General features: G+C 38.3%; 1 protein-coding gene across 3 annotated transcripts; it reads left to right on the top strand.

Annotated features, from left to right (window-relative positions):
* Positions 1 to 67,281: 67,281 nt before the first annotated feature.
* Positions 67,282 to 129,549, top strand: LOC309390646 (galactosylgalactosylxylosylprotein 3-beta-glucuronosyltransferase 1-like). Of its 3 annotated transcripts, XM_081950198.1 has the most exons (9): positions 67,282 to 67,557; positions 100,425 to 100,661; positions 113,836 to 114,041; positions 115,380 to 115,528; positions 117,464 to 117,999; positions 119,021 to 119,101; positions 119,266 to 119,562; positions 121,037 to 121,143; positions 126,512 to 129,549. In XM_081950198.1, the coding sequence occupies exons 4-8, from the start codon at positions 115,417 to 115,419 to the stop codon at positions 121,121 to 121,123; spliced, it is 1,113 nt and encodes a 370-aa protein (XP_081806324.1). In that variant the 5' UTR covers positions 67,282 to 67,557; positions 100,425 to 100,661; positions 113,836 to 114,041; positions 115,380 to 115,416; the 3' UTR covers positions 121,124 to 121,143; positions 126,512 to 129,549. The 3 variants fall into 3 exon arrangements, with proteins under 3 accessions (XP_081806324.1, XP_081806325.1, XP_081806326.1); XM_081950199.1 differs by lacking the exon at positions 100,425 to 100,661; XM_081950200.1 differs by lacking the exon at positions 119,021 to 119,101.
* Positions 129,550 to 144,179: the final 14,630 nt, after the last annotated feature.

Below are 144,179 nucleotides of genomic sequence, written 5' to 3'. Positions count from 1 at the left end.
AAAACCACAGAAAACTGAAAGGATGGGAAACAAGAATAACTAACAAAATGATGACTATAATGGTCATTTTAATAAAAAAAATGATATATGAACTCAATCACCAAAAATTGTGCCAACTAATATTATTAATTGTGCAAGGGTATCATAACTAGCAACCAAGATAGAACTAAAATAAGTAATAATAGGTACTACAGGTATGGAAAATTGTTAAATGGTTTAAACTATTATAAACATTTGAAAAAATATAAACACTAGAAGAAAAATCAGGACCTGAATATTCTAAACATGATGGAGAAATCATAAGATTTATTGACAGATCTTGATATAAATGTATCATTGATATATTTGATGTTCTCAGAAAATCCTTATTCATATGAAAAGTTAAAGTCGTGTATTATGTATTATTTTGTGTAAGCATAATTATCTTTTTTTCATATATAAGCATATGTATGATTATTAAAAATAAAAATAATTATAGTCAACTCTAATTAATGACAGTTTGGGTAAACCAACATCTAGAGCTGATTCATAAATACATGTGAATCAACTATCACAAATCAAACAACAACAATTCTCAGCACTGGGAGGCGGGGCTAACGTTGCTACAATGCAACATGCAATCTTGGAACTCCAGGATTGCTGTTGATATCTCTGTTGCTGGATGGCCCTTTTGGACCTAAACCGTCCCATAGAGATCGTGATAGAGAAGAGCATGTCCTGCTAATCTCAGGGACATCGCAAAGTTCCTGATAGATCCAGGAGAAAGCTCTTTTTGCCAGCTACAAGAGAAGCAGCCATTTTAAGCTGCATAAGGTTGGGACAGACCTCTGAACGGAAGCTGAGCAGGAGAGAGAGTGTGTCAGAATTGGTGAGATAAATTTTACTTTTAGAGAACACCCAAAAAGATTTAGAGTAAAGTTAAAATTGAAGACAGAAGAGAGTAAGTGGCAGATTAGCCTGAATTAGAACTATTGTGTTTTTCTTTAATTTTGTTTCCTTTTTATGGATGAAATTTTTACAAATGCCTCTTACTTTTTAAATTGGACTGGTCTCTTTTCCCCTTCTTCTTCTATTTTTTCTCATTTTTTGTATTTGTGGATTAAGGATTCCTTTCTTATCTTTTCTTCAACGCACAGCAGGATTGTCCTTTTTAACCATTTTTTTCTTAACTCAAAGAAAGCTTGAAGAGAGAGCTAAAACCAGAGGAAAAAGAAGTAACACTGCCATCTAGAGGCTGGAGGCTTGGAAATATTGTTTTTTGTATATTTGATGTATATCTCATGCTTCAAGGCTTCAGAATTTGTTTATTGAAAGAATAGTGGGAAGAGTACAGTTTGTTTACACAGGTGTTCTTCTGGAATACTATCAGTAGCTGGACTGCAATAAAGAGAAAGCCTTGACTTGAAAGATTATAGTGAATTTATTTGAAACCTAGTAAAAGGCCTTGGATGTCCTAGTGGCAGTGTTTACAACCTGGAAAAATGATGCAATGTGAAAAAGAAGAAGAAATACCTTTGCAAAGAATTATGCTAGAAATTCAAAGAGTCCTAATAAGCACAGAAAGAATTGAAAAGAATCTGGGGATTATAGAACAAAGAACAGAAAGAATGGAGGGAAAAGTTGAGGATATTGATGAAACAATGATGAAACTTGAAGATAGGGCTCAAAAAATTGCAGAAAAATATTAACCAAGTGACAAGAAAATTGTTGATACTGACAGCAAGCCGAGAGTGGAGGGAAATGATACGTATGGAACACTGAAAGGAGAGGTAGACGAATTGGATCTCTATCTCATGCTTCAAAACATAGATGAAGAAAGGGGAGAAAACTTGGCAGAAACAATGAGAGTATCTTTGGCAGAAGCACCAGTGATAACCAAAGGCAAGCTGATGAAAGGAACAGATGGAGAGTTTCAAGTCTTTACAAAATATGCAATGATCAACAAGTTGCCAAGAGACATTCACATAAGACTTATCAAGAAAACACCTAGAATACAGATTTTACAAATGGCAAGAGATATTGGACTGCACTACTACTGGAAGGATACAAGATGATGAAATGAAATGTCACAATAAAATTAAGTTAAACTTAGTTAAACTTTGAGTACTATGTATAAGACAAAGTAATAATAGTTATAGTCAAATAAATGATTAATAATGATAATAATGCATTTATATGTACTAGATTGATATATGGAATTTTATATAAGCTGTAAATGAGGACCATGTAGATGATATGGAAAAGACTTTTTTTATAAAATATAAACAATTCTATATAGAATAGAATACAAAGATGTAACACCATTGAATGAGTCCAGGATGATGTAATGAAATGTCATAATATAAATTTATTTTAAATTTAGTATGCTTCACATAAAAAGGATGTAATAATAGCTATATTCTATGAATGTTTAATAATCATAATAATTGTATGCATATATATTAGATTGATGATATGAACAATGGAATGTGCGAAAATGAGTAAGTTGACATATGAAATTAGAGAACAAGAAGATAAACAATTTTATAGGACATGGGATCTATTTAATTAGTGGTTAGACTAAAAAAATATGAAATTGAAAATTTATTAGAGAATGTTACCAACACCAAAATAATAGAATGATTTAAAATAGGATATAAAAAATACTTATTATTGGACATGTTGAAGATGATGTAACAAATTATTATAATATAAATGAACCCATATTTAGAATACCTCATTTAAAATGAAGAAATAAAAGTGACAGTCAAACAAATGAAGTACTATAATAATAATGTATACAAATATACTTGATGGACAATATGTGACTTTATATAAAATTTAAGGGGTGACTACAGAAAGGATGCACAAAAACCTTGCAACCAGTCGACACACTGTACGGAATGGAAGATGTTTTTATGTTACCTGTTTTGTTTGTTTATGTTTATTTTTTAAAAATAAAAACATATATAAAAAAAAACAATTCTCAGCACTGAGATATTACCAGAATGGAGGAAGGAAGCACCATATTTTACTAGCAACAAGTGATGTATACAAGTGGGTATAACAGCTTTCAGAATAGCTTGCATACATAATTCATGTACTATATGTATGAATCATACACTATTATCCTGACTGCAAGAACTTGTGAATATACAAACTTTCCTCATCAGCTGTCATGCTTAACAGGCAGTCACCCAAACAGAGGAGACGGAACTCCACTAATATCTTGACTGTTCCTTAAATTAGGGGAGCAGAAACTAGTTTCAAAGCCATGTCTTGCCATCATATTCAAGAATTGCCACTGAACTATACTATTAATATATAAAGAAATATAAGAAATCTTCAGAATAGTTGCTATGTTTTAATTAAAATAATGCTTAAATCATAATTAGAGTTTTCTCTACATTCTACCCACTTTTTGGATTGTACTCACAGCTTGCATCTCATAAAGCCAAATAATATTGGCCTAATAAGATTTCATATCTTTGAATTTGAATTAATGAACAGTATGGTAAACAGTACTTCTGTAGCAGTGACGTGCGGTGAGGTTTACAGCTTGTGAGGCAGCAATTTTTTCAGACTTGTGGACTTCAACTCCCAGAATTCCACAGTCAGGCATGCTCAGTTGCGACCTGCCACCCTCCGCCCTGGGATTCGGCCACGGCACCGCCTGCCAGAGCTGCGCAGAATCCGGGGCGCGCTTGTCGGGTGAGGGCAGCGCAGATGGGGAGCGGACGGAGTGGAGGAAGCCTCTCCCCCCTGCGTCCCACACCCAAAAGAACAAAGGGAACCTCTGCCGCTGCCCGGGCAACCTGGCCGGCCTCTCTCGCGGCGGCTCTCTGGTGCCGAGCTTGGGAGTCCTGCAAGCACCGCAGGCTGGACTGGAGCCTCAAGTCTAGGGCAGCGAGTCATTCGATAGGAAACTTGCCTCTTGGAAGGAATGACTCGGCTTGGCTCCTGCTTTGCCTCTCCTGCCTCTTCGCTTCTCCGTTCGGTCGTTGGGCGGCAGATCGAAAGCGGGAGCCAAGCTGGGTCATTCCTCCCAAAAGGCAAGTTTCCCATCGAATGACTCGCTGCCCTGATGATGAGAAGTTAGGGTGTGCCTCACTTGCCTCACCTGACTGCACTTCACTGTTCTGTAGTAACTTGTAAAGTACAATGCAACTTTTTCTACCAATTAATTACAAAACAAAACAGTTTCCAGATTCATCAAAGAACAAGGTAGAATCTGTTTGCAACCCTTTAAAGTAGCCATGCCTTTGCTCCTGTTTCAGGATTCCTTGTTAGTTTTCAAGATTCCAAGTTAGTTTGGAAGCTTCTGCTATTTATTAAGCACAGTTTGTTCTGCTTAATTTTAGTTATGAAATTCACTCTGTGTTTTATGGAATTGGGCTGTTTTTATTAAATATGGTTTTTATGTAGTGTTTTAGATGTGGAAAAAAAAGAGTGGCATTAACTTGAATACATTGACTCCTTAAAGTAGTTGCATCTTTTCCCAGGTTCATATAAAGATTATTTTAATGAATAACAGAAACATGTTTTGCTTTTTCTGAATCAGTTTTCAAGTTATGAAGCATATATCTTACCCTTACAAAGAATATCTTGTGTACATGTGTGTGATAAATACAGAGAAATGATTGTTAACTAGAAAAATACATGTCAAAGAAATGTGTACCTGCACACACAAACACGCACACATACTGTAGATGACATGGTGGCACTGCCTTATCTATTCTGGCATGTGCCAAGACAAATAAATTGAAAGCCCCATTATGTCAAAAACTTCAATTTCAAGTTTTTCTAGCAGCAGAAAACTTCTGGAGTCAGCACAGAAAAGCTCCAGTGGTTGCCCAAGGGCACATGTTAGATGATGTGTTTTGCTGCTACTATAAAAACAGAATTATGGATGTTTACAGAAGCTATTCCCAAATATCCAAAACACCTTGCTTAGTATTTATTGTTTACTTCTCAAACCCTTGTGTGGCTTACTTGGAATCTTTTCATTTTAAAGGGTATCTATATTTGTTAGTTTTGAAATACTAGATGATAGATAGAAAGATAGATAGATAGATAGATAGATAGATGGATGGATGGATGGATGGATGGATGGATGGATGGATGGATGGATTCAAATTCAAATTTCAAATTTTTAATTTGTTAGCCGCTCCCTCTCCGCAAGGGACTCGGGGCGGCGTACAATAAAAATATACATACATACATATAGACATACAGATACACACATATACATACATATACATACATGGAGGAGGTAGTAATCAAACATATATCACATTAATAATAATAATAGAAAATTAAAAATAGCCATTAAAATATCCCATGATAAAATACAATTTAAAAGGACTGTCAGGAGGAGGATAAACTACGGTTGAGCCAGGCCAGATAATTGAAAGAGGTGGGTCTTGAGCTTTACACGGAAGGAGTGGAGATCGGAAGTAATCCTGATGTCAAGGGGGAGGTCATTCCACAGGGCTGGGCCCATCACAGAGAAGGCCCTGCTCCTGGGTGTTGCCCCCCGACACTGTTTAGCGGACGGCACCCGGAGAAGTCCCTCTCTGTGTGAGCGGATTGGTCGTAGGGATGTATGGGGCAGGATGCGATCCCGCAAGTAACTAGGTCCTATGCCATGGAGCGCTTTAAAGATCGTAATCAAAACCTTGAAACGCACCCGATAGACCACAGGAAGCCAGTGCAGCTCGCGCAAGAGAGGTGTTAATTGGGAGAACCTAGTCCTCCCCATAATCACCCGCGCGGCCGCATTCTGGACCAACTGTAGTCTCCGAGTGCATCTCATGGGAAGCCCCATGTAGAGAGATGGATAAATATATGATAGATAGATAGATAGATAGATAGATAGATAGATAGATAGATAGATAGATAGATAGATGATAGATAGATAGATAGATAGATAGATAGATAGATAGATAGATGATAGATAGATAGATAGATAGATAGATAGATAGATAGATAGATAGATAGATAGACAGACATGCAGATAGATAGACAGACAGACAGACAGGATAGGATAGGATAGGATAGGATAGGATAGGCAGGCAAGCAGGCAGGCGGCCATATGGTGATAGTTTTTGCCCTGTGGGCTTTTATCCAGTCTGTGTCAGCATATTAAAAAAGGGAGAGTTTTGAGAAAGTGCAACTGATACAGAATATAATGCCGTAGTAGTGCCATAAATTGGATGGATGGATGGTAGTTTCTTGCTGTTGAAATCTTTTATGACTGTTGAAATCTTTTAAGATCCGTATTTATCACAGTATACCCAATTTTCACTTTGAGGTAATAAAATGACTTATAAATGTCATTATGAGTCAGCTTTGGTTTCTATTCCAGGAAATGTTACTTTTAATCTGTAAAGGTAAGCATGATCAGATTGCTGCTTTAAAATGCTTGTATTAATTGGACTCTATCATTCTCTATTGCTCCAGAGAGCCTGACTCAAATGTGTGGGTAGAAATGAAGAGAAACAAGTTTTAATCGAACTAGAAATATCCTACCCCCTTAATTTCCTCATAGTGAGGAATTACAAGTAGTCTTTGCAATGTTGTCTCTTCCATTCAGACTAAGATATGAAAAAAGTACTTTAACTGCATTGCCAGAATAGCCTGGGCTGGTAAAATAAATTGGATATTATCAGCATTTTGATGACATGGCACACTAAACTGATGGCTGACTCTTCCAGTGCCTTCATGTAGATGTTGAAAGTGGGAAGGAGATGCTTAGCCATATGGCCTTCTGTATGTAAGACGTCAGTAAACTGATATTTCCTACACTACAATCACTGACATGAATCATCTGCCAAGCAATAGAATAGAATAGAATTCTTTATTGGCCAAGAGTGATTGGGCACACAAGGAATTTGTCTTTGATCCATATGCTCTCAGTGTACGTAAAAAGACAAGATACATTCATCAAGAATCATAAGGTACAGCACTTAATGATAGTCATAGGGTACAAATAAGCAATCAGGAAACAATCAAGATCAATATAAATCGTAAGGATACAAGCAACAAAGGTACAGTCTTGCAGTCATAAGTGGGAGGAGGTGGGTGATAGGAACAATGAGAAAACTAATAGTAATAGTAATGCATCCTTAGTGAATGGTTTGACAGCGGTGAGGGAATTATTTGCTTAGCAGAGTGATGGCGTTCAGGAAAAAACTGTTCTTGTGTCTAGTTGTATTAGTGTGCAGTGCGCTATAACGTCGTTTTGAGGGTAGGAGTGAAACAATTTATGTCCAGGATGTGAGGGGTCTGTAAATATTCCCATGGCCCTCTTTTTGACTTGTGCACTGTACAGATTCTCAGTGGAAGGCAGGTTGGCAGGAAGCACACAACCTCCAAATCTCAACCTTATAAGTGACCTGGAAAGATGCCATGGTTGATGGCATTGAAGGTCACGGAAAGTTCTAACAGAATCAGAAGAGAATGTGTGTCTTCCATTTAAATGGTCATCAAATTTATCAACCAGTGTGATGAATAAACGTTCTATCCACATCTGAACCCTGACAGAAAAGCCTCAAAATAATTCACTTCCTTTGCAGTGCTTTGTGGCTGCTTCCTATCACAGCATTAGCAACCATAACTTTAAAAAAAAGAAGACTGAGGTCATGAAATTTGCTATCTAACACAGAGAAGTACCCTCAAGAAGGAACATGGTAAACAGTTCCTCCTTCAATACGGCTTTGATCACATTTGAGATTGCGACAACTATGCTTCTTTCTGATCTCCATAGGGGAAGAAATTGCCCTACCAGTGGCAGGGCAATAGGCTATGCAGAAATGCATCCATATAATTAACAGTCAAAAGGACTCCTTATTGGGGGGAAATGCCATCTTGGCACTTGCATTCAGTTCAATCAGGAAAAGTCAAGTCTATGGTGAATCTGACTGACTTGTCAGCAAAATAATGTGCAAAATAGTGAGAGCAATCCCGAGGAGGAAGAGGAGGAGAGGAATTTATTACCTTTATCTCCAGTTATATGGAAATTAATTGTTAAGGTATTTGAAAACTTGGGTTCATTCTAGCTTTTTATAGGGCCATCTGTTTACAATATTATATTGTGTTCTAGGCTTTATGTGTGTTTTTATGCAACCACTGTGAACAAAGTGATTTATCTTTGTTATTTTTCATCATCATTGAAAAACTAATCACTTTAATTATAGAATATTTTGCCACAATTCACAAAATCCTCATTACTGACGTGCAAAAAAAAAAGATTTTTTAAAAATAGGAAAATGTCTAGTGACATATGAAAGCATTCTGTACCATGGAAGTTGAATACACATTCTTCTATGTACTGCGACAATCCTCTTTGGTATTTTATCTTCTTAGTCATTCTGGCAATTTATGCTCAGCACAGTTAGTCTAATTTCAGACTTTCTGCCTCATGCCTGATCATATAAAGAGCCTTTCTTTCTTTCCCTTTTCCCTTTTCTTTTTACTTCCTTTACCACAGTATTATTAGAAAATCCAGTTAATCTTTTCTAAAACCAAGGAAGTCCACCTGGTATGGCATACAGATAGTTCTCAACTTACAACCTCAACTGAGGCCAAAATTCCTGTTGCATTTTGTTGCTAAGCAAGAACATTTGCTAAGTCAGGTTTGCACCATTTTACAATCTTTCTTGCCTCAGTTGTTAAATGAATCACTGCAGTTGTTAAATTAGCAAATGGTTGTTAAGTGAATCTGGTTTGCTTGTCAGAAGATTGCAAAAGGTGATCCCGTGACCCCGGGACACTGCAACCGTCATAAATATGAATCTGTTGCCAAGCATCTGAATTTTGATCACTTGATCATTGGGATGCTGCAACGGTCAGGTGAAAAGTGGTCTTGAGTTACTTTTTTCAGTGCCGTTGTAACTTTGAATGGTCACTAAATGGATTGTTGTAAATCGAGAGCTACCTGTAGAAAGACTAAGCATGAAAATTCCAGTCCTTGGTTTTTCATCAGACCTGGCCTCTTTTTTCTAGTATTTTTTTACATATACGATTGAGAGACAGAATTCATTTTGAAAATTTCTACCTTCCTCACGAAAAGGAGTATTAAATCTTAAGTAAATAACAATCAAATAAATTGTATGTTCTAAGACTTTTTAAAACATTGAAATACGTTGGGTGACATATGCACTAAATGGTGGGTTTTAGCTGCAAAAATAGTTTGGAATTTGCATGAATTGTGAGCCATCCAGAGTCATTTGCTGAGATGGACAGCACTAGATATCACAGAATTGTCCGGTCTCCTTTACCAAAATATAGGTGATTTGGATCTATGCAAGGCAAACAGCTCATTTCTTTTATTTTTGACATGTTCCGCTCTTAAAAATTATTCTGTAGAAGAAAACAGTGATCATTTTCAATTGTCCTGCTCTATCTGAATTCCAATTGTGCTGGTTGCTTTGCTTTTACCATATGTAAGTCACTTAAGCATGCTTTTAAAAAAACAAGGATAGAACTATCCATGGTTTGCTAGCTTCACGTGTGCATACCATCTTAAATCAAGAACATGAGTATTCACGATTGCGTATGTATGTGTTTGAATTCCATTCATTTGAACTGTTACATTCTTCTTTGTTTCTAGGCACCAATTTACTTTCCTTAGTATCCTATCAGGATCCCTGCCCAACTGACTTATAAATAATAATAATTTATTATAATAATTATACTAATTTGTAACATTTGCCTACAAGGAAGAACTGCTGGGACCATAAAATAGACAAAGTAATAGAAAATGAAAAAGCTAAAGTGCTCTGGGACTTTAAAATTCAAATAGGAAAGCACCTGCCACATAAAGCCCCAGACTTAACAATTTTTTTTTTGCCAAAAACTTTTTTATTTATTTTTAATTTTCAAAACAAACATAAAAATCCTCCTTCTTTACATCCTGTAGAAAGTGTATCAGTTGGTTACAAACAGTTTTTGTGCATCTCTTCTACCGTCATCAGGTATAATTCATATTAACTCTAGTATCTTAACTCAAATGTTTATACATATTACCATCATCATAGCTCCACTTTTATTTGACTATAATTGTTTAAATGTCCTTCATCATTAAAAATAGCAAAATTTAATACATAATCACATACTGGCATTTCATTTACTTATTTATAAACTCCTCCATTAACATTAAATCCTTATATCCTATTCTAGCTAAACATCCATAATATTTAATAACAGACTTTTCTAATCCACCTTTCCAGATCGCTGTTTACAATTTACATCCAATTTCCTTATATTATACCCATAAGTATTCATATCCAATTATTACTTATCATAACACTACACATTGTATACAGTATTATCATTATCAATTTTTTTATTTAACTATACCTATTATCACAAGAGTTTCACTAGGTTTAGCTAGTAGTTTTAAATTATACTCTTCCATCTGTCAACCTGTATCTTTCCAACAACAAAACAATCTTATGTCCTCTGCCATTTGTGGTATCAGTCTTCTAAGCTTTTTTTAAATCAGCTTTGTATGGACTGGTCCTAGCAACTCCTTGCTTGTAAGATCTCTCATATAATCCAGATGCCCTCTTTCTGCTTCTTTATTCCACTTGTCTTTAGTTGTCAGCAATGTTATCCATATTTCATTAGTAAAGTTTCATAGTCCATAAATTCTTTACTTTTTTCTTCTTTTTCTATGTCTTGCTCTTTGAAATAGATTTCCTCTCCATTTATTTCCTCTTTCAGTATTCCATTCTTTGCATTTTCAAAAACAAACCAATTACCGCAAATGTCAGCATGTTTAATCGCTTTATATTCATTTTCCACTTCAGTTCTTTGACTTTTAATCTCCTCATTTTGCATTTGGTGAACATCATCAAATTTTCAATCACGTCTTTCTGTTAACTGTTCCAAAAGTTCCAGTTTTTGTTCAATCTTCTTATATGTATTTGTTAATTTTAGTAATTCTGAAAATATTGTCTCCAGACTTATAATTTCTCCATTTTCCTGACACTCCACCATCATAAACAAAGAGCTCTTGCTTGGAAGGTTTTTTTAAGTTAAAACATGGATTCACAAAAGCCGTTTTTCCCCCTCTTCTCTGGTTGAAATCATGCTTCAAAGGGACATTTGGCTTACCCCTATCGTTCTGTAATGAGCTGTCAAAACAAACCGCGAAGAAAGGGAAAAGTTCCAATTGAATACACAAAGCTCCAATCAACAAAACCTCCCGGCATGTAGCACTTTTAAAATATTTCTTTTTTTATATCTGTTTTGTATTTCAAATTAGAAAAAGAGGTCCAGTCTTTAAATGAATTAAAAAATAATGATACAGCGATGAAAGAGGAAAGCTTTGGTTTATAAATCACCAAGAGTCACAGAAAAAAAGATAGAAACAGAAGACTTAATCCGTCCATTTTAAAAAACTTGTAAAGGTTTCATCCATGAAGATAGTATATAAGAAAATGGGATAACCACTGTCCAGAACCATTACAAGATTAATTTCGCCGCTTGAATTTTCTATTCTTCAATTTTTAATTTTTTATAGGCAGTCTCTCTTTTAAAACAATGAAGATTCCTCACCAGCTGGAAACACTTTCACTTTCCATTCCTTCCATTTTGGGGTCGCCCTGACTTCATCAGCCTTGGCTGGATTTTTTGTCACCGGCTTGAAGAAATTTCTCTTGCTTCTTTCGGGGATTTTGCAATATCCCCGAGTGTCAGCAAGATGTATTCTTCCTGTTCACTGTCTCCACGGGACAGTTTAGATCCGTTTGGACCCCCCAGTGGCAAAAGTGTCGATTGCAATCTCAGAGCATTGAGATCGCACATCGTATCGTCGTGACTTCAGCCCCGCCCCCCCAGACTTAATAATTGTTGATAAGAAAGACAAAGTTTGGATAGTGGATGTGGCAGTACTTGGAGGCAGCAGAGTGGAAGAAAAAGGAATGGAGAAAGTAACAAAATATAAAAACCTGAAAATAGAAATATAACAAGTAGAGCAAAAATAGTACAATAGTGATAGGTGCCTTGGGTGTATTTCCAAAATATCTGGAGCATTACTTGAACATCATTGGCATTGAAATAATCACCATCAGTCAACTGGAAAAGGCAGCTTTGCTTGGAACAGCTTACATCCTGCAACTTTAACACCATCAAACATTTGCCTGTTCCCATTCCTTGGGAATGACTCAACATATTGATACAAATGCCAAATCCAGTCTAAACATCTGGCTGTCTATGCAACCAACCATAGTGATAATGATGTAATTGATATGTTATAAATACTACTGTATTTGTTAAATTAAATGTTAATTAACTATAATGAATATATTAAATTATCCATTTCTTCATGGATTGGGTTAAGTTCGTTGGGGTGGCAGGGCATTACCTGGGATCATGAAATATGAGGGACTTAGCTTACCAATTTAGGGAATGGGTTTTATTGGGCACCTAATCATGGAACAAGTAAGTTCACCCTAAGATAGTCATTTTATGAAAGCAGCTAAGCCATGCTATCAAAATCTGAATTATTTACAATTTAGTAATAATTTGGATTTGAAAATCTGCACAATTTAGCAATCACTCTGCGCAGCGTTCAGATTTTTAACATGCATGAATGGGACATAAAAGCTAACCAAAGCAATTAATGGTAACAGAGGAACATACACTAGAACAATAACAACAGACAATATGCTCCAAGTAGACGCACCTTGATTTTTTACAGAGCTGGGGGGCATATATTAAATGATCATTTAAAGGATTGCAGGGTCCAATCCAATGACATCCCCACCCCCACCCCAGAAGGCTGCCTTCTTCAATTTAAAACATGGTTTGAGTGTTCAAATCTATCAGAAGTCTCTCTCAAAGGAACAGTGAAACTTCATGCATGAAAAACATTGGAAATGAACTGAATCTGCATGAGCTTTTTATTTTATTCCCAATTGACCTTTTTGTCCAAGATCTTGATAGGTTATTTTTTTTTTGTTTCTGTTGTGATTTTAGCCAATATATTATCAACTAAGTATATTACAGCCTGCTCTGTCCCTAAGGGACTAAGAACTCTGTAAAGCCTCCTTTTCCTCAGAAACACATGGAGGCATAATTCCAAAAAGAGCAACCAATTTCAACATCACTCCAGGAGCCCCCAGATTAATTAGTAATGTGTTCTTCTTCCACCACACTGCTTCGAAACTATTTGCCTCTGGTGCTTCTGACAAACCGGCTGCAATTAATGCCATTGAGATGGAGATGGGCTCTCACAGAGTCCTAATGAGCAGGCAACGTATAAAAATGCAGAAAAAAACAGCTGATGTGTCATTTCCTTTGATATACTGTTTTTAAGTGCTTGCCTCAACAAAAGAGGTGACCAAGTATATTCTACACAGTACGAGATACTGGTGTTGACATAACACCCCTGGGATAACAGTAATGATTCCAACACAAGCAAATAAGATACTTTAATGCAGCCTTCTGCTGATGTGCGGTCCATGGCTTGCTAGCATTACATATGGAAGCAGTTTGTATGTATGTGCTTCTTTTTCGTTCACTTTTCTCCTTCTCACTCACACAGATGCACAAACATGCACACACTTTTACTTACAACAACCTTGGGAGGTAAATGAAGCTGAGAGTTAATATCTTGAGCAAATTCACCCAGTGAAGACTGCCCTCATTCAAATTTGTAAAATGGCCCTAAGCTCTTTTTGATCCACTGACTCTCCAGTTCAATTCAGAGCAGCCTCTGATTTGTAATCATATGAATGCTACAGATAATAAGTATACAGTAAGTATGCTTAATAGAATAATAGAGTTGGAAGGGTTTTCTAGTCCAAATCCCTACTCAGGCAAGAAACCCTATACTATTTCCGACAAAAGTAAGCCCACAGTGAGCTCTTTGCTTCCATCTAGTGGTTGTCTGGATGTTTACTGGGCAGATATGGTGGCCACACACATGCCCCCACACACACACATTCTCTCTCCCTCTCTCCCTCCCTCTCTCTCTCTCTCTCTCTCACACACACACACACACACACACACACAAAATTTTGACACATTTGATATCTCAGCACATTGATTTGATTTTTAAAAATGGATTGAGGTTTACTACATACTTCTGATCACCAGTTTCTAGCACAATATGGATTGGTCATAAAGATTCTTCCATGGTAATATTTGGGTATGGAAGAGAGAGGAGGGGAGAGCGAGGGAGAGAGCGAGAGAGAAAGAGAGAGAGGGAGAGAATATCTTTCTACCTGTCATCTATCTGTTTGTTTATTCCATTTGTATGGTTGCCCAGTTTATTAAAGTGAGTCTATGTGGCAAACAATCATAAGCAAATTAAAACAAATTATCATCACATTACAAAAATTAGAATATATATAGCAAACCTCAGAAGGGTGTTATATTCAATTGTTATATTCTACCTGAATTTAGGTTGAACAGGCTGCCTTTCCTTTAGGACAAGAAACTAAGAACATGCCAAAAAAGCACTTTGGACATTATATTCATATTTTTAATGATAGTCCTTCAATAGTCCATTTTTAACATTCCTACCTAATATATCCTCTATGTTTACACAGCTTATTTAGACATGCTTAATATTGGGTTGACAATTTATTTAAACCTTGATTTGTTTTACTTATGATTTATTAAGCAAATCATATTGGGTTAATGCTACTACCATAGTGTTGCAAACCATAAATGATGGATTCACATCATTTATGCTGAAACCTCATTATGAGTTAGCACAATGTGGGAATCTATCCTACTTTGTGGACTGGTGAATCATCTTATCACTATCTTCTACTGCCAATTTGTGAAATGATGGGTACATGTACCGTATTTTTCGTAGCATTAGATGCACACACCCCTCCCTAAAAATGGGTGAAAATTTCGGTGTGTCTTATAGATCAAATAGGGGCCTGTTTTTTGCCTCCCAAACCCTCCTCACATCGCGTTTTCACCCTCCCTGGCCCCCAGAAGTACTCTGCAGTGCTCCTCATGTCCCGTTTTTGCCAAAAAAGGGTGCCCATTTTGGTCTCCCGAACTCTCCATACATCATGTTTTCACCCTCCCCTGTCCCCAGAAGCATTCTGCAGTTTTCCACATGCTCCTCATGTCCTGTTTCTGGCAAAAATGCAACACATGGAGGGTTCAGGATGCCAAAAACAGGGGGGGCAGGGAGGGCGAAAACAAGATGCATGGAGGCCAAAAACTATTTTTTTCTTGTTTTCCTTCTCTAAATCTAGGTGCATCTTATAGTTCAAAAAATACGGGATATATGATTACCTCAATTGACATTTAACAGAAAAGATATTAAGCAGCAAGATATTGTTGGAAGGAAATTGCCTTCATTAGAGCAATGAAGCTGACTAGAAGAAACAGGTTGTTTTCACTCCAAAGTTCCTCTTTAAGTCTGTGGAAGCTTTGTAGAAAAGAAGAACTGATAGCTTCACCAAAACACAGCAGCAAGGTTTCTACATTGCAACTTAAAAGTGATTTTTTTAAAAGGAAGAAAATCAGGAAATTGGAGAAGTTCACAAATGGGATTTCCACAAATATCTCTATCAAGTACTAGTATATGCTATTTCAAGGCTAGATCCTGTAGTAAAGGTAGCTCCCTCAAGTTTTAAGTAGCTTTGCAGTATATGTGACCCTTGAATTACTTTGATATAGACTATCACTGAATTTCAAAATCCCATCTCTCTTGAAGACTTCTCTTGAAGAGCCAGAATAACAGTGTAAAGGGTTGACAAGAGAATGAAGTTCTTCCTACATATTATATAGAAGTATTTCAAGAGCTTACAATTTATAATCTTCAGTTAAGTAGGAAAGCAAAGAGTTATGCCCACCAAAGAGCTCCTTTTTCCTTCTGCTAAGAATTCTCTCCTGAAAAACTCAAAAACTGGATTTCATTCCTATTATTCACACTACAGCCACCAAGCTGTTAGGAAAGCCAGAGGTTCTCCATGATTTTTACGCTGATGATGCCAGATTTGACATGAAACTGAAACACACTTACCTTTGTAGCACCACCATTGAAAAAAAGAGAAATAGCCCAGTAAAAATAAGTACACAAGGGACAAAGGATACTTGGGCTTATGTAGCAGTCACAGAAATGTATGTATGGAATCAAATCATTCAGAGAATATATAAGAGTATATCCTCTTATCATTATGACCATTTTTTAAAAAATGTTGTTTTTCTTTTAAACAAGTTTTATTGGTTTTTACAATTTTTTCCAAGGAAAAAGGGTTCAAAGGGGTATGATAACATTTTGACAGCTACATCGTGCGGGGAGAGCAGTCTCACAACTTTTAGAAACAAAAGGAAAAACCTCAACATTTGAATAGATATTAGCAGTTTTGAGTTTAACACTAAATCATCAGTATGTTTCAATCATTTTGTTTTGTATCACTTCCGTAAAAGTACATTGTAACAAAATTGCAATGATGTTTCAAATCACTTTTGTGACCTGAGCCTTCTAATTGTTGCATCCTCCCCCCCCCCGCCTGCTGGCAGAGCCTCAGCCCCTCCCTCCCTCGTCTCTTGTGTACCATCCCCCATTTCATCTAGGAGAGCATTATATTTTTTAGTGAAAGCCTCCGCCTCCACAACTGTGTTGATTCTTATTCTGTTGCCCTCCCAGAAAATCAACATGCCTTCTGGTAATAGCCACCTGAACCAGACCCCTTTGTTATATATTTTTTTGCTAAAGAGGAATATTTCTTCCTCCTATCTCTTACTTTCTTTCGAATCTGTTTAAGAATGGTTATATCTTTATCTTTATATTTTAGTGGTCCTCCTCTTTGAGCTCCTAGGACCTCATCTCTTGTGGTCTTTCTAAGAAATTTAACATGAACTTCCCTTGGAACATTGTGTGTTCTTGCATAGGCTGAGTTAATCCTATAAATCAGGTCAATGTCCCACCAAAGCTGTTGTTTATCTCTATTAATGTATTCTGCTAATATTGTGGTCATAATCTTCTTAAGAACTTCATTCTCAACTTCTGGCAGGTTTTGGAACCTAAGGAAAAAGGACATCCTTTCAAATTCCATTTTTATCATGTGGTTTTCAAATTCTACATTCCCCCTTTGAATTGTCTTCACCTCGTCCCTCATCCCAACCGCACCCTCTTCCAATACACCTATTCTCTGTTCATTCCATGTGGCTTGTTGTTTCGTTTCTCTGAGCTGATCATTTAAGTCTTGTAGTTGTTTTTTTTATTTCGTCCTGTCCCTTTAAGATAGATTGAAGCATCTGGTGAGTAGACAAATCCCTTGCACTCTCTTCAGGGGCTTTAGGTTGTAGAAATGATCCCAGTTGTGACTGTTGCGCAATTTGACATGGAAGATGTCGGGGCTGATGAAGCCTTGCCAGGTGGTAGCTTTTTTGGACCCATTGTGAAGCTCAGAAATAGTTATTAATAGTTAATAGTTCTTCTATACAAAGAAATGGCGTCTGTAGGGAAGCACAGCCGGTAGAGATCACAAGGCAGGCAAATCCAAGAGGGAAGAAATCTTCTAATACAGAAATAAATCAAATAAGTAGATCAAAATATTCCAAATCCAAGGGAAAAACACATTTAGAGAGGCTCCTGGAGATCTCTGGGGTGGAAACTAGTTCAGAGCCATAAAATCTTCCAAGGGAGGAATCTCATTCATAAAGACAAAGAAGAAAGAGGAAGTTGGCCATCTTGGCTCAGCCTTTACAGGTGGTCAGGAAGCAACAAGTCCAAAGTTTCCATACATAGTTTAAAGAAGAGTCAGTTCAGCCATCCTTTCTCTCGCAATTGTGATAAAAAAAAATCCCCCCCCATTGTTTAAGGGAAGTGAAAGTAAATTTTTAACTCTCTCCCTCCCCTTTGAAAGGGAGAGATTTTGCAAGTGCTGCTTTTCCGAGGGGGGTGGGAATTACCCCCTCCAATCTCAACTCTTCCAAAGGTTGAAACAAAGTCCTAAAAAAACTGCAATTCAGTCAATTGAATAAAGCAATAAAAGACTTGGGGAGACCTCCCACCTCACCGCACTTCAGCTGTATCTTTAAAATTGCTCGTTTCCTTCCAGGCTCCGTTCGGCGAAGGCGCGTGGTGGCATTCTGCACTCTCCCTACGCTCCTCGGCTCCTGGGGCAAAGCTGGAGACACCTTTCCCCCCCCCCGTGGCTGCCGCCATTCCAGGGGGTCCCAGCAAACTGCCCCTACAGCAGGGCACCCCTCCAAGGCACCCTGTGCTCCCCCTAGACTTCAGGGGACCCCACCGAAGCAGCGAACAGCGGACGCAAGCGTCCATCGCCCTCGGCTACCGGAAGTCGTCTCTCCATTTTTAAAAAAATGTTAAGCATTACTACATTCTGATACTGAACTTTTTCTATAATCATAGGGCTGAAAGGAATCTTAGTGGTCTTCTAAACCAACATCCTCCCCAGGACAGAAATACTTAAACCATCCCCAAAAATTAACTGTCCAACTGTCTTTGTTTTCCTCCCTCCTCCTTAACTTTTCTCCCTTTTCAACCTCTTATATTAAATATTTCTTGCCTGCATTATCTTCAAAATGTCAAAATAATACAATAATTAGTCATAGTAGAATTTGAAAGGCACACTGTCCTTGGGTCTATCCAGATACAGTGGCTTTTACATATAGCCACCATCTTCATCAACTATGCCATGGAGAGGCTGCTCTTATCACTCCTTCTAGAGCAGGGTTGTCAAACTTGCATCATGGTGTCGTCACATGACATATCACGACTTTTTCCCCTTCGCTAAACACCACATGGGTGTGGCCAGTGCGTGACACATCCAGCCCATGGGCCATGAGTTTGACACCCCTGTTCTAGATAGATAGGTCACTAACTGATACCTTTTCCAAACTATGATTTTCCCTTTCCATATTTACTTTTTAAGGAAAAATTAATATGGAACTGAATTTGAGAAACCTCCAATTTACAGAACTTAATTTGCAAACCAAACATATAGTATATCATCATTATTCACTGTGACTGGAAGTTATCATAGAACCAAACTGCAGGATTTGCAGCATTCTATGTAATTTCCTCCAATCTTTTTCTTAAATCTTCGTGAAAAGTAGCCATTAGATGGTGTAATCAGGAGAAAAGAAGGATGAGTGGGAAGGAGGCAATTAATCAAAGGTTTCTCAGAATTGTCCCTCAGTCTATCTATTGTTGAAAAGGAGAAAGGCAAAATAAGGAAGAGCTTTGGGGAAAAACTAGCCAACAAGCAAATAAATATGGCCATTTTTACTACTTTGCTTCCACTGTTGATTGCAGTCTGTACAGATAGCTATTCATTTACAAAAATAATACATTAAATGTAGCTGGAGAACATTATAAAGAATTTTCTATGATAGATTCCATTTCCTCTACCCATTTCCCTCCATTAGCAACATTCAAGCAGCATTTGTGTAGGAGATAACCAGGCTGAACTCAAGGGAGGAGTCAAACATGTCACCAGTCATGCATCCGCAAGAGATTTAAGTCCAGCCCACTTTGAATTCCTTTCTATTCTTAAATCCCGCTAATTTCTCTTGATCATTAGTAGGTCAGATTCTTGTAGAAATCTTAAGCTTACAATAAATCTTTATACACTGCCTGGATCTCCTGATTTCTCTGGTGCTTGACAATTTAGTTACTTCATCCACAGAGATGAGTTGCATTAGAATAGCTTCATCTGTCCCAGAGAGGTAGCTGCATATTTTTTTAAAAAATGATTTTATTATCAAGTTATTTAAAAGTACAAAAGTACACAGCAGAATACACCCACCAACAATAATACCAAATGTAACAATAAAGAGAGGGGGAAAGCATTTTTTTTGAAGTCATATATTGCACATACCAACAACAATTAGACAAGTTTACATTAAAGAAGAGAAAAAAGTCATTTGTATTCTTCTTTGTATCTTATCCATTTCTGGATCAATAGCAATAGCGTTAAGACTTATATATCGCTTCACAGTGCTTTACAGTCCTCTCTAGACAGTTTTACAGAGTCAGTCTCTTACCCCCAACAATCTGGGTCCTCATTTTACCAACCTTGGAAGGATGGAAGGCTGAATCAACCTTGAGCCAGTCAGACTCGAACTGCTGAACTATTGGCAGTCATTACAATTAACTCTATGAAATTGGGGGATATTTACAAACTGATAGGTATAAAAAGAATATTGTGGCTTTGCTTACTTTTTAATTTGAGGTGTGCAGTCAAGCTTTTTGGAATACATTTTTGTCTTTTAGTTTTAATGAATCCAGATTTCAGTTATCCCCAATCAGGCAATGATGCTACCATCTGTTCTAACCATCGACCCAATTCCTGGATAAATGTGGATACTAAGATGTTCAAAGCCACCTTGGCCTGTAGATTATCAGCATGCTCTTTCATTGTAAGCTAGATTCATACAATAACAGAATTTTAATTGATGCTCATGCTTTAACTCAAAATTAATAAGACCTAGCCACTGTAATTTCTTTGGAAGCGAAGACAGTATTTGATACGATCTCTTGACAGTTTGTCAAGTGGGTCTTGATTTATTTTGGGATTTTGCCTGAGTTTTACATTTTGCATTGATATAATTTATTCAACTCCTAAATCATGTGTGATTATTAATGGTGCGCTTTCTCTCTGGTTAAATTTATGATGAGGTATATGTCAAGGATGTTCTTTTTCTTCTTTTCTTTTTAATCAGGCTTTAGAACTCCTTGCCTATATTATTAGACATTTCTGAAAGTATTGATGGAATTACAGTATGGGGAGCAAAGCAGAACATTTCATTATGTACTGACAATATTTTGTAAATAGAACAGAAATTTATATCCCTAATCTTATCTCATTACTAACTTTGATCTTGTCTGGTTGCTTTAAAAATGGGTATAAACAAAACTTGATATCACAAAATCACAATAATAATTTAGTAAAGTATAAGGTTTGAGGTTTTAGATTATGTTTTGACTGCTTTATTTTTATGTTATATATCAGAAATCCTTCTCAGTTAATACAGTTAAGTATATCCTGTTTTGATCCATATGCAAGATCATCTAGAGAGATGATCTTGAATTTCTATGAATATTTGGGGTTCATTAAATTTGATAGAGGTGAACATAAATCCAAGATTAAATTATATTTTGAGAGGCCTTGCCACATTTATTCCAACACATTATTTTCAACAAATATCGAAGGTACTAAATATATTTCTTTACTGCAAGATTTTCGTTTCATAATTACTGTTACTCATATCCAGCTCTAAATCCCAGCTATTTGAGTGTTATTTAGGATCAACTCAGCCCTGAGGAAATTAGTTTCAATTTTTTTCCAGAATTAAAAGACAAGTTTGATTTATCCAAGTGTTTCTTGGTAGTATATGCAATTTAAGAACTTGTTATTTGTTTAAACCAGGCACAACTTGGGAAACTCTATATAAATTAAAAATTGGAAATTATCATCTATGGTTCCTAAATACTAAGGCTTCTTTATAGCAAGCTGAAGGAAAACATGAGAATGAGAATCTAGAAAGAAAGTGAGTTTGTCATTGGGTAATGTGGTTCTCCTACATGTACAACAACTCTAAGACAACTCTTATATAACTTACACTGTTCAGTAAGCACCTCCTTCTAAAGCAGATGCTGCCCTCTATAGCAACCAAATCTCAAGGTCTTTGCAATGTCCCTTCTCAGGTTGACTAAAACTTTCTCTTCTGAAACAAATCATAGTTTCATTTTTAAAAAAATACTTTGGTAGACTGTTAGGTTTTTTGCCAGTAGAGTATTTGTTGTTTAATTGATGATTGGTTTTGCAGCTACAGGTAGAGTAGAGTAGAGTAGAGTAGAGTAGAGTACAATAGAGTAGAGTAGAGTAGAGTAGAGTAGAGTAGAGTAGAGTAGAGTAGAGAATAGAAAATAGGGAATAGGGAAAAGAGAAAAGAGAAAAGAGAAAAGAGGATAGAATAGAACAAACATAGAATAGAACATAGAATAGAACATAGAATAGAACATAAATAACATAAATAAATTTAAATTGATGATGATGATGATGATGATAGAATAGAACATAGAATAGAACATAGAATAGAATAAAACAGAACAGAATAGAGTAGAATAACAGAGTTGGAAGGCACCTTGGAGGTCTTCTAGTCCAACCCCTGCTCAGCCAGTAAACCTTATACCATTTCAAGATAAATGGTTGTGCAATCTCTTCTTGAAAACCTTCAGTGTTGGAGAATTCACAACTTTTGGAGGCAAGTTGCTCCACTGGTTAATTGTTCTAACTGTGGGAAATTTCTTCTTAGTTCTAGGTTGCTTCTCTCCATGATTTTGCTTCACCCATTGCTTCTTGTCCTGCTCTCAGCTGCTTGGAGAATAGCTTGACTCCCTCTTCTTTGCGGCAGTCCCTGAGATATTGGAACATTGCTATCATGTCATCCCTAGTCCTTCTTTTCATTAAACTAGACATACCCAATTTGTAGGTAGGTGTCTCATTTAGCAACAATTCACAGTTATGAAGAAGATGAAAAAGTAACTTTCCAACCAGTCATCACATTTATAACTTTTGCAAGCCTTAAGCAAAGGAAGCTGAAATAAGATCATAAAATTGTGATCTTTCACTTAATGACTTCTTCAGTTAATTATTGAGTTGTCAATTCCAATTATGGTGGTTAAATGAAGACTACCTGTACTTTACCATTTCAAACACAACTCCTTACCACAAGGGCCATTTGTATAATTTGATTTTGTATATGAAGATTCCCAGTCATTCAGGTCATGGTTGTCCCAAAGGTGCTTTTTCAAGAGGCAACTAGACTTCCTTTCGCTACTCATCAGTGGTGGGATTCAAAAAAAATTACTACCGGTTCTGTGGGTGTGACTTGGTGGGCATGGCATGGCTTGGTGGGCGTGGCTTGGTGAATGTGGCACGGGAAGGATACTGTAAAATCTCCATTCCCTCCAGATCAGCTGGGACTCGGGAGGCAGAGAATAGATGGGGGCTGGGGCCAATCAGAGGTGGTATTTACTGGTTCTCTGAACTACTCAAGATTTCTGCTACCGGTTCTCCAGAACTGGTCAGAACCTGCTGAATACCATCTCTGCTTCTCATCCAAGAAGCTTCTTCAGCTCTGACTGGATAGTGGGAAATGAAAGGATTCTCCATTACCAGTCAGAGCAGAAGAAGCTCCTTGAATAAGAAGCAAAATGTCTTCAAAGAAAAACAAGAAAGCCAATTGCTTCTTGAAAAAGCACCTTTGGGAGAATTTGTTTGCTTGTTTGTTAAATGCAAATACAATCTCAGCAACAGTTCCTGTGCAAAATTTGTGATGTAGGAAGTAATTACGGTCAAATTATTTTCCTGACAATAACACCATTGTTTTTAACTGGCACTGCTGTTATCTGCTTAAGGGAAAAATCCTAGGCATTGAAGTAAGAATGAATAGATTCTGCTGTGTTTCATTACCCTGATCTCAAAATTCTGAGGGGGTAAAAAGCCAAGGGGAATTGAAATTTAGCTACTGAGTATAAATCAAACTTTGTGCCTTAGCATTTCTATAAAGAGTCTTTGCCAAGGCTTTGCCTTAGTTTAATGAATCAGTGGTGTGCTTCCATTTATTTAACCTGCTTTCTTTATGCATTTGTTTTCCTTTTCAGTTTCTCTCACTGGGTTGGTTGCTTGATAAAAATTTATTATTTTCCCCCTCATTTTTTTCAGTGAATAGGTCATTTTAATTATCTGGGGCTTTTTTCACACTAATTATATACTAAATTTAGTTTTTGTAGGATATCTTAAGCAGGTAAAGCATTTTATTGGAGGGACATCCTGTGCCAGCTACGTTTCTTAACTGTTCTAGTGGCCTTCAGCGGGTGTAAAATATCAAGGACTAATTTAGCTGTATATAGATTATTAATTCTCAGTGCTTTTTATAGATAGAAGTGAGGCAACCAACACTTCCTCATGGTTCTGCCAAAAATCTTTTTAATTGTGAACTTTGAAAATTGTATTTAATAATTTGGACAATGGGTGCAAGAGTACCACTATGGGGCAAGACTATCAAATGATTTCTTCACCCATTGTCTAAATTATGGGGGTTTCACAAAGTGTGATCTGTTATGGCCACCATTTTGACTCTTTAAAATTTATTCTGCACCTCCCCCTGCTTGATTATGTACAATTATGATCTTCAAAGACTGATTGTGTCCACCTTAGCATTTTGAGAAGTTATATCCCACACACACACACACACACCTTCTTCCTTTCAGCCATTTTGTGACAGCATCTACACTATAATTGTCAACATTTAATATTGGCTCAAAAATGTTGGAAACTACTTGTTGATGGAACATAGTTTCTGTGCAAAAAGAAAAGAAAAGAAAGGGAACTCATCTAATACTAATAGTGAGAATGCGGAGAAGGAACAGCGAGCGTTCAAGTCTTTTTCTACCTTCTTGAGTTGCAATCTGAATAGAATTATTTTAAAGGTCACTTGGAAAACAAAGCTTCAGTACTGAAATGAAGAACACATCTTTCAATATGTCTGCGTGTTTAAAATAAAATTATCATACATTGGGTTTCCCCCCCAACCCCCGCATTTGGTGGAATGATTTTAAAGCTTCAATAATCAGAGTTCTACCTCCACCGCTATTTTTTCACTGGAAATACTAGTCTATAAAATACGATTGGCCTTCAGTGACATTCCCTTCCAATGGCTCAACTCAATAGGAATGTAAAAAGGGTCATGATCCAAAAAATAAGATAATAGATGCTGCATTATGGAAAGTTTCATACAAGATTCTTCACCGGTTTGAAAATCACTTCTGAGTTCTATGTTCCCACAACATCAGAGTTTTTATTATGGCTTTCTTGTTTTGAGATTATGTGATTCCATTTCCTTAAGGAATCACAGAGCCGCAGGGGCAGATGTTAAGAGTGCAGTACTGCAGGCTACTTCTGCTGATCACCAGCTGCCAGCAGTTTGGCAGATCAAATCTGACCAGGTTCAAAGTTGCTATTGTATTATATTGTATTGTATTGTTGATACAACCTTCCATCCTTCCAAGGTCAGTAAAATGAGGACCCAGAATATGCTGACTCTGTAAACCACTTAGAGAGGGCTGTAAAGCACTGTGAAGCGGCATATAAGTCTAAATGCTATTGCTAACTGCTATTATTATTATGGGCTTCTAAGCTTCAGAGAATTTAGTTTGACCTTCAGATTCTAAACTGGATGACTTTGCAGCTCCATTTCAAGTAAGTAAAACCAGCTTCGGCTTAAACTGGTAAATGCTTTGTCAATTTCTAATCTTCTTCAGCATTTGTGCAGTTACTGGAGTCTGTACCTCCCTTGTTTTTTTCCCTTATGGATTGGGAATGAGATTTTTACTTCTTATAGCTGCTTGAGGCAGATCACTGATTTTTCTCAGCATTTCGAGTGGGCAGAAGGGAAGAATATCATGATTGTTTTCAATCTGTTTCAAAGGGCTTGAAAAAGAAGAAAAGTGGCAGGGTGGAAATGTCCTACCTAAACTGAAAATTCGGTGCCGTAATAATCCTAAAGCAAAATAAGAACATGAGTTTTGTTGGATTTATTTTTAAAACCATTAGCATAAGTATGATTTTGTTATGTTAATAACAAGAAATATATTGAGCATATAGTAACATACCAATGGAGAACTATCAGGTTCAGAACATAATTTAGGAATGTATGGATGCAATAATAAAATTTGCAGAGTTATATGTATTACTGAAATTATTTTACTTGGCCAAAGTTTTGGGACAACAAATTTATAGGAAAATGATGCTTAGTAGAATAACTTTTTGTCAATATAACACAGTAGAATAACTTTTTGTCCTTGTATTTTATTTTTGTTAACTATTGACTTTATTAAGTAGTAACTATTTTATTAACTTTAGCAAACTTTAATTTTATTAATGTATATCACTGTTTGGAAGTTCAGAAGTTGCATACATGTACATTACACTAAATACTCTAGCTATGATCATTTGTAAGCCAGGACTTATGACTTAGCATGTTACAAAAATCAGATAATTGTGATTTATTCGAGTCTAAATCAATCCATAATTTTAGCTTCTATTTTTATTAACCAGGCCATAAAATCTTGTTAGAGTATCTTCAATGTCCTGCATCTACCACTATTCCTGGTCTTTCCCATTCCTTTGCCATATATTTTTCATGTTCAGTGTGTTGATCAGTATTGCTATTTTTTCTCTCCTGTTTTAATACTGTATTCTGATAAGACAAAAAGCAATAATTTACTTGAAAATAATAGAATTGTAGCTTCAAGCTGTTTTATAGCAACCTGGAGTATACTCCAAGAATGGCTTGTGAGTCTCTGAGGAAGTGTGAATATCTTGTACTAATATTGTCTATCTTATGTATTACATGGCATCAAAAGCATGAAAGCAGTAGAACAGTAAACACAATTCTCTATTAAAGAATACAACTTTGCAGCTGGCCTCACTATTCCCTTGTTTATTTGCAGGTTGACCTCACTGAGAGCCTGGCATGCAATCTTATTTTTGCCCCACACAAATGAATGAGAAATGCATCTGGTGCTGGTAACAGTTGTTATTTAAGTAGTTCGTCTACCATGTAGCTGTTAAATGGTTATCAGTAAGATTGACGGTTGGGTGTTTCTCCAGAAATGGCAGAAAAAGAAGACTATATTTGTACAAGCTGTACCAGAAAGGATTCTCCATATCGAAAGTAAATAATTTGATGATCATTTGGGACTGTAGAAGAGAAAGAGATTTTTCTCCATAAAGCCACTGGGCTGGTCTTAGAGCCACATTGCAAATGGTGCTACTTCTGTCCTCATGGGATCATTTTTTCAGACTTAAAACAATTTGACACTTTTGTATTTTTATTCTTTAAACTGTTTGTGGTTATTAAGGTTTGAAATGACTCTTTTGGTCTGGGGGTTTTCGTCAGTTTGGAAGGCATCAAGATGTGCACCTTTTCATGTATAGCATTCAATTACCTCTTTGGAATTTACCAGCACACTTAAATCGTTTAACTCCGTTTAGGTGCAAAGCAATGCACTAAGCATCCCCATAATTCTCTTTTTGAAGCAATCCCTGTTTACTCTTGAACATTTTTTAAAATGTTAGATTTCCTTCATTTTGATTTTGTAGACTAGATTTATTTATCTGAGCAATAACTTCTGTGTCTGCTTTCAGTGACTGGAATTATAATTCCAAACAGCGTGTTGGTGCTTTTAGCATTGGTTAATGTACAGAAAGCAAATGTTTAGGTTCTAGTATCACTGATGACACTAGCGATGTAGGAGACAGGAAAGCTCTGTAAAGTAATGGCCACAGCTGTATTTTGGCTTTTTCTTTTTTGGTAGCTTGTATCAAACGTTGCAGTTTATATTGTGGAATAAACAAATGGTTATGTTACAAAATTCAAAAAAAAAAAAAGAAATAAACTTTCCATAGTGTAAGGATCTATACATATTCTGAACCATATATTTGTATTCTCTCTGCACTAGATATATTAGAGCTGTGGTGGCGAGTGGTTAGAATGCAGTATTGCAGATTAATTCTGTTGACTGCTGACTGCCAGCAGTTCAGCAACTCGAGTCTCATTGGCTCAAGGTTGACTCAGCCCTCCGAGGTGGGTAAAATGAGGACCCAGATTGTTAGGGGCAACATGCTGACTCTGTAAGCCACTTAGAGAGGGCTGTAAAGCACTATGAAGAGATATATAAGTCTAAGCGCTATTGCTACACCACCAGAGTTCTAGTGGCAAGAAGAGGTAAACTAGTTTTGGGTTTTTTTTTGCCTTTTTAATAATTGCTCTCCTATGTGTAGCTTGCTTCTGGCAAGACATTTTGCTGTCTGAACAAAACAAAACAAAAAACCTCTAACCCCTGTTTTATGTAGAGAGATGCACTTAGAAGGACAACTAAAGTAAATACCTTAGGATGTATTTAAGATGCACACTATCATTGAAAATAGAGTTGGCTTAACGTTTCTTAGACTGTGTGTGTGTGTGTGTGTGTACACACACACACACACACACACACACCTATATATATATGCATGTATCTTGTTCACAACAAGTAGATGCAAAGTACATGATCATACCCTAAAAGCAACATTCAGTATATGAATACTTAAAATAGCACATAAACTGCAACAAATCAAACAATGCCTTTACCTGCTTTCAAAACTTTTTCTGGGTTTGCTTTCTTAAAATGCTAGAATGTGATAAAAGGTGGAAAGTGACAGATAAGTTCAAACCAAAGGCAGTTTATACTTAGAGCAAGTAAGTTGGTTCCATGGCTTTAGTTGAAACAGGATCCTGATTTAGCTCAAGCTATCATAAGTCTGGTAGTGCCCAGTGTTCCAACATATCCAGCTGCTAGCTGGCCCTTTGATGTGAAAAAAAATGGAAAAATAGCCCAGGTTTTCATGTATGTATAAAGAAAGATGGAATTGAGTACCTTAATAGCATCATGACTTGCTCTGTTCTTCCTTCCCTCCTTCCTTCCTATTTACTTTTGTTTGATCAAATCCCTTTTTTACCCAAGTATGTCAATTCACTGCACGTAAAGTAGTCTAACTGATGTAATGCAAGCAGGTCTATATTAGAAATATTACTTTTCATAGCATAAGTTGGTTCTATGGCTTTAGTTGGAATCATCACACACTGACACAAACATGATAAAATTGATCAGTGTTGTCCATCAAGTTGGGTGCAATTAAGGCAGGAAGTCTGTCTAAATTTCTCCATATTACTACACAGTGACAGCACCACCATGTAAAAGAAGTTCAAACACACTATACCAAAAGCATTATAGATAGTGCAAAATCAAAATTTATTGGGCCATCTGGGGGGGTCATCTTGGCAAATAGAGGATTGTGACTTGAAATGTAAGATAAATTAATGATAAAGAAATAATAATGAAATGAAAGAACAACAGATCTGAATGCTAGATTTGAATGAAGGTGATCTGAGGAATAGAGTTGATGCATATATAAAAGGAAGATAGGATATGTATTTAATTATGAACTAGACAATTCGTGAGTTTCTTTGGGTGATCATTTTAGATTTATTTCCTTACTTAAACTGAGAAACAGAATTACCATAGATGAACCACCAAGCAATGGAAGCAGGAGTGACTTCTTCCTTCCTTCCAACATCCCTATCCAGAGGTGGGTTGCTGCTGGTTCAGATCGGTTTGGGTGAAACGGCATTTCCGACCACCAGCAGAGGTCCAGCCGCCTGCCACGGGGCTATCCCATCTTATATATATCTCTCTCTCTGACTCTCTCACCCTGCCCATGCAGACCAGCTGATTTCCATGTCTCACCCACTATACTCACCGCAGCTGCCCAAGAAGGTGTGCTGGAAGCCAAGTGCATGAAATCGCTGTGTGTTTGAAGCTGCGCACAAGCATGGAAGGCGTGTGAGCAAAGCACACGTGCACACTTGTGCTCACATTTTCGGGTCTACACTAGGCGAACTAGTTGTTTAACTTTGTGAAGCCCACCTCTGTCTTCATCCTTGTGGGAAATTGGCAGGAGAACATTAGAAATGACAATCATGTAACCAGCATGGTGGTATAGCAACAGTGCAGTGGTGAAGTTGCCACAACTTTGCAAAATTCCAATTCCATGGGAGTAATAGATTCCAGTTTGTGGATGCATTCTTTAAGTTATCCCATTTTAAATCAGTTGATTCATAAATTGTTGCCTACCATTTTGCCCAGGGTAAATTGCAAATGGACAAACAGGAGAGTTTTAGCAGTACATAGATGGAAGAACTAACATTCATTTCAGAAGTGCACATTTGTATCAACGTATTTGTTGTGGAAGTATTTAAAAGTAGGAGTCCATAGGCTTATGTTGTGCTGCCGTGGATGGTAACAATCAAAGAACGAGAAATTAGTTTTGGGGAAATTTGGATGAATGATTCAGAAGAAGGGATTATTCTACTGGGTGACTTGAACAGATGGAGAAAAGATATGAGACTGTGTGGGAGAGGGGAACCAGGCAATATAAAGAACAAGGAATGAATTAGAATAATGATTCACAAGTATCTGCTTTAAAAGGTCTGTTTCAAATATATCGCTTAACCATAAGCCTCATTATGGCAAGGAAATGAATGTAAAACTGATTGTAATTGTTTATGATGAAATTAGTGAAGGATACAAGGATGTTCCCAGATGGTTGAACTGTGGAACTTCTAGTATGCATGCATGAGATAAGATAATGGTTCTATTTTTCTTGTCTGAGGATTGTATAGATTTACATTAATAGGAAGTATAAAAATGATGATTAGTGGAAAGATGAAAACTGCAGGAAACAATGACTGAAGGGGAGAAAAAAGATCAGGATGAAAGGTATTGTTTATATATCCATGGGGGGAAAAGATAATTGTAAAAATTGTAGTCAAGGATAGCATGAAATAGTTATCATTAAGAGACATTCTGCACTCTGAATGTTATTGTTTCCCTGCAAAAAAATTGTATGATGGGTAGGTATGTGGTATGCATGTAACTGCATTTTAAAAAGAAAATGATTCTTAAAGATCTTAGTGTTGTTCTGTGAAGAATTTACTTCACAGTGGAAGAAGAGTTTAAACACCTTTAGAAAAAACTGAGAATATTGTTTTCTGGAAGAGATGTTTGGGCCAAGAAGAATGCAAAATAGCTCATACTGGTATGGGTTTCAGTGGATGTGATCAACACAAGAAAATTCATGACTTCCAGTCATGATTGCCAGCAGATGAAAAGAACAAAAGGGGAAAATTCAATAAAGTATAATTTTTCAAAGAAATATACTTTGGCCAATTCTTGATAGACTGTTGATGGTATCAAATGAAGGTTATATTTCTGGTTAGAGGTAAAATGTGTCTCGAATCTTGAATAAAAGTCTGCTTTATTTTTTTTAACTTGCAGGGTTTAAGAACCATTACCTGTTTGCAAAATAGTTTACTCTTGAAAGTGAATACATTTTTCACATGGAAATTCAGTTTCAACAAATTAGTGAAATTTGTCAAATTTTGTGATTTAAACCTTAAAGCATTACGGTGCAAAACAAAATGGAGTCCTCCCATCTTTTTTCATCTGTTGCTCATTCAAGGTAAAAAAAAAGATGAAAGAAAATAGGCTTAATTTTGACTGAAAAATAATTATGAAAGACATTTTAAAGTATTTCTTCTCCATCTGCCCCAAAGGAGACACCACTGGATCTGGTATAGTGCATCATATACAATTTTATATTTAGCTTGGTCATATGAAGGACTGAAAATGTATTGTTTCTAATAGGAGTAGTTATACTATATCATGAGCAGACAAAGCTACCAAATCTAGCAATTTTTTTTAAAAAACTAAATATAATTTGCAGAACATCACACTATGTGGATTAATATTTCACAGGACATGATCACAATTCAAAATTACCTCAAGAGCCTTTGGACCAAATCCATCATCCACCACCGCCCCGAGTCCCTTGTTGGGAGAGGGGGCGGTCTAAAAATCTAAGAAATAAATAAATAAATAAATAAAATCTTTGAGAACGATAAGGTCTTGCATCTCATATAAAAAAAAAATCAAATGGACAAAATTAAAGCAATGGGGAACCTGTCTCAGCAGCTCAGTGTGAAAAAGACATTGGAGTAGAGACCATTGGTTGAACATAAGCCAGTAGTGTGAGGTTACAAGAAGAGGTGTGCTGTTTACCATCTTGGCTGGCTTTTAAAAAAAGAGTTGGGTCAATTCATGGAACTCAGGTGGATCAATGGCTGTTAGTGTGATTGTCTTTGATTTCCTTGTGCAGTTGGTTGATCATTGTGAGAAAAGAATTCTGGGCTAGATGGGCCAGGGATCTAATCCAGCAGAGCACAGTTTATAGAGCAATTTTAAAAAACCAATGCGATCTTGGTCTTCGTTAACAGAAGAATAGAATCCAGATTATGAAAGGTAAAATTCAATCATGTTTTGCACCATCCCAATGACTTTAAAAGAAATACTTTGAAATGTTGTGATGATAAGGGGTGTCTCCTATGAGGAACAGTTAAAAGATCAGTAGACATTTAGTCTGCAAAATAGAAGAGGAAAGATATGATATGTGGATAATAGATATCTAGCAGGTTACCATGTGGAAGGGAGGCGGTTATGTTATCCATTGAAATCAAGCAGGTCAAGACTCAATGTCTTGGAAAATTAAAAATAAGGTTATGATGTTCAGATATGGTGATGATAAAAGATAAATGCTATTGAATAGTAGGACAATTTGCCTAGAACTCCCTATGGAAGATTTCAGTACTGTAGTAATTCAATTAGATATTTTACTTAACCCTCTAACTACAGTAAAGGACTAAGAATTGCCTACCTTTCTATCCACACCTAAGTTTTTAACATTTTTAATTTAAAAAAAATTAAAAATCATTTATCCTAACAGATTCCATTGGGATCTATGTAACATCTTTTTCCTTTCAGGAATTAACCATTTATTTCTATTATATCCCTACTGCTCTTCGACCAATTAAGAATGCACGGGAGGATGAATGGCTTTCCCTTTCTCATGACAGCATTTTTGCTTATCTCTGGGACTGTTCAAGTAAATAATATGTAGTGATAGATAGCTTTAGGCTTTACCTTTGCATAAGCCAAATTGGTTCTTCTTTAGCAAGGCTTGTTTTTCTGAGTAATCAATCATGTTTTCTTTAATAATACTTTCCACCACAATTAAGCTTGAATTACCAAGTAGCCAAAACTTAATTTGATCATTCTTCTGCTGTGAAGCTTTGAAATCTTTTGGGAATTGTTAAGGCTGAATGATTACAGCAGAATACCACAGCATTTAGTTTTGCAAAGTTCCTTTGAAATATCTATTACTGAAGAGAATTGTCTTCATTTTCCAATCCTTTGTAGTCTGCCTTATTGGCACTGTGTGTCAATGACAATAAAAAATTCACTCACAATAGAATAGATCAGCATATTTTCTGAAAAACTTTTGTCTCTTCCCATTGAGACACATAGGGAGAAAAATACAATAAATATTCCTCTTCATCTAAATTAAATGTCTATGTTCTTTGCATATCTTAAGATCTACTATATATTTTCAAATCACCTCTTAATTCAGATAGAAATGTCTATCCTTGATTTTCAGTCACAGAAATGCATCTTTTGGCATCTTAAAGGTTGACATTTATTGTACCATAAGTTTTCACAGACTAAAGCATAGATAGCTTTGGAGAATATGATGGCTACGATAAATCTGTGGTCCCTCTCTGTTCTTATTTATTTTGGTTAATAAAAGGGTCTCTTTATTTAAATAAAAACTCAAAAAAATCTACAGAAAATCATTCCGTCTTTATGTGACAGTTTTACACAAAATTGGCATGATGTCATTTTGGGCAGCTCTGTCAGGTACAAAACAAGCATACTACAAATACTTGTCTGGGACTCCTCCCTCCCCTCTCCCATACACACAATATGAAGTAATCTTTGTGTTAAATACATGACTGTGTCTTATGTTTAAAACTGTACTGGGTTGAAAAAAAAGTATGAAAAGGTAAGAGAGGCTGAGCTATTGACAGGTGGACTCCAAAATCAGAATAGAGTAAAACATTAGTATGCTAGCTAGATACCCCTGACAGATAAAGGCTACCTGTACTTTGACTAAAACCAAAAGAAGTATTTTATCCTTCTTAAACTTGATGAAATTTGTCCAAAATAGAGAGTCTGCTCGTATTTTAGCTACTGGCTTATTCCTTAGCCAAAGTGACAGAATGTAAAAAGTGCTGCCAACTTCTACAACTGACTGTCTCCCCAGAAGGCAATATTATTTGATGCATTTAGTTCATTTACTGCACAAACTCACTAAGTGGGAACATGAAACCAATTCATATAAATGAAACTTTGGAAAAGTACAGGGGTTTTTAAACAGCATAAAGGTAGCATCTGGATATTAGTGCATGCATATATGTCAGATTCCAGAACAGAGAGACTGTTCTTAAAATTATACATTTTCTATATTTTGCTATTATTGTTGGTAATAAAACACTTTTTCATTCACTTACTAAGCATTTGTACCCTTTGAATGAAAAGGGTCCTAGTGATTATTGCCTATAATTGGAACCATCTTTCCTTCCCCATAAGTTGAAAGTCTAACAAAAGGAACAATATAATGCAAAAGAAATAATGGCTGTGAACAACAAGCAAATTCAGTTACTAGTCCATTAAAACTACATAGTAATTCTTACAATGATCTATGGTAAGATATTAATATTGAAAAATCTACTAAACTTACTGCATCCCAAAATTGTACACTTCTTATATTAAGTATTTGCGCTATTTATCCTCCAAGGAGCTCGGATTTCTTATCCATCTTTGTTTCTTTCATTCACCTTCATGATAACTATAGATCTCCAAGCTTTTAGTCAAGGAACATACTGTTAAAGTTGGAGGACTTTTGTGTGTTCACTGTTGAGAACAGGAATTTGATCTGAGCAATAATTAGTGGTGCAGGTTTTATAACAGAAAGCAGATTAATTTAGAGGAAATTCATTATAGGCATAGGCAAAGCTTAGCACTTAGTTTACTGCAGAAGAAACAGCAAATGTTTACATATTCAATGCGTGTACACCTGGGAAGTTAGGCAGAAGGAAGGAACATTAACCACATTATCTTAGAGAAAGGGCTAATCTGCACTTCCTGCTTGTCACCTAATACACTAGAACAGCGATGGCGAACCTTTTTTGGCTCACATGCCATAAGTGGGGGGGTGCAGGAGGGTAGTGTGCAGGTGTGCCACACCCATAATGCAGTGCGCGATGCCACCAGTGCGCATGTGCGCACTATAGGAGCTCCCCCCCCATTTTTTGCATGCTTTTTTTGCCCTCCCCAGGCTCCAGAGGCTTTATAGGAGCCTGGGGAGGGTGAAAACAGCCTCCCCTGCCCCCCGGAAGCCCTCCGGAGGCTTCAGGGCCCTTCAGGACGCTTTTCTGAAGCCTCCGGAGCAGTCAAAATGAACCTCCGAGCAAACCGGAAGTGATTTCCGGTTTGTTCGGAGGGTCATTTTGAGCGCTCCGAAGGCTTGAGGGACCTTCAAGAGGCTTCCCTGAAGCCCCCGGAGCAGTCAAAATGAACCTCCGAGCAAACCGGAAGTGACTTCTGGTTTGCTCGGAGGGTCGTTTTGAGTGCTCCAAAGGCTTGAGGGACCTTCAGAACGGTTCCCTGAAGCCTCCAGAGCAGTCAAAACGAACCTCCAAGCAAAAGGCTTGAGGGACTTTCAGGACGCTTCCCTGAAGCCTCTGGAGCAGTCAAAAAAAAACGAACCTCCAAGCAAACCGGAAGTCACTTCCGGTTTGCTCGGAGGGTCATTTTAAGCGCTCCGAAGGCTTGAGGGACCTTCAGGACGCTTCCCTGAAGCCTCCAGAGCAGTCAAAACAACCCTCCGAGCAAACCGGAAGTCCGTTTCCGACTTCCGGTTTGCCCATAGGGCCGTTTTTCTGCACTGCGGAAGCTTCAGGGAAGCTCATGAAGCCTCCAGAGGGCCTCTGGGGGGTGGGGGGCTCTTTTTGCCCTCCCCACGCTCCTATAAAGGCTCTGGAATCTGGGAACAGTGAAAAATGGCTTAAAAAGGGTGAACTCAGCTGGCCAGCACGCACATGCGCACTGGCCAACTGACAGGGCACTGCCTCACGTGCTCTGACAAATGGATCCATGTGCCACCTGTGGCATGCGTGCCATAAGTTCACCATCACTGCACTAGAAAGATAGGAATGGATTTACCAGCTCCACATCAAAAGCATTGTTTTTCTCCTCACTCCTTTAGCAAATGCACAGTATTCTTGTCCAACTGCTCTGCTTTATTCTGCTTCTGTTCCAAATGGTTAGTGTGTCATCTAGCAGGCATTTCTCCAGTCCCTGTTCTCTGCCCTGTTCTCTGGGTTGCCTGCCATAAAGGTTTAGCTCTTACCCACCCCCTGCAGGTTAGATAGACCAATTATATGCTGGTTGTTTCTTTTTCTTCCTTTTTCTTTTAACTGAATGAAATTGATAAGAGTTCTAAGCTTCCCCTTCTAGTCCAAGTGACAAGAACTGTAAAACAATTGTCTTTTTTTTGTTTCTACCTCACAAGACATACACACAAAAAGCAAAGTAATTGGCTCTTGTTTTTCTGGCATGACTAGGAGGACAAAAAACAAATCCAGCACATGGTGGTCAGAATATCGGGTGCTAATTGTGACCAAAGTGACATAAGGGTTTGAAATCTGAAAAGCCAACTTCCTGATAGAAGAGGAGCAGCTGAAGACGCAATGAAGATAACTCCAAAGAACAGACAGAGTAATCATTCTCTGGTCAGCCTATCCAAGAGTAAAAATGCCGACAACTCAGTTCTAGACAGTAGAATAAAAAAGCAACTGGTAAGTTCACATTTTCAGCATGAAGTCATAATTCTGCAATTATTCATGTTAAGAAAACCATTGCCAAATTTACAGCTTTCAATTCTGGTCCCTTTGCACCCTAGTCATATATATCTGTCTTGTCAACACATCACAAAGTGGCAAAAGTTCAACAGCATTATATAATTTCTAAAACCAGGAGAAGTGTATTGTTATCATTATTACAACAATTGGAGATAGGCCCTATATCCATGATGGCGAACCTATGGCACGCGTGCCTTAAGTGGCACATGGAACCATGTCACCTGGCATGTGTGATGTTGCTCGTTCCTCTTATGGGTTTCTGCACGTGTGACAATCAACTAGTGCCAGAAACTGGAAGAGCTGGTCTTCCATTTTCCGGTGTGAGCATGCGTGCTGGCCATCTGATTGTTGTGCACATATGCACGCCAGTAATCAGGAGACTAGCGTGCTGGAAACCGGAAGTTCATTTTCCAGCATGTGCACGTGCTCCCTGGGCAGTTCTTCTTCTGGGTTGTGTCCCAGACGAGCGTGCATGCGATCGCTGCCCTATAGGATTTTATAGGTAATCAGCACCACCTTGAATTGTATTCAGAAGGCAACTGGCAGGCACTACAGTTCATGTAAGAACAGTAATACACGGGCGCTCCAAAAGGCAACTGCTACTTCTCATGTTGCTTCATTTTGAATTCGCTGTAGTTTCTGGTTCATCCATAAGGTGCTCCAACCAGCAATAATCCAGTCAGGAGGGGAGTAGGGAGTGTCTGAAGGAACTGTATGGAGTGTTAACCATTTTTCACTTTGAACCCCCTTATTGTTCTTAAGAATTATGCTGTCAGGGCACAGAGTATAAATAACTAGCCAGTAGAGTGGCCCTGTCCTCCCTTCATACAACAAAGATAGTTAAAATAATATGGCTTTTTAATAGTCTTAATATCATTTAATGTTGTTTTAATTTTTTACTGGGAACCACCCAGAATTTGTTAAGAGTGGCAAATAATAAAATAAAATAATAAAATAAAATAATAAAATAAAATAATAAAATAAAAAATAAAATAATAAATAAAATAATAAATAAAATAAATAAAATAAATAAAATAAATAAAATAAATAAAATAAATAAAATAAATAAAATAAATAAAATAAATAAAATAAATAAAATAAATAAAATAAATAAAATAAAAAATAAAATAAAATAAAATATAAAATAATAATATAATAAAATAAAATAATAATAAAATAAAATAAAATAATAAAATAAAATAAAATAATAATAAAATAATAATAAAATAATAATAAAATATAAAATAATAATAAAATAAAATAATAAAATAATAATAAAATAATAAAATAATAAAATAATGATAAAATAAAATAATAAAATAATGATAAAATAAAATAATAAAATAATAAAATAATGATAAAATAAAATAATAAAATAATAAAATAATAAAATAATAAAATAATAAAATAATAAAATAATAAAATAATAAAATAATAAAATAATAAAATAATAAAATAATAAAATAATAAAATAATAAAATAATAAAATAATAAAATAATAAAATAATAAAATAATAAAATAATAAAATAATAAAATAATAAAATAATAAAATAATAAAATAATAAAATAATAAAATAATTAATAAAATAATGATAAAATAAAATAATAAAATAATAAAATAATAAAATAATAAAATAATAAAATAATAAAATAATAAAATAATAAAATAATGATAAAATAAAATAATAAAATAATAAAATAATAAAATAATAAAATAATAAAATAATAAAATAATAAAATAATAAAATAATAAAATAATAAAATAATAAAATAATAAAATAATAAAATAATAAAATAATAAAATAATAAAATAATAAAATAATAAAATAATAAAATAATAAAATAATAAAATAATAAAATAATAAAATAATAAAATAATAAAATAATAAAATAATAAAATAATAAAATAATAAAATGAAACAATGAAATAATAAAATAATAATAAAATAATAAAATAATAATAAAATAATAATAAAATAATAATAAAATAATAAAATAATAATAAAATAATAATAAAATAATAATAAAATAATAATAAAATAATAAAATAAAATAATTCCAGGGATAATGGAAGTCAATGCTGCTGGACAGAATTTATAATCAGCTTGCAGAAAATGTTTGTCTAAGTTGGTTTGATATCTGGTTTCCACAGTACGTAGAATAACTGATAGAATATCTGAGGGAACAGAATCTAGATCTCTTGTTCCTATTTACATATAAAGTGAGAGCTAGTTTTGTATAGTGGTTAAATCATCAGGCTAGAAACGAGATCTGAAATTCTAGCTCCATCTTCAGCAGAAAGACAGCTGGATGACCTTGGGCCAGTTTCCCTCTCTTAGTCTAATAAAATGGCAAACCAAGAACCTTGCCAAAAAACTGCAGGAACTTATCCAACCAATCTCTGAGAATCAGACACAATTGAATGAAAGAGAAAAAAATGTATGCAAACTGCTATGTTTGGCTATAAATGCAAAGCAGGCAACCCAGAAATGCAAGGGAGAGAAAAGACCAACTCTCCATTTTTTTCAAACCAGACAATGAGTTCTATGACAGAAAAGTAAAATGGAGAACAGGTCCAGCTTATAACTTTGCCCAAAATCTTTAAAATGCTACTCAAAAATGAGGCTCAGGGGCATTCTTTATCGCCAGAACTGATTTTTCCCCCCAGTAAACTCTCATTCAGATTAAATCTTTGCTTTTCTGGTACAAATTATCTTCTGGTATGTACTTCACAGTCTTCCAGTTCATAACTCTCCTGTCTTTCAGTCCAGTCATCTTTGTTTAAATATTGAACTGCTAACTTGGCAAGTCAAATACAACATCTTTACAGACAAACCAGTTTGATGGCTAATTGCAAAATCTGGAAATGGAGATTTATTTTAAAACCATTTTAGAGTTTTAACAGGAGATTGTTCACAGCTTGTAGTCATCTTACATGTTCTGTAGCCTGAAGAAATGCCAAGTACTCTCATCGCGGTTTCACTGGATGGGTAAGGGCACTTAATCATAATATGCATGTAAGGCTTGCTTTGACAATTTAAAGAAGCACATCCTTTCCCTAATCACAGCCAAAAATGAGTGTAAACTACCAAAAAGAAGCTGCCTTTAATAAAATGAAAAACAAATGCTTCTTTTGCCATTACTATAGACCTTGTTGATGAACTGTTTTAAAGCACACCGACTTCAGTTGGATGACTGTTCTGTACTAATAATCTGCCAAATTTGCCCAACTCTAATGACTCTGTAAAAGCTCAGTCCAGCTGTGACCTCTGCAGCTGTCTAGAAAGTTGTAGTTATTCACACTTTTATAAATGCTAAAGTGATAGCAAGTCAGTGTGCCCAAGCTTTGTTATCAAAATTACCCAGGTCAATAACTCTACCAAATTAGAGCAGGCAAATCTGAAGAATTATTTGTAAAGGTATTGATCTGTCTAATCTTTTCCATATCTGGCGAAGTTCCTTTTATACCATAGAGTGAAATTTAATTCCATTCCTGGTGGCAAGCTTTCAGTCTCAACTTTGCATTTAAAATACTCCCAGAATTCCCAAACTACATGTTGTAGCATCTGTTGCATTGCTTGTAGAAATAGCTCTATCAGATTCAACTCCTTGAGAATTTGTGTTTTTTTAGATACTCTGTTTTCCCGAAAATAAGACCTCCCCAGATAATAAGCCCATTTGGGCTTTAGAAGTGCATGCGCTAAAATAAGCTTTCCCTCGAAAATAAGCTCTCCCCGAAAATATTGCAACATAGCAGCAGCTATGAGGTGACCATGCTTGCTGCCTCCTGCACTTAATAATAATACCTCCCTAAAAATAAGGCCAAACACTTATTTCGGGGGTCAAAAGAAAATAAGACTGTCTTATTTTTGGGGAAACATGGTATAATTCCAGTGCCAAACCAAACTAGGTGTTTATGTAAGTAGAAACAAACTAACACATTGCTTTCAGAATTTCCAATCTACTTTAATACAGATGCATTTTTGGAATGTGTAGGGGAACAGTTATAGTTTTGGGATTGGCAGCTTTCAAAGAAGTAGTATTATGTTGTTATGATTTTGATTTATATGCCATCTTCCTTCCAAGAAATAAAAAGGATGTATAGATATCAAAACCTGCTAGCAGCAATCAGAATTAGAACAAACAGTCAAGGAACTAGTCTGTCTGACTCTGAGTAATAAGATCTATTAAGAAAAAGGCCAAGATGTTAGCTCAAGAATTCTGAGCGCTTTTGCTTTCAAATGCGGACCTTATATGGTTTATTGGCAATTCAAAGCAGTTCACTTCTTGATTATTTTTTGCCATGCTTTTTGTATTAGGTAGAGAAAGCTTTGCACAATGGTTTATAGTCTTTTTCTCAGTGCAGGAATCCAGTCTAAGAGTGTTCCCAGCAAACAACCCTGTGAGGTAGTTTTTGAGCCTGAGAAATAATAATCTTTAATGACTCCATAATCCGTTGTCTGGTGTAGACTGGGCAATTGAATGGAGCTGAGTGATTACTGGCCAGATGCCCTTCCTGTCACCAATGCGGAGTTATATTCAGCAGAAATATTCTCATCATGCCCATGTTCTATTACACTGCAAGCTATGCAGAGCTTGTAGGTCTGCACATATTCTTCCCTTATTAGAGAGATTGCCAGGGCGGGCAGACAATTTTTATGTAGGCTTTCTCCTCCAGGAGAATAACCCGGTTACCACGTATGCAGTGGCAAAGTTCTGTGCTGCTGCAATGTCCATAAGAAAAAAATTGGCTACAGAAGTATAGTTGTCATCTTGTACCAATTATCTGGACATATCTCTAACAATCTTTGGACCATTATATTTACTCCCTTACTTAACAGCGTTGCACTCAGGTAAACCAGGGAGTGACACGAACAATCTGAGACTATGTATATTATTTTCTTTTTAATTATAACTTAATGTCAGTACTTTTTAACATATTGTAAAAACTAATGTGTATTGCTGGTCTTTGACCATAATTAAGATTTACTTACTTACTTACATCATGCCCAGAGAGAGAAATATCTGCCTCTACCTCAAACTCACAGCCTCCTGATTGTGAAGCAAGAGCTCCATCTCTAGCCCATTGCACCAGTCAGAGCCTGGAAAGCAATGACTAGTCTAAAATCTTCCATGGCTGAAGATGCACTAGAGACCATCCCCCCCCCCCCAATGACTTGGGACATAGGGATGAACCTGGCATCAGCTCCTATCGCCGCATTGTTTGGTGAAACGATGTCATTTCTGCAGCAACATTTCCTGTTTGCAAATGATTATCTGATGAGAGTTCAAGACAGAACTCTAGGAAGAGTTCAGGAAGAAGCTGGCATCCAGGGTGATTGTGAACCCCAGCAAAAGTATTTTGTTAACAGGAGGAGCAGGAAGGCGGGATTAGCTACATCTGTGGTTAGACCTGCATTGCCATAAGTGGCCTATTTTTCTAATTCCAAATTAGATGTGACCACTGCATCAATACCGCAGGTGCAGGGCGAAGCTTGTCTAGTGTCCAAGGCAGATTTTTGCAAGATCTTTTCTTCTCCATTATCAGCTTGAAGGCTTCCTTGTACAAAATCCCTGCATTTCTTTTTTTTTAAAGTGATTCGTTCATCTAATCAGAAGAAGAAACCATGCCTGCAGGTTTCATTCACTTCTGCCTAATTTTTTAAATTACCACATTGATTCCTCAATAGAATCCACAGACAAATATTCAAAACTTGGCACATGGAGACATGGCTGCCAACCTGGATCTGAATCAAATCAAATCAAGTACTACCCAAAATATTCCTGTATTCAATCTCTGGAAGAAGTTTGGAAATTAATGTTTGTCTATGTCTGTGCATATCCTTACTAGGTATCTTCACATTACATTGCCAGAACAACATATAAACATCTAGTAAGAGAAATAACATAATAAACCTGGAGCTACATACCCCCCTCCCCCCCAAAATACCACCACATGTCGGTGGCTGAACTCCAGACGATCCAAAATACAGGCTGTGTAGCTCTTTGAAGGTCAAAGCGGGGGGGGAGGGGTTGCTTCATTAATTATCCAAAGGAAGTTTCAAAGAGCCTCTGTGAAATGAAACAATGGCTACTTTTATTCAGTGAAGTGGGTTACTACACTGGGTTACTAGACTGATCCACATTGCTCTGATGGAAGATTCTGCGCATGAATGGCACATGGGCAGAAACAGTTATTTACAAGGCAGATTTCTGGTTCAGGCAGCTGGGCCCCACCTTGACTCACTCACATTTTACTGCTCTGAATGCTTTTCCCACAACTCCGTAAGGCAGATCACCTGCAACACTTACATCCTTCCCATAAAACACTGATATTAAATAGGGCTGTGCCATGATTCCAAAGAACTGGTTCCAATGGAATGTGAGGAAGTCTCTAAGTGTAAAATGATGCAAATATGGATCTCTCTTGCCATTCCTGGAATGAAATGGAATTCACAAAGATAAATGCTGGAAAGATAAATGCTGTCTTTTGCACTCCTCGATGTAGTGAAACTTCCAAATTGAGTCTAGAGCAGGGGTGTCAAACTGGTGGCCCGTGGGCCAGATGCCTCACGTGCAGGCCCTGCCCACCCCAGTTCTGCGGAAAAAAACATTGCAATACAATTCTTGATAGCAGTGTGATGTGGCAAGTTTGACACCTGTGGCTTAGAACAGGGGTGTCAAACTCAAGACCCACAGAGTGCTTAGATCTGGCTTGCAGGGCTGCCCTGGAAACAGCAAAGGACCAGCCCACAGTGCCTCTGCCAGCAAAAACAGAGCTTGTGAGAGCCAAGCTCCATTTTCGCTAGCAGAGTGCTCGGCCCACCACAGGTGCCCCCGACATGAGTGATGTCAAGCTGCCCAGGCCCACCCTGGCCACTCCCATTCTATCTCCTGCCAAGGTCAAACACAACCCTGATTCTGCTCTCAATGAAATCAAGCTTGACACCCCTGGTCTGGAAAATAACATTGCACAACCTTAATATTGAGCCGTAATGCCCCCAGGTCAGAAGAACATACAGTAATATAATGCAATTATCAACAAACAGATGAAGTTTTATATGTAAAATTCAGTCAACCTTATGTTTATTGATAATAACGTGTTAGAAATCATAGCTAAGACTGATAAACATTTTTTCTAGCTTTAGAAATTTAAGTTATCTAAAAGTTAAAATTATCTCCAGCCAAAGTATAAATACCTGTCAAGATTGAAAAATGCTTAAGCTTCTTGAGACTATTATTGCTTTTCAACTTGCCAAAGAACTGGGAGGAGGGAAGGGTGCAATGGTGGGATTCAAATTTTTTTACTACAGGTTCTGTGGGCATGGCTTGGTGGGCGTGGTGCAGTGGTGGGTTCCTGCCAGTTCGCACAGGTTCGGGCGAACCTGTTGGTCAATGAACGCGGAAGTAAGTTCCTGCCCCGGCCCTGTCACTCACTCACTCGCCCCCGCCCGTCCAGAAGCCACTCCATTGCTCGCTCCCCCCCTTTCCTCCTCTCAGCGATCTTTGGGGAAGGGAAACAACTGAGAGGGGGGGAAAGCCTCCCATTGAAAACAGCGCTGAGTGGGGTGGGGGATCCTCCTTTTCCTCCTCTCAGCAATCTTTTGGGAAGGGAAAGAGCTGAGAGGCGGGAAAGCCTCCCATTGAAAACAGCGCTGAGTGGGGTGGGGGATCCTCCCATTCCTCCTCTCAGCAATCTTTTGGGAGGGGAGACTTCTCAAAATGGGACATCCTCATCTCTTTGCACCCTTTAATCCGTCTCTCTCTCTCCCTCTGCCCTCCCCCAATGGCTCAGCGTGAAAAACTGGGGAGAACAGTGCAGAGGAAAAGGAGGAGGAAGGAAAGGGGGGAGAGAAATGGGGGGAGGAAGAGAGAGAGAGAGAGAGTGACACACAAAGGGATGGAAGTTGGGAGATGCTCCCTCTAAATACTGACGCCCTCTGCTTTTGGGGGGAAAAGAGAGGAGGGTCCTTGGTGAACCTCTACCCCCTATTCCCCCTATCCCAGTTAAGCCAGCTGGGTTTGGGACCCAGCCTTTCTAACTTCATTTGGGATCTTCTAACATCCCACTCCCACCCGGTCACATGGCCAGCAAGCTACTCCCACCGGGTCACATGGCCGGCAAGCCACTCCCACCCGGTCATATGGTCGGCAAGCCATTCCCACAAACCAGGCCACACACACAGAGTAGGTTCCAAAAATTTTTGAAACCCGCCACTGGCGTGGTGTTACTTGGTGGACTGATGTGGTGTGGTGGGCGTGGCAGGATAAGGATACGGTAAAATCCCCATTTCCTCCCGATCAGCTGGGACTCAGGAGGCAGAGAATAGGTGAGGGCGGAGGTGGTATTTACCGGTTCTCCAAACTACTCAAAATTTCCCCTACTGGTTCTCCAGAACTGGTCAGAACCTGCTGAACACCACCTCTGGAAGGGTGAGATGGAATGCAGAGGCTCCAGACTTCAACCGTGAGACCAAGGACCACTTCTGCAGGTGGCAGCCAAGACATGGACTGTTATCAAAACAAAATAATGCTTCCTCAGTGGACAATGTGATCTGTTCTATAGAAGGAAGGGTGAAACCTATTTCTTAATTATGCAATCTTTTATGAGAAAATTTAGAGTTGGTTTTGCTTTTTTCAGTGCCGAAATGATGTACTCAATAAAGTTTTGCTTTTGGGATTTTTAAAATGACTGAAACTGCCTGCTTTTGTTGGGTTTGTTAATTGGACAGATGACAATACCATTTTACCCAATTTAAAAAAATAATAGAAGGAGAAAGAAATGAAGTCTGACTATGTTTAGATGGGACTATGCTGTCATATTCCTTGTAATGTTCATAATTTATCAAAACAACATATATTTTTTTCTGTTCTGCATTAGTTCAAGAATATGTCATGAAATTCCTACCATGATTAAATGGTGTTAAGACTATATTGAAGTTGGAAATATTTTTTTTAGTCATTTCACTATGAAATTAGGCATTTTAACAGAATAACAGAATAAAAGAGTTGGAAGGGATCTTGGAGGTCTTCTAATCCAATCCCTTGCTCAAGCAGGAGACCCTATTTTTAGCCTTTTTAATTTATTTTTATTTCATTTCATTTAGATTGTGGCTAAAAAGTGCTATACCATTTCAGACAAATTGCTATCCAACACCTTCTTAAAGACTTCCAGTGAATGTCCCAACACTGGAAGTCTTTAAGAAGATGTTGGATAGCAATTTGTCTGAAACGGTATAGGGTTTCCTGCCTAGGCAGGGGGTTGGACTAGAAGACCTCCAAGGTCCCTTCCAACTCTGCTATTGTATTGTATTACTGTAATGAGGGATTGGTTTGTACTTCAACCACCGATACGAAAGGAGATTGATGCATTTTATGATCAAGTTCAATTTGAAATTGACAGAATAAGTAAGGAAACTGCTTATGATCGGAGACTGGAGTATCATTATCAGAAATACCGGTATTAAGGATGAACATAAAATTGAACTGTAGGATTAGGAAACTGATATGAAGTAGGCGACTGACTTACCGATTTCTGTCACCCCAATGATTTCTTCATAGCTAACTGTCTTCCACAACCAAACAATGCTTCTGTACATGGACAGCACCAGATACAGTAACCAGAACTCAAATTGACTATATTATTGCTAAAGTGAGGTGTGGGTCAATTAAGACAAATGATATAAAAAATAAGACACTGTGTGCTGTGTTGATTATAGAAAGGTCTTCAGTTGTATTGAACATGTAAAGCTGCAGAATGTGCTTAGAAAAATTGAGGTCCCAGAATATCTCATTGTCTTCGAAAGAAACTGTAGGTCAGGAAAGTACAATACAGGCAGAACATGATAAAACAGACTGCTTCCAGGTTAGCAAAGTAATGAGACTTCCCTTTTTTATTCAATCAATATGATGAATATATTTTAAGAGAGGCTGGATTAGAAGATGAGCATGATTTTAAAACTGGAGGAAGAAACATCAATAATCTGCTGATGACACTCTTTGTTAGCTGAAAATGCTAAGGACCTGCAAGGTCAACTAATAAAATCAAAGACTGCGGTGGAAAAAATGGAACTAAAATTAAATATAAAGAAGACCAAAGTAATTATAACAGAGAGATAACTAGCCTTAGAATGAACAAAGCACAGGAGTGTCCTTTCCATTAAGAAATGAATGAATAGATAAAGCAAAAGACAAAGCAACTTATGGCAATTAAATATGAAACAACATATTCAAGCCACAAGGTCCAGATTGTAAAGAAAATGTGCTTTATATCTATTTATTTATTCAGATGGATTAGCCACTCAATGGACACGTAATGGGAAACAGGCTAAAATCTGAGTTATTTTGTACTGTTTTGCTGTTGACTTAAATGATCTAATTGTATTTTTACGGAACATTGTACCCCTCCAGAATTGGAACCACCCCTGGTTTTGTTAGTTAAATCGATTAACTTCTGGCACATCTGGCTCAGGATAAAGACAGCCCCTGCACTTTTGCATACAGAATAATTGGTCCTTGCAGGGATGGGAAGGGGGGGGGGGTTCAAGTGCTTTAAATGCAGAACATAAACAAACTTCAACTGACTTTTTAAAATGGGTGCCGTTGCCAGGAACTGAGAGCTGGGGGTCTTAAATCTTAAAAATTGAGATAGAAACCCTCCAGCCCTCCCACACAACTAAGTTAATTATGATTGAATCTTTTTGAAGCATTGGAATTCCTCTTTCCTAGATTGTATGCATGACAAGCTAACAGACTTTCTTTGATGAGCCAACAACAACCTTTCCCCTTTGCTGATTGTTTGTGCCTCAAGTATCCCTCCTCTCTCAGCCTCAGCATAATCTTTTACATTTTCATTTCAGTTTTTCTTCAGCTTCTGGGTGTTTCCAGTGGTTAAAAACACCATAGCATTGCACTACTCACACTCTGGTCTTTTGCACTGAGCAAAGCGGCTAGGTTTGCAACTCTTCCACATAGCAATCAGCCATCTTTAAAAAAAATCACAAGGAAAAGAACAGAATTTATATTAAATATGAGGTTGGGATAAGGGAGAGGGAACTGGTTGGAAATCTATTTCTGTATTCTTCTATTGGTCAACTGAAATGTCCACTGGTAGACTTCTGGGGAGGAGTCAGCATTTCTAGGAAGCAAAGTGTGAGCAATTGTGGAACTGATTCTGAGTGCAGAATGACTAAAACAGCTACTGCAGAGAAGTGGTCTAAGATCCTCAGTTTTCTTTAGGTTTTTTGCTACCAATTTTTATCATCCATTCTCAACAACAAAACCATTGCTTGGAAACTCTGGGAGAAGTTTAGGGAAGTCCAATCTATTTTGATTCATAATTGCACTTTAGGATCAGTATTACCGTGTTTCCCCAAAAATAAGACAGGGTCTTATTTTCTTTTGACCCCCAAAATAAGCACTTAGCCTTATTTTCAGGGAGATCTTATTATTTTGGAGGTGCAGGAGGCAGCGAGCATTGTTAACTCATGGCTGCTGCTGTGTTGCAATATTTTTGGAGAGGGCTTATTTTTAGGGGCGGCTTATTTTAGAGCATGCACTCAAAAGCCTGATTGGACTTATTATCCAGGAAGCTCTTATTTTCAGGGAAACAGGGTACCACCAGGGACGTGCGGTCAGGGGAGGCAGGGGAGGCAGAGCCTCACCTCTCTTCATGAAATAATAGTATATTATATATATATAAATATAAATATAAATATAAATATAAATATATATATATATATATATATATATATATATATATATATATATATATATATATATATATATATATATATATATATATATATATATATATATATATATGTACGTCTTTGGTTGTTCGGGTTTTCTCCCACGTAGAATTGGAAGTATCTTCACGACGTTTCGATGAAGTCTCATTCATCATCTTCAGGCTGCTGCTTCCGGCTTGGTGCTTCCGGCTTGGTGCTTCCAGGAGCAATGTGAAATTTCAGCCGGTTCCTCTTTTTAATTGCCAGTAAAAGAGGGAGTAGTGACCTTCCTCCCATATTTAGTCATACCAGGGATTGTAACACAAATACATATATATACATACATACATACATACATACATACATACATACATACATACATATATATATATATAATATTATAATATTATAATATTATATACATCTGTCCGGCCGATGACTGTCGCTTTCGTGGCTTCGTCATCCGGGAGCGCCGACAATATTTCTGTCTCCGCAGCTCCCGGGCGCAGCCGGACGGATGTAGCCAGAGTGACGCCGAGGCGGTCCGGGCGGACGAAAGAGCGAGCGAGCAATGGAGGATCAGGCAGCCTGATCCTCGGTCGCTCGCCCGCCGGACTGCCTCGGCGCCACTCTGGCTACCTCCGTCCGTCCGCGCCCACGAGCTGCGGAGGCAGAAATGTTGTCGGCGCTCCCGGATTACGGGGAATGGGATCACGTGTGCTGGAGGCTGAGGCAGCCTCAGCCTCCAGCACACGTGGTCCCATTCCCCACCTTCCTGATGACGTCACCAGCCTCACCAGCCATAAACCTCACCGCACGTCACTGGGTACCACATATTGCATGTGTAACATTTCAGTCACTAATATTCACAAATTAAGGAGGCTGGAGGAGGTTTCCGATATCCTGGGCAAAGAAAATGTAGTTATCTGACCATTAGCTTTAACCATATCAGAAATGAAAAAGAGAGTAAGAGTCAAGGCTTGACTTGGGTACACATTCCTCTTGCTAATGCATTTATAAAAGGCCATCAATTTATTACACTATCTGAACAGGGCATCTCTAGCTAATTTCTCAGAGCAATCCAGTATATGAAGGTTTTGTTTTTTTAAAGGTGATTTTATATCCTGGTTGATTTCATCATCCAATCCAATAATTTAAGGGCTTGATTGAAAAGCTGAAGAATTTATATTTTGTTGGTTCCCACCACTATGAATGGAAGGAGTCATTAGGCCTTCCTCATGAACCTTCTACTCTATGGTGATTGTTGGGGATGTAACCCTAGGCTTGGCTTGGCAATGTATATAAGCTATGATTACTTTACTGTTACTTTAAATGCTTAACAGATGTAATTGGCTTGTTACCTCAAGCAACCATAAGGGGGAGCCAGAATGGTTGTTAGATCTCTCTCTCTGTTTTGTTAGACGCTGGTCGGTGTATTTTTGAGGTATTGTGGTTTGCTACTGTTTAGCTATACTTTGTGTGTTAGACTGACTATTTTTATAACTGAATTACTGAACCGTGTATGACTTGGACTGTTAACCGGACTCTGAATACCTCTATATTTCTACATAGTAAACTACTATATTTTTATACTATTCAGTGTCTCTGTATGCTGGTTTGTGCATGTTATTCCATATCACCCTCATTACACTTCTCTGCATACTCGCTCTTCTAATGGGGAGCTTAATTACTTAACAGTGATATTGCTATTATTTCATTAGCCTTGTGCAGCAGAAACATGTGGAGCTGAATATTCCATTTCAGGCTTCAAAATGTGGAGAAGCAGCTTTCAAATACAGCTGTCCCTTTAGTTCTCCTGTGCAAATAATGAGGTTTGTAAATATCTGCAAATAAGATTATGTGTGGAGTCAGCAAATTATGTTTTCCCTTCTCTAAGAATTCCTGACCTTGGACAATGGCAGCCATTTTTGCAGAGACACACCCTCGCTAACTGAAGATGCCCACTGAAAACAGAAGCTGAGATTCAGTTGCCCTTCTATTATGGCCTAATTGGTGCCCTAAAGAGAGCAGTGACGTGCGGTCACTAGAGGCAGGGGAGGCAGGGCCTCACCTCTCTTCATGGAATAATAGTATATAATATTATATACTATATATAATATTATATACATCCGTCCGGCCGCGCCCGGGAGACGCGGAGGGAGCAATGTTGTCGGCGCCTCCGGATGACGAACCAGTCGCTTGCTTTCGTCATCGAGAGGCCGACAACATTTCTGCCTCCACGTCTCCCGGGCGCCGAAGCAGTCCGGCGAGCGAGCGAGCGAGCGAGGCAGCGAGATCTTCGGTCACTCGTCCACCGGACTGCTTCCGCATCTCCCGGGCGCGGATGGACGAAGGGAGCCAGAATGGCGCCGAAGCAGTCCGGCGAGTGAGGCAGCGAGATCTTCGGTCACTCGTCCACCGGACTGTCTTGGCGCCATTCTGGCTACCTTCGTCCATCCGCGCCCGGGAGATGCGGAAGCAGTCCGGTGGACGAGTGACCGAAGATCTCGCTGCCTCGCTCGCTCGCTCGCCGGACTGCTTCGGCGCCATTCTGGCTCCCTTCGTCCATCCGCGCCCGGGAGATGCGGAAGCAGTCCGGTGGACGAGTGACCGAAGATCTCGCTGCCTCGCTCGCTCGCTCGCCGGACTGCTTCGGCGCCATTCTGGCTCCCTTCGTCCATCCGCGCCCGGGAGATGCGGAAGCAGTCCGGTGGACGAGTGACCGAAGATCTCGCTGCCTCGCTCGCTCGCCGGACTGCTTCGGCGCCATTCTGGCTCCCTTCGTCCATCCGCGCCCGGGAGATGCGGAAGCAGTCCGGTGGACGAGTGACCGAAGATCTCGCTGCCTCGCTCGCTCGCTCGCCGGACTGCTTCGGCGCCATTCTGGCTCCCTTCGTCCATCCGCGCCCGGGAGATGCGGAAGCAGTCCGGTGGACGAGTGACCGAAGATCTCGCTGCCTCGCTCGCTCGCTCGCCGGACTGCTTCGGCGCCATTCTGGCTCCCTTCGTCCATCCGCGCCCGGGAGATGCGGAAGCAGTCCGGTGGACGAGTGACCGAAGATCTCGCTGCCTCACTCGCTCGCTCGCCGGACTGCTTCGGCGCCATTCTGGCTCCCTTCGTCCATCCGCGCCCGGGAGATGCGGAAGCAGTCCGGTGGACGAGTGACCGAAGATCTCGCTGCCTCGCTCGCTCGCTCGCCGGACTGCTTCGGCGCCATTCTGGCTCCCTTCGTCCATCCGCGCCCGGGAGATGCGGAAGCAGTCCGGTGGACGAGTGACCGAAGATCTCGCTGCCTCGCTCGCTCGCTCGCCGGACTGCTTCGGCGCCATTCTGGCTCCCTTCGTCCATCCGCGCCCGGGAGATGCGGAAGCAGTCCGGTGGACGAGTGACCGAAGATCTCGCTGCCTTGCTCGCTCGCTCGCCGGACTGCTTCGGCGCCATTCTGTCTCCCTTCGTCCATCCGCGCCCGGGAGACATGGAGGCCGAAATGTTATCGGCCTCCCGATGACGAAAGCAAGCGACTGGTTCGTCATCTGGAGGCGCCGACAACATTTCTCCCTCCGCGTCTCCCGGGCGCGGATGGACGAAGGGAGCCAGAATGGCGCCGAAGCAGTCCGGCGAGCGAGCGAGTGAGGCAGCGAGCGAGGCAGCGAGATCTTCGGTCACTCGTCCACCGGACTGCTTCCGCATCTCCCGGGTGCGGATGGACGAAGGTAGCCAGAATGGCGCCGAAGCAGTCCGGCGAGCGAGCGACCGACGCAGCCTGATCTTTGCTTCCAGAGCCGGAGCGGGATGGAGCAGCCATCGCCTTGGAAGTGAGTCGCGCGGACGGAGCTTTGGGGCTGAGGAGAGAGGCAGGGACGGAGGGAGTGGGGGGAGAGGAGCTGCCCCCCTCAACCCCCAGGCAATGGGGAAAGCTTTCCCGAAATGGGGGAGGGTGTCGCGGGAAATAAAAAGGGCGCGCGCTGGGGGGGGACGAAGGAGGCTTTGGCGTGCCTTAGAGGCGGGCGGGCAAGCAACGAAAGGAGCAGTGAGGGCGGGCGGTGGCTGCAGGCGGCAAGGCTTGAGCGGGGTGAAAGGGACTGGTGCCGGTAGAGGAAGTAATGCTACGCCGCGGTCCCCTTAATGTTCACTCAGGAAGGCGGAGAACGAGACCACGTGGTCTGCACACGTGGTCTGCACACGTGGTCCCATTCCCCGCCTTCCTGATGACGTCACCAGCCTCCCCAGCCATAACCCTCACCGCACGTCACTGAAAGAGAGGTCACCAGCAGGACAGCTGCAGGGATGGTATACTGGGGGAACAATGAGCATTTTGAACCTACTTAAATGGTTGGATCATTTTGGCGTTTTGTTTTTAGCACAGTATTTCATCTTGCTTCATTTCAGCTTATCAATAATAAATGGCATTTTTGAATTGAAAATAAAAACTAAGAGAACAAATCACCCTATAGATAAATGCTGTATTCAACCAACTACACCACAAATTAGTGAAACTATGATTAAGAGTAGGTGAATCTATCATGAAAACAGAATCAGTGCATAACTTTCAAATGAGGAAAACCCTGAAAAAGGGTGCACTATAGGTACAGTGTTGAAGAATTTGTTTACTTGTTTAGCATACAAAAAGAACTGTTTTAATTGATTTTGTAGTATGTTTTACCACAGTCACTTCGTATGAAATGGGCAGCCATATAAATTTGGCATATAAATAAATAAATTGCCATCTCAAAATACCTTATTTAAAATGGAATATATGGGGGGAAATGCTTTCTATGTATCCACTGTGGTAGTAGGGTGCTATTTACAGATAATAAGGTCAGAATGGAAAAAGGATTCAAGGTTACTGTGTCTGTATCAGTTCAGCCAGTTTGACCGAAATGGTAGCAGTGATTTGGCCTGAGTTGCAGAATCAGCAGAGACCCAGGCTGGCCACGCCCCCGAACCGGTTTCCTGGTGTCTTCTGCCATTGACAGCATGTTTCCGCAAATGCACAGAACAATTTACAATCAACTGAGCATGCGTGAGCAACAAAGCATGCGTGAAGCGAACCGGTACCAACCGGTACCAACTGGTACAGGAATCCACCCCTGACCTGTATGTGTAAATATCTACATCTGTGTATATGTACATACATCTACATATCTGTATTGATTGTTGTAAAGGTTCTTCAGTACCCAATTATACCATGTAATACAACTTCAACTATTGCATTTATGTCTGACCTTTCTTCAGTCTATTCATTCCCATCAACAAAAGGCAGTCTTGTTTCAATCCATTTTGATGAAATTCATTGAGTAGAAAGGGGCTACAGAAAAGAGGTTACTTTCTCAAATCTCAGAGGAGCTGCATGACAAGTCTCCTCTGTTCAAACGCTTTTCCTTCTCACCTTCCCTTCTGATTGATACAATGGGTATGGCATATTCCACAGAAGAGTGAAAGGACACTTCAGCATCTGCAGTGCAAAAATGTTCAGGAAAAGCAGCTCAGTTCCTATAATCATTTGTATGTATGTATGTATGTATGTATGTATGTATGTATGTATGTATGATGTATGTGTGTCCCTTTATTTATTTATCAGTACAAATACAACACACATATATATACACACATACATATACATATATACATATATACCTACATATACATATACATATACATATACATATACATATACATATACACATACACATACATATACATACACATATATACTAGCTGTACCCGGCCACGCGTTGCTGTGGCCCAGTCTGGTTAAATTGAAAAGAAAGAAAAGAGAATGTGCAAGTCCCCCGGCAGAGGCGGCCCCCGCATGGAAGTGAGCCACGCTGGCCCCTGCAAGAGCTGCCACGGAGGACGCACCCACAGGTCCCAGCCTGGCCAAGCTGAGGAGGCCAGGAGGAGGCCGCAGCCCCCAACCCGGCTTCCTTCAGCGGTAATGGCGAGAGGAGGCGGCTGGCGTCCCCTGAGGAGGAGGAGGAAGCTGGAGAGAGGACGAACTGTTCCGAATATACTATAATCAAAAAATGAACAGCTGAACGCTATGGTAAATGACACAGCTGAATTCCAACACAATGTCACACAAAATAATTAAATCAAAATGAAAATAAATTGAAATCTATGAACATTCAATATAACAATGCAATCGGAAACATTGAAATGGAATCGTGAAATATTTAGTATAGGGTGGTGCTTTTACGTCCAGCAGATGGCGCTGATTTTTTTAAAAGCATGTTTTTACCTGTCACAGGTGTGACATCTATTATATATATATATATATATATATATATATATATATATATATATATATATATATATATATATATATATATATATATATATATAAACATGCGCATAGTCGAATGCAATGTTGTGTCAAAATTTCAAAGCAATCGGTGAAGAACTTTCGAAAATTTGAGATTTTGAACAAACAAACATTACATTTATTTATTTATTTTTGTGTGTGTGTGATATATATATGTCCGATAACATCCATTTGCAATTGTACTGATTTAATTAAGTACATCCATAAAATATTTTCTATATTTTATAATAAATACACACACACACACACACACACACACACACACACACACATATATATATATATATATATATATATATATGAAGAAACCTAATTTGTTGTTAGTTAGGTTGGTTCCTCTGCACTTTGTGGTTTTGTTTTTAATGTTTTCAGTCTTAAATTTGTTTCATCCGATAACATCCATTTGCAATTGTACTGATTTAATTAAGTACATCCATAAAATATTTTCTATATTTTATAATAAATCTAGAATATAAAATTACAATCTATAAAGGTAGAAATTATAGCTAATGTATCCCATCATAAAGCACAAGCATTAAAAGCCATACTGAGATTCAGGCCTTTTCATGGCAGTATTTCTTTTTATTTTTTATTTTATTTATTGAATTTATAGACCGCCCCCTCTCCCCGAAGGGACTCGGGGTGGTGTACAGACAGAGCTAAGAAACCGTATACACAATAAAAAATATATTAGATACCCCTTAAAAACGAATTAAATATAGAGTCTGTACAATAATAGTAAAAATTAAAAACAGCTTAAAAGTCTACCCCTAAAAATTTAAAATACCGGCCAGGAGGATTGAAGATTAAAACTACGATTGGGCCAGGCCAGCTAATTGGAACAGGTGGGTCTTGAGTTTCTTGCGGAAGGAGTGGAGATCGATGGTAGTTCTAATATCGGGGGGGGAGGTCATTCCAGAGGGTCGGGCCCATCACAGAGAAGGCCCTACTCCTGGGCGCCGCCCGCTGGCATTGCTTAGTGGACGGCACCAGGAGGAGTCCCTCTCTGTGAGAGCGAATTGGTCGCAGGGATGTGTGGGGTAGGATGCGATCCCGCAGATAGCTAGGTCCTGTGCCATGGAGCGCTTTAAAGGTGATAGTCAACACCTGGAAACGCACCCGAAAAGCCACAGGTATCCAGTGCAGCTCGCGCAGGAGAGGTGTTATATGGGAGTACCTGGTACTACCCATGATTGCCCGCGCGGCCGCATTCTGGACCAGCTGCAGCCTTCGGGTGCATCTCAAGGGGAGCCCCATGTAGAGAGCATTGCAATAGTCCAGGCGGGACGTCACAAGCGCGTGAGTGACTGTGTGAAGGGCGTCCCGGTCCAAAATTGTATTTTATGGAAAAGCTACCAGCTTTTCCATAAAATACAATTAGAAACAAACCTAAATTTCATTTTCATCAGCCTCAAAATAGTGAGAACACACAGACAATTCTGTGTTCCAATCCGTGTTCTCTCTTTTTTGTACAGCTGACTAATATGGAATGTAAAGAAATATTATCCACTTTTTACTACTGGCCATTGAATGTTGAAAAATGCACCTTTATTCTGAATTGCTAGCATTCTTCTACCTACCATTCATATTCTTTAGTATGCATGTTTGTCCCTGATTGGATGGTGAGAGGTGAGAAGTTGTGCGAGAGGAACTATATAAGGAAATATCAATTTTGGGAGAAAATAGTAACAAAACCACTATAATCTTCTAGGCTTCCTAGCTGACAGTCTTCCTATGTGTTTAGCATCCTTGTGAAGGTGAAATGATAACATATTAGAAATTTGACAACTGGGAGTTTTTCCTCCATACCCATTACCATAATTATATGTCACTATTATGGTTGACTTGGACAAAGGAGAAAAAAAAATTCTAAGAAATGCATATAGAAAGAGACAAACTTTAGGTGTATGGTATTGAATGACAGTGGCTAGAATGGGGGCAAAGAAAAATTAGTACCTGACTTGATCCCAGGAGATGAGTTGAGGTGAGATAACTATCTCCATCAGTGGGAAAAGAAATTACTACAGTATTTACAGAGTCGGAATAAGTAATTCAGCAGAAACATCTGTGGTTTTCAATACACTGAAGACAAAGCATCATTAATAAATTCAGCTCCCCCCCCCCAAAAAAATCAACATCTTTATGAAATCAGTGAGAACAGCACCCAGAATGGCATTTCTGCTAAGAAAACTGTAGCAAATCTTGAGAAAATATTTAAAAAACAATAAAATACAATATATTGTATGATCAAGTAAAATAACTACGGTAGGTATTTTTAAATGCTTTTCTGAACCTATCCTACAGGTTATGGCAGCGATGGCGAACCTTTTTTGGCTCGCGTGCCACAAGTGGGGGAGTGCAGGGGGGTCGTATGCAGGCATGCCGTACCCATAATGCAATGTGCAACCCCCCCCAGTGCGCATGCATGCACAACAGGTGCGATCCCCCCCATTTTACATGCTTTTTTCACCCTCCCCAGGCTCCAGAGGCTTTATAGGAGCCTGGGGAGGGTGAAAAGAGCCTCCCCTGCCCCCCCGGAGGCCCTCCGGAGGCTTCAGGGACCGTCCGAAGGCTTCTCTGAAGCCTTCAGAATGCTTAAAATGACCCTCCGAGCAAACCGGACTTCTGGTTTGCTCGGAGGGTTGTTTTAAGTGTTCCGAAGGCTTCAGGGACGGTCCGGAGGCTTCCCTGACGCCTTTGGAGCATTTAAAACGACCCTCCGAGCAAACTGGAAGTGACTTCCGGTTTGCTCGGAGGGTCGTTTTGAGCGCTCCGAAGGCTTCAGGGAAGCCTCCGGACAGTCTCTGAAGCCTCCGGAGGGCCTCCGGAGGGGCGGGGGAGGCTCTTTTCACCCTCCCCAGGCTCCTATAAAGCCTCTGGAGCCTGGGGAGGGTGAAAAAATGGCTTTTAAAAATGGTGAACTCAGCTGGCCAGCACGCATGCGCGCTGGCCAGCTGACAGGGCAGCGCCTCGTGTGCCCTGACAAATGGCTCCGCGTGCCACCTGTGGCATGCGTGCCATAGGTTCACCATCACTGGGTTATGGGATGGCATTGAAATATGGAAAGACTGCTAATAGGGGGCCTTAGTAAATGGATCAACATAGTTTCTGTATGCAAGTGTAAAGTAAGTTGAATCAGAATTCCAGATGGTTAAAGTTCCATATGCATCCTTATCTTGCTGGGTAGCCAGAAGGAGATTTATTTTCTTGGCATTTGTTTTGCTGCTCCGTAAACTATTGAGAATATCGGGAGGATGCTGACAATGCAGACCAAAAACTAATTTTATATGTAAGTCTCTAATACCTCCACATTCCTGCTTATTAAGCTTTTGTGCTCATCAGATCCAGACATCAAGGGGATCTGCTGAAGATCCCCCCACCATTAAAAAAAGAAATAACAGGAAGGTTTGAATCAAAAAGCAGACCTATTCTCTCAAACACCAAGGGTTTGGGATATGCCTGGCTGGGGAATTTTGGGAGTTGAAGTTCACACACCTTAAAGTTGCCAAGATTGAGAAAACCTGCTCTAACTATTCTTTTTCAGCATTATGGCCCATAATGAGGAATTGTGGGTGACATCTGGTTTGTGTTTTGATGCTGAATTGGCTGTGGAAAGGGATTGTTATTTGTGCTGGTCAGCATCTTTGGATTGGGACGTTATATTAATATTAGCAGATAGATAAATGTGATTCTTGATACTTCCCTGTACTTCCCAGTAAGAGAACCCTAGCTTCCAAGTTCAAGAAAGGGCTAGTGCATAAGCAAAGTATCTCAATCAGTGGTGGGTTTCTCCGGTTTGGCTGACCCGGTAGTAGTTTGGCGGCCTGGGTTTCTGGAACTGGCAGCGAACTAGGCCTGCCACACCCCCAAACTGGTTCTCTGGGTGGCACCATAGGCGCCGCCATCTTGTTTTTCACTTCTGAATATGCACAGAACAATTTTTATTTGCACATAAGCAAACCAGCAGTATTGCCTGCCGGAACCCACCTTGATCTCAATCATATGCAGCCCTTTCTTACAATCATTGTTGTAGTAGAATGCCGCCCAAACATTTAAAAATAGATGTGACACAAAAACAATTTCTCCCTGATCATTCTCTCACTTTTGCTTTTCTATACTGTCTCCCAAGCTGTAGCAAAAAATAGCTTGATATGTTTTTTTTTAAAGTGTACAGGTCTATTCCAGCTAGGGAGCAAGTGGGGGAAAACTCCAGCATTTAGCTTGCAGAACTGACATTCTGAATTTCTTTTTAGGTTGCAGATGCCCAGCTGCCTTGCTGAGCACAGCAGTGCATGCCCTTTGCAACAAGGCAAAGGTTTGGGAGATCAAAAGCCATGCAGCTTAATCAACACAGAAATAATGTCTCTAGTCCTTTCAAATGGGATTCCTGGCTTTTATCCATAGTTCTGATATTGATTGAGTAAGTAACCTTGGACCGGATTTATTCACATATTTTTCCTGCGGTTCACCTCTTTAAAATGGTAAGAATGATACCTTACTGCCATCTGTTTTGCTGTTTACTTCACTTCTCAGCTCTCAAGAAGACCAAAATAAACTAAAAAAAGGCTTGCAATAACAATTATAATACATTGCCAAAGACTACACAATATTAGATAAACTTTTGATACAGTCAGAAAATAGACTGATCAAAGTGCTGTATAGATTCTTGTTGGAATATAAGCTAGAGGAGGAACATGTCAAAGAAACTATGGCCGCCTGGGCGAAAAATTTCGGTTACAATGTGGAATTGGCTAAGTGGGGAAAACTTTGGATACTTAATCAGAAAATAAGATTGGCTACGGCGTATAAAGAAAATCTTTATAAGATGTTCTACAGATGGCATCTCCCCCAAGCACGGCTTTCCAAAATGTTCAAAAATCTGGCCCCAAACTGTTGGAAGTGTAAAAAAACACCAGGCACTTTCTATCATATGTGGTGGACGTGCAATGAGGCAAAAAAATATTGGAAAATGAACAAATGGTGGGAGAACAAATTATGTTTAAACCAGAAACTTTTCTCCTAGGCATAATACCGGAGGGGTTTAAGAAAGATACACTTTATCTAATTATACATATACTAACTGCAGCGCGCATAACCTATGCACAGTATTGGAAAAAAGAAAATACACCATCAGAGCTAGATATAATCAGAAAAGTGTTGGCCTGTGCAGAAGCAGATAGGCTCACTCTTGAACTTAAAAATAAAGGGGAACCAGAATATTTTGAGGTATGGAATAGATGTTATGATTGGTATAAGACAAGATGACAAGACTGGAACAAATGTATATATTGTGATTGGACAGAAGGAGAGACAATGTATCAAGTAGTTTAACTGTTAATGGTTGAAATTAGCTGTATATAATGTGAATGTATGGTCACTCCGACTCCGCCGTATTGCATTGTTTTTAAATGTAAAAATAATAAAAATATTTTTTAAAAAAAACAATTAGAATACATTATCGTATCATCACCTTAGCCATTGTTTATCCACTGCAGGATGAAGGCCACTTCGGCATGTTTCCATTCAATATGGTCCTGAGCTTTTGTCAATTGGGCCTGCAATAGTTTCTGTTGTCTTGATCCATCTATTTTTAGGTCTCTTTCATGGACAGTTTTTATCAAGTGGGATCCATTCTATGACTGCCTTGGTTCACCTGCCATCAGTTCTTCTTGCCATGTGACCAGTCCATTTCCATTTCAATTCTTTTACTCTTTGATGATATTGTATATTTTCCTTTGTTCTCCATGTGCAGATCTTTCTATCTTGTCTTGTAATGCTGAGCATGTATCTTTCCATGGCTCTTTGTGCCACTCGTAGCTTTCTATCGATTGTGAAGTTCCTGTCTATGTTTCACTGGCAAATCTTAGAGCAGGTAACACACACTGATCGAAAACTTCATAGACATAGTTGCAAATGTAAAACAGATAAACTGGTTAATAAACTATGCTAATATGATTGTGTATATGTGTTCAAAATACTTTTTCTTTTAAGAGTGGTTAAACAAATAAAACTGAAAAATTAGGAGTAAGTTAATTGCCTGCTAGATATGACAGTATAGTGTATTCACCTACTTGTTATGCATATTTACTTACTTGAAATGTTCACTAAAGTCAATGGGAAATTCTTAATACAAAAATAAACACACTAATGGGCTCAGTATTATGTCCCCACAGCATCTGATCAAGTACAGAATATGATTAACAACTTGTTCCTGCCTGGTTTTTTCCCCCCAACAATTGCCCCTTTTGCTGGGGAGGAATTGCTACAATCCATACAGAAAATGCTGTTTGCTTCTCAGTGTACCTTTTATTATTTCCAAATCTTGCCAGTAGCAGTGATTTTACAGTATAGTAATACAGGTAGTTCTCAATTTACAGGCACAGTTGAACACAACATTTATGTTGCTAAGTAAAATATTTGTTAAGCCATTTTGCCCCATTTTACGACTTTTCTTGCCACTGTTGATAAGTGAATTGTTGCAATTGTTAAGTTAGTTAACACGGTTTTTAAGTGAATCTGGCTTCCCCATTGACTTTGCTTGTCAGGAGAGGGCCAAAGCTTATCCCACGATCCCAGGACCATCATAAATATGGACCAGTTGCCAAGCATTTGAATTTTGGTCATGTCACCATAGAAATGCTGCAACAGTTGTGTGTATGAAAAACAGTCTTAGGTCACTTTTTTTAGTGTTGTTGTAATTTTGAATGGTCACTTGATGAACTGTTGTAAGTTGAGGACTACCTATACTGTACTGTCATGGTTTATATACTAATTAGGTTTACCTAAATACACCAGCTGGAGTTACCTGTTGCGATTTATTGTTTCTGGATTTAAGTGCAGCAAGCTGTGTGCTACTGGAGGTCTAACCTTCAACATTTGACTTTTGAGTGGAACTTTTAAAATTAAAGGTCACAGAAAGTTGTATCAATTCCAGCAGAATTATAGGGACATAAAAAGCTACCTTGTACTAGGAGTGGTGATTGATCTGCTTCTGAAGCAGTGCCAGCTATTTTCCAGAATCTTGGGCTTTTTTTTTTCTTTGTTCATTTATAGTATGCTTATTCACCAGCCTTTATTATACTTTTATAAATTCCATTTTAGTCTGATGTTTGACAAAACTGCAAACTTTTAAAATCTGCAAAAAATACTGAGAGTTATTATCATATTTCACACTGCCTATCCCACCTAAGTATTAAGTTAATCTTCTAGTGTTTTGTTTAAAAGGAGATATAGATGATAGATAGATAGATAGATAGATAGATAGATAGATAGATGATAGATAGATAGATAGACAGATAGACAGATAGACACACATATGTGTGTGTGTGTGTGTGTTTCTATCTGTCTGTCTGTCTGTCTATCTATCTATCATCTATCTATCTATCTATCTATCTATCTATCTATCTATCTATCTATCTATCTATCTATCATCTATCTATCTATCTCTACTATCTAAAGTAGAGTAAGATGAGATGAGTAAAATAAATCTTAAACCTGCTGGTGATAATACATTAAAGTAAATTTTAAAGATTGCACTATTCATATAAATGACATAGACAGACAGTTTAGTGTAGTGGTTAAAGGCGCAAGGTTACAAACCAGAAAACTGAGTTCTAGTCCTACTTTAGGCTTGAAAGCCAGCTGGGTGACTCTCAGCCCAATTCATCTCGCAGCTTCGTTGTAGGGAATATAGGAGGAGGAAGGTATTTTGTATGTTTGCATTGAGTTGTTTATAGCAAGTAAGTAAATAAGTACATAAATAAATTTAAATCTATTACAAACAAAACAAGCACAATCAACAATTTAAAAGCCATAATATAGTCAAACTAAAACTATAAAAACCATTACCAAATTATTCTTCCATTAATATAGTCTGTAAAATGATGATATACATTATTGGGGCAGGATGTGTGAAAGTTGCTTAGAAAAGAGCTTTAGAATACTTGATAGTAATTAATCAGTATTGAGTCAATTCTTAATATCATTAATTTTTCCACTTGTAGAAATCTGAATTGCTGTTGAAATGACTGGTAAATTGGCATTAGCTATATCTTCAGGTGCAAAAAAATTTTTTTAATGCCCTGAATATAAATGTTCAAAGTAGGGACAAGAAACCCATGGTCTTGGGTCTAATTTTAAATTTTTCTGCAAGGTATTAGTTTAGTAAATATGACCTTTTTGTTTCAAGATTCTTCAGCAAGAGTGGAATAAAGATGCTACTGCGTTACTAAAATTCCACAGCTGCCTTTTTTTTTTTTAGGTTCACAGAGTAGCCTGATAAAAGTTGGGCAGAAAATTTCTACGCTCATTTTTGATTCACAGTTCAACTCATTTATAACTCTGTCCCGACTCACAAGAGCTTTGGCCATTCCTACCGTCATTGCAAAATATTCTCAAAATCTTTTCTTATCCGTGATTTACTGGATGTCTTGAAAAGGAGAATCTAAACATCATGTTTGTATTTCCAAAGGCACTGCTTCATAAGTTGATGGGGAAAGATGAGAGCGAAGGAGAAAAACCAACAGGTTTTGAAGTAAGATTTCAAATGTTCACCTTGAAGATATTGATATTGTGAAAGCAGCCAGTTCTTTGTGAAAAATTGTTACAATATCAGCAGGTATAACTCAAATGCAGTTCTTTTTTCTTTTACAATGGTCAACCAAAATGCAGCTGCTTTTGAAAAATTATCTCATATGATCTAACACCTTAATGGGATGGGATGGGAGCAATAGATCACAGACTCACAGACTATCCCAGTCTTCACTTTGCTTGGCTAAAGACAGCAGGAGCAGATGGCTCTCAGAGAGCAGCTCTGATATATTGAAAGCATTAGAATACCACTGTCTGGCGCTTTGAGTCTTTCTGGCAATTGATGTCTACGTCATATATATATATATTCTCAGTAAGGCTTTTTTCCCTAAGGCAATTGAATCTGGCAAGTGTACATTGCAGTGTTAGTTATACTGCTCTGCTAGAAGCCAGCAAAGTAAGGCTAGAGGTTAGAGACGAAGACACTGCCTCTCATTATACCACACAGCTGGGACTAAAATACAATGGCGGAGGGTGTCAGGAAAATGTGCCCCTCTCATTTTGTGAAGAGCTATTCTCTCTACATGATTTTCCCAATCAGTCCAAAAGAAATCAGTGACAAAAAACCAGGCATCTTACTTCAAGAGAGAAAGATCACCAACAGCCACTCTTAACTGCATTTAAAAAAAAATCCAAGGAAATGCTAGTAGATAAAGCTGTAGCTTTTAAAGGAATTGCCCAAATTGAAGCACCTAGATAACCTTGATTAATCTAATAAATTGAAATCGGATTGGACCAAGTTAGAGCATCCAACTCTAGAGAGGCTAGGTTGACAAAAAAAGCATCTGTATCAGAGATGGGTTCCTACCAGTTTGGACTGGTTCAGACGAATAGGTAGTAACTTGGCAGCTGGAACCAGCAGCGACCCAGGCCTGCCACGCCCCTGAACCAGTTCTCTCGCCAGCACCATAGGTGCCGCCATCTTGTTTTTGGCTTTTGCGCATGTGCGGAAGCATTTTTAAAGTACTGTGCATGCACGTAGGGCTCGTTCCTGAGCAAACCAGCAGCAGCCATAATCCTGATCTGTATTGTTTCTAGGAAAACATGAAATCAGCAGGTACACTATTCAGCTTGAGAGAGAGTTTACTTTTAAAAGACCAGTACCAGAAAGCATTGGGCTATACTCAGTTGAGAAAATGTAATTGTTCAAAAATTTAAGTAATCAAGCAATTGAATCAAAAGTATCACAAACTAACCAGAGCCCTGCAATATGTTGGCAGAGTTCACTTTAGGTACAATATGGTTTGTTTGATTTTGAAGTAGTGAAATGTATAGAAGAGTCAATGAATAAATGGGATTTGTATTCAGACTATTTGAAATAGCAACTTGCTATTTTTTGTTTGTTTGTAGTTTCCTAGTTATTCTTGGCATGTTTTTATGCATCCTCCAGACCTCTGTTGCGGGGGTCTCAACATTTTTGAGCCAGCGGGCATATTTGGAATTTTGATAATGTATTTTGAAGCCTCCCACATTTTTCTTTTTTGAACAAGAAGACTTCAGTCGCATGAACTATTTTTATTGTCTAAGAGATCTACACTGCTCAAGGCACTTTTGAGAGGAAAAAAGAAAATGCCAGAAGCTGATCTTTTGCTATGTGGCATCTCTTTTATGTTGAATGGTTAGATGAAATAAGGATGGATACCAAAGAAGGTGTTTTGGAACTGATTGAGGTCCATAAGCTTCACCCTCGTCTCAGCTCAGTTCCCTAAAGGAGCAGATCAAGAGCTAATAAAAAAGAAAAATGGAAAACAAACTTGACATTGACTGTGATTTCTTTGTTAGAACACTTTTGGGTTGTCTCTTGTGGATAAAGCAAAAATGGTGAGTAAAGAGAAGCCTTATTTTGCTACATTGCACTGTTAACTGATAGTTATTTAGATCAATGCTTTGGTTGATTAAAAGAAAGCATAAGTGAGACATTAAATTTTTTCTACTTCAGTTTATTTTTTTAAAAGTATATTTACCATTCCAATGGAACAATCCTGTCACTTGGAAATCAACAGAACAGCATAAAAGGCAGCTTAAGAACATTGTCAAATGGAGTTTAGCATGTGGGCAATCTACCTTTCTGCAACTGAGCAATTATGCTATTCAAAATCCTGGTTTCAGAATAATACTTAAATATCATGGTGCCAAGTTTCTCTTCTTTCAACAGATAATTATTTATTCATATGTAAATGTATTCAGTTTTAATCAAGCACACTTAATACTTCTTTAACTAGAAAGGCATTCCCTCCTGTGTAATGTACTCTGTTCATATCAGAACTGCTAGTTTTCCCTGTGTCCAACAATACTAACCAAGAATTTCCCGTAATGCAGAAAACCTAGCTGTGATCAACACCAGGAATCAGTTCAAATCCTATATGATTATGGATTTACAAATTGTTCCAGCTTAAATGCCTTTATTCTGTAAGATTAATGACTGTATTAAGACAGTAATAAAACATGAAAGAAAGCAAAGATTTAATTTTGTATTATACTTGAAAACTCACAAAAGGGAGCTTCAGGTGTCATGGTTACAAAGGGAAGTTTGCAGTTTGTGTTTGCATGAGTGTAAGAGGCAGAGATAGGGAGGAATTGCTACCTTTTTTTTTAAACGTTCAGGATTTGTAATCTCACAAGTCACAGGGGGCAGCCACTCTCTTGCAAAAGACATTTCCCTTGCTGGAAGGAAACACTTGTTCTCACAGGAGTTTTGCTGCACGTTGTTTGATGTAAATCCACTAATAAGCTTTCAGTCTGATTAACCCAATTCATTAATAGATGTAATAGAAGCCCGCATTAGGACTGCTGCTGTATTGTACAACCAGGTAGGCAGATGTTGCTGAAATTCATTAACAGGCATCCCTTATCGATGTCTATGCTTCCTCGGAATGCTGTGGTTTGTAACTGAGCAATATATGCGCTGATCACATTATCTAGCTTTATCTCCCCACCCAATCCACTTGGCTTCCTTCTAATTTCTTCTAAATTCCCCCCTCTCTCCCTCCCTCCCAGCATCTCCATTCTGCCCTTCTTGTATAACCTTTTCCACTCTTCCGCAGCGAGCTACAGTCACATGATCACAATTTCTGACATTACCAAGGACCCACTCATAAACCCTTCTCGGTGAATATAACTTTGAATGGTTACTGAATGAATAGCGATAACTGAGGACTACAAGTAAAAGAAAGCTAACTGCAGTTTTAGAAGTAATACTAATTGAATTGTCTATGGAGATTCTCAGTCACCCAAGTCATGGCTGTCCCAAAGGTGCTTTTTCAAGAGGCAACTGGACTTTCTGGTTTTTCTTGGAAGACGTTTGGCTTCTCATCCAAGAAATTTCTTCAGCTGAGAGCTGAAGCTTCTTGGCTGAGCTCAGAGCTTTTCCTAGTACTAAGAGTTTCTGGTTTCCTAAATAACAGATATTCAGTGTCTCCCACGAAAGCTCTTATCTATTTTTAAAATTCTCTCCAAATGTTGGACGGTAGCTCTCACCATTTCCATCTAGCCAAGCTAGTGGCCTTTAGGTGTAGCCTTTACTGTGACTCCAGCCGTCCAGCACATCTGGAGAAGCCATTAAGTTAGGCACCGTCAAGTCGCCCAGCGTAGTCCTTACACGGCGAGATGGCGGCAAGTACATTGAACCAACCAACCATCCAACCAATAAATAAGACTCTACGAATCACCGGCTGCTTCTTGCAACACTTCATCCCGCGTAGCTTCCCAATGTTGTCTCCCGGGTTCATGCTGGAGCGAAACCAAGACCCAAGGCGGGGGGGGGGGGGGCGACCCGTGCACTGAAATCGTGGAGTTTTCGGTTTGGCCCCCGTCGAGAATAAAAGGCGCCGGGAAGGGAGGGGGGGATCAAGAGAGGGAGGGTGAAAGAGTGAAGAGACTTTCGCTTCACTAATGATCTGCACCAGAAAAAAAAGGCGTCTTATTATCAGGTTGGTCTGTTGCTGCTGCTGCTGAATTCGTCGTCTCGCGCGCGCCCCTGTCTCTCTCTCCCACCCCCCTTTTCTTTTTCTTCTTTTGCTCAAGTTGCCTTCCTCGCTTTTTAGTCCGCTTTTCCCCCCTCTTAAGGTGGCTCGGCGAGTTGCGGCGCCCTCCGCCGAAAGCGTTGCGCTTTTCCGAGGGCGGGGGCTTAAAAGAAACCTCTTCGCCTCCCTCCGCCGCCAGCTTCCAGCCTGAGCTGCGTTCCGCGGCGCTGCATGTAAGGAAGCGTCTCGCACCGGCTTCGCTCCAGTCGGGAAGAGACAGAGAGCGAGAGAACGCCGTCCAAGAGCCGAATCGCTGGAAAGTGGCTGCTGCTGCCGCAGCCGCCGCGGGCACGTGCAGCAGTCGCACTCGTGAACCTGTAGCCGAGAAGCTGGACCAGCCGCCTTCTTCTGCGGGAGACGCCGCTGCTTTGATACGCTGGCTGTTCCTCCGCCGGCACTTGCTCGGAGGTTCTCGGAGATCTTCCAGACCGGCTTTAGAAGCAAACCGACGCATTGATTTTCCTCAGGTAAGGAGGACATACAGCTTGAATCTTCTACCACTGATGGTACATTGGGAGTGGGGGACGACGAATGGGCTTGTGAGTCTCTCTCTCTCTCCACAACATTTAAAACTGATGAATGAACATTGGCTACTTTTCCTGGGGTTTTTTTTTTTTTTTTGGTCAAGATGGGACAGATGGCTGGACACGATCAACTCTTTAAAAAGCAAGCACAAAATAGATTTGGTTATTAGTAAATAGAAATAACCAAGTCTCAAGCTTTCTTTCTCCCCCCCCCCCCCCATCCTCAAGTATGAATTATTTATGTCTTTCCAGCAAATTTTTGAAAACAACAACAACCCATTACAATTCTTCCTCCTGCCTCCCCTGTATTCCCCCCCCCCCATTATGTGTCTCTACTATTCCAGTGAAAGAATCCTGGAGACTAAACCATTCCGTTAAGTTAACCCATCCATCCTCTCCGGGGGCAAAATCACCTGGGCTTAATTAATGAGGAAATGCGTATGTGGGATGTGATGGTACACTTTGCTGATCCCACTTGCCTGTGGGAGAAAGAGCAAAGCAGGAGTATAGAAATTCAAAAGGACTCCCTTCTCTAATTTTCAAGCTAACCTCCTTTTGTTTGACTGAACAAAAGAGATTACAACTAGCAGCTGTAGCGAGTAGGGGGAGAACGAATTTTCAAGATGCAGTAAAAATGACTAATTATAAGATGGCAAGATAGATCTATCTCAAGTTTGGAAGCAGTGTGATGTGATGGGGTGCTAGTTAAATATTAAGTAGAAGGATATATTCTTGGTCTCCTCAATCCCTTTGTCTTTGTTATGGCTGATTTTATGTAGGAAAAATGCTTCTCCTTTAGTTTTTTTGGCGGTGGATAAATTAGATAAAGATAAGAATTTCATTTCTCTTGCTATTCTCAAGCAGCTCTATCAGAAATGAAAAATCGGGGAAATATCAAGCAAGTGAAATGGGGATTTAATTCCCCAAAAGGAGAGTTCTGTGTAAAGTCCTACTGGGCTGTTCAAAAATCTATTGTCATCTTTAGGATGATTCTGATCTAGCATGAGTTGTACTTTGGTTTGCAAAAAAACCCTCTTAGATTTGCCCTGAAGCATTTACAGAACTGAGTTATGACATTAAAGATAAGTTTCTAATGCAAACCCTCTTGGTAAGCAAAGCATTACAGTACCAATGGAATGGAAAGTTCATTATAGATTTGACATAGAAGTCTCAGAAAAAAACATAAGAGCTGCTTTGGACAATCGTCATTTTGAATTCCTCGGCAACCCTGGCATGGTAACATCTAATAAATGTTTAGTAATGTTTTTCCCCCTCCAGTTTTATTTGGACAGAAGCTCCAATGTTTTGAACCTTTTCTTTGAAGTTTGGCAGGTTCAACTTCTAGGAGAATGTCCCAGTGTTAAATAAAACCCAGTCTTATTTGAATATAGCTTCATCACATGGTAATTATTTTAATACAGATAATTTGGATCCTGCCTGACATGAATAATGACAATACGCATTTCCAGCTCCTTTTGAAAAATCCTTGTCACAGGGAAAAATGAGTAGGAAGCAAAGGGAATTTCAGGGTCCTTCCATCTGTTTCTCATCTGCTTCTACAATCTAAAATGGCTTTAGCAATGTATCATTTCTTCCAGTCATGCTTGCAATAAAAGTGCCTAGAACAAAGTATCAGAGAAGTCACTATAACTCAGGTGAAATGTAGGCAAAAACCACCTATATTAAAAAAGACAATCTGATTCCAAGCAAGATAATCTAAAATCATGTGCTGCAATTCTGCAATTTGATGTATTTTTAGAGGAAAATAAGTTTATTGAGTTTTCTTTCAGGGAATTACAAAAAGGTGAGATATACTGTGAACTAAATCCAGATGATCAGCAGATTAAGTCTCTAGCATTCTCCAGCAAAAAAGATGTCAGCAATGTACCCTTCAAAAGAGCGTTAGAATTCTCTTACAAAGCATCAGACATAGATTTGGGGATCATCCACATCTCCATTAGTTTCTGCTCTTACTCTGCAAAACCCCTTTGTAGTGGGAATTAAAAGGGTCATTTTTTACTTTCTTCTTTCTGTATATCAAGAACAAATCTTTAGCTAGCCAGAATTGTCAGTTTTCATATGTTTGAATGTTGTGCAAATTAAAATATAGTATATACAAAGTATTAATAAGTCAGATGAAAGAGATATGTTTGGCTGAAGCTGTTTGAGCATACTAACCAAGGTTTGTTATAGTATATATGTATCGTCCTTAGAGCAACAGGAGATGTCAAGATAATCTTGAATGTTTCTATTCATATAAAGGTAATACACATTTACACACTTACATATTTATAGAGGTTTCCCAAATCAACTGCAAATGCTTCCCCTAAATCAGAATTCCGTCTCCTGGCAAAAGTGGAGTGGAGGTGAACTGAATACAAATAGAAATGCAGCAGGTTCAAGTGGGGTAGTGATGGAATATTGAATAACCTTCAGCTGGTAAGCAGCTATCCACAAAGTAGGTGCTTTCTATATTGCATGGTTCAGTCTTCAGCCAGAATGCATAATCAGTGCCATTTCATACTTTCCCCATTTTGGGGAAAGTTACATCTCAAGTTTGTCCTTTTCAAAGTTTCATGCCCAATTAAAAGGACTGTAAAGGCTTGAAGCGGGTGCTGCTTGTTCTAGTCCTGATGAAAAAGGTGCAATTTTCATTGGCAGGAAGATGCTTTTTTTGGTACAGGTGCAGAAAGTTTTCTCCCATTGCAAATATCAGCTTCAGAAGAGAGCCTTTTTATCAAGGCTGCAACAGAGTCTTCCTCTCCCTGCTAATTTGATACAGTCTTCATAATTAATATACTGTATGCTGCATTTGGGAGAAAACACCCAAGGCCATTAAGTGCAAATATGTGTTTAACATTACTTCTAATTTGGCCTAGTGTTGATTTTCATGTTGCTTTTTCTTGATTGCAGACTTCTGATCAGAAAACATGAAAGTAATATTGATTCTGGTTGCTTTTCCTACATAATGATTTTTTTAATGGACATCCTTCATGCAGTATTCCTTTGATAAGTCTTGAAGTGATATAAAAGCACAAGTAAAGTAGAAAGGGAAAAAAGCTAGCAAAATTACAATAAAATAAAAATATGAAATGTAGAGGAAAGAGGTTTATAGCAACAACTGTAATGTGTGAAGTACTTTGAAGATTAAAGCACTGGGTTTAGCTTTCAGTGCTACCTGGAAAGCATTCCTGATGTGTCTTGAATGCAAAAACCAGTGAAGTGTTCTAGTGAGAAATTATTTTAAGTTCCACCATTTGGAATTTGAAAGATTTGTTTGATTCAATATTTGAAGAGACTCAATTGCTAACTGAAATGAGGGGAGATTTCTTCTATTTCTAAACAGTAAGTAGAACAATACGTTTTCTTCTCTTTAGTTATAGGAATAAAAATATGTACTTTTTGGCACTTATACCTATATGTAATAAAATTGTTCAGCAACTCACAATTTGTAGAATATTTGATAGCCCCCAGGTCATATCACCAACATTTGGCTACCTGATTCTCGCTGCATCAATGTTTCAGTTTGGAGTTAGGTTTGTTTTGGGGGGTCAGGTTTGTTTATTAATAATATGCAAAACAATTTCATGAAGAGTTTATACCAAGCTTAATATGTTTATCATTTACTTATTTGTTTTACTCTCTCTCCTCCCTGATTCTATAAGCCTTCCCAAGTCTCCAAATCAAACTGAAGAAGGCTCTGTCCACAATCCTCATTAATACAGCTGCGTATCTTCTTACCTACTCTGGCAGCTCCCAATGAAACAAAGTTTGGTTTGGTTTGGTTTGGTTTATTTGGATTTATATGCCGTCCTTCTCCAAAAGGACTCAGGGCGGCGTACAACATTAAAAAACACACATCCCAAAAGTTAAAAAAGATTAAATCCATATCACAGGTAAAGTTATCACGGAAACCACTCCATTTCTCTTTCTCATATAGAATGAATAATTTCACTTCAATAGTAACAACCTATTCCTTTGTCAAAGCTTACACATCTCAAGAACAGGTTGGTGGACAGTAGGTTACCACACACACACACACACACACACAGCATATATCACATCTGGATGGGAAATTTAAAAGATATAGCCTGTGTGGGCCAGAGGTGGGATTCACTTACCTTCCCTACCGGTTTGTAAATGTGAGCACATGCACACGCTCGCTTAATTCACACTCACTTCATCTGTGTACGAGCACCGCCTTCTGTGCATGTGCAGTGCTCATGCATTAGCTTGGGGTGGGTGGGTGGAGCCTCCTGCAGCCACCGCTACCAGTTCGCCGAACCAGAGAGAACCCACTAAATACCACCTCTGGTGTGGTATCTATGGCCCCAAGCTTCACTTTCACAAAGATCAAATTCGCATATTTGGAATAATGGGAGTTTCAGAGAGAAAATGTGTCCTTTAGGTTTGGTAGAAGTTTAATGAACAGATTCCCCCTCCAAGAACCACGAATGTCATTTTTTTCTCCAGCAATTTTGTACAGTCATGTCCTTGCAGTCATGATCCTCTTCCCTTGTCCATTATTTTACTGGTTGAGAAGAACACTAATGGAGTCTCATCTTGAAGTAGTACATGATGCTACAGTGTCAAATCCTCCAGAGAGTGACTTCATCTAATTAAGTAGTGGATTCTATTTCATCCCCCAAAGCCTTTCTTTTTTCTGTCTTTCTACCTAACCCCATTTTCTTACTTCAATCATGAACAATGTCTGGCTAGTTTCTCATCTAACACTGTAATTAGTTAACCAACTATATTTCATATCCTGGTAGCCATACCATTTAATTTATCCTACTATCAGTATTATTATTTTTTGAGTTTGGGACTTCTTTCTTCATCTTGTAAGGCTTTGGCCAATATGGCTTTGGTCATCTTACTATGATGAAACACCTCTTTCTGTCTTCCAATTGTGTGCCTTGTCATGAAGATTTCTGAGATGATAGAACAGGTATAGAACATCTACCAATCATTTCTAAAAGGAACACCTGGAGCCTAGCACACACTGAATCACCTTGGATATGGAAACTGTCATTATTTTATACTGTAATTTATGGTCTTCCTTTTTGAAGGTTGAACTGTTGAGGCTAATTGCACTAGGAAATGCTTGTAACTGTAATTTCAACATACTTGGAAGACACCAGATTGGAAAAGATCTAAGTGTTCCCTTTCAGACTTTTGTGTAAGAATGGACAGCTGCACCTAATTCCAGAAACCCACTAGTCCTCCTCAGTTTCATACGAGTTAATTCATATTTGCCCTTTCCAATTTCTTCATTAACCCTTTATTTTTAGAGAAAATGTTCATTTTTCATGAAGTTTTGTATTTTTCTCTGAGATGCATATTTTATGTAGTTCTGGTAGCATGAACAATTTTGCAAAGTTTAAATAGAGGAAAATTCTAAAAGATGTCTGTGTTCTGACCTATTTATTAGTCAAAAAGTCTAGCTCAGATCAGTTTGTTTAAAAATAAATATCAAGCTTCCCTATGAATCAATATTGTCTTATATTGATTCTTGAATTAGTCAAAAATGTAATTCTGTAATATAGATGGGGATTGGAAGTATTGTGGAATTCAATAATTAATTGTGATATGACTTTACTTCTGTATCTATCATTAGTGTTACATTATGGGCTAAGAATAATTCCTGAGTTAGCACAGGAATTTGACTAAGCCTTGAACCTCCAAAACTCTGACTAAGCTTTGGCCTCTTTCTGTGGGGTGTTCTACTTATAAATAAGTATGTTGTGGTAGAAAATCTACATTGCAATAGTATTGCTATGGCATCATATATCCATACTTAATAATTTTACCATCATGGTACAAAGCAAATGATATCCTAATCTGTCAAACATATTTTCCACTCTCTCCCCCCACTCTTTGCCACCCAGAATCCATTTGGTGTGGTGGGCAATAAATGTAAATAAATAAAGCATAATCTTTTAGAATTAAATTCAATCTTCTTTTATCCCCTTAAATGTAATTATTTAGTAGTGCTAAAAAGTCTTTAATTAAGCCAGAGAAGATAAGGAGGCAAGTCATGGGAGGATAGTAATCGTACCACAGCATATTCGGTGTAGTAACAGAAGTAATTGGTATATAAATATATATAACTGGTATATAATAATTGGTAGTGTCAATTTCAGAGCTGCTAGAGAAAGAAGAAGGCAGCTTCTTCTTTCAGTACCATCTGAGCTTCAAGAGGCTGATACTAATGAGGGAGACTTAACGGCAGAAGAATGGGATTCTTCTTGAAAGCTGCACAAACCCTGCAAAAGTCTCGGGGGTGGAGACACAAGGAGCCACAGCATTCATGAAAGAGGAGACTAGGCTTCTGCAGAAACTAGCTGACTAATGAAAGTGGGTAAGACAATTCCCAGTTCCAGGCAGTATTTCCAGAGTGACTGCAGAGAGGTAGAAAGCAAGAAGCAGCATGGTCTGGGGTCATTTTGAAGTGGCAGTGCTATAGCAGCTCTCATTGCAAAGAGAACCCAAGCAGGAGGGGGGAAATGGGACAGTACAGCATTAGCAGTTTGGTGATGCATTCACACAGACTATAATGGTCTGTATTGCAAGCAAAAGAGGCAAGGGGGAGGGGGAAATCAGTAAGGCACAGCAGAGACAGCATGAGCAGTCGCCCCTCCCTTTCATGCCCACACAAACATGGCCAAATATAATGCACAATTGCTGGCCATTGACATTTCTCCACTATTTTCTTCTCCTGGTCCTTCTTCCATTTGATGAAAGAGACTTTTCTTTCCCAGAAGATAAACGCCATGTGTTTGAACCTAAAGACTTTTTCTGGTTGTCTTCAGTCCTCCTGGCTTCCTGGCCTTCAATTAATTTGGGAAGTAAGGTAGCAAGAGGGAATTCCAACCCCTGGGACATTGTTTCAAGTTGTTGAAAAAAAATCTCTTTCTCTAGAAAAATTCAGAAAATCATATACCCAATTTATTTAAAACTGAAGGATTTTGAAAAACTCTTGGGAAGTGTAGCACCTTTGCCCTCTCTGCCTTCCTCCACACTTATTGAAAGTGCTTGCAATAGAAAGCTGACCTAGATTCGTGGCCACTAGTCCATCAGATGATGATGATTTTCAAGTTTAATACAGATTGCCACTTGCATATGCTACTAAGATGAAATTGGACAACCCACCATTCATCACGGTGGCATCATTATTTCACCTACATCAATTCTTTTGATGGACCCATTGCAAATATACACCGTATTGCAGACGTGCATTATCTGCTTGGTGATATTCTCTGTATCAAGCAGTCCCTGAGAAGATGCTAATCCAGCTCCAGAGGAATTGTTATACATGATGTAATTTAATATCTGGAGTGTATGCCTGTCTGTCACTACAAACACATTGATGGAGGTCTTGAGAACATAAGCAGGTACCAACATAGCCGGGAGAAGTGCCTTCATCCACAAAATGGCTATTGACTAAACTATCCTGCTTCTCAGCCGTTATGTAAATAGGAGATTGTTCAGGTACCAGCATATCCATGTTATTAATAGAGGTAGGTAGGTTGAAGGCTTTATGTGGTTCTTGTGCTACAGGGAATTTAGGCATGGTTGATCATTACTTAAAACTTCATCTTGCTTACAAGTTTCATATAATTAATATAAAACAAAAATGGCTGCTCTGTTTAAAAAGTTACCCATATTATGGGAGAATTGAGTTCAGTTTTTTAATCATCCATATCTAGGTAGAACAGCCCATTCTAGACTGAGTCATGTTTCTTAATGTCTGTATCATATTCCTTGAAGAGATTAAGTGGCCTGTGTTCATCCCTAATAAATATATATCTGTATGCATTATTTATTGGTTATTCCACTTAAATACTATATGCGATCTGAAAGCTGGAAACAGGACAGCAAGTATAATCATCATCCATGCCTTGAAAAGGCAATGCCACATTGCATTTATTAGCATGTGCTCAACTTTACACTGAATAAATATCTAGCAGCAACGGGGGAAGAAACCTTGCAACAATTAATAATCAGTAATGTGTGTTTGAAGGCTGTTGAATCAGAGGTGGGATTCAAACATTTTTACTACTGGTTCTGTGGGTGTAGCTTGGTGGGCATGGCTTGGTGGGCATGGCAAGGGAAGGATACTATAAAATCTCCATTCCCACCCCACTCCAGGGGAAGGTTACTGCAAAATCCACATTTCCTCCCAATCAGCTGGCGACTTGGGAGGCAGAGAATAGATGGGAGTGGGGCCAGTCAGAGGCGGTATTTACCAGTTCTCGGAACTACTCAAAATTTCCACTACCAGTTCTCCAGAACTGGTCAAAACCCGCTGAATATCACCTCTGCTGTTGATATTGAATTAAAGCAAGCTAAACTATGTTTATGTATGCATAATGTTTTAGTATGTTTTATGTTTTAGTATGCAGTGGAGTACCCCAAGGCTCTGTTTTAGGCCCAGTACTCTTCAACATCTTCATCAATGATTTGGATGAGGGAATAAATGGGGAACTCATCAAATTTGCAGATGACACCAAGCTGGCAGGAATAGCCAACACTCCAGAAGATAGGCTTAAGATACAGAAGGATCTTGACAAACTTGAACATTGGGCACTATCTAATAAAATGAAATTCAATGGTGAAAAGAGTAAGGTTCTACATTTAGGCAACAAAAACGGAATGCACAGGTACAGTATACGTGGTACCGTGCTCAATAGTAGTAACTGTGAGAGGGATCTTGGAGTTCTAGTGGACAACCATTTAAATATGAGCCAGCAGTGTGCAGCAGCTGCCAAAAAAGCCAACACAGTTCTAGGCTGCATCAACAGAGGGATAGAATCAAGATCACGTTAAGTGTTAATACCACTTTATAATGCCTTGGTAAGGCCACACTTGGAATACTGCATTCAGTTCTGGTCGCCACGATGTAAAAAAGATGTGGAGACTCTAGAAAGAGTGCAGAGAAGAGCAACAAAGATGATTAGGGGACTGGAGACTAAAACATATGAAGAACGGTTGCAGGAACTAGGTATGTCCAGCTTAAGAGAAAGAAAGATTAGGGGAGACATGATAGCAGTGTTCCAATATCTCAGGGGTTGCCACAAAGAAGAGGGAGTCAAGCTATTCTCCAAGGCACCTGAGGATAGAACAAGAAGCAATGGGTGGAAACTAATCAAGGAGAGAAGCAACTTAGAACTGAGGAGAAACTTCCTGACAGTTAGAACAATTAATCAGTGGAACAGCTTGCCTCCAGAAGTTGTGAATGCCCCAACACTGGAAGTCTTTAAGAAGATGTTGGATAGCCATTTGTCTGGAACGGTATAGAGTTTCCTGCCTAGGCAGGGGGTTGGACTAGAAGACCTCCAAGGTCCCTTCCAACTCTACTATTGTATTGTATTGTATAAACCAGAGCCAACACCAAAGACAACAAACTGGTACCTAGTAATTAATCATTCCCAGTTTTAAGCAATCCTTGCTGTGCAAATCCAATTAAATTTGCTTTGAGAGTAACTATTTCAGAAATAAAAATTTAGCCATAGCATGGATACAGGTAGTCCTTGAGTTGTAACTACAATTGAGCCCAAAATTTATGTTGTTAAGCAAAACATTTAAGTGAATTTTATCCCATTTTACAACCTTTCTTGCCACAGTTGTTAAATTGTTAAGTGAATCACTGCAGTTGCTACGTTAGTAATATGGTTGTTAATCTATCGACTTTGCTCATCAGAAGGTCGTAAAAAGTGATCACATGACTCCAGGACACTGAAACTGTCATAAATATGAATCAGAAATGGTCATCAGTGTGAAAAACAGTTATAAGTCACCTTTTTTTCAGTGCTGTTGTAATACTGAACAGTCTGTAAAGGAACTGTTGCAAGTTGTATATGCAAAAGACAGGAAAAAGAATTTTAAATATTGAAAAATTATCTTCCCTCATTTTGAAACATTGATTTACTCTAAATCAGTGCTGGGTTCCTAACTGGTTTATTACAGGTTCACTGAGAGGGCATTTTGCTCGCGCACTGCTTGCTTCACTCACATGCACGCCTACTGCGCATTGCTGTGCATGCACAGTTGACTGAAAATTGTTCTGTGTATGCCCTGAAACATGCCCGTGATGCCAAAAGAGACCGGGGAACCGGTTTGAGGGCATGGCAGTCCTGGGTCGCTGCCAGTTCCAGTGACCCAAGCTGCCATACCACTACTGGTTCGGCCGAACCAGTCCAAACTGGTAGGAACCCACCACTGCTCTAAATTCCACTGGATTATTTTTCAGTACTGTATTTATCATTGTCCATCTGTTACAAAAAATGTCACATTATTCTCAGCTTATTCTGAAGTTCAGATGTTCTGGTGCTTTGTCAGTAACCAAGGAGATCCAGATTTTCTATCTAAACCCTGAAAGCTTTTGAATCCTGAATCTTCTTCTAGAAACGTATTTGATACATTGTGATTAATAGCATATAGATGGAAGTCCATATGTGATCATTTTTTCTTTCTTTGACCAAACATTTAATATTAAGGCATCAGGCTTCAGAGACTTTAAGGAAAAAATAATTCCTCTCACAAAAGCATCTAAATGCAAGGATCCATCAGTATGTCATCCGTGAGCACTTAATAAATATACTGAATACTTAGTTGTCCTAAAAAAAAATCTAGCTAGCTGGATTTTTGCCATTTCAAATATTGCTTAAGGGATGTGGAAAGGAATAGAGTCCTCATAAAAAAAATCTATCTTAGACTTCTTTTTTTAATTAGGGCAAAGAACAGCCAACTATAATGGCATCATGACAACAATGGCAAATTCCTTAGGATCTGGTTTCACTTGTCTTGGGGTAAGGTAAGATCTTAAATGTATTTATGAATTGGTTTATATAGCCATCCATCCCACTTTTACACAACTCTTATAATTAAACAAATTAAAAACACAAAATACAAACATGTAAAGCAAAAATAAAAACACATAGCAGTCAGGCACGATCTAATCCTTCATCCATACAACCAGGAGATGGGCTCTAACCAGCAAAAAGCACAAAGCCAAGTTTTTAAAGCCTTGCAAAAGACCAATAGGGATGGGCCATTTTAATCTCAAGGGAAAAATGAAGTAAAAGATGAATACCATGATGGAAGAAAAGGTTTTCCTTCTTGGCCCTGCCAACCAACAGTCCTAGCTGATGGTATCCAAAGCATGCATTTACTTGTCAGCCTGTCTATTAATTTGCCATTGTAACTTACCACTTTTGAACATCAGCGTGTTTACTAATTATCTTCATGGGAAATGCAGCTTCACTAGAGAAGCCTCTAAATTGCATATCTTACTGATGTTTTTAAAATATTTAATGAGCTCGGTCAATTAAGAAGATATCTTCTTCAGGTGCCATTACAGGAAATAAGAATTTACAAAAACACAAATTGTCCTTTTATCCAATATCCTTTAGTTTTCCTTATGTCTTATGAGAGATTTCTGAGTGATTTCTGCCCAATAGTGATATAAAAACTGCAATTATCCAGTGAGTTTTATGAGAAAGAAGGATGTTTTCAGTAGTCAGAATGGATTTCATTTATAATACACAGATCTTTTTTGGCTCAACATGGAAGCAAATGTATTTCCTTCCACACTTTAACCTTGTTTGAGATTCTAGAGACCAGTTTTATTTGAACATGTGGCTGTTCACAAATGGATGTTTTTTTTCCATTTAGAAACATGCCATGTCCTTTCAAGGTGCTTTGCATTTTTGCCAAAAGGATAGAGTAGAGACACTGTTTATTTATCACTCATTTACTCAGGTGACATTGCCTCAATGAACAATTTTTATTGAAGAGCAGATTATACCACCACTAAAATACTAAATGCAGTTGTTGAAAAATAGCAATCTTAGCTCCAGCTTTGTTTTACTGTGGGGAACACGTTTTAAACTATGATTATGGTAATATATGGTATTACTGAAGCAAAGAAATATCTTCTTTGTTTTCCTGCATCCTTCCATTTCAAGGAACTTAGCCCATTTGTTTTTTACCCTTCCTTTCTTTTTTTTAGCTTGGCCTTTCAAATAATGAGTTTTGACTTATTTCTTTTTAGTATTTGTTTACTACCTCTAGCTAGTATGAAATTCAAGCTCCATTATCTTATCTTCTCCGCATCCCTCAGGAACAATTTATCCCTTCATCTTCCCCATTATATGAGGAAGAATATTACTCAAGTAATCCACAAAGGACCTTCTGCTTAAAGGTTTAAAACCAGCCATTGTTGTTGTCTTAACTTTAGCAGGAGCTTTACCCACCCAAGTTAATAGGTAATAACCTTTAACTACACTTTATGTGAAACTTCACTTTTTAATTTTCACATGTCAAGCTGGTGTTAAAAGACACAACCAAACATAATTTCCACATGGCAAGCTGGTGTTAAAAGACACAATCAAAAATGTCAATTGAAATAGGGCAAAAACTTTTGTAGCGTATTGCCTCTTGTTGGAAATGTACCATGATGATATACTTATTCTTCTACTACTTTCAAACTTTTCTGAAAATATATTCTTATGGCCCACTTGGGAAGGGCTTTATTTTTAGGGTTTTTTTCAAAGCATATTCTCTTTTCATATCATTCCAGATTGAATATATGTGAAGATTCAGAGAATTTGAATGATTAACAAAAGACATGAAATTGTTGGGTATCTATATTAGGCTGCTGACTCTGTCACTCATAGTCCTGCTACAACTAGAAGATATATTGAAATAAAACAAAAATGATCAGCACACTGGAAAACACATATTGTAATTAAATTAATGTTTTCTCATTAGTATTCTGTGACATGATATATGGTGACTTTCTAACTTTCCAAACAGATAATGACTGGCCTAAAATGTGAAAAAGGGAATTCTATAGCTCCTGGGATAATGCTGACTATGTTGGAATTCCCTTTCTAGGATCAAACAAGAAACATCCAGACTTGGAAGTGGATTTCCACTGCAGTGTTACAGTGTCTTCTGCTTCCGCGAAGACCTCCAAGACTATCTTTCCAAGATCAATTTCCATAACATTGAGAAAGGGATCAGACGAGACTCAAGCTGTCTAAATTCTAATCCTGATCTTGATCCTCAACTATACTCCAAACTGCCTGTGAACTTTAGAATAGTTCAAGTTATTTATTGAACTTCCATACTAAGTACAAATCTTCAGGGAACACATCCCACTGAGTGGGACTCTCACCGCTGTGAGAGACACTTCTAAGATTAATTGAATGTAAATCTCATTGGTGAGCTGGGTTTGACCTTGTTATGGCTGTCACCATGCCGCATTATGTAAGCAATATTAATTTTAATTCCTGCTGCAGTGACTCCTCTGTTCCTAAATTAGCAATGGAATTTCCATCAATAGCTTTCTATCAGTGCCCATAGAATTATCTGTGTTAGGTTGCTCACTGCTTCTTAACTCTGCTGTAAGCAGCATCAGCTGTGTTTTAACTGAGGAACTGCTGTCTGTTGTACTGAGTGCAGACTTAATAAATCTACAAAAATATTTTGGAATCTAAGACAGAAATAGGTTGCTGATAGAATTTCTCCTAGCTTTCCCTTAAAGCTAGCAAGTGTGGAGGGTGGGTTTTGAGAAACAGTAAAATGGTTCATGTCGTATCTAGCTAGCAATGCTCTGACACAGAGGAATATGTCCAGTGTAAATGTTATAGTACTTGCACAGTGACATTGATGGAAGGAGAAGCATTTTTCTGTAAGATTCATTGTTATCAGGTCGAAAGCATGTTGTTTCCTAGCCCCTAACAATGTCCTCATCTCCCTCATATTCTTCCTTTTCCTACTTTTCCCTCAGTAATACCACTGTAGTATCAGGAGGGTTAGAATGCCACTAATAGCTCATTGTGGGTGGAACATTGCCTGCTTATTATCCTTTATTGGTTGGCAGCTTTATTTCATCTGTCCAAGGTGCGCCACACCATTGAGGTGACACTGTTTGCCTCATTAAGTGCAGGAACGACAGGATTTGACTCCCCCATGCGCTTTGCTACAGGGTGCTTTTGCATTCTGTCCAGCAGTAGAAACAGCTTTGCTTTGCTGATTAGAAGCAGGAAGATGAATTATTTCATGAAGCAGCTTTGAAGGAATGTTTCACTCAAAATACTGGCTTATTGCTGCCCTCCATCCCATCTGTGTCAGGAGTCCTTTTTTTTATCTCAAAAATAATTCAAGAACTCTTTATTTTGCATCACATTACAGCTTAATTGCATTGAATAAGCCATTATATAAATATCAAGGAAGTAAGTTAATTATACTTAAGTAGTTGTCAGTTGTTTATACATAACCTTTTGTCATTTTTTTTACTATTTTTAATTTTATTCTGTCATGTTTCTTCAATAAGCCACTCAGATTGGAGAAGCATGAATATCAGAGCAAATAATCAATCAATCAATCATCCAACTTCAAGAATAGATATATAGCTGATTCCCAATGGTACAGATAGGTACAAGGAGCTGGTCCAAATGTAATGGTAAGAATAATGTAATTTGTTCATATGTTCAAAAATACACATTTTAGAGTTGAGAAGAATATTTTCTGAAATATAGAGGTTATTTATCTGCTGATTTCTGCTCCTACACCTGCCCTTGTTTTGCTGGTTTATGCCAAAGTTTTTATCAGGACTATAGCCATAGGGTGGGGAAGAAAAATTCAAATATCACCTTCCAGCTTTCCGGTCCTAATATTTCTCTAAACCTCCCAAGACTGATTTTACATTAAATAAAAATAAGTTCACTCTAGACATTTAAATATTATTATGTCTCTGTGGCTATTTACATAGCCAGTGCATTTGGGAACTTACTTTAGATGCCAACTTCTCTTATCAGTATATATATTTGGGCATACCAGGGGTTGTAACACAAATATATACCTATTTCCCTGGCCTAGCTGATAAGGAAGAGAGCCCATGGCTTAGAGGCAATTACATTGGCCTAATATGCAATACAGCCCTGGTTCGATTCCCAGTAAGGGTATGGCTAGCTGATGAGAGCTAAATAGCTTGAAATAGATCTATACTAGTCTCCCTTTATTTATTTATCAGCACAAATACAACATATAATGATAGATAGATAGATGATAGATAGATATATAGATATAGATATATAGATAATACATACATACATACATACATACATGCATGCATACATACATACATACATACATACATACATACATACATACATACATACGGATTTGTGTGTGCATGAATGTTTCAGCATAACTCTGGAATGCCTAGAGCAATTTCAACCAAACTTGGTACACAGATTACTTACCCTCCGGAAACAAATACAAAAAGGCAACATTAAAAATAAAAATATGGTTTTCTGCCTGGATGGTCTTTTGTAATGAGCTGAAGGACAGAAAGGGGGAGTAGTGAGCTCCCTCCCATATTTGGGCATACCAGGAGTTGTAACACAAATACATACCTATTTCCCTAGCCTAGCTGATAAGGAAGAGAGCCTGTGGCTTAGTGGCAATTACATCAGCCTAATATGCAATACAGCCCTGGTTCGATTCCCAGTAAGGGTATGGCTAGCTGATGAGAGCTAAATAGCTTGAAATAGATCTATACTAGTCTCCCTTTATTTATTTATCAGCACAAATACAACATATAATGATAGATAGATAGATGATAGATAGATATATAGATATAGATATAGATATATAGATCATACATACATACATACATACATACATACATACATACATACATACATACGGATTTGTGTGTGCATGAATGTTTCAGCATAACTCTGGAATGCCTAGAGCAATTTCAACCAAACTTGGTCCACAGATTATTTACCCTCTGGAAACAAACACTGTGGGGGTAAGATACCCATAACACCCCTTGGGATGTGTGTTCTGCTAAGAGACACCCTGTTGTGCCTTACAGTGGCTTCTACTGTACTGCCATAAAATGGATTCTATTGTGCAGTGCAGTGGAGTCACCATGGTAATGGCTTCACAGTACTCCACAAGGGGTCTCCCTCTGGTACGAGGAAGATCCAACATTAGAAATTAAGGTGGTATCACTTTTCTTGACACTTCTGTGGGCACAGGGAAAACATTTGTAACTAATTTAATTGTCGCTGAAATCAGGGCTTTTCCTGTCTAATACAGGATTAGGATAAATAAATACCTGGGCAACGCCAGGTTATCAGCTAGTTATATATATGGATTGAATGCAATAAAACAATTGTTTTCATCATGAGTGGACATTTCCAACTGTGTAATCCTTCATATCATTATGAAAAAAAAGTGACAGAATTTTAAATAATGCAGCTTTTGCATTGTGTAAGGAAAATTAAAAGAAAGGAAGAACAACATCCAGTTACAAATTAAACATGAATATTGTATGAATAATAAGTAGTAGTTTATTAGAACATTAAATAGGATGATTGTTGAATCACTCTAAATTATAGTGATACAACAACCCCTTTTTGGCAGCCACCACTGGGATAGTGATTCAGAATACAGAAATGTCCACCAGCAGGTGCCTTCCAGATATTTTAGATTTCAACTCTTATAACCCCAGTTTTTGTTTATGTTCACGGGGAAATCTGAAGATGTAACCAAGAAGATGTTACATGGTTAGTTGGTTAGTTGTTACCTAACACATCTGGAAATCAGGGTGAAAAAGAAGGTGGCATGGGAATGGTCCCAAGTCAAGTATAGACCACACCAGGGACGTGCGGTCAGGGGAGGCAGGGGAGGCAGGGCCTCACCTCTCTTCATGAAATAATAGTATATAATATTATATACTATATATATATATAATATTATAATATTATATACATCTGCAGAGGCAGAAATGTCGGCGCTTCCGGATGACGAAGGCACGAAAGCGACTGGGTTCCCCAGTCGCTTTCATGCCTTCGTCATCGGGAGCGCCGACAACATTTCTGCCTCTGCCCTCCGCAGCTCCCGGGCGCGCCCGGACGGAGGTAGCCAGAATGGCGCCGAGGCAGTCCGGCGGGCGAGCGACCGAGCGAGCGAGGCAGCCTGATCCTCGGTCGCTCGCCCACCAGACTGCCTCGGCGCCATTCTGGTTACCTCCATCCAGGTGCGCCCGGGAGCTGCGGAGGGCGGAGGCAGAAATGTCAGTGCTGCCGGAGGACAAAGGCATGAAAGCACAGCCGCCTGAATGAGAAAGCAACGAAAGGTGCAGCGAGGGCGGGCGGTGGCTGCAGGCGGCAAGGCTTGAGCAGGGTGAAAGCGCAGTCCCTTTCATTGCTTTCCCATTCACCCTGCTCAAGCCTTGCCTGAGGGAGCTGGGGATCGGGCTTTGGGTTGGTGGGAGACCTTGAAGGAGTGGGGGAGGAAGGGACTGGCGCCAGTGGAGGAAGCAATGCTTCAGTACACTCCGCGGTCCCCTTAATGTTCACTCAGGAAGGCGGAGAATGGGACCACGTGTGCTGGAGGCTGAGGCTGCCTCAGCCTCCTGCACACGTGGTCCCATTCCCCGCCTTCCTGATGACATCCCCAGCCTCCCCAGCCATAACCCTCAGCGCACGTCACTGGACCACACAATTTTGACACTTCGGATTGGAATAGCTTTGTCATTTTTACCCTATTCCCCCTACTGCTTTTAGCAATGATCTTGCTTGAGAGAAGGGGATAATTGCATTTTTTGTTGTTGATGTTGCTGTTTCCTCAGATATCTAGAGCAGTGTAGATCCAACCACTCACTTTATTCTCAATGCAATATCTGCAAGCTAAGAATAAACTAAAAGACATAGGAATGAACAATACAGCATCTCATCCATGGAGGCTTTGGGACCCAAAACTACTAGATGGCATTCACTAACCAAAATCTAAACAAATAAATTTCACAAGATACTCTATGCTTTGATGTGATTTTATTTGTTATTATATTTGTGCGTTTGACTCATCTTAATTCTTGGCAACTATATGGACAAGTCCATGCAGTTTTCTAGACAACATTTTTGAAGTGGTATGTTAGTACCTTCTTCCTATGACTAAAAGAAGCTAGATTCCATGCCTAAGACAGAACTAGAAGAACTCATGGTTCCATTTATGTGTTTGTATATGCACACCCATATGCTTATGTTATTTTTAATATTGTTAATTTCAACTCATATTAATATTGTTAATATTTTAAAGTATTCATCATTTTTATTTTTTTCTGCAATTGTCATGTGTGGTCTAATAAAACCCACTTTCTGAAAAGGTTCTGGACCTCTGAATTAGAGTGAAAGAGATAATCGGTTTGTTTAGTCATCATGTTACAGTAGCTCCCATTTCTGTTAATTTCATCAGTGAAACAAACAAAAATTGGCCCAGCCATCTTAGAACAATGGGGAATGTGGAAAGCATGGACAGCAGGCCAGATTGCTGTATCTACAATAATACAATACAATAGCAGAGTTGGAAGGGACCTTGGAGGTCCTCTAGTCCAACCCCCTGCCTAGGCAGGAAATCCTATACCGTTTCAGACAAGTGGCTATCCAACATCTTCTTAAAGACTTCCAGTGTTGGCGCATTCACAACTTCTGGAGGCAAAGTGTTCCACCGATTAATTGTTCTGTCAGGAAGTTTCCTCTCAGTTATAAGTTGCTTTGCTCCTTGATTAGTTTCCACCCATTGCTTCTTGTTCTACCCTCAGGTGCCTTGGAGAATAGTTTGACTCCCTCTTCTTTGTGGCAACCCCTGAGATATTGGAAGACTGATATCATGTCTCCCCTAGTCCTTCTTTTCATTAAACTAGACATACCCAGTTCCTGCAACCGTTCTTCATATGTTTTAGTCTCCAGTCCCCTAATCATCTTTGTTGCTCTTCTCTGCACTCTTTCTAGAGTCTCCACATCTTTGCAACAAAGATGATTAGGGGACTGGAGACTAAAACATATGAAGAACGGTTGCAGGAACTGGGTATGTCTAGTTGAATAGAAAGAAGGACTAGGGGAGACATGATAGCAGTGTTCCAATATCTTTCCCCTTTCCCAGTTTATCACACTCAGTGGTGTTTTCTAACTACTATTTCTTACAAATTGTAGCTCCTTACAGAATTCCATATTCATCTACTTATTTTGCAGAACCCACAGTTTCAGTGAAATCCAACTGCATTTGTAAAAAGCAAAAAGATTCAGGTATATGACATGAATGCTAAGTATGTATGTGGTGCAACCAGTAAAGAGGAAGTAGACTGAGGGCTGCTGGACACTGCATGGAAGGATTCCTGGCGGAACTGAAAGTGGTTGATTATCTGCCACATAAATTTGTAAGTTTCACTCAATATTATCTGAAAAATAGGCATCATGAAATTAGAAATTATTCAGGGGAGGAAATCTGATGATACTGAATGGAAACAGAAAATGCTGATTGTGAAAGTAGTACAAATTTAACCAACTTGTGTGGCCACTTTCCTTTCTGCATAGATACTGGAGATATTGATAAAAGCTGCATGCAGTCATCGCTAAAAGACACAGATTTCCTAAAGTTGGAAAGCACAAATACTAGGATAGAGTGGATCTGTCTGCTAAAGATGTAATTTGCATTGCCAGGGCTGATTTTTTTAAAAAAGAAACCTACCTGCAAAACTCCCTTGAGACATTATTTCACGAACCACAGTAGAATACAAAGACCAGCAATATCTTTTGTATTGCTTTTTTTAAAAAAACATGTTCAGGTCTTTTCACGGGCACTCTGATTCCATGTGCAATGATACATTAAATTGGAAATAAAAAAAAATATTCACATCTATACCATTTGCTGCATGAGCTGGCTATTCAGCTTAAAGAGACCAATTACAGAAAGTAAAAAACAAAGCAAAGCAAAACCCATTTTGTTAGGCACTGTAACAATCACATGGAGGCATTTCAGTACCTCTGCAGAAAATGACTTAACAGTGAACCGTAATACACCCTTGTGGTGAATATTTGTTAAATGTGTACAGAGATTATCATTATTACTATAGGGTCCCATGTGAGACACTAGTATCAACAATATACATGACATTATACAGAGTAACATAACAAAAACATCAGGTCTTTACCCTAGGGGCCCAGCACTCTGATCTGTTGAATTAACACAGAAGCAGATGGTTTTTTTCCCCATTAACTCTTAGGGAGGAAGGAAATGAAGCTTTGTTCATAATCTTTAGATAAGCTACCATATCCATAAACCAGAATTACATACACCAGGGAAATAAAGGGCTTTTTTTTGTTATGTCTTTGCTATAACCCTATTCTCCTCTGCTCAAGTGTCATTGTGTGAATCCATGTGGGTGTTACAGCATGTGATCTGCATCGACCTGATTAACAATTTTGGGATCAAAGACTATGACTTTATATGAAGGCTCATTCTACAATGGTTAAACAGCAAGTGCGACATTTCGCATTTCTTGTTTGAAGTTATACAACTTAGCTTCCAAATCACTCATTCATATTACGGCAGTGGTAGAGTGCGTCACTGGAAAGAATAATGTTTCCATCAATATTTTGCAATCAACATTTTAAAATCCATAGATACATTGTGTATTTTGTGAGAGCGGGAAGGGGCATGAAATCACATGACACACAAAAACATTGGCAAACCAGATTAATGTCTCAAAAACCATGACTCTTTGGTTTAAGCAAAACTCAGTTGCTACATTATGGCAAGTCACATTTGGGGTAAAACACTAGGACTATCAGATCTGGATTGAAGAAAGCCAGAAGACCACTATAGGGTTTCAGAGATTACAGAAGAGTCTAAATTTATTCCCATCCATTGGCCAAATATACATTTGCAGCCTAGATCTGGTAGCCTAATTCTGAAATGCTAGGACAATAGTGGGACATAACTGCATTCCAGTAATTATCAAATGAAGGAATTCTTACTATGTCTACCATTATAGTTATCTTACATAAGTCCTTATATGGTGCTTTCAGAATTCCAACTGTGGCCTTAATGAATTGTGGTTCACTGGGATTTCAGGAAAGATTCTATCCAACTCCTGCATGGACATACCAAGAATTGAACTTCTACTTAGTTACAGTCACTGCATATGATAGATTCAAACCAGAATAGATGAATACATTTACTCATGAAGTTTCTTATCCATGTAACTCCTGATTTGTTTAGCGATATTTGCCATCATCATTTCATTCCTTTATTTCTTTTTTTTTTTTGAGGTTTTTGACTATTGTATTCTTTAAATGATAGCCTTTTTCATATTAATTCAAAAGGGCTTGGCAGCTGTAAAACCCTGGCTAATATGATTAACAACAGTGCACCTGCTGCTTAAAAAAGTCAACCAGCCCTGAGGCCACTAACTAGAAAAGACAGGGAGATGAAGTTATTTAATACGTTATGAGAGAGTCCCTTGAATCAGTGCACAGTATGTGCAACAATATTGATTTTCAACTTGTTCTGCTTCAGATGTTTGAGAATTGGCTTAATTTAAAGACTTCTTTCTATTCTGTTTAAGAACATCCTTGTCTTGCTTAAGATGCTTTTTCTCATTTATTCCCAGAACACAAGATAGAAAAGAGTTTGACTCCGATGGCTTTTTAGGATGCTTTCCCCCAAGTCTCTTGGAAGCTGACCGAATTACATCTTGAGACTGGCAATATTCCTAGGATGAGACTTCACAATTGCTGGCTGCTTCAAGCCAAAACTCAATTAGCTAGGAAATTCCTTCTGTTTTCTGGCACTCAAGAGAAAGAATGGCTTGTTTCTCACAGATTTTTAAGACTTTATGGTGGATGAGTTTGGGAGTTGCAAAAGGATTAGAGGAAGATGCCAATTATAACCAGGGCTCTCAGATCTGGATGAAATATCTAGATCCGTGATAGCAAAACTATGGCATGCATGTCGCAGGTGGCACGCGGAGCCATTTCTGAGGGCACGTGAGGCGTTAACCTGTCAGATCCAGTGGGCATGCGTGGGTTTGCCAACTGATTTTTGGCCTTGATTTTTGGCCATTTTTCGCCCTCCAGAGGCGAAAAATGAGGGGGGGGGGTTAAATTATGGTGGTGGCCATGAAAACGTGCATGCTAGCATGTGCATGCGTGCTTTTGGCACCTGAAGTGAAAAGGGTTTGCCATCACTGTTCTAGATGACCGCTGCATGGCAGTGATCTTGATTTTTGAGTCTTTCCTACCATCATCTGGTGCTCATCAGCATCTTTACCGTCCAAATCTCAGAGTTCTATCAGAACGTTTCTCAAAATGTTAAATCTGCTCAAAAAAAGGATGAAGACTCCTATTATATAGGCACATATGAAAGAAATGTACTTTTAGATATCACAAACACAATCTGATAATAGCTTTAAAATGCAGTTACTGTGACTGGAGCCTCCTAACTACATGGGAGTTACTGATGATACTTTAGAATTAGTCTGCGTTTTCTGCAGTCACACTTTGATTACTACTTCATTGTTATTGCTGAGAACACTTCAGAGGTGGTCTTTTGTAAAACATGTTACTATAATATAATTTGGATGCAAGCAAAGCAAGATTTACTTTTTTCTCTCTCTAAAAAAAAGAGGGACATTCAGGAAGCTGCTGGACTCAAATGGCAGATGGGTTAGATCAGTGGTGAAATTCAAAAATTTTCCCTATTGGTTCTGTGGGTGTGGCTTGGTGGGTATGGCTTGTGATCATGTGACCGGGTGGGCATGGCTTGGTGGTCATATGACCGAGCAGGCGTGGCTTGATGGTCATGTGACCAGGGGGGCATGGCTGTACAATTGACTCACACACAATGTAAAAGCAGCTGGACTTCACACAAAATTGCCCCTACAACAAGCAACTTTACTTTACTTTTATTTAGACTTTTATACCGCCCCCTCTCCCCAAAGTGACTCGGGGCGGTGTACAGTCGGATAAAACACATCAATAGATAGAAAATACAAACATAAATACAAGCATAAAGAGGAGGCAATGAGAAATTGTACAAAAAGCAAAGCAGTTAAAAACAATATTTAAATAACCCTAAAAATACCCAATTAAAATATCTGCCAGGAGGAAACTATGAATGGGCCAGGCCGGCTAAACGGAACAGGTGAGTCTTCAGTTTTTGTCAGAAGGAGCGGAAGTCGGTGGCAAAACAAAACAACGCTATAGAGCCCTGCACACCAAGACAACTAGACACAAGAACATTATCATTCTGCTAAACAAATAATTCCCTCACCACTGTTAACTATTCACTAAGGGTGCGTTACTATTACTATTAGTCTTCTCATCATTCCTATCACTCATCTCTTCCCACTTATGATTGCAGAACCTGTTACTTTGTTGCTTGTATCCTTATGATGTATATTGATCTTGATTGTTTCCTGATTACTTATTTGTACCCTATGACTAAGTGTTGCACCATATGATTCTTGATGAATGCATATTGTCTTTTTACGTACACTGAGAGCATATGCACCAAAGACAAATTCCTTGTGTGCCCAATCACACTTGGCCAATAAAGAATTTTATTCTATTCTATCCTAAAGGAAGCTGGAGTTCACACAAAATGTCCCCTGCAGCAAGCAGAGTCACAGAGGACTCAAAAACCAACGATCACACTTTACACAAAAATAACACAAAAGCTGCACAACCCCTGCAACAAGCCGAAACCTCACAGACAATCAGGCACAGTTGATTGTTGCACAGCTGATCAGTAGTAAAAAAAAATGTTTTTAAAAGTAAAACAAAAAGTTCCCATGATTGCACGGCATGGCCTGTTGTCCCACATCTCATTGTCCAGACTTTTTAAAAAACTTTTTTAGCATTTTTTTACTACCATTTTGGGCAAACTGGCACAAACCGGTAGCATTTCACCCCTGGGTGAGATCATATTCATAGTCCCAACTCTTTTTCTCCATTTCTGTAGGAAATGGTAGAAACTATAGTTTTTTCCTGTAAAAAAAGAATCACATGGGAATGAATGTAAAAAGAAAGGAAGGAAGGAAGAAGGTAGCTTCCCATTTTTGAACTGTTTTTGTTTGCAGATGGGGAAAAAATAGAGACAAAATCTCGAAAGAGATGTAAATTTGAAGGACTTCACATCTTCCAAGCCACATAGAATCATAGATTGCTAGGCTGTCTAGCATCACATGGTAATTCTTTGGAGTTTCAGTTTGAAGAATATTAGAAGCAAGGAAAGCAATCTCTCCTGACATTGGTTTATAAGCACAATACAATGCACAAGCTTATCTATGTTTAATTGAAGCGTGGTTTACCCAACCAGTTTTTTACATTCAGATGGCATGCTAGAGATAGACATAAGTTTACACTGCCTCGTAGGTTAAAATGATGACCTGCTTTGTGTTTCATGTGTCATATTAATTCAATTATAGACTATATTCACACTGATACTAAATCAGCATATTTTAACTCTGATTTCTTGATCCTGGCATAATGGTCCAGTTTACATATAACTATGAACCATAGTAGTGGACCTTATATATGATGCTAAACAAGCGAAACATATTAAAGTTTAATGCAATGAATGATCCTAATTGTTGAGCAAGGTTGAAACTGCACTCTTAGCAATCATAGTGGGAGGGGGAATATTAATTGCACCATGAGTTATAAACAAGGGAATGCATATCGGTGGAAGATTGCTAATATTTTTACTACCTGTTCGGGCGCACTCCTGTGCACCTTTGCGCATATTCATGACGCTTCTGCGCATGCACAGAAGTGGGTGGGCGGAGCCTCCCGGCTTTTACTACAACTGATTCGCCCAATCCGGGTTGAACTGGGAGCAACCCACCTCTGAATGCATTGCTCCAGATTATAAAAAGGTTCAAATGGCCTCAGAAAAGCCTGAAGGAAAAGCAAAGGAGGCACAATGTTACTTTTTTATTAATTAATGTTTGAATTTGGGTGGGAGCAAGATTAAGAGAAGGTAAAAAGCCCATATCCTTGCTTTGTATTTTGGATTGGATTCCTCATCTATAGTTGATCTCATTTTCCTTTCTTTTGTTATAACATGACACCCCATAGTTCTGTTCCCCCATTCTTCCTCCCACCCCCGCCTTGTTGCACAATCTGCAGGAAGGTAATTAGGAACAAGGAGGAGCCTGGGATGGCTGTTCTGGTATCTGGTGCCTCTCTCCCCACCTTCAACATGAATAAGTCCCTTCATGTGTCCCCTCTGGAGAAAACACTAATGCTTTTGTTTGGAAGATTTCTAGGGTAGGATAGAATTAATAAATCAGAGAGCTGGTGTTGTGCTGTTACATTCTTGCAATTTTAAAGCAAGCTGATGAAATGGAAAGGGGGAGATAATTTGTTCTAAGGGGAGCTGCATATTTGCAGCCAAATTTTTTATCCACTTTTATTTTTTCTCATTGTGTGCGTTGGCTTTCCTTTTATTCCTCCCTTTTGTGATGCTTTGCTATATTGTACCTTAGGTTTTCTGCCACATTATCATCTCTTCCTCCCTCCCTTCTCATTCACTTCCTCCTCTAGCCTTTTGTTTCTGAGCAGAATTCAGTGCTCGTGTTGATTTATGAAAGCCCATCAGTCTTGGAAGCAGGCAGTTGAAAGCAGAATCCTCTGTTTGAATTTAAGTGACTAGTCCAGGGGTGTCCAAACTTGGGAACTTTAAGACTTGTGAACTTCAACTCTCAGAATTCCCCAGCCAGCATGGCTGGCTGGGGAATTCTGGGAGTTGAAGTCCACAAGTCTTAAAGTTCCCAAGTTTGGACACCCCTGGACTAGACCTTTGGGGAAACTCCTGCTTTATGATTTCTCTAGCATTTAGGGGATGTTTGATAAAATATCAAAATTTAATTTAAATTTAAATATTTTTTTAAAAAAATAGTAGGATGCAGTGGCTCAGTGGCTAAGACACTGAGCTTGTCGATCAGAAAGGTCGGCAATTCGGCAGTTCGAATCCCTAGTGCCGTGTAACGGAGTGAGCTTGTCCCAGCCTAGCAGTTCAAAAGGATGTAAAAATAAGAGAATAGGAACCACCTTTGGTGGGAAGGTGACAGTGCTCCGTGCACCTTTGCTGTTGAGTCATGCCGGCCACATAACCATGGAGAAATCTTCGGACAGTGCTGGCTCTTCGGCTTTGAAACGGAGATGAGCACCATCCCCTAGAGCCGGGAATGACTAGCACAGAGGAACCTTTACTTTTTCCTTTACTCTGATAAGATAAAGGAAAGACCCTTCTCAGTGGTGGTTCTCATGTTTTGGATCTCCCTGGCATGGAAATCAAGCTAGGTGTGTGTGTTGTGTGTGTGTGTGTGTGAGAGAGAGAGATCATTTGATAGTCCTTTAATTGTTTATCTGGAGATATTTTAATGTGTATTATATCATAAGCCTGCTGGGCTTAAGGTTGACTCAACCCTCCATCCTTTCAAGGTTGATAAAATGAGGACCCATCATATTGTTGGGGGCAATATGCTGACTCTGCAAACCACTTAGAGAGGGTTGTAAAGCACTACAAAATGGTATATAAGTCTAAGGGCTATTGCTATAAGTTTTAAAAGGTATCCATGACATCCACTACCTTAATCGGAATGCCAAAATAAGGATGGTGATGTTGAGATGCAAGCTGTGCCTCTTTTTAGATGTATGAGCAATGTTGCAATGCATGTACCAAGAGAACAAGGTTTACGCTGCAACATCCCAATGGATCTTAACAGCCTCCAGGTACTGCTTAAGCATTTTTACAGTGATCCTGGTTCAGTATGAATATATAAATAGCTGAATATTGCCAACATACTGCTAATATCATAAATCACCATATGATGGTCTCACCCAGCAGCTTCAAATGTATAGTAGATAGTATAGGAAAGGAACAGAATCAGGTAGTAGCCATAGTAAAGCAATTAAGGACTCAAGCATTGATGCCCAATGACTGGGCCTGTCCACTGAACTAAAATGGAACCTCAGGAAAATAGTCTCCAACACCCAACATTTGCAAGCAGTCCAGGAGGATACCATAGTTGATGGTATCAAAAACCATTGACTGGTTTAATAGGACCAGGATGTACACACTCTTCTCATATGCAATTGCTTGATGTAAGCGTGTTACTCTTAGCCAATAGCACTATTTCCATATTTTTGTTTGGGGGGGAAAAGGAGAAGAGTTTACTGTGTACCATATTTTGAATTTTTCAGAGCCAAACCTCAGCAAATAACAAAGAGTACAAAACTACATGTGTCCCAAGCAGCATGCTTATATCATCCCCATATGTATTCTTAATATGTTTATTCAATCATTCATTGAACACCAGGGGGACACCAAACCTCTTTCTTTTACTTCTGTTCAGTACTGAACCAGTACTAGTTTATTTATAAAAGTACTCATTTATTTTCACTCAGACTTTACTTTTGTTATGTGCCATTTTACTGCACTCATAACCAACATTAAACTCAATCTATTTAGAAAAATTCCATAATTGCATACTATACTCTTGCATGTTCTGTCTAAATCATAATATCAGCAAACTTGCATTCATACATCTACAAATATTTTTATTGTCTCCTTTCATGCTCTTTCAATCAGAATTCTACAAATTGTTTTATAATTGTTACATTCACTTTTGCAAAATTTCTCTTGGTATAGGGCAAGTATAGCAGTATTCTTCCAGTAGTCAGGTGCAGATAGAAGCACAACAACTTCATAAACAAATCACATTCCTATTTTAACAGTTCTCCAATGATACCATCCATACCTTCAGCCTTCCATTTTTTAAAACATTCTTAAAGTATTTGTGATGTCCTTTTTTTCTTGGACACTAACATTGTCAGACGTGAACACTGGGCCCTATCTAAGAAAATACAATTCAATGTAGAGAAAAGTAAAGTCTTACACTTAGGCAAGAAAAACCAAAAGTACAGATATAGACTGGGTGAAACCAGGCTTAATAGCAATAACTGTGAGAGGGATCTTGGAGTCTTATGGACAACCAATTAAAAATGAGCCAACAGTGTGCGGCGGCGGCCAAAAAAGCCAATGCAATCCTAAATTGCATTATCAGAGGGATACAATCAACATCAAGGGAGGTACTAATACCACTCTATAAAGCCTTAATAAGACCACACCTATAGTACTGCATCCAGTTTTGGTCACCACACTATAAAAAAGATGTTGCAACTCTAGAAAGAATGCAGAGAAAAGCAAGCAAGATCATTAGGGAACTGGAGGCTAAAACATTCGAGGAACAGTTCCAGGAACTGGGCATGGCTAGTCTAGTGAAGAGAAGGACCAGGGGAGACAGGATAGCAGTGTTCTAATATTTGAGGGGCTGCCACAGAGAGGAAGGGGGTCAAGCTATTTTCCAAAGCACCTGAAGGCCAGACAAGGAATAATGGATGGAAACTGAACAAGGAGAGATTCAACCTGGAAATAAGGAAAACTTTTCTGACAATGAAAACGATCAACCAATGGAACAGCTTGCCTTCAGAAGTTGTGGGAGCTTTATAACTGGAAGCTTTCAAGAAGAGACATTTTTGCCATCTGTCATAAATGGTGTAGGGTTTGCCTGGGCAGGATGTTGGACTAGATGACCTACAAGATCCTTTTCAACTCTATTAATCTGTATCTGTATTTATAGCATTCATATACGTACCACTCATCAATATGTTGTCATTCCCCATAGCTCAGATTCATCTTCCAGCATATTCTGACTTTATCTACATCACAGATCATAATTTTTATTGTTAATCAGTCTACTGGAAGCTTCATGTTTGACTCACATCAAAAATATTTTTAAGCAAATCACTATGCATTTTCTCTGTTATTTTTAATCTTCACTATTCCATGCTTTCTTTGACTGAACTCTTTATAACTACAATATATAGATACATGAATTTTGTTAATTTGCTATGTGTACTTATCAGTAAATTTATTCCTACTCACAACGTACCCATATCTTAAGCAGATAGTCACTACTCAACACACCCATTCATTCTTGGATCTTTAAATGTCTCGGTCACTTTTACTGTATCTCTTATTTGATTTCTACATTTATCATTAACAGACTTTTTTTCCCTGATCACATTCATTTTTTCTCAAAATTATATCTTATTTTTCCATTATCCCCATTTGCTGTAATGTTATATGCAACTGTTACCAATCAATGTGTTCCTATTCCTGTGCACTCACAATAACATACCTTCTCACATGCATCCTAATCTTTCCATTCATAATTGATCCTACAACTTCATTCTCTACATGTATCAGTGGTGGATTCCGGATCCCGTTCCAACCAGTACGATTGGAACGGGCGCAGCAACGTCCACATGGTCGCACGCAGCACATGCACACAGCACGCACATGCATCTTAGCGCCTCTGAGAGCCTCCACAAAGCTCCAGCTGCTCAGAGGAGTATCGCGCAGGGGCTGTACATGCCATGCACATGCGCGGAAGTGCCGAAGACTTAAAAGACCAGTAAGGAGCTCAGGCGGGCAGGTGGGCCCTCCGGAGCACTGTACCAGAACGGTATCGGTGCTCCAGGCAGGCTCCGGTATGCCCGTATTGGGGCATACCGCCTGCAACCCACCACTGCTCTACATGTATCCATTAATTCCACAAGGTCAGATCACCTCCTTCCAATCTATGATGTTCTTTCTCCCTTTCTTATTTTTACAGACACACAATACATATACTTTCATTTATTTTATTTATACTCCCTATCATTAACTCTTGCATTCCAAATCACAATCTTCCACTCTCCCATTGATCACCATTTATCATGACTTACACTGTCACAAAGTTTTCACCTAAAGTCATGCGATTCAGAGGTGGTATTCTGCTGGTTCACCCTGGTTCAGCCGAACCGGTAGCGGCGGTGGCAAGAAGGTTCAGCCCACCCACACAGACAGACATCATCACAGATGCTCTGCACATGTGCAGAAGGTTCCGAACCGGTAGCGAAGATAATAGGATGTCATGCCTGATGCAGCTGAATGAAGAAGAAGTAAAAAAGTATACCAGTCTTAGCCAGTTTCAACGCAAGCACATCAATGCTACTCTGTACAAGCTTAAATCAAAGACTACTTTATATTATTGCATTCAACTTTCCAACTTAGAAATACATGCACAGACAAACTCAGAATACAAAATATAAAAACCATTGAAGTGAAATATTTCCCAGAAAGCTCACCATTTATGTGAGGCATTAATCTAAACTATTCTTTTCAGGGACTTTGAAACTTAAATGGATTTTGATTTTATTGATGGGAACTTATACTTCAGAAATAGTAATTTATCCAAAACTGACTAAATCCATTGTTCAATTGTTCAATCAATGCTGCACTATGCACTTTCTGCATAAAATATTGGTATGTTCTATATCTTCACAGTTTATGTAATCTGATGTGGAACAATGAGAACTGGCAATATAAAGCAGTCTAACAAATCGCTGTTATAATGGTGAAAAAACTCAGAACATTCTGACTGTTTTAATTCCCATGCGTCACATTTTTCTGTGCCCTAACAGCAACATAGACGCTTGCTGCCTCTAGTTCTCAAACTGTCTCCACTCCTTGAAATAAAACCAAAAGTATGCCCAGGATTTTCCTTTATTTATGCAGTTTTAAAACTCTTGTATGCAATTTTCTTCAGCCAGAATGACTAATAATTCTACATGCTGGAATGTCAGTGAAAGAGAGCTAAAGAAATCTCTGCACTGAATCTAATCAGCTAAAAACTATCCCTGATTGGATAAAATCAATATACGTGCTATGTATTTCTTAATGTTGTGATAATAATATGCATTCTTCTTTATCTGTTGGGTAATAATTTAATTTGCCATTTATAAAATAGTATTTCAGTTAAATTATCATTGTTAATGTGCAAGATTCAAAGATTTACCTTAATTATGAGCTAAGCTAGAATGTGTGTCAAGTCTCATGTAGCAGCACACTTTGTTGCAACTCTAGCTTTCCACCCTTCCATTGAGCCAAGGGAAGGCCATCACGAGGAATATCCTACTATGAGGCATGACTGAAAGAAGGACACTTAATGTGGACTTAGATTTAGATTTGGACGCCAGTCCGGCTTCCGACCCGGGCACAGCACTGAGACAGCCTTGGTCGCGTTGGTTGATGATCTCTGGAGGGCCAGAGATAGGGGTTGTTCCTCTATCCTGGTCCTATTAGACCTCTCGGCGGCTTTTGATACCATCGACCATGGTATCCTATTGCGCCGGTTGGAGGGGATGGGAGTCGGAGGCACCGTTTTGCGGTGGTTCGGCTCCTACCTCTCCGACCGGAAGCAATGTGTGTTGACAGGGGGGCAGAGGTCGTCCCTGAGGCCACTCACTTGTGGGGTGCCACAGGGGTCGGTCCTCTCGCCTCTCCTGTTCAACGCATATGTGAAGCCGCTGGGCGAGATCATCCGTGGTTTTGGGGTTGAGTACCACCTGTACGCTGATGATACTCAGCTGTACATTTCAACCCCAAACCACCCCAACGAGGCTGTCGAAGTGATGTCCCGGTGTTTGGAAGCCGTTGGGGTCTGGATGGGGGACAACAGACTCAAACTCAACCCCTCCAAGACCGAGTGGCTGTGGGTACCGGCACCTCGGTTCAGCCAGCTGACTCCATCGCTGGCCATAGGGGGCGAACAACTGTCCCCTGTGGAGCGGGCGCGCAATTTGGGCGTCCTCCTTGATGCCCGGCTGTCAATGGAGGACCATGTGGCAGCCGTGGCAAGGGGGGCGTTCCACCAGGTTCGCCTGGTGCGCCAATTGCGCCCCCTACTGGACCGGAGTGCCCTGCGCACGGTCACTCATGCACTGGTGACGTCTCGCCTGGACTACTGCAATGCCCTCTACATGGGGCTTCCCTTGGGACGCATCCGGAGACTGCAGCTAGTTCAGAACGCAGCCGCGCGGGTTATTATGGGGAGTACACATTACTCCCACGTAACACCTCTCCTGCGCGAGCTGCACTGGCTACCTGTGGCCTTTCGGGTGCGTTTCAAGGTATTGATCACCATCTTTAAAGCGCTCCATGGCATAGGACCTAGTTATCTGCAGGATCGCATCCTACCACACACGTCCCTGCGACCTATCCGCTCACACAGGGAGGGGCTCCTCCTGGTGCCGTCCGCTAGGCAATGCCAGCAGGCAACACCTAGGAGTAGGTCCTTCTCTGTGATGGGCCCAACCCTCTGGAATGACCTCCCCCCTGACATTCGAACTACCACCGACCTCCGCTCCTTCGGTCAAAAGTTAAAGACTCACCTATTTCAATCAGCTGGCCTGGCACTTTCTTAGTTTTACCTCCCGGGGATTTATTTTAATTGGGTTTGGGGTTTTAATTGGGATGTTTTTAGGGTTTTAGAATAATTTATTTCTTGTACAGTCTATCTCCCCCTCCAAATGTATTTTAAATGTATTTCATTGTTATGACTGTATTTTATTTGCATTGACTGTACACCGCCCCGAGTCCCTTGTTGGGAGAGGGGGCGGTCTAAAAATCTAAGAAATAAATAAATAAATAAATAAATTTATTAGATTTATAGACCGCCCCCTCTCCCCAAAGGGACTTTGAGGCATGCAATAGAAAGCAATATCAATTAACATCTTGATCTATGTCCCAGCATAGCTTATTTATCCCTCACAAACATAGCTAAATAAAATAGAAACACCCAGAGAATAAAATATTTTTAAAAATTCCCCCACGGGGAAGAAAGGTTGGTAGAAACCAGTGGTTTAGATTTCAACAGAGCGTTAGTATTTATACCTATCTATCTCAACTGATTTCAAATAATCTGATTACACTTTTTCCTCAAAAGATTAGAGGAGACACTTTCTTAATCAGTTTGTTATTTTTTTAAAAAAAAAAGTCAACATGAAATAAATACATGTTTGAATTTCTCCTAATATATCCTGCTCCAGCTATTCCAGGTGCCATATTGCTGTAAGAGTAATTTGAACTGTTTCAAGCTGATGGAATCCTCTACGTGAAGCTAAGCAGAATTGGGCCTGATTGGAACTTTAATGGAGAGCTTCAGGAAGAGCAGACCATACTAGGAAGTCAAAAAGATGTCCAGAAGAAAACAATAGGAAACCACTTCTATGATGTTGACAATTAAACTCTTGCTTTCCATAAAATTTGACTTAAAGGAGACTTAGGTAAGTTGTGAAAAATATGGCATTACAGAGTTTTTTGTTTTGTCTTGTTCTCTTTTGTTGCATTTGTATTGTAAGTATAATGATTCAAATATTCTGTGGAGAAGTCTTTCTAGTAGGACTGTTTTTTACATTCAATGAGAAATTGGTAAGGCATTACTGTATAACTGTCATGATAGGGAACAAAAGATTCAGTGCAATAGGATACAAACTTTGCACACTTCAAGCAGCAGTAATCTTCAGAGCATGTAGACATGTAGATTTGGTCTGTAGGTGCTAAAATTATTCTTGGGTAAATTTGCTATTCAAGTCCACTCTGATGTGAAAAAGGATGCTATCCATGTTACTGTTCCACTAAACTGAAACTATTTTTTGTTATCCTGAAAATTTAATGTAGGCTCTTTTCCAAAAGCCCACAACAGGAGATGAAGCTTGAAATTGTCACCTTATATGTACTGCCAAGACAGCACAGATACCATACATAGATGTCACAGTTGGGGGTCTCTTGGGCTGCTATATCTCAAAAATCTTTGTAATTTAGTTCCTATGCAGAACCAACTTGCTTTAGAGAGAAGAACCTGAAAGGTTATGCAGAAAGTTCCATCACATGTTGTTTCATGCACAAAACATAAAAGGTTTATTCAGACACAGATTCAAATATGAGTGCTAGGCAATGGTATTTTGAAATAGGATGGTCAGGAAAGATATGATGATACAGAAGGCCAATCAAGCATAAGGAACTAAAAGTGTAAGGTATTGTTTTGTATTAGAAATAAAATAATTTCTGTTTTGTGTTGTGCTCTGTTATGATAAAAGACAATTTTATCTTCTACAGACACAGATTCAGAGTGAAAGACTCCCAAATGACTATCACAATCCTTTTCATATCATGGCTCAAGACATGATATAGAGAAAATTCTGGATTATTGTGGGTAATTCATCACAACCATGATTCCCCAACCTGATATGGACTGTGTTTAAATGCCTTGCAAAGCTAATTTACTTTAAACAGGTTTTAAAATTGTGTGTGAGTGAAGTTTGGAAGATATTGAGTTTAGTTAATAACAACTAGACTTTAACAGCTGTATTACTGATGCTTTTGAAATGTACTGTGCTTGATTTTTTAAACGTTTAATCTAGGCTACCTTCCAGTTTTGTGGAAGTTGAAATAACTAAGTAGAATTAGAATGATAAATGAAGACTGAGCACTGGCACTGTTCGACACACTCCGTGCAAATTGTCACAATTTCCCTCCTAGTTCCATTTTCTCTTCCTTAAAATATGTAGCTTTCATTTTCCCATGCTGTAAAGCAGAACTGTATCACAGTACTGCTCATACAGATCAGATGTGTTGACATGCAGAATTGTCTTATATCTGATGTGCCCACAGTCAGAAATCAGTATGCGAAATTAATTGTCACAGGTATGCTTTTTAAGCAGACAGAAAGCTGCTTCAAGAGCTGCTAACCCTGCTAAACATTATATTACAATAGGATAAAATTGAGCTGTGACAAAACTCTTACTCAATAGATAATAAATCTCATGTAGTGGATCTGATTCACCTTGTTAACAGTGGAACATCTTCTCCTTGCATAACTAATGATAGTGTCATATATATTGCTACCCATTGCAGGTTATTGTCAGAAAAAAAATGTTTTGTGGATTTTTATATCAATTTGTATGTTCTGGTCTATTACCTTTCTGAGAACAAATACTTAAATATTAATTGCTGTGTTCATGTGGGCATCCCTAGTCTAATCAAGAATTTAAAATGTTTGAATATATTCAGATACTTGAATTTAATTTATGTATTATGATCTCAGCACCAGCATGAATACAGTTTCTATAATATTATTCAGAAATGTTGAACTGGGCTTGTCAATTAAACTGCAAAACTAAACCTTCAACTTATACAAATTAATTTAAATTAATAAATTTAAATTAATTAATAAATTAATTAACATAATTTTGTATCATGCTACCATCCTCGTTAAAAGGTGCTATTACTACAAATTACCTATTGTCATGTTCAGCTGGACCTGCCAACCAAGCTTATTCCACCCAAAATTTCAAGATGCCACCTTGAAATTGCTAGGAAATTACCTAAATACTTATTTTAACTTGCTATTCTGTGGTAAAAAATATCTGATATAAATGATACCATAATGTTACTAGGAAATTTGATTTATGTGATGATGGTCACTAACTGAGCAATTTTATAAAGGACATGCTAAATTCATGAAAAAAAATGCATCACTGATCAAATAGAATCTCCGTGATAATTTTTCTGAACTTTGTGGCAGTCTTTGTTACCATTGATCAAAGCATCTTTTGAATCAACCATTTCATCATAAAACATATTAAAATGCTCTCCCCCCCCCCCCCCCGTCAGGGCAAAGTATGCTTCTTTTGTTCCATTTTGCTTCCTTCAGCTTGCGCAGTGCCACTAGCTGCTCTCTAACTCCTTAAACCAGGGGTGAACAAACTTGGGAACTTTAAGACTTGTGGACTTCAACTCCCAGAATTCCCCAGCTGGCTGGGGAATTCTGGGAGTTGAAGTCCACAAGTCTTAAAGTTCCCAAGTTTGGACACCCCTGCCTTAAACAAACTATTGGAAGTAGAATCTCCTAATAGTCTGTGCTAAAGTGTCATCAGAATGAAAATCACATATAGCTTTTCCTTTGATCAACTAATTAGAAAATCACTTTGGAACTTCTGAACAATATCTGGATGTTGTTTTGAGGTGAGGCACACTAAAGTTCAATCCAAGTAAGACAGAGATAATTATGATGGCCGTTGTCTTTTGTATATGTTTGATTCTCAATAATACCCTGTTTCCCGAAAATAAGACCTCCCCGGATAATAAGCCCAATCGGGCTTTTGAACACATGCGCTAAAATAAGCCCTCCCTTGAAAATAAGCCCTCCCCAAAAATATTGCAACATAGCAGCAGCCATGAGGTGACCATGCTCACCGCCTCCTGCACCTCAAAAAAAATAAGACCTCCCCAAAATTAAGGCCAAGTGCTTATTTTGAGAGGGGGGCAAAAGAAAATAAGACCCTGTCTTATTTTTGGGAAAACACAGTATTATTTCACTTCTGAAGAACCAAGTTCAAAGCTTCAGGATATTTCTGGACTTAGAAATATCTGTGAAAGCACAAATGATGACAGTGGTGAGTAGTGCACTTTAGCAGGTTAAACTGATTTGATATGGTCACACTCAGTCACACTCAGGTTAGATTGTAATGCGTATTACACTAGATTCTCTTTGAAGGATTTGGAAGTGTCACCTGGTGCAAAATGTACTACATATGTAGATAATGGTTAAATGACATACAGACCATATGTGTTCCCAATGAGCTTATGTATGTCTCCAAGAAATACTCTTAGAGTTCTCTTTTTAATACCAGTTCCTGAGAACTTGAAAAATAACTAATCATCAGAGGAAGATTAAACCAAGAGATGGTTTCACTCAGTATAAAAAGAGGTTTACATATCTGAATGAAAGTTTTTTCCCCCAAGTATAAGTAAAATGACTTTAGTAATCTTATGAAGCTGCATTGTCAGTAAAAAGCAATTCTCCTTCAATAGCGCCTTCAGTAGCTTTACAAAACACAATTTGGGTATTAAACAAGTATTAAAAGGACCCTAACAGCAACTTTCAGAGATAAGCAATTGATTTAAATGTTATACTAATACGAAAATGGCACTTGGGCCGAGTTCTATGTCTCTCCACATTCACACAGCATGTTGTTATCCAATAAAAGCCTCCACTTGAATATATTGGTCTTACATTTAGGCACTCCAACCCTCAATCTATTCAGAATCCTCCAAGTAGTGTAAGGGAAACCAGATCCTTTAGCCATAACCACCTTTAATGTTATTTCTTGCTCAATGATCTCCTTCCTCTATCTTTTAATAAAGCTTTTCCTATATCTGAGTTGGAGGGCTTGGGACATAAGTCCATTCAGAGGATTATCTGGGTTCATTCTCATGCTAAGTTCCTTCGGTATCTGCTGCTACCTCTCTCCTGATCTTATGTGCGGCAATGCTAGCGAGGGAGTATATTTTCTCTATTGGTGTAGATTTGAGGCATCCTATTACTAAATGTAACTTCATTGATGGCAATGCTTCATTGATGGCGATGTCAACTTTTTTTGCGTGTGAAGATGTGCCCCACATTGGGGCAGCTTACTCTACTACAGAGATGCTCAAGGTCAAAGCTGATATGCACAACATAGATGGCTGAGCTGCCCATGTATAGTTTATTAATTTCCTGATGATATTGTTCCTCGAGATAGCCTTAGTATTCAGGCAATGCTGTTTTAAAAAGAGCCTCCAGTTGAGTGTTTCAGCTACTCAGTGTTGGACAGTGCTGTAGTTAGTTCCCTTGCCACATAATGTCCAACTCTTCCCTTGCATCTTGATTTTGGAGGTGTAAAGCATACACATGGGTCTTGTTTGGGCTGGGTTTTAAATGGTTGATTGTGTTTTGTTCTGATTGAGATTTTCCAGCTACCTCATCAAAAGTTGATCCTTGTCGGCCACTGCTGTCTTGTCCACATGGTTCAATAGATTTGTGTTGTCAGGGACTGGTTGATTGTTTGTATAGTGTCGGAGATAATACATTTCCTTTTGGCAGCTCATTTTTCTGCATCCTCCCTCTACTCGTACTTACCATTCAGTAGCACATAGAATCTCCAGTTCTGGAGGAAGCTGCCAATGACTCTGGTTAGCTTATGATCTCTGCTGATATTATTTAATTTACATAGCAATATCCTATGGTTTACAGTGTCATATGCTGCACTTATGTTGATGAAAGCCACTCCAGTAATTAGTTTTCTTTCAAAACCATCCTCAATATATTGTGTAAGGTTTAGGATTTCACCACAACATGACTTCCCTGTTTGCTCCCTTATAATCATTTCAACAATAAATTTTTGAAATACGATTGAGAATCATACGTTCCAATGTCTTGTAGAGATGCATAGGAGTGATACTGGTCAGTAATTTTTCAGCTCATCTGAGACTTTGCTGGGTTTCAGTAAGGCAGCAACTGTAGCCTGCCACTATCCCACTTTGGGGATCTTAAATTCAGATGTACAATAGTTCATCAATTGCTTTTATTATTTTTATAAACAAGTTAAGGTGGAAAGCATACATAATACGCCTTCCTCCTTCTATCTTCCCACAACAACAACAACTTTGAGGTGAGTTAGGCTGAGAGAATGTGACTGACCCAAGATCACCCAGCTAGTTTTCATGCCTAAGGCAGCATTAGAACTCATGATTTCCCATGATTATCTGGTGCCTTAATCACCACACCAAATATTTATTATTAGTAGTATTTAATGTACAAAACAATCACTTTTTAAATTATCTGAGTTTTTGAAACAGGAAGACATTCTTCTAAGGTAGAAACAGGTATTGCTGAAATTTCAAATCAATGTTTGTTACCATCATAGACAATTCCGGTGTTTCTGAGGAAAATTTGAGGGAAGGGCAAGCAACTGCAGGGTCCTACCAATTTCAGGGAGCAGGATGAATGACTCTAGAATGCCACAGATACCAGAGTTGGCATGAATTATGCATCCCTTGTTTAAAGAGAGGTCAACATCATCAATAATGGACCAAGGATTTCTTGCCATCCATTTGTATCTTCTTGTGCCAGCAGCAATTCATGAAATCTGCATGGATTTCCTCACTATTTTTCAGAACTGAGCAAAGAAGCTATAGAAGAGAAAATGCTACCAGGCCAATATGCAGCAAATTTCGGTGCACGTTTACTAGGCTCTGGATGAATTCAGGATTAATTTGCAGATATGATTAGAAGACCTAATTAATGACAACAAGGTAGAACAACTAGACTTAGAATTGACAGTGAAGAAACTGAAATGATGGACGATGAATGGCTTTTAGGATCAACGATCAACAGTAAGGGGAGAAGCAATCAAGAAATACCTTGGAAAAGATATTCAGCTGTGATGTTTCTGTACCTACAAAGACCAGAATCATGCAAGCTATGGTATTTCCTGTGATTTCCTTTTCGAGACCACCTACTGCCACCAATAGCCTCCCACCGTCCAGTACGATCCCACAGAGTTGGCCTCTTCAGGGCGCCGTCGGCCAGACAGTGTCGGCTGGTGACCCCCAGGGGGAGAGCCTTCTCTGTGGAAGCGCCTTCCCTCTGGAATGAGCTGCCCCCGGAGCTTCGCATAATCCCTGACCTCCGGTCCTTCCGAAGCACCCTAAAAAGTTGGCTTTTCCAGCAAGCCGGCCTGGCCTGTTAATTTTATTTAATTTTTAAAATGTGAGTGTTATATAAATTGGGTTTGTTTTTTGGACTGTTTCTAATTTCCTTTTAACTTTTGTACTATGTGTTTTTTAATGCTGTATGCCGCCCTGAGTCCTTGGGAGAAGGGTGGCATGTAAATCCAATAAATCCAATCCAAATCCAATACTCTATGAAAGTCAAAGTTTACTTTTAAAGAAGCAGGGTAGGTAGACTATTGATATCTTTGAACTTTATATTGGAGAAGACTCCTGAGAATACTGTGGATAGGCATGAAAACAAATCAGTGGGTCATTGAACAAATCAAACCAGAGTTCTTACCTAAGACACAAAGGACCAGGCTCAAATTATCCTACTTTGGGCATGTTATGCAAAGAGCCAGCTCTCTGCAAATTCTCTAACGCTGGAAAAGGTGTGAGGAAAGAAAAGGACAACCAACAGCAAGATGGATAGACATGGTTACAGTGATGAGTGCACAGCTGCAAGACCCAAAATACTAAGTGAAGGATAGATTGTCATGGAGTAAAATCGATGTGGTTGTGATTGTGGTTGTTAGAAGTAAAAAATGATTTAATTGCACAAAATCAAATCGGGTACATTGGTATACTAATTTTTATATTAGTATGAAAAAAGAGAAAGAATAAAGGAAGGATTGTATATTATCCCCAGCTCAATCAAGAAATGGCAACTGTAATACGGAAGAGGGTGCTGGGATACCAATGTCCATTAAAAAAAAATTAACCATAGAATTTACATTTTGCAATCTTACATTGTTCTAACATTTCAAGCCATTTCCTGCTTGACCAATCATTCCCAACATGGGGCCCACACCCCACAGAGGGGCAATTTGATTTTTAATGGGAGCAATTTGAAGCTTGTTTAAACCAAGTTAATGGCCTTTTAGGCTTCCTCCTTGTGAGTAGAGTTCACTTTTTGAGTAAAGTAAGGAATATATGTCACAGGGGAGGGGGGGGCATCAGGATTTTAGAGATGCTTAGTTTGGGCATGGCCAAAAAAAAGGTTGGGAACTACTGTGCCTGACTATACAAAAATAATATTTCAGATTTTATTTTATGTGTCTATTAATAAACCGGACATCTCACCACTGCCAACTCGTTGTGGCCACAGCGAGTTGTCCCGCAGTAACTTGGCCATAGCAAGTTGGCCTTGGTGAATTGTCCTACAGGTCACGATGAATTGTACATGGACAGTCCTCAACTTGCTACCACAATTGGACCCAAAATTTCTATTGCTAAGTGAGACTTTTGCTAAGTGAATTTTTCCCCATTTCTTGCCACATTTGTTAAGTGAATCACTTCAGTTGTAATTTTGTTAACAGGGTTGTTAAATGAATTTGGCTTCCCCATTGACTTTGCTTGTCAAAAGGCCACAAAAGGTGATCACATGATCCCAGGACACTACATTTGTCATAAATATGAGTCAGTTGCTAAGCATCTGAATTTTGATCACATGACCATAGGAATGCAGCAATGGTCATAAAGTGTGAAAAATGGTCATATCACTTTTTTCAGTGCCATTGTAACTCAGAACAATCGCTAAAGTAACTGTTGTAAGTTGAGAACTGTCACTGCGTTAATTGTTTGCTAGCTGAACTGAATAGTTACTGAAGACTTATTGCGCAGGTCATAGGCCCTTATCAGCAATGATTTACTGCACATGCTTAACATGTTTATAACACATCACACATTCCAGAGACTTCTTTCCTTTTGCTCTTCTGTTCGTCTGCCTAGAAGGTGGGTGACAAACTGCTCTTGCCAAAATGTAACAATTAGATAGATTTGTTTATTTTCTTATTTTAATAGTTCTTATTAAAAGTTTGTTTTAATTAGAACTTGTTACTGGATCTTACTTTCGCTTCTTGAAGATATGCTGTTTGGAAAAGCCGACAGTCTACACCTCATTAGCTCAGGGTGAAATTTCCCCTGACAAGGACTACCTGTACAAAACTTAGGACAACTATTGCTTACCCTTCTGAAAAAAAATATGTATCATGCTCATTGCTGATAAATAGTACTATGGCAAAGGTATTTAAATATGTTGGTAAAACTAAACAGTGAATGAAATGAAATAAATAACCACATCCCTCTTTCCCCGAAAATAAGACCTCCCTGGATAATAAGCTCATTCAGGCTTTTGAGTGCATGCGTTAAAATAAGCCCTCCCAAAAAAATAAGCCATCCCAAAAATATATTGCAACACAGCAGCAGCCGTGAGGTGACCACGCTCGCTGCCTCCTGCACATCAAAAATAATAAGACCACCCCAAAAATAAGGCCAGTGCTTATTTCAAACACGGTACTTTTTAAAAACTAAACATCTAGCAAATTTCTCATTTTTTATTAGCATAACAAAAAGTCATGAAGTTTTTATGAAAGGCATTCATTCTCTCATTCTCTCTTGCACTTTAAGTCTGAATTATCCTTTAAGAAACATTAAACATTTTAAAAGATGAGCTTTCAGTGAACTGTAGTGCGGTAGGCGCTATTTTGAAGTTCCTGCTAAAATGACATTGAGGGAAATGAACACATATTTTTTTACCACACACAAATATGTAGTTTTGGATCAACAAATCATCAAATCACATCTTTATTATGGCATGTTATGTTATCACTTCCCTCCTTCTCTGGATGCTCACGCCAAAGCTTAGCTGTTTATGATGAACTTGATAAGCTGACCCCCATAAAACCATATGGGGCAGCATTTCACACACTGCAAGTTTCATCTTGTGCATTTTAAACATACAGTACATAGTTTTAATTTAGTTTGTATTTTTCTGGACTTTAAACTTGGATGCTCACATCAACCAAATTTTTGAAAGATCTTGTTTTTCAATATTTTTCCCTTAACTTTAATCCTTTCTTATATGTCTGTTATTAGTAAGCACACTATTCCCATGGATACATATTACCTGAATACATTTTTTTGCAGGAGGCTTGGGGTTAAAATGAGGTTTCTGTTCTAAGGTTGAAATTCAAACCTTTAAATATTGATTCTGCCATAGAAAGTCTGCATAAAATGTAATGGAGGATCGATGGCTGAAATTAAGTAAGGACATGTTTTAATCAGAAATTGGCTCAAGAAGCTTGTATATAACATATTGAAGGGATCCACTGGTGAATGTTATTAAAGGTTCTTAGCCATGAAACAACTATTTGTTTTGGGAGGATTTTTACGGGGAAAAAAGGGAGAAAAGAGAATATTCAAAAAAGAAGAAAAGTTGTTGAAAAGTTTCTATTCTGTCTTTCCACACTTCATCTAGCATTTAGAATCCCTGCCATCTCTTCTGTCCCTGGGTCCATTTCAATTCCACAATTACATTGATTATTGACTATTCATCTCCTATGATTATATATCATTATATTCACTATTTTTCCATACCACTAAAAAAAAAAACCCCACTACTTGTGTTATAGCAATCTTCCTATTATGGCAAGTATTTAAATCGGCTGAAAAAGATTGAAATTAAAAGCATAATGTAAAAAGTTACAAATGCAATTAAACTTTCTTCTGTGACCATAATAAAAATTGATTTGGGGAGGTGGGAATTAAACTTAGCAAACAAAAAGAAACAAATTTAAATCTAATTATTAAAAATCTGACAAACAGTCTTTACAGATTTCTTGGTTGTATTGAGATTGGGGACCGTATTTGCTGCCAAAGGAGTTGCATTCTTCCTTCCACATATTAAATAGAGGGACTTGTGGCACAAGGGAAATCTCTGAACGGTGTGCCTCTGCAGATTTTAACACTATACAGCTTTCAGTGGGGAGAGGCAAGTCAATTACTTACTCAGAACCCAAAGGTTGTATGTCAAGATATTTGCTAGGAAATGGAAACAAAAGCAAGCCGCAACTTGGCACTTTGTACCTACTGTCAAAGAGAAAGAGAAAACAAACTGAAATCTTGCCAATTTCATTGCTATGCCAATTTGTAACTTATTGCTGTGACTGGGCTACTGCACATCCTGGAACAGTTCCCAAAAAATGCAGGAGGTCAACACAACACAATTTTAATAGCGTTCGTTCCATTCTTGCCACTAGTACAGGGGGTCAAACTCATGTTGTCATGGCGGTGTCATGTGACGTATCAGGACTTTTTCCCTCTTCACTAAACTGGGCGTGGGCATAGCCAGCGCATGACACATTCGGCCTGCGGGCCATGAGTTTGACAGCCCTGCACTAGAACAACAAAACCATGCTTATGCCTACAATAAAAAATAGATACCAAAAGGCCAGTATGCTATCCTTGTGGCTCTACACATCATTGGTTTTTAATAGTAAAACAAGTAAGAATGTCTTTGCAGTTGGATAAGTTCTCTACCAAGTTTCTTACTACTGTATTTTTCAGATTATAAGATGCACCTTTTTCCCTCATAAAAGGTTGGTGTGTCTTACAAACAGAATACAGCATTTTTTGCCTCCCAAAACCCTGCCATGCAGAGCCTTTAGAAAGCTTCCAGAATGCTCCTGGGGCCTGGGGAGGGCAGAAATGAGTGAAAAACAGGCCGTTTTTTGCCCCACTGGCCCCCAGGAGCACTCTATAAGCCTCCTAAAGGCTATGCATGCCCTTTTTTTGACAAAAAATTGGCTGGTTTTCGTGAAAACAGGCCATTTTTTGCTAGTTTTTGCCCCCCCCCCCTGAGGAGCACTCCTAAAGGCTATTCATGCCCTTTTTTGAAAAAAAAAAAACCAGGCAATTTTTGGGAGGTTTGCAGAGTGCAAAAACTTTTTTTTTAATTTGCCTCTTCAAAATCTTGGTGTGTCTTATACTCCAAAAAATTCGGTATTTCAGGAACCTCAACAATTTAAGAAAGAGGCATCAATTGACTTTTGTTCTGTTTTATTCTGTTTTGCACTGACTTCTCATGGTGTTGTCAGTTAATTTAACACAATGTTTCTCAATTTTGGTAAATTTAAGAAATGTGGACTTCAACTCCCAGACGTCCCCAACAAGCATGTAGAATTCTAGCAGAAGGAAATTCTGTTTAATTCAAAATGAATGCATGCAGCATTAAGGCACCAAAACTCTATTTTAGTCTTATAGCCTTGATTTAAGGAGTTTAAAATGTGAAGTAGAATGTGCTTGTAGTGGTATGAAAAACTCTGGGTTTACCATGTGAAGTCTGTAACTAAAAATATTACTTTGCTCTGATGGAAATACTGTGTTATTTCTGATATTTAAAAAAACTTAAAGTGAACTCTATATGTGAAGAATATTAAATTGACTTAATGGGAAATGTGCTCACTATTGCTTTGGATAATCAAGATTTAATTTTGTGTTTAAGAAATGAAGTTTCTTAAATGAGATTTAACTCGTGTCTTTTTGCAATCTCCCCCCCCCCCTTACTGGTTGTGTGTGTGTGTGTTTGTGTGTCCGTGTGTGCAGCTAATGTCCTCCTCCCCTCTGTGTTTCCATTTTAAAACAAATAAAATTGGAATTGGACTTTAGAAATTGGAAATAAAAGTAAAAATAACTTTAAGTAAATGTGATATAAGAGAAAAAGTTTAAATAATTTGTTAAATTAATTAAGCAGACAATATGGAATTTTGGATGTATAATAAATTATTTGATATGTTAAAAAATGCATGTGAAACACTAAATGGGAAAAAACAGTGGAAATTCAGAGGAATACCTAAAACAAGGAAAAGGAGAAAAGGTGAAAAGAAAAGGGACTGAATGAAGAACAGAAAGATACTACAGAAGAAAAAGAGATTGTGAAAGGGAAATACTTAGATGGTTATACTGGGATTTACAGTGATATATCCAAAGGAGACAAGGGGGAAGTGGCCCCCCAAAAAGGGACAGTTAAATAGCAAAAGTGGGATTAATGGGGAAAGATGGGGGAACTGGGGAGAGGTACTAAAACAACAGGATTAAAAAGGAGAACAAAGATTGAAAAGAAAAAATATAGAAATTTTAAGATCAAGAAAAAGAAAAACTAGGCAAATGGATGGAAAGAAGAGTATATAAGAGAAGTGAAGTTTCTAAGAGACTAAGAGAAAATGGTTGAAAGGAGGAAAGAAAGAAAAGGATTTACTAGTAGAATAGAATGAAATTTGTAAATATAGCCAACAGTATATATTCAATACGATGGAAGGGAAATGGATTAATATTATTACTTGTGGATAACTAATTAAATAAAATGTTTACTATATAAAATTAAATTTGAGAATATATGTTATTTTAAAGTAAAACAGAATAATAGATGGAAATGATGTGTTAAATTGGATTACTTTGGAGAGGCAAATAATGATATTGTCTATATATTAAGAATAAATTAAAATTAAGTGGGAGAATATGGAATGAATATGGATGACTGAAATGTAAAATGAAAATATGATGTAAAATGAACTATGTACAATAGAAGATGTAAAGGAGGAAAAACCAGGACAACACTTTGTTTATAAAAGAAGTTAAAATATGTAACAAAAAATAAAAAACTTTATTTTCAAAATAAAAGAATGTTAAGTATTAATTAGTAGTGGGTAAAATGAGACACAAGAGGAAAGTTAGTTTGGACTTCACAATGAAATAATGGTCAACAGGTTCTAAGACTAGCTGCCTTGCAGAATTTAGAAACCTCCGTAATATCACATTTTCCTTTCTTTTACTAAGATAGTATAGACTCTATTGTTCCATAGGCTTTTGTGCCTATGAAGCAGACCGCAGGAAAGAATGGAGAGAAGTCAGCTGAAATACCCATAATTTTGCACGTTTTGTAGGATGTCCATAATATCGTATTTCTTCTAAGCATGAATGAAATGTTATTCTGTAGCTCATAAGAACTATGATTACAGCCAGATGTGCTATTCCTTTGAAGGCAGTTGAATTTATACAGAAGATTATACTCTGTGTCTCTTCCAGAGGTAGAAGCTATACTTGACAGGAATGTGGAAGGCAGGCTGCAAAGAAGTTGCTAAATATACATACTCAGCACTTGAAGAAATTCTCAGAGAACTTCAAATCCCAGCTGATTCCAAGAAAGCCAAGGGACTAGGGATCTGTCAGCTTCTTCCTGTTCCTCAGAATAATTGGTGTCAAGGCATGCCCGCTGGTGCGACAGATTACTGGTGAGTGTCATTTGCAACAGTGCAATGCAGATGAAGTGCTTGCCTTGCAAGGGAGAGAGTGTTGGGGTTCTGAATCATATATTTTGCACATGGATTACGGTTGAATAGAATTACTAGTCTCTTCATCTCCATTCATTTTCCTCACTTCTGGTATTACATGCCCAACTGAACAAACGTCCTCCTCTGCCCCAACACATCAAACTTTTTGCTTGTGTAGCCTTTTGTAGAGGAATCCACAAATCAGACAGCTTCATCAGAAACGTATGGGCATGAATGCACGCTGTATTTACAAAAGGGGCAGCACTTGCATCACAATGTCACAATGCTCATTATATCATTTTCCTCTCTTGCCCTCTCTTCATGTCCATGCTTTCAAAAATGAGAAAACATTGCATAACGGAAGCTCCTTCAATCCCTGAACCATTACAGTGCAGTGTGTCTGTCCCCCCCCCAAAAAAAACCAGTGGCGTGATAGATAATAACAAGTGACTACTATTATGCTATAGGCTCACATCAAATCATTGATTTTGTGAGGGAAACGGGAATGTATGTTTCAGAGTGGGATGTGGAATAAATTACTTTAGTTGAATAGCAACCATTACTTTTGACAGCCAATTACTTTTGACATGTTTTGATCCATCAACCCCAAATATCTCAATCCCAGGCATTATTACTATGAAACAATGTGTACATGCACAGAGAAGAGATTGGTAGAAAAGCATTAATGTATATACGACAAGAAATGATGGGAAGGAACTAAAAATTTTCATCCTCTCTTGTTTTTTCTATCTTCTATTGCTTTTGTATGTTTTCTCCCTGCCATTTCCTTTCTGATCGTGGAACAGGGTTGAAAAGATTATTTGAGACAATGGTTGTTGCTCATACGTTTTGTAAGGCAGTTCATTTGCCCATTACTCCCGCATTACTTTTAAGCTACACACTCAGTATACATGCATATTCAAGCTAGAAGTTTTAACCTATGGCTTGTGTATATATCAAACCAAGCCAAAAATAATCCAGCCATATTTTGGTTAAGTCTTACATATGTAACATGCAAAAACTGAATGCCACTTGAGCATCGTTAAAATTCTAACCATAATTTAGGATTATGTTTATTTTACTTTTTTACATTATTGTATTTTTTACTATTTTAGTTAATTCAAAAGAAAAAAATAGCATGTTAGATCACAATCAAAGTAAAATCAATTGCTTTGAAAACCGGGGCCATACTTGCAAATCCTGTGTTCAAACCTATTGACCCAACCCAGTGAAAAATCTGTTTTATTTTGTATATGTTGTAATTATCTCACTTTTAATAACCATACTTTGCTCTGGAAGGTAGGGAAATGCCCAATCAGTGGAAGTTCTCTGCAGCATGCTGAGGAGACGTAACCTTCTCACCACACTTCTGATTGCTTTGCCATGGGGTCTTCTACTAACTTTGTGGCATCAGTATCCAACCACCCGCTATCTGAGCCTTCTAAGAAGTAAGTATATAAATCCTGATTTACAAAACTTTCTTTCATAACAAATCTTTTGCAAAAAAAGTAGTCATTTACATAAAAATCAGGATATTTTAAAAATAGTGTTTATACAATTCTCTGAAGCTTGAGACTTCATTGAGTCAGATGCAAGGCATAGGTGATTTGTGTTGGAGATATGAATTCAGGAACTTTTGTTAGAACATACTGTATGCTCCTGAACATAACCAGAGTGTTGAAAGAATACTGAATAATTAAGAAGTAGAATATCCAATTTTTTAAAAAATACCCATAAGTTCATCTAGGATGTAGAGATAGCCCAGTTATAAGTAAACGTTAACAGACATTCATTGTATTTATATAAAAAGCTAGATTTATTAAGAACTACATGAAAGTAAAAAATGCATGCTTTTATCTAAATTACATCTTGAAAACAGGGAAAGTTGTGATAAAGTCTGAAGCACCAAAGAGAAGAAAATTTCTTATCTCTTAACAGCAGAGATTCTTGACAAAACAACATAGATATTTTTTTTCTCATCTATTTCTTGCCCTTTGCCCTTGTGATAAAATAGACTCATAAGGCCCTTGTTGGGTATAGACAACTTTTTGTTGTCCGTAAACAGTCACCCGGGCCCAACTTGTTTGAGTTTCTATTGGATTTTTATGAGAACATATTATAAATAGCCCAGAGTAATTTAAAATTAAACAGTACCTAAATTGTATTAAACAGTCAGTTGCAAAGAGATGGTGCCATTTTCAGCAGTTTGCAATTACCTAAATCTTGGATGGATGGGTGGATGGATGGCTGTCAGACAGACAGACCAGACTGACTGACTGACTGACTGACTTTCCTTGTTCCCAGACTAATTAATAGTTTGCAATTTCCTACCTGTATTTGCCCTAAGTACTATCTAGACCTAACTTTTCTAACATCAGTCAAGTTTAGCTAGCCTCAGGTTTAATTCACTATTAATCTGTAATATAAAGCTAGAGTAAGGCATCTTTTTTTTTTATCACGTGTATCTCATGTTCACTGATAATTCATTGGCAGTTTATACTAATCAATGTTTTCATTTCCTCAGAGGCTCTTTTGTTCTTTAATACTAGACTATTATTTACTTTCCATTCTACAAGCAAGTCCCCATTTAAATGACTGTTGCATTTCTCAGCCATTTGCACAAGCTGAGTTCCATGTAGGTTAGCTGGCTCTTTCGCACATCCACAAACAGCTAACTGCATGTAGTCCATTACTAATATACTGTATAGGCTGCAATACAAATATATTTTAATCTCTAATTTTCCTACAGCAGAAAAATACACAGCCAACACCAGAGACTAGCTTTTGGTTCGATTCCCTTCCCCTCATTCTATCCAACATAGAGCATAGTGTGGGTGTTTTGCTTTCAAAGGTGAAAGGAGGAAAAATCTTAGGACCTAAGAAGTAACTAAATTACAATTATAAAGGTAGCAAGATCTTCCACAGCTGCAGGGGAGGGGGGGCAAAGAATTTATGGGTTGCACAATGGCAACACTAATAGGTTATAACTCATCAGTGTTCGGAATATCTTCCTCTCCTAGACAACAGTCAGTGTGACCTCACAGTGCACCCACTAAGAGAAAATTAAGCACTCTCCTGGATATTGCTTCCATGATTCATAGTTGCAAACTCTTAAGGATATTGCTGTTACAATAAATATTTGGATTTGATGCAAACCCTATTTTTACTTTTTGGGGTATTCTTTTTTTCTCTTTAGTTTTCATATATATATTTATTCTATCATATATTCTATTTCCCGATCTTGGACTATCATATATATATGATAGTCCAAGATCGGGAAATAGAATGCCAGTTTTAAATCAGAAACAGATGATATAAACTCAGCGAAGTGCTTTGATGGAAGGCTTATGCTGTATTATCTCCCCCCCCCCCTTTTGCCTTAGAGGAAACAGATGAAAATGGTACAGCGAAGTCTCTCTTCAATGGGACATCTCTAGTGAGGGAGGATGGGCTTGCATCATGCACTCGGCAGCCAGCCATTGGGACAGCTCCCAAAATAATCCGGAATTATGTGTACTCCAGGCCTCCTCCATGGTCAGACACATTGCCTGCCATATTTGTGATCACACCTACCTACACCCGACCAGTACAGAAGGCTGAGCTGACCCGACTGGCGAATACTTTCCTTCATGTACAGAACCTCCACTGGGTAGTGGTGGAAGACTCTCCTAGAAGAACCAACCTGGTGTCCAATCTACTGGAGAAAGCAGGGATTCATTTTACTCACCTGAATATCGAGACTCCTAAGAGTCTGAAAGTAGGTTTGTCCTGGATTCCATCTCACACTCCCAGGGGCACATTCCAGAGGAACCTGGGACTGCATTGGCTAAGGGAAAGCTTTAGCACCACACCAGTACCTGAAGGTGTAGTATACTTTGCAGATGATGATAACACCTATAGCCTGGAGCTATTTGAAGAGGTATGCTATTCAAAGTTTTGATGGCTTCACTTTTGACACATGATTTAGGCCTGTGATGGTGAACCTATGGCACGCGTGCCACAGGTGGCATGCGGGGCCCTCTCTGTGGGCACACAAGCCGTCGCCCAGCTCAGCTCTACCACACATGCACATGCGCCTCTTTCTCACCCGCTGATTTTTGGGTCTCTGCCGTGCATGGATATGTGGTTGTATGCATGGGGGGGAAGGGTGTGGGTGCGTATGCATGCACAAGGGTGCAGGAGAACAGAGGTGTGAGGTGTTCCCCACATGCCTCGTTTTTTGTTTTAGGAGGCTTCAGGGAAGCCTGCTAGACCCAAAATGGGCCACAGGGGGTTTATGTGCATCTGTGGGGGTCATAAGCATGTGCAGGGAATGGGGGAGCATGGGGGGTGATGCCCGCATGCACAAGGGTGGGGCGCATTGCATTATGATTGTGGGCACATGCACATACGCTGTCGCACGCAAACGGACGGTTTCGGCGCACAAGAAGAAAAAGTTAGCCATCACTGATTTAGGCAGATTAATGATTACATTCTCCATCCTTCATTCTTTTGATATACAAAGGGAGGTGTAGGTTAGTCATAGGGAGGTATATCAAGGTCAGTGGAAATGCTCATCTTTTGCATATAAAATATCACCGTTTCAATCAATTTCTAGTATTTCACATTAAGGTTGGGAAAGTTTCTCAGTGAAACCCTGACTCGCTATTGTGCTAAATGTAAATTAGCCCTTTCCAATCAGGTGTCCTATATTTGTGCTGGACCACAATTGCCAGGAATCCCATTCAATGTGATATCAGATGAGTGAAGATGAAATAGGTCCATAGATGATTGATTAACTGCCAGTACAACCTACCAGTAATTATAATAGAGGATGAGGGTTGAGATTATAGTTATGGTTCTGAAATATGGACAGGAGTGTTTGGAAACAAATAAGGTATTTGCCTGGCATATTTAAAACCACACCTGATCCTGATCCTACATATCTCATATCTATGTAGAAAATGCAGACAGAACTCCTTCAAGAAAAGACCTTCAGAAGGGCAAGGCAGAAAGTAAGGCAGAAAGTTTGGCATGGAAAGGTAAAAGTAAAAAAGAAAATAATAAACATATGATTATATGTAACTACTGCAAGGATACACATAGAAAAAGTTGGACAACTCCCAAGAAGGGTCTCACAGTGTATAATAAGAAGATGAGAAGGACTTGTGTATTCATCTATTCTTGTTTTCTTTCTGACAAGCAGATGCGCTACACAAAGAAGGTATCTGTCTGGCCAGTTGCTTTTGTTGGTGGTCTCCGGTACGAATCCCCCAAAGTGAGTCCAGCAGGCAAGGTTGTAGGTTGGAAGACTGTGTTTGATCCTAACCGGCCTTTTGCCATTGACATGGCTGGCTTTGCCATCAGCATAAAACTGATTTTGGAGAAACCACAGGCCAGTTTCAAGTTGGATGGAGTGAAAGGAGGCTACCAAGAAACTAGTTTATTAAAGGATCTGGTGACAATGGATGGACTGGAGCCTAAAGCTGCCAACTGCACAAAGGTTAGCGAAGTTGGGGGAGGGTATCACAATAATTTCCTCCACCCAGTAGACCATTACTCCCATGTTTATGTTGTCCATTATATACATTATAATTACACTTATGATAATTATATAATTACATGCACATACCTAACGTCCAGATCTAGATATCTTAAAACATTGGAGCTAGAGTGTTATATAAACAGCTATTACAATGCAATCGGGCAATGAAGAAAGAGATTTAGCATGTTAGTCCACATGCAATTAAAACATAAAACACACACAAAAACATATACCTTAATACAGAGGTGGGTTCCTGCTGGCATTATTACCCATTCGGCGTGCAAAAAATATGTGTGCGTGCACTCGCTTCACTCATGCGCATGTGCTCATTTGTACCTAAAAAGGTCTGGTCGTACACACAACATTAAAAAAGGGGAAAATACATTTTTTCGATGAAGATTGTTCTGTGCATGCGCAGAAAAGAAATCAAGATGGCAACACCGATGATAGAACCGGTTCGGGCACGTGTTCGCCCAAGTTACTACATACTCAGCTGAAGTGGTCCGAACTGGTAGGAACCCATCTCTGCCTTAATACATGGATATGAAAACAGGTATCCAAATGACTTTTCTGAATATATTGGCTGCCATCTAAAGGTCATGTAAGAGTCAGTTTTGGGAACTGGTTAAGGCCGGGAGACCATCAATCCTAGTCCCACTTTAGGCAGAAAGACAGCCGGGTGACCTTTGACCAGACATTTTCTCACTCAGTCTTAAGAAGTTTTTCAATTCTGAAAAGCTTTGCCAAAAAAAAACTACAGGGATTTCTCCAGGCACTTTCTGAGTAAAGACAATTGAATGGAAGGGGAGAAGGATGCTGGATATTTTTGCAGCCCACACTTGGTTGCCCTTCTATGAAGACATTGGCAGGTTGTTTTTTTAAAAAAAGATAGGTAGTTGTACAGATGATTAATCATTGCAGTAGAAATACTGTATTCTAGATTCAGGACAAATATCTTTCTGTACATTTTTAAATTTTAAATTGGCTTTTAATGCAAATGACACACACGTAGTTAGGAACCAGCATGAAGCAATCTGCCCAGTTTCCACACTTCTCCCTATCCCCGTTTGTGCCTCTTATCCTCTATCTCAATTAGCCATTCTTACCGGTATTGAATGTAATCTACTGTAGACACATTTCCCCCCTCCTTGTTCAATTTATTCCCAGCATTTGTGGGAATAAATATTTTGTTGTTTTTATAGGATACTGCTGTATCTATAATGAGTCTAAAAATAAATCAGGTAAGTGTGTGATTATGTAAATATACTCTTCCAAGAAGACTTGCAATTTCTTTTGAGTCCTATCTAGAGATTTCATATGCATAAACGTATGTGTACTTAATGCACTAGACAGGTTTGCTGATACCTATTATATTTTGTTGTATAAATTTAATATCTAAACTTTAATATTTAATATTAAATTTCCTTGATAGGTTTTGGTCTGGCACACAAGGACTGAAAGGCCAACACTAGTTAATGAAGGCAAACGTGGATTCACAGACCTAAGGGTAGAAGTGTAGATAACTTGGTTTTTTTTGCTGTAAGTATAAAGATTTTTGCTGTCTGAAGGTTTTCCTATAATTTGCAAGTAGCTCTTCAAACATCTTCAATGTAGGATTCATTTAATATGCATCAGGATGGGTTCTTGGATATGTGTATTAATGGTTTACTGCAGTGGTGGGATTCCAAAAAATTTACAACCCGTTCTGTGAGTCTGGCGTGACTTGATGGGCATGGCAAAGAAAGGATAGTGCAAAATCCCCATTCCCTCCCCACTTCTGGGGGAAGGATAGTGCAAAATCCCCATTTCTTCCTCACTCCTGTGGGAAGCATACTGTAAAATCTCCATTCCCTTCTCACCCCACTCCAGGGGAAAGATACTGCATAATTTCCATTGCCTTCCCATCCCACTTCAGAGCAGGGATACTGTAAAATCTCCATTTTCACTCCACTCCAGGGCAAAGATATTGTAAAATCCCAATTCCTTCCCCACCCCACTAATCTGCTTTCCAGCTCTGTTCTCTTGTGCAGGGCAACAGAAGAAAACCCAGCTGATCAGCTGGGATCCGACTCAGGACTCGGGAAGCAGCGAATAGTTGGGGGTGGAGCCAGCCAGAGGTGGTTATTTGCCAGTTCTCTGAACTACTCAAAATTTCCGCTAACATTTTACCAGAACCAGTCAGAACTGGCTGAATACCACTTCTGGCTTACTGTCTCAAATTATCAATCCTGGTCTGCCTGTGATGTTGTATGAAATGCTATCAAAATGTACTTTTGAATCCTACTCATAAAGTCAGAATTCAGGCCCTGGCATGGGGTTCCTTGATTAGGGTACTCTTTTCTGACTGATTATTTGCCTGGTGCTAATACCTACTTTTCTGGATCTAGGCTTCTGGAGAAGATGTATTCTAGCCTTTCTGTTTCCTTCTTAGCTTTTTTATTGCTTCTTTTCAATATTGTTTAAATAAGAATTGTTTCTATGTGTCTATTGATTTGTCTGAATGGCAAGCTTCCAGGAATTCCCTAGTAGTTTTGAACTTATCTTTGTCTAAGAGTTACCAAGAGTCCTCAGACTGCAGCAGATATAAATGCAATAAACAAATAGATTAAGCAGGCAGCTAATAATCAATCATTTTTTTTCTTTAAAAAAATTAGGTTATGTGGAAGCCAGGAGCTATCTAGAAAATAAAAATGAGCCCCTACCTTACTTCGCTTCATGTATGTTCGCATTTTTAATAGCTATTAATAAAATATAATGTTTTCAAAATTGTATAATTTGGGGCATGGAGCCTGCTAGGCATTCAGGAGACCTCATTTGGAGATCTAGTGTTTTTCCCATCATCAAGTTGTCTACGTTAAAATACATTGAAGAGTACCAAAATACCCTGAAGTACATTATTAATCTTGTTCCTCAGTTCACAGCTTGTTGCTATATGCTTTTCTTCAATTATTTTATAAATAGTCCTATGAATTATAACATTGAATTTCTTTTTTTTTTCTTCCCAGTGTTTTTCCTGCAAGTGTAGAGCCCATTGATTGCAACATGAATTGACCGGCTCATTTCCTGAGCCTGGCATCATGGTCTCTGAGAGAGAGAGAGAGAGAGACAGACAGACAGACAGATAGACAGACAGACAGAGACACAGAGATTGGCCCAAAATCATACAGCTGGCTTTTATGTCTAAGACAGTACTAAAACTCACCGTTTCATGGTTTTTAGCCACTTCACCAAAATGGCTGATACAATACAATACAATACAATACAATACAATACAATACAATACAATACAATACAATACAATAGTAGAGTTGGAAGGGACCTTGGAGGTCTTCTAGTCCAACCCCCTGCCTAGGCAGGAAACCCTATACCGTTCCAGACAAATAGCTATCCCACATTTTCTTAAAGACTTCCAGTGTTGGGGCATTCGCAACTCCTGGAGGCAAGCTGTTCCACTGATTAATTGTTCTCACTGTCAGGAAATTTCTCCTCAGTTCTAAGTTGCTTCTCTCCTTGATTAGTTTCCACCCATTGCTTCTTGTTCTACCCTCAGCTAAGAGATACTTAAAATGTTAAGGGCTAGTTAATGTAGAGTCAGAATAGTTTCCCATCATAGATCATTCCTTGGTTAATCGAGTTCAAAGTTTGTGCTACCCAGTTTTTCTTCTGGCTCTTTCTATCCCCTAACACAAACAATCAATTTAGGGACCTTGAAATCAAAAGAGGCATTGTTGGGATTTAATTTAATGCCTAAAATCAAGAATTTTAAACCACCTACTTCTAACAAGACAACACAAGTAGCCTTTTGTTTTACAGAATATGAGATTTATTTTTTATTTCCTTTTTTTAAAAAAAATTAATTAAAAGAGGATTTGGGGAGGGGGAATCCCTGTATTTCAGTCTTTGAAAACTGAACCGATAAAGCTCTGTTAATGTATATATTGCCAGGTTTGTTCTTCTCGGACAGTCTCATTGCTTGATGGAAGTCATTGAATATGAAGCTGAGCCTGACTCAGCACAATCGCAATGTTACAAAAAAGATATATTGCAAGCTTTAGGAATAACTTTAGGAATAAAGAAAGATCCAAGGAGAAGTATTGGCTGGCAGCTCTAAAAACTAAAATGGCTCTCTGTCAAGATTTCAGGGATTGAGGCTTCAGCTCTAGTTAATTACAGTAGGTATTGGTAATGCAATATTCTAATTCTGTGCAAAATAAAAATGGGCTGCATTCATCTGTTCAGCATGAGCTTAGAATAAAGAATGAAAGCAGCTAAAATAATCCATATTAGATGCCAAACGTGGAACATATCAGATAGCCTTTTATCAAATGTAACTACTCAACCATTCAGCCCAGAATTATCTTTCTAATTAGCATAGTTAACAATGACTCACTGGTTGAATGTGTACTTATTACCTGTTGTTTTTAAGTGCAATGTTAAAGAACATATCTGAATTGCCTAGATAGAAACAACTCCCTAGTCTATTGGGCTTTGGCTCTTCCATGAAGAGATTTGTCATGAATTTAGTTCCTTTCCTGAAGATTAAATAGACAAAAATAAGAGAATCTGCACATTACCTCTCAATATGCTACGCTTTACACATGAAGAAGGGAACACTAAATTTCTACTACCGCGGTGGTGGGTTCCAGATCCTGGTGCAACCAGTACGGTGCAACGGGGCCGGGCATCCACCACATGCACGTGCGCATGCGTACTTACCACTCAGATGCTCAGTAGAGCATCGCTCAGGTGCCATATGCTCCCTGCGCATAAGCCCCGATCGGCACAAATACAGGTAAGGAGGGCGGGCGGGTGGGCCCTCCGGAGCACCGTACCGGAACGCTACCTGGTACTCCCAGCAGGCACTGGTACGCCCATACCGGGGTGTACCGGTCGTATTCCACCACTGTACTACCAGTAGCAGTTATATGTTTGATATAACATACAACATATTAATGGATTAATAAATAAATCTCATTTGGTCCTGATTCAACTCAATGTCTTTGTGACTTGAAGTTCTTTGAGATGTAATATGTAGATTGAAATACTTATCCATCTTTATTTATTTCATTAGTTTTACATTTAATCCCCCCCCCCATCCAAATTCCAAGGATCTTGTATAGAAACTAGTTCAAAAATATTACAATATAATGGTGGAACAGGGGAATTTTTAAAATGGAACAGCTTCAAGTTTGACTTTTTCTTAAATTAGAAGTGTCACATAAGACTGTTCAATATTGTCTATCAGATTGATGAGCAAAGAAATTGGATGGATGATTTCTCCCTCCCATGGTATCATTTGTGAAGAAGAAAACTCCCCAGAGTAATGAGAGTTGGCACCACTTCTAAAAAAGCTCAGTGGAAGAATTCCTTCATTATGTTTTTACTTGTACTATCATCTCTCTTCAGCAGTTTGAAGCCAACATGACTACAGACTGCTAGAAAGAGGATTATAGAGTAAAAACAGGACATTCACTCCTGGCATTTGATTACTTCATACCTTAACGAATGCAAAAAAAAAAAAACACCATATATCAGCAATGCATATTTCTCCAGGAAATCTTCTTACCATTAAAATAATTTGTAAAGACGAAGTCTCATTAATCAAATGAGAAAAAAGTAGAAAAGGGTTTTCTGCCTGATACCACATAAAAGAAATTGGATTATTAGCAGCTATCCATTGAGGCTGTTTTCCCAGCACCTAAGCACTGCATAAATACTTCCTGGGAAATCTCTTTTTTTTTTTGCTTGCCTGAGGGGAAGAAAGATGGTTAATGATAGGAACAACAACTCCTATAAAACCCCTATTCATTACTGAGCCTTAAAACAAAAACTAAATAAAACTTTAGTTGCTAGGGATGTTCTCTTGTCTCCAGAAAGCCAAAGCAAAAATGGTCATGGAGGCATGTAGGTCCATGGACAGATAGGCTACCTGAAGCATACCAGGTAGTGTCGTGTAGTTACTAACTTCCTTCAGGCTCTTCCTACATTTGAACCAGAATACTCATATAGGAAATCCCAATATATTTTCTAATGCAAAGCAGCTCTTCCCTGTAAAATCAGTTTGTTCTTCCACCAGACTCCCAAAGTGACAGAAGGATACCACGATCAAGGTGGATCCTATGAAGATATGTTGTCAAAAGTGGCTAATTCCATCTCCATCCTTCTTCTCACACATTTTCCCCAGTCTCCTTAACTGACTCATGCAGACACCTTAAGTAGAAAGGAAATTTCCTTATCCAACACTGACGAATTGTCTTTTCTCAGTGCTGATGCAGCAGAAATATTTCATATTTGGAGACTCTGCACTTCAGGGAAAAAAAATAAGAATCTACAACAAGCCAGAATAAACTTCTTGACCAAAGAGAAAGGGGTAGGCTACAGAGACTAAGCTTGCTGAGAAAGAAACAATCAGAAAGTATCATATATTATCTGCTCCCAGATCAACATGTAATTTCACTTTCTCAAGTTTTCAGTGTTGTTTCTGTTGCCATTATGAACTGCATTCAGCTAAAGGATGGTATTTTAAAACTCCTTCTATATGATGGAATGTCAGAAATCCAGGATTATTGGGCCAGTGTCTCTCATTTCAATATGCTGATTGACAGTTTTGTTGTAATTATTTTTAATGGATGTCCATAGCTTTATGCTTCTTGGGAGAAAGTAGGGATACAAATAAAATTATTAATATAGCATCAGAAAAAATTGTTGCAAATTAGCTCTGAAAATGCTCTCTTTTTTGTCTCAGAAACAGGTTTGTGGTTTGGATGAAAACTATACTGTTCTAGTGTAAATCCTGGCATGAATTTATGTAGTTCTTTATATTCCAAATCCTGCTAAATCTGTCCAAGAATATATTGTATGCATATATATGCCCTTTAAAAATTCCCTTCTTGTTTACTTTGTAGAGAGCAACTTCTTGCACACCTGTCTATGATCAGCAGAGTACTGATGCAACAATCAAGAATAACATCCACATCTGCATTGCATTTCCCAACTTCTAAGTTCTCTAAAATCAGGGAATAAAGAAACAAAGTCAATGTCATATTCAAGGCATTTGTTCTATATTCTAGTCATTCACAACACAACTAAGAGGACCTGTTTCTTCATTGTTATTTCTGTGCTGGAAGACATTTTTCAAGAAGAGAAGCATTTCTGTAAGCATCCCATTTGGGATACTATTAAGAAAAGCCTAGTTGGAGTAAGGGGCAAAATTTATCTTTGCTAATCAACACATTTGAAGCTTTGTTTTGCAATATGTATTGCAAGACATCAGCTTTTGCAAATCTACTCCAAAGAATGGCAATTCAAAATGAACTAGTTCCTGCCTACTACCAATGAAATATTTCACACTATTGCAAGAAAGAGAGAGCCACTCTCAGAATTACTTAAAACCTCTTTTAGATTTAGGAGTTCTTGTTTGAAAGATTGTGGGTGGGCAATTCTTGCTTGGAAGATCAGGAAGATGTCTATTGGAGAATGATATATGCATCAGTTCCCTTTTTCATATCCAAACCAAGATCAACTAGTTCCTCTTGAATCTGAATGATAAACTGAAATAGCAAGTTTGAGAACTTCAGTATCAGCAACTCAACATCATGTCCTGTGGTTATGTAGATAAATCATTGTCATGAGAAATAGAGACAATAAGAAGCACTCAACTACTTAGTTCTCACTTTATGGGCAATATATCAGACAGAACTAGTTATGATTTTACTTTTGGAACTAGGAAATGTCACATTCGTATTCTTTTGGTCCAAGCTAGAAAGATTTTTTTCTTTAGTCTTTGTAGCTTTGTAAATATCTAGCATATTCTTAAACTGTAATGCAGCTGCATGATGAATTTCAACTCTATGTGGAATAATACAGACTCCAACCAAGCCATGCTTGGAGTGAATAGACAATGTTTACTTATACTGAGCCATGGACTCCTTGCTTAATAGATGTGATGAAAGCAAAAATATAAAAAAGTAATACTAAAAAGCGAACTTTCACAAACAGTAGGAAAAGCCACTATCCCTATCCCTAATTTTTGATTACAAATATATTCATCAATGGTGAGCATCAGTTGCAGACAAAAATACTTATTAGCAATCAACAATCATATCTGTAGATAACAAAGTGTTGATAGGTGATCAGCAAGTGTGAATTCAAATGGGAAAGTGAATGGGGAGATATATGGGCCAAAAATGTAATGGCTGGTAAAAGCACAAAAAAAATTTTTTTTATGAAGGTGCGCTATGCTCACCTAAAAAAAACCATACTTTTGATGTTTTGTGATGTGTTAAGTTCTTGCAACTGAAGAAACTGAAGAACATTTTCTAGCAACTGAGCCAATTCTGAGTGTGATTCTGAGATATGTCAGAACGTGTCTTTATTTCTTGACTTATTTATAACATAGGTCTTTTCTGCCTACTGTATTTCATTTGTATTAACCTGGATTGTCTGCTATTTTTATGGAGAATATTTTTATTTCTCTTCCACCCTGTATTCATTTGAAACTCAACAGGGAATTACAATTTTTCTACTCACTGCTGAAATGTCATATATATATATTCATGCTCACTGCATAATGGCAGGAAATGACTGGTGTCTTAAATTAGAAAAATAATTAGAACCATAATAATGTGAAAAGTATATAATTTAAAAGAAAAAAGACTATGTGGGAGTTAAAGCTGACAGAAACAGTTTGTGAAGCCTTTCAATTCTCTTATCATCTACTTCTTTGAGAGAAACCAACGGTGTCATCTCATAATAGAATTCAGTGGCCAGTAGAATCCTCAGAAAAAAAATAGTAGAGGATTAATTATTAGATTCCACCTTGCACTTATTTATGTTGTTACTAAGAAAAAGAAGTAAAGTAAAAAAATAAATACTGCTAAAAAAGAATTTATTGGCCATTATCTTCTTCTGGGGTGTTTTGTTTTTTATTTCTACTTAGCATAAGAGACCTTTATTTATTACTTAATAAAAATTGATAAATAACATGTCAGATTTTCCTGAAGCAATATAACCACACATGAGATATAAACTCCCAAAGAGAGGAAGATCTTTTAGCACCAAATTGAAGCTTCCAGAATAGGCCAAAAATTTCAACCTAGCCTATTAACAATATTATTATCTTACCTCCATGTGCCCAATCTTCCATGGAAACAAATATATTTACTAAAACATACCCGATCAGAAGAAAGTTATCCACCAGTGATAAAATAATCATGAACTATTTGGGCTAATAGCTCAGATTCTTATACCCTTACTTTGGAAGGAGGGGTTTGGGTTTGCCTAAAGAACAAAGATGTAGAAAGGCAGAGGGAGGACATTGTGAAGGGAGTCAGGTGGAAATGCCAGGAAGGCTAAGATTCATGGAAATCTTCCACTGAGCCACAGAGAAAAAGGAACAGAACTTGAAAACAGAGCTTCCAAACTTGCAGCTAATTAAAACATATAGTATCTCAAATTCCCAGAGTTCAATCCTGTCTTGCCTTTCTTTTGTGCCTGTTGAGCAATTAACTACAAAATGAAAAATAATAATTGTGTGGCTGAAAACAAAAGTTTTTTTCACTTTTATTACAATAAGGGAGCAAATGGAATTGGTGCAGTGAGCAGAAAGTTACTGGAATACTAACCTATGTGAAGTGTGACCACAGCAGCCACTGAAGAACTATTTAGAAGGGTGTTTGTAAAATTGCCTGAGAAATGTGATTTGAAAGAATTGAACTGTGTAAAAAGTACTGTACAGAAACGCTCTGGGATATGCCATAGAGCCACTGTTCTGATCCTTAAATTTCATGAATTGTTAATATTTTGTATTGTCAGAGAAAAAACGTAACACAAAAAATCCACAATACCAATCAATACCAAAATAGGAAAGAGTGATACCAAGCCATTTTAATGCTTATTTATGTTAGCTATTGATAAATATAGAATGAAAATATCACATGAAGATAACTGGTGTCCTGTATCTGTTTTTCTTACTAGAGCCCGTTGCCCCATTTGGCTTCAATAAAGGAAATATGTTGGTATTTCTCATTTCAAATAGTTCCAAGAACAACTTATCACAAAGTTTGTTGGAATACTGGAAAAGTACTGACTTGATAATCAGAAGACTTTTTACTATAATTTTAATCGTAATTCATATTTTATTGCATATATAAACACACACACACACACACACACAGGTATATATATAGAAAGATATAACTATAATTTCTTACTTTGTAAATAAAAGGTAAATTCAAAACCCAAACCAATCTTTTTCTTTTAAGTTTCCTACTTCTTGCTGTGCTATTTCTAAAATCCAACCATTAACATTTTTCCAATCATCTAAGAATTTTATCCTAGCCCGTAAATATCTATTGGAAACTGAGAGTAAAACACTTCTACTTTCAGTGATTGGAGAATGATGAAACTAAGTATCATCATTTGCACAGGAAAAAGTAGGTAGCCTAGGGAAAACAAAAACGAATAATACTAAGAAGAACGAATAATACAGAAGAAGATAGTATCAATGGTAATAGCACCTTGGGTGCAATCCCAAAACATCTGGATCACAACTTGAACATCATTGGCATTGTAAAATCACCACCAGTCATTTGTAAAAGGCATATTACTTGGAATAGCTACATCAAAATACAATATTTATTTATTATTTATTAATATTATTGTTTAGTGGAGTTAAATATATACATGACTCTGGGAGATAACAATATAAATAATGATTAAAAACATGTAAACAAATAAAAACCCACACCAGAGTCCCCAGATTAAGGCACAGAGAGCCAAGTGAAGCAGAAAACACATTCCAGCAATGAGGAGGGGTTACTAGGGGTTCTACCCTTCAGAAATAGTTGCCAGAACATTCTGATGATAGGACAATGTCTGAACATTCAGGCCATGTGAATAAGCTCTCAATTTCTTCTGGGGTAATGTTTATGTCATTGTTTTACCTCTGTAAAAACTATCACCTTCCCCAAATTTAGCTGCATAAATGTTGACTTCATTAAAGTTTGATGAGTCATACATTCCAAAACTTGGCATGTAGACTGTCATGTTTAAAAAACATCTTCCATTCTCAAATGTAGCATCAACGATTCCACTTGGGCTATCAGCACAGAGCATAACACACAAATGGTGAACATAATTAAAAAAAATATACCCTGTTTACAAAAACTCTCTTATTTATGACAGATAGAAAGAAATCTGGGAGGAATCTGATGGAAACCAGTCTCTTCTATGCAGTGAAACCTGAATTTGTTGAATTTGGAACTGGAACTCTTTAATATTATTTAACCCAGTAACTCAGATACCTGCTTCTTTGTTACAAGAGAGGATATTCTCTTCACACCGTTATTCATTTCAAAATGATGCTTCCTTATGTCATTTGCAATCCTTGCCCTTGTCACTAAATAACTCCTGCTATATTTTTCCAAGTCTGAGAATTCTTGCTGTTAAGTGGCTGATTTACATCAAAAATATGTTTGTTTCTGTGTGCTTGATAGAAAAAGTGTTGGGATTGGAATTTGCAAAGAAAAATAATAGGAAAGGAAATACTCTGTTTCCATTTATATGTGTGTCAAATTATGTGTTTGTGTGTGTGTGTGTTCGCACGCACATGAAGATGTGTTCACTGAGTGTGTATATATTCACACAAATACGCATATATACATATACAAATATATGGGACAGTGTATTTTGCAAATGAAACTAATTGTGGTTTATTAATTAAGCTGAGGTTAAACAAACTGTAGGTTGATGTGTAGGCCACACAGCATGTGTATATGTCAAAAGTCATACTTTTATGACGTAGACTTGTAGTTGTTTTATCTTTTAATTTGGAAACTGGGATTTTGTACAAGCAAATGATTTGGGGTTGGAGAAGATTCAGCCTACTTAGCCCATGAATTCTCTGCTCTAAAAAAGAAACAATAGATTCTTTATAGTTTTTCCTCCCAGTTTACAAAAGAATATTTTAGATTGTATCTCTAGTTTATTTTTTCAGAGCTATGCTGGTTTGTAAAAAAGTGCAGGTTGAAGATAGGCTCCTTTGAATACAGGTAACATAGAAAGTAGAAATTTGTTACCAAAGTTTGCTAGAGATTATTAGCATTTACTTCTAAAATGCTTGGCTTTGAAAGGAGGAGCCAACGTCGCTACGAGACGGACATGCGATCTCAATGCTCTGAGATCGCTGCCGAATCTTTTATCGCTGGGTGGTCCAATCGGACCTAAACCATCCCATAGAGATGGCGAACGGGAAGAATACGTCCTGTTGATCTCAGGGACACCGCAAAGTCCCTGATTGACCCAGGAGACGTTCTTCTAGCTGGCGATAAAAGCACATCCCCTAGGCTGATCAAGTTGGGACGGCTCCGAACGGAAGGAAATGGAAAGAGAAAGTGTTTACAGCTGGTGAGGAATTTTTACCGTTTTAAAAGAGACTGCCTATAAAAAACTTAAAATTAATTTAAATCTGAGAACAGAAGAAATAAGCAGCGGAATTAAGCTTTGAATGGTTTTGGTCAGTGTGTTATCTTGCTCTTAAATGCTATTTTTATGGATGGAATTTATGCAAGCTTTTTAAAACGAATGGATTGAGTTTTCTCTTCTATCTTTTATTATTATTATTATTGCAACCTATGGACTAAAATTCTCCTTTCTCATTACTACGTATGTTTTCCTCTTTTTTCCTCTATTTTAATCAATAATTTGATTTTTATTTTTTTAACTTGGAATATAAAAAAAGAAAAGAAGGGAACAAAGAGAATTCTAACAACAGAGGGAAAGTTAGTGCTGCTGCTCGGAGGGTGGAGGCTTGTGTACTGGGAACAAAGCACTTTCACTTTCCTCACTGAACAGCCTGGCTTGGCAATTCAAAGTCTCACAGTTTTTTTATAGAGAGTGATAAGAACCAAAGGACGAATTGTTTACACAGGTGTCCTTTTGAACTATATCTCTAACCAGAGAAAGTGAAAAGAAGACTTTACTGTGAATTTATGTTTAATCTTGTAAAAATCCTTCAAGCCAGAGCAGCAGTATTTGTCAGCTGGAAATTATGGCACAACTTCAACAGCAGAAAGAAGCTTTAAGTTTGCAAAAAAATAATGTTTGAAATTCAGAAATTATCAAACATATTTGAGAGGATGGAGAAGAAGTTGGAAAATCTAGAGCATCTAACAGTAAAATATGATGAAGAAGCTGGAGATGTTTATCAAGTGGAAAAAGTGGAAGTTAGAGTCCTAAAAACCGAAGAGAAAAATGACCACAAAGAAATCAAATCCGCTGATATCTATGGTGATTGGTTTGTGTCTAGAAATGGAAAGAGTGGAATACAGAAAAAGGAATTAAATGGAGGGGAACTCTACCCCAGATAGCAAGATACAGAAGAAGAAAAAACAAAAGAATTTATGGATTTAAAGAGAAATTTTATTAGCAACATCATTGATAACACCATTGACAATTAAAGATAAGCTGATCGAGGAAACAGAAGGGCATCGAAATTACATGAGAGACTCAATAAGCAATGAGTTGCAAAGAGGAGTCCATACAAATTTGATTAAGGAGATGATTAGAGAACTGATACCACAAATGGCAGAAGACATGAGATTGTTTTGCTACTGGAAAGATACAGGTTGATAGATGAAAGTGTATAATCTAAAACTAGTTAAATTTAGTGAAATTTAGTGACAATAGATATGGTTTAAATAATCAACCGATAATGATAATAATGTATACATATGTATTGGTATGACAAGTAGTAATTGGATATGAATATTGAATGGTACCTATGAAAGGAAGATTAGAAATTATTTGGTTATATATAAAGATGAATAAAAAAGAACTAAATTGAATTTAGCTAAGTTTTGATTATTAGGGTGGGAAAATGCTATGATAATGGATAAAGTTAAATGAAGGAGGGGTAATGATAACAATGCATATATATGTATGGGTACAACATAAGGAAATTGGATATAAATTGTAACAGTGATTTGGAAAGGAGGATTAGAAATTGTTGTTACTAAATATTATTGATGTTTAGTCAGAATAGGCCATAAAGATATAGTGTTATTGGAGGATATTAGAAATAACAAATAAAATGCCAGTATGTGGTCAGGTTTTAAATCTTGGTACATTTTATGATGAAGGACGTTTAAACAATTATAGTCAAATGAAAATGGAGGTATGATGATGGTAATATGTATAAAAATATCTGATTTAAAATACTTGAGTTAATACGAATTTTGTGACGACAGTGGAAGAGACGCACGAAAGCTTTTTGTAACCAACTGATATACTTTCTACAGTATGTAAAAAAGGAAGATTCTTTGTGTTGTGTTTTTTTTGAAAATTTAAAATAAAAAAACCTTTTAATAAAAAAATAAAATAAAATGCTTGCCTTTATTTTTCTCCCTCGTACATTATAATCCTGTCTCCCCAGAGATGGCCATGCTGAAAGACTTGTAAGGGAAAATGCCAATGAAATAAAAATAAGTTTACAGTGTTATAAAATATTTTTTTTAAACCACCCGATCTGTCTGAAGAAAGAATGTACACAAATATCAAAAAATAAATGCCATATTGCAACATGGCTATGTAATCTTCTTGTTTTCGCTTCATGAAAATATGTGTATTCATAAAAGAGGGAGAAGAATCAAATTCCAATCATGCATATATTTGTGGATTCAAAGATTCTTCATGAATAACAAATGCATTTCTTTCTCTGCCAAACTTATTCGCAAAATATCAGAAATAAAAATGTGTTACAGTGACAACAGTTTTGTACCCAAGATGTTCAAATAAATCTTTGAAGCCAGAAAATGCTATAGGAAAGACATTCTGGCAAACTCATTCTCACATAATCACAAAAGCGAAGACTGTTTTAGAGAACATTTTCAATGAGATTATTTGTTTGAATCATCACAACTACCACAACAAAGGAAGTTGCTCGAAACAAGAAGGCATCCTTCCTCTAAATTAAAACTCTTTCAGTGCTTGGATACCACGTTGCCAAAATATATTATCTAACAAAAATAATTTGGTGTTTAGAGAAGGAACAAAAGGAGAGCAATGGTAAGAGACATATTCATTTTATAAAAATAAACTAGACAATCTGTGACCTGTTCCAGAAATATTTCCTAACCATTTTTTCAATGCCTTTAACAATGGCAGAGCTTCTAATATAATGCTTTTACTGGAAGATATTAAGAAATGTATCTACTTATGTTGAATTGAATAGCACATAGATCCTTCCTTCCTTCCCTCCCTCCCTCCCTCTCTCATTCATTCTTTCAGAGATATTATTTTATCAGTTTCCTCAATACCTTCAACAATGACAGATCTTCTAATATACTGCCTTCACTGGAAATGTTGGGATACATTCAGAGATGTATCTGTTGAATTCTATAGTACACTCAAATATCTGCAAATATTTTTTATATTTGATATTATAACAATAACAATAGCACTTAGACTTATATACAGCCTCATAGTGCTCTTAAAGCCCTCTATCATCAGCTTACAGAGTCAGCATATTGCCCCCCAACAATCTGGCTCCTCATTTTACCCACTTTGGAAGATGGAAGGCTGAGTCAACCTTGAGCCAGAGAGATTTGAACTTCCGAACTTCAGCTAGCAGTCAGCTGAAGTAGCCTGCAGTACTGCACTCTAACCACTGCACCACCTTGGCTCAGTTATTAGGTCACAAATTGCTTTCTGAAAATATTTTTGTCCTAAAATGTTTTATAAAATCTGCCAAATTTCAATTCTATGGCAGTCATGGGTCCTGGATTTTGGACGCATTCCGTAACTTAGCCCATTTGAGGTACCTTGATTTAAAAAGTTTGCCCTATGTTGCATCATTTTGCTTACTTAAAAAGTTATAGGAATCAAAGTTTTAATAGTATGTCCTGCTTGATGTCCTTCACATTCTCCCATTTCTGAAAACCACCTCCTTCAGATAGGATAAGAAATCATTGCCAGCCACATCTTGTATTTTTCCTGCATGGCTTCTGATATCTCTTATAGCATCTACCATTTTTTTCAACATGCTGAGTTTCTGCTGCAATATGCATCATAGAACACGTGTTTCAATATACACAGCTCTAGATCTACATTGGTTAAGAATTTCAGCTTGCACAAATAGATCACAATATTGTGGTCTTGGCTTGGACAATTCATCAAGCCACAGTAGACAGTGCAAATGAAGCAGATTTGAAGAGTCCTGGTGGTGCAGTGGTGAGAATGCAGCACTGCAGGCTACTTCAGCTGATTGCTGACTGCCTGCAATTCAGCAATTCGAGTGTCACCGTCTCAGAGTTGACTCAGATTTCCATCATTCAGAGGGCAGTAAAATGAGGACCCAGATTGTTGGGGGGCAATATACAGACTTGGTAAACCATTTAAAGAGGGCTGTAAAGCCCTGTGAAGTGGTATATAAGTCTATAGCTATTTCATCCCATGACCATTGCAGCAGTCCAGCCCAGGAGTGGTATTGACTTACCTTCCCTACCAGTTCGCAAATGTGAGCACGCCCACGTACGCACATGCGTTCCGCCTTCCATGCATGCACTTTGCCAAAAAAAGGACCTAAATGGGATGCCGTAGAACTGGGGCAGGTGGGTAGGGCCACCTGCAATTTCCGCTACCGGTTCAGGCAAACTGGTCAGAACTGGCAGAACTGGCCACCTCTTGTCCAACCATAGCAGTAGCGCGAATCAGTTAAAACTTTCCCAAATTTCATTCCTTTAAGTTCCGTGGGTCCTGGATTTTGGATTTTAGATCCATTCTACAAGTTAGAACATTTGAGATACCTTAGTTAAAAATGTCTTCCTTATGATGTATCATTTCACCCATTTAAAGGTCAAGACAGTGACAGTTTTAGTAGTATATAGGCCATAGTGGTGATAATATCATTTGGGGAGCTATTATTCACAAGATGAAAGACAGCAATTACATAAGAAAAGCATATTGCCTTGTAACTGCATTATAAATATTTATACATACGGTAAACTACAACAAGCTCATGATGAAAAGCAAATCCCTTGAAAACAAGAAAGCAACATCTTTCTGATTCTTTTTCACTTCAGTAATGACTGAGATCTTGTAGACATATTCATTTAAAAGAGAAATTGAAATCTGCAACAAAATACTGCAGGACAGCCTGAGTTTCTAACATTCTTGTGAAGCTGAATTGTATATCTGCTTATTTCCCATACTTTACACATTTGTGTTGCATTGTCAGTATATTTATTTACTCATTGATCAATGTTACCTTTGTAATTATTCCACTGTCAATACAACATGTATCAATATGCATGTACATATGATACAAAACAATAATATTTAATCACATTTATTTAGGCTAAATAATGAATTATACATTAAAATAAGGTTGTTAGTACTACTCCTTCTCTGTTTCTCGCTCCTTTAGCTAGCCGCAATAGATAAACAGGAGTCAGTGACAGGCAGCTATGAAGCTTGCTTAGGAAGAGCTCCTTTTACCAGAAGGTAATGCTGACTGCAGAAGATGGAGAATATCACCATATGCCTGTTTCTGCATGCACAGCTGTTATCCAGGTCTCAATATGTTGCAGAATTGGGGGCGGAGCTTGCTGCCAGCATGAATGGCTGCCTGGACAGAGAGCTCTGTTAACAGCAGCCAGATCTAACGTCCGGAGGGGGTTTGCTGAAAAGATTTTGATAAGCCAAGCCTTCCTGGAGGGAAGACTGAAGAGAGAAGGATGGTTTGACACGACCATAGGACGGCAATCCATGGTATGTGCTTGAAATCTCCTTCATATCCCCGGACGTGGAAGAGGGCGACAGCAATGGACGTCCCAAAATGCTGACAAGAGTTCAAAGCAAGCGAGGATTTATTACAGAAAGCTGTCGGAGTTGCGAGTGATCTAACAGCTTCCAATCTTGGAGAAGGTAATTCTATCCCAAAACAGCTCAAGAGATCAAGGGCTCCAGGGAGATTACAGCGGCGAAAAGTAATATATTGAGTGAAAAATGGCGGCTTTATCTTTTTACTCTCTGAACTGTCTGATAAGTTGAACCTAAACCTAATCTGTTAACATAACAAAGCCGGCTGTAAATAACTTTGACTATACAGACTCCTTCAGGGGGTTTTGAGTTAATTATACAAGTCTGGAAGGCTCGAAGGGAAAAACTTATTTTAGCAATTTATATGTAGAGTGATAGCAGTTGGTCAGCGCTTGGACAAGTGGAAGAGAGACATCTACTGGTGAAACCTGGAACTTTCCCCCCTCTTAATACCCTAAGAGAAAACAGGATTTTTCTTTGCTGACTATATTCTCTGGACAGCCTTTGGATTCTACTATCTGGAGAGAGAGAGAGAAGATCTATTGGAGCAGGGGAACCCAGAACATTTTCATATAATTATCCAATACAGGAGGGACGCACCTAAGGTTGAACTTAAAACCTAGGAATTAATGTGATAATATTACCATCAAAGGAATATATTGTTTTTGCTATTGTTATTGTTGTAAGATTACTAACCCTAACTTCTTTCAATATTAGTGGCACTAGTACTGATTAATCTAGGATAATATAAGCAATAACTATAAACATTCTATCCTTAGATTTTATTAAGTAATCAAAATAGATTAATAGATTAATAGAAAGTTAGGAGTATTATAAATGTGACATACACACACACATATATATACAGTGATAAACCGATAAGTCTCCCACACTATCCTACTATCCTATGACAGCTGTTCCTATATAACACACGAACTAATCGATATATAGAGTTTACTACCCCCTATCACTATTTAAAATTGAAATTTGAGTAGAGGTAGAGGGAAGAGGAGAGGGAGAAGTAGGAAGGTAGGTAGGCAGGAAGGAAGGAAGGAAGGAAGGAAGAAAGAAGGAAGGGAGGTAGGAAGGAGGGAGGGAGGAAGGAAGGAAGGAAGAAGAGAAAGAAAGAAAGAAAGAAAGAAAGAAAGAAAGAAAGAAAGAAAGAAAGAAAGAAAGAAAGAAAGAAAGAAAGAAAGAAAGAAAGAAAGAAGGGGGACTGGAGAAAGTTACGAGGGAGAGAAGTAAGTGGGAGTTCTGGGGGAAAATTAAAGTAGGGATCCAACTCCTCCAAAAAATGACAAGTAGTACAAATTTTACGAAAATTGGCACGGGGAGAAAGCCAGTATCCCAGCCATCCCTAGCGGCTGCCAGTCCCTCGAACCACAGATCTTCGGAGGATATGCCTCAGAGAGAAAGATCCAATTCAACTAAGGAATTGCAGATGATGCTACAGTCAATGCATGAGGCAATGGCTAAAAATCACGAAGAACTTAAAAAGGACATTAAAGAAATAAGGAGTGATACAGTAGAATTAAAGGAGAGAATGCAGAAGATGGACGATAAATTTGAGAAGTTCCAGGAACAGATCAATAAACACGAACAAAGAATAAATGTAATAGAAGGAAGGTTGGAAAAGGAGGTTGAAAAAATGGAGCAGCTGAGCGCTAGGCTGATCCAGGCAAACAAGGAACTTGAGTTAACGGTCCTCACGTTAGAATCGGAGAAAGCAGCCCAATTCCTACGGTTCCAGAACGTAAAGGAAGGAAAAGGCGAGGATTTACCAGACATGATGGCAGACCTAATGGCAAAGGCTTTGGGAATAGAAAAGGACGAGATGGCAAGTGAGATCGACGAGACGTATAGAATACAGACAAACTACGCAAAAAAGAATAATCTCCCAAGAGAAGTCCATGTAAAGTTTGTTAAAAAATCAATACGTGACGAGGTGCTGAATAGAACTAGAGACGACCCGATAATTTACAACCAACGACAATTAATAGTTCTAAAACAGGTACCAAGGAGAATCAGAGAATTAAGAAGGCCCTACCAATTTTTAACATCTGTCCTGAACAAATATGAAATTAACTTTAGATGGCTGATGCCGGAGGGCGTACTGGTAACCTGGAGAGATAGAAGATTTAGAATAGACACAATAGAACAAGCGGAAGACTTTTACAACACCCTAGTTGGACAGGAGGAGGAGAAAGACGAAGGAGAACAGGCGGGAGCAAGGAGGCAAGGATCCAGGGTACAGATAAGAAGAGAGAAGGAACCAGTGGAGATACGAAAGGAAAAAGAAGTCGTTCTAGACAAAAAAGGGGAAGAACCAAAGGAAGTGAGAGAAATAAGGGCAACAAGAAGCACACGACCCAAATACACATAGAAATATGTCGGGAGAAATCAAGATCCTATCATTGAATATTAATGGTCTAAACTCACCCCAGAAGAGGAAAACAATATTTAATAAATTAAAACATTTGAACTACGATATAATTGCAATGCAAGAGGTCCATATGACTAAAAGACAGATCCAGATATTAGAATGTCCTAGATTGGGCAAAATCTATGCAGCACTGGCTGACCAAAAGAAAAGAGGAATAGCACTATATGTCAAAGACACAATTCAGACTAACTAATTTACCATGATGAGGAAGGGAGGATACTAATCGTGGAAATAATGTTAAATCAAAAAAAGGTGTCACTGGTTGTAATATATGCACCCAATGAAGGCCAGGAAAATTTCTATCACAAACTACATGGCATTATTCGAGAGATGGGAACTGAAAATGTCTGTTTACTGGGCGACTTCAATGCTATAGTTGACCCGAAACGGGACTATAAAAGTGGAAAGAAGAGAAAAGGAGCTAGGAGAACTTTGCCAAGGTCATTCTTCCAAATGGCTGAAGAACTAAATTTGTTTGATGTATGGAGAGAAAGATATCCAGAGGCTAAGCAATATACCTTCTACTCGAACTGACACGAATCCTGGTCAAGGATAGATATGGTCTGGCTGCCGATGGAGTTAATCTCAGAAGTGAAGGAGATAGATATAGAACCCAATCTATGGGCTGACCACAATCCCATGAAGATTATTTGGAAGAAACAAAAGGGCAGTTACCGTTGGTCACTCAATAGGTCAATTCTAAAAGACCAGGAATATATTAATAGAGTCAACCAAGAATTAAGATTCTTCTTTAAAGAAAATGGACCAGGAGACACATCCATACAAAACCTATGGGATACGACTAAGGCATTTATAAGAGGGATCACAATATCAGCTACAGCCAGGAAGAAAAAAACTGAGAATCTAAAAATAAGTGAGCTGAAAGAAAGGTATAGAAATTTAGAGAGTGAATTACAAAAGAAACCGCAGAACAGAAGTATAAAAGGAAATATGGAACTGATTAAACATGAATTGGCTATATTTGAAAAAGCAAAATTGGCACAATCTATAAAAAAAGCAAAACAAAACTTCTTTGAGAATGCAAATAAACCGGGGCGATGGCTATCCTATAGGCTGAGGAAGCAAAAACAAGAGAACTGGATCAATAAACTACAAGATGGAAAAGGCGAGATCTGCTACCAACTAGAGGAAAAGAAAAAGATTATCCAAGAGTTTTATGATCAATTATACAAAGAAAACCGAGACTATACAAAGGAAGGAATATTACAGTATTTGGAAAAGTCAGATCTGCCAAAGGTACCAGAGGAGATTAAGGACATGTTCAATGAAGACATTAAAACATCAGAGATAACCGAGGCCATACAAAGACAAAAGAATAATAAAGCTGCAGGGCCGGATGGGTTGCCAGCGGAAATTTATAAAGAATTCCAAGATATACTTGTCCCAACGTTGTTAGAAGTCTACAACGCTGTGTTGAAAGAGGCGAAGACACCGTTGTCATGGACGGAGGCTAACATTGTACTATTACCTAAGGCGGATACAGACCAGGTGCTTATACAAAACTACAGACCAATATCACTGCTAAATGCAGATTATAAAATCTTTGCCTCAATAATAGCAGAAAGGCTGAAAAAATTTCTTACATCGTTCATCCATATAGACCAAAACGGATTCCTCCCCAGAAGACAAATTAAAAACAATATGAGAATTATGTTGAACATTCTTGAATATTATGAAGTGCACAATGATAAACAGGTTGCACTAATATTTCTCGATGCCCAAAAGGCATTTGATAATGTCAACTGGGAATTTTTGCACCAACAATTAGATTATATGGATTGTGGGGACAAATTTATAAACACGATCAGAGCAATTTATACAAACCAAAAAGCCAAAATAATAATCAATGGTGAACTAACACAAAGTATTGTAATCCAGAAGGGTACAAGACAAGGTTGCCCCCTATCCCCCCTGTTGTTTATACTAACCCTAGAAGTACTAGCCAGGAATATACGTAAAGAGGTACAGATAAAGGGACTAGAAATTAAAAAGGAGCAATTTAAATTACAGGCCTTTGCGGACGATTTAGTGTTTGTGCTAGAAGATCCTATGGAATCTGGTACAAAACTCATTGAGAAACTGACAGAGTATGGGAAAATAGCGGGTCTGAAGATAAATATGACAAAGACCAAAATGCTGACTAAAAATATGAAATCAAAAGCAAAAGAGGAGTTAACGAAGAAATTGGGTATCCAAATTGTCAAAAAAGTCAAATATCTTGGTATACATTTATCTGCGAGGTGTGTGACCATCAAAGAAGACAACTATACCAATCTGATTAATAAAACTAAGAAGGACCTAGAAAGCTGGAAAAACCTACAACTGTCCCTGATGGGCAGGATTGCAGTTATAAAAATGAATATACTACCCAAATTTCTTTTCCTATTTCAGAACATACCCATTAAATTAGAAAAAGGTGTCTTTAAAGATCTGAATCAATTGGTTTCTAAATTTATCTGGCAGGGAAGAAAACCAAGAATAAAACTTAAGGCTATGCAAGACACTAAGGAAAAGGGAGGATTTGGTGTACCAGATTGGGAACTCTATTATACTGCAGCTATATTAACATGGCTAAGGGAATGGATAATGCTGAGAAATAAAAGATTACTCAAATTGGAAGGTCATGACCTCCAAGCAGGCTGGCATGCCTTCCTCTGGTATGAAAAAGGATCTGCACACAAATATTTTAGTAGACATTACATTAGACAATCTCTGTTAATCATATGGAATAAAATTAAACATGACCACTATACTAAAATACCTATTTGGCTATCTACGATGGAAGCATACATACACCCAAATTTAATTAACATGGAAACTATAGTCACATATAAAGAGCTATTGAACAGGCAGGGGGAGATCAAAACTAGAGCAGAATTGACATCACAAGGAATACAAGTAGAATGGTGGTCTTATTTACAGATACAATCAAGGTATTCACAGGATAGGAAGAACGAAGGTATTGCCAAAGACTACACAATATTAGATAAACTGTTGATACAGACAGAAAACAGACTGATCAAAGTGCTGTATAGATTTTTGTTGGAATATAAACTAGAGGAAGAACATGTCAAAGAAAACATGGTCGCCTGGGCGAAAAATTTCGGTTACAATGTGGAATTGGCTAAGTGGGAAAAACTTTGGATACTTAATCAGAAATTAACATTGGCTACAGCGTATAAAGAAAATCTTTACAAGATGTTCTACAGATGGCATCTCCCGCCAGCACGGCTATCTAAAATGTTTAAAAATTTGGCCCCAAATTGCTGGAAGTGTAAAAAAACACCAGGCACCTTCTACCATATGTGGTGGACGTGCAATGAGGCAAAAAAATATTGGAAAATGATCCAATCATGGTTAGAACAAATGGTGGGAGAACAAATTATATTTAAACCAGAAACTTTTCTCCTAGGCATAATACCGGAGGGGTTTAAGAAAGATACACTCTATCTAATTATACATATACTGACTGCAGCACGCATAACCTATGCACAGCATTGGAAAAAAGAAAATACACCATCAGAGCTAGATATAATCAGAAAAGTGTTGGCCTGTGCAGAAGCAGATAGGCTCACTTTGGAACTTAAAAATAAAGGGGAATCAGAATATTTTGAGGTATGGAATAGATTCTATGACTGGTATAAGTTAAGATGACAAGACTGGAACAAATGTATATATGGCGATCGAACAGAAGGACAGACAATGTATTAAGTAGAATAATTGTTAATGGTTGAAACTAGCTGTACATAATGTGAATATATGATCACCCCGACTCTGCGGCAATGCATTGTTTTAAATGTAAAAACAATAAAAATATATTGAAAAAAAAAAAAATGTTGCAGAATTGCCAAGCCCCCAGGCTGAGGCATAATAGCGAAATATTAGCTGCATCAGATGCTGAATCAGGGACCAGCACTAATAAATGCTTTAAAAATCTGTTTTCTTCCCCCTTCCCATCCCTTATTGGGTATTGTTTGTGCACTCTGTTTTTTTGTCTCAAACTATTCATTGAATATATCTGTGGTTTTGAGTAATTGTTTTTTAAAATTGCTGACATATCTGGCAAGAGTGTTCTTATTATAAATTATTTTGTCCAATTCTTGGCGCCACATTTTTAGGAAGGCTTGAGACATACTGGAACAGATTCCAAGAAGGATAATGATCAGAAGATTAGAACTAAAAAAAACTCAATTATATGAAGATTGATGGAAGAAATAAGAAATATTTAGCTAGAAGAAAAAACTGAAGAGGAATATCATATGTCAAATGTCAGCTATGTCAAATACCTGAATGT

This window comes from Natrix helvetica, assembly GCF_964273705.1.
Source record: "Natrix helvetica genome assembly, chromosome: 4".
NCBI lineage: Eukaryota > Metazoa > Chordata > Lepidosauria > Squamata > Natricidae > Natrix > Natrix helvetica.
Note: the sequence above shows the minus strand (reverse complement) of the source record. Positions and strands in the feature narration are given on the sequence as shown.

Coding starts and splice junctions, on each gene's coding strand:
- LOC309390646 (XM_081950199.1), top strand. CDS start 115,417: ATGCTGAGGAGACGTAACCTTCTCACCACACTTCTGATTGCTTTGCCA. Junction 115,529..117,463: donor CTATCTGAGCCTTCTAAGAA/GTAAGTATATAA, acceptor CTTTTGCCTTAG/AGGAAACAGATGAAAATGGT. Junction 119,102..119,265: donor AGAAAGTTTGGCATGGAAAG/GTAAAAGTAAAA, acceptor TCTGACAAGCAG/ATGCGCTACACAAAGAAGGT.